The sequence below is a fragment of the Uloborus diversus genome, chromosome 1 (genome assembly GCF_026930045.1).
Source record: "Uloborus diversus isolate 005 chromosome 1, Udiv.v.3.1, whole genome shotgun sequence".
Lineage (NCBI taxonomy): Eukaryota > Metazoa > Arthropoda > Arachnida > Araneae > Uloboridae > Uloborus > Uloborus diversus.
Genome location: NC_072731.1, coordinates 179,157,791 through 179,268,871, shown reverse-complemented (window position 1 = coordinate 179,268,871; position 111,081 = coordinate 179,157,791). Strand labels below are relative to the sequence as shown.

The window sequence follows — 111,081 nt, the reverse complement described above, 5'->3', positions numbered from 1 at the left end:
CATTTTGATTTTTTTTACACTGCATGTAAAATAGCGTGGAACATTGGTAAATAATTTTATTTTTGAGAATCGGGCCATACACATTATATTTTTGAAAATGTAAAAAAAAAAAAATCAGGATCGTTTTTGGTGGTTGAAGGACTTTTCGTAGAAAATATTTTCGGTCAAATATACTTGTTGACCGTTTTCAAGATGTATTGCAAGATGCTGTACATAAGGATCTATTTCGTTCATGGGGAATCTAAATTATGCGAGATAGCTTCGTTTCTGCTTCTATTCCCACTCATCGCTCACTGTGTTATTTCGTCAATTCTGTCTACGTATATCTCGTACCTCACATGCGACCTAGTAAGGACCTTTAATAACATATTTGACAAAGTATTTAATGTATTTCACGGAACTGTAGAACTCGACATTTATATGAGCCTCATACGTTTTTAAAAGCATTGGTGAGTATGCAACTACCCGCTGTTTATCAATTTCAACTTGATTTGTAGAATTTGACATTTAGATTGAAAAGTGTGGCCTCTATACTCCTCCCTTCTACGGCGATATTGTTCATGAACAGCAATATCCGTAACATAGTATCATTTGTAAATTTTAATCAACATAATAATGAAATATTTGGGGATGAATTAACTTACAGCGCCATCTAGTAAGAATTTACAAAACCAAACAATCAATGCACATTATTAATGTATTATAAACATTTTATTTGCAATAAAAAATTATAAAACCATCTTATCTTTTAAGTTGGACCAAATTACAGATACGTATGAAATTTGATAAAAATCGGTTTAATAGTTTCGGAGTTTACCCCGAACAAACATCGTGACACGAGATTTTTATATATATAGATATATATATTGAATTTGATAGAAAGAAGAATTAGAATATACATGTGAGAATACTTTTGAACTTTTGTTTAAATAATAATAATGTTTTAGCAATTTCACTAGTAGGGATTGTTGGACGATATCTGATTAAGGGACCATGGCTGAGGTGACCTTGCGTCGCGTTTTGAATGGGACAGTCCCGTTTTCAGGCAGGCTGTCCCGCACATTGTGTCGGGACGCAGAAGTGTCCCAAATTCTGAAAATTATGAACTTATTCTAGCTAATTAAAAAGAAAAAGTGATGACAGATGATAAAATATAGACCTGCGATCAAGTTAATAAGTGAAAAAATATAGCAGCAACCAATTGAGCAAAGTAAGCACAACTACGCAATCAGTAGTTCCAGTTATTATGTTAACTTAAAAATTTGTGGTTAAAAACACGGAGAAAGTGCTGTAACTTTTCAGGTGTGGTTATACAATTGAAGCTGTTAAAGTTATTGAAAGGTGCTGCAGTTGTCACATATGACAGCTATTTTTGGCTAACTTTAAGTAGTGTTTTGGCTATTTTCAAAATTTTTTATTCGACAAACCTGGTCTGAAAGGCGGAAATAGAAAGGTGTCGATGTTCTCAGATTAGGTATAATTATTAATAGTGATGAACGAAGTGTACTACTATTATGTGTTTGTCTATTGAAATCTGTGGAACCACTCTTCTTTTTAATCCGTTAATTTCTGTTCTTCGTGTTAAGGACAAACCGTTAAGAAAATAATAATAATAATAATAATAAATTTTATTGAGCAATCACGATTGCTTATTGCTTTCATTTGACTGTCTTTGGCGTTGTGGTTCCTTTTTCAGCTTGGACCAGGCCTGCAGCACCACCGTCCACCGGCGGCGGCGCGGCTGGTCCCGAGCACTGTCCCCCGAAATCCACTTTTGCTGGGCGGTGGCGTCCATGTCCCACACACACGAACGCCTACACACACACACACACACGAACGCCTACACACACACACACACACACGAACGCCTACACACACACGAACGCCTACACACACACACACGAACACCTACACGCACACGCACGTACACAACACTCACTCACACACATGCATGCATACATACACTTACGCACCCACACACATGCGCCTACACAAACACACACGCTCGTGATTGCGAAAAACATAATTTGAATTCAAGGTGCCAAAAATTCAAATTAATTTTTTTTTTTTTTATTTATTTTCTTTTATATATATATATATATATATATATATATATATATATATATATATATATATATATATATATATATAAAATGTGTGTGTGTGTGTGTGTTTTTTTTTTTTTTTTGAGCAATCACGATTGCTTATTGTTCTCACTTGACAGTTTTGAATTACTATGATTTTATTTTCCCCCGCCTCCCTCTGCAGCACCACCGTCGACCGGCCTCATGATGCTGCTTCTCTAGCGAAAACCGTCTCCAGGTTGCATCACTTACTTGCCTACACTTACTACACTTACTTACTTTACTTATTACACCTACACACACACACATACATCACCTACACATACACACAACTACCCACACATACACATAGTCGCCCCCACACAAACACACAACTACCCACACAAACACACACACACACACACACACACACACCTACATACACAAACACTCGTGATTGCGAAAAACATCATTTGAATTTCAGAAGGCAAAGTTCAAATTAATTTTTTATTTTATTTATTTTTATTTTTATTTATTTATTTATTTATTTATTTTTGAGCAATCACGATTGCTTATTGTTCTCACTTGACAGTTTTGAATTCCTATGATTTTATTTTTCCCTCGCCTCCCTCTGCAGCACTACTGTCGGCCGGCCACCTCACGATGCTGCTGCTCTAACGAAAACAGTATCCTGGTTGCGTCACTTACTTGCCTACACTTACACATACACCTAAATACACAAACGCATACACACACGCATACATACATACAGACACCTACACATACACACAACTACCCACACTTGCATACGTTGCCTAAAATCAAAAAATGTCCCGTTTAGTGAGAAAAAAATTCTGGTCACCTTAACCATGACCCAAGCTCTTGCGATAGTCGAACCCTGCTCGTATAAGCAGCAAAAACTCTCCTCGAGATTATCCTAGAACAGTACCACAGCTCAACCTACAATTTTTCTGCTCCCGCCCAATGTGCATGCATAGCTCTCAAGGTCACTTTCTCTAACCTCTTTCATCTTTTGATGCCTCAAAGTCAGATAATAATGAGAAAAAATATTTCAAAAAGAAAACAGCCGAGAGGTAAGTCAGGCCCAGCCGTGTTTTGGCTAGCTAGTTTTCTTAATGGCTTATGCCAAACAAGCTGTACGTATATCATTTTGAAGCGATATTAAGGCTCTTACGGAGAATTGCAGGTTTAACGAATCGTCTTGGCATTGGCAATTACCTTGGAGAGAAAGAAATCTGGAAAATTGCTTCGGTTTTTATTCGTTATTACAGCACTTGAGGAGAGAATTATTTTCACATTTTGAAATTCCTCATGGTTGATAAATATCAACTGCATTTAATACTATGCTTTATATAAAAGCTTATGTCGGCTTGTGAATAATGAGTGAAAGCAGATGGTTCACTTTTTCAAAAATAAGCGGAAGACGTTCGTATATATTTAAAAAAATACATTGGTAATTTTCAGTAAACCATCTAATATCGCTCTCTTTCTTCCCCTCCCCCCCCCCCCCCCACACGTAAACTTCGTAAAACTAGATAAACTATCTCTCTCTCTCTTTTAAAGCATCAAGAGATTGCTTATTGCTTGCGCTATGCCGTGGCTAATGTTAGCTCCTTTTATTTGCTTCGTGATTGGTAGAGAGCGATTAACACGATCTCCTGCCATTGCATGACGAATATAACTCATCGAAGCTTCATTATGGAGCATAAAAAATAGTGTTTCTGGTACAGTAAAACCTGTCTACAACGATACTGTTGGGACCTAAAAAAATATTGTAATAGACAGTTTCATTATTCATGCTGACATTTTGCTGGGGCAAAAAAAAAATATATTGTTGTAGACAGGTTATCGTTATAGACAGTATCGTTATGCACAGGTTTCCCAGTAATGAATATTGCCATCTGCCTTTTTTTTCGTGTTAAAATTTAATGCTTAGTTATGCTTTTTTCCCCGTTGTCTTTTCTTTTTTTTGTTTGGTAATATCTTTCGAATTGGATATTATTTCTACTTGTTATTACCTCTATAATTTTGGAATATTATTTAATTTTAAACTCCTCGATACGGTAACTATGAATCATTGTTCTTTAAATATTTTTTAACTCAAGAATATCTTATGAAAAATAGTTAAATGCATTCATTTAGAACACATTTATCATTTTTATTTTGTTTGCGTTAAAATAGATATTTTTTAACATTGCAATTCTTTTAACAGTATATTTTACTTAAAAAACTTAACAAAACAACTGCATACACTTCTTACTTGTGCAGATAATTTCCTTTTTGATAATTATTAAATTCCTTTAAATTCTCACCAAAGGCCTCGCCGTGCGGGTACTGCTAGTCTAATAAATAAAGATACAATAAGAATGAAATTTAATGGAAAATATTTTCTCGTTGTTCAATCGAGATGTGACGTTCATTGTAAAGCCAACACTGAGAAATTTCGTATGAAAAATGATGTTGCAGGGAGAAATCAAAGGCCAAGTCCCCCCCCCCCCCCATCCAAATGCACAAATTTTACACAGCTTCCATTGGCTAATCCATTCTGAAAGGGGCAGTCCCGTTTTTAGGAAGCGATTGTCCCTGAAGACACAGCTTCAGGACAGAAAATGTCGCATTTTCTGTAAGAGAGTAACATACAGAATAAATTTAACCTGCAGTATTAACAAAGTTTTAAAAATATTCAAGGACCTGACTGATGAAAATAGTTTGAATCGTGTGAAGTTGCGTATTATTATTGAACATATTTTACATTTTTCTGAAATTAATGTGCCAATCAGAAAGGATTTTTCTTTTGAATAAATCACAACTCTTAAAGCGAAGTAACCGCACCACAGAGCTGCGGCAGCATTGCAAGCAAACACCAAACAGCTCCCTACAGCAGCCAAAGGCAACAGTTTAGCCCTTGGTATTACCAACAAAGTAATTGTGAGAAATCCTGCCAACATTTCATTTTTATCGAAAAGATAGCTTCAAGTATAATGAATCAAATGTGCTCTTCACATAAAAAAATCTAATAATAATAATAAGACAACACAAATTGTTTATTTACTCTTGCTCAGTTATGTTTATGGGAATACAAATTATACACAGTTTTTTTGTTTCAGCCCAAATAATTGGTTGTCCAGTTTTGAAAAAAAAAAAATGATCCTCTTACCACGAGTTGTAAATTTGTCACTTAATTAAAAAACACAGTGTTGCTATCTGTGCATTAAAAAAGCGAGAGATAGAAAAAAAGAAAGCAATACAGCTGGTTTAAGCAATTTGTCTGACACAGATCTTTTAAAGTAATTATTTTGTTTTTCAATAGCAAACTGCAATCTGTTTCAAAGCGTGGGAAAAGATGGCTTCTGAGGCCAATGTTTGCAAACATATATAGTTTCCCGTCTGAAGTGCTATCTGCAGAGGATGAGTTTAAACAGATAATCTTTTCAATGCTGATGAAAATTCGAGGACTTGTGAATAAAAGCGGCTCTTTTTACTGAAGATAGGAGGGTTAACAACCTTGCCTGTCATGACTAAGTGATGAATTGATGAATGTTTCAAAAGCTTTAAAGTTTTTTTTTTTTTTCGCTCACTTATTGATCTTTAAAAATGCTTTTGCTCTAAAATTTTACTCACAAATTGCACATTAATTTATGTATTATGTTCTTATTTAATACAAATTTTATACGTTGTTCTTCCAAATAACCTTTTATTAAGTCAGCGAAGGTAAGATTTCGTCGTATTAGACACCTTAAGTAAAATATTTTAAGTCATGTCTTTTTTGCTACTCTCCCTCGTTTTACACAGCAGCGTGATTTCGATTGCGTTTTGTGTGAAGCAAATGACTGCGTCAAACAATCATTGCTTCACACAAAACATCAAAATGTACCAAAATTTTGTTTAATATTTAAAAGACAATTAGAATTTCCGTTTTGGAGACACAGACGGAAATATTTTACGATATTTTACAAGTTTTTATCGTTTATAATTTTTGAATTTTTTAGATCAAAGTAGTGATAATTAACAAAAAAGGAAACAATTGCTTTTAGACAGTCTACATAAGGTTTTCACAGGGGTTCTCACCTAGGAGGGGGTCATGGAGCAGACTACACCATTGAAATCCTTGGGGGGAGGGAGGTTAAAGTATATTTTTCTTTGTTTTTGGGAGGATAAACTCTCTATCAGACATCAGGGGGGTGGGTGTTCGTGATATTTGAGAGGGGATGCTTTTGTTCTTGGGGGCAATGAGCACACCTTCACATTCAGCACCCCATATCAGGTGAAAAGCACTCACAGAGCTCTTTTTTTTGGGGAGGGGGGAATACGCATTTAGAAAACTACTTTTTGTAAATACGAATTTGAGCATCTTTTCCATTCAAAATATAACTGTGTTACCAGTGATAACCATGTCACTTCATGTGTGAATTTCGTGTAGAGTATATAGCAGCTGTTCGAAACTCTAAGAGAAATTCTTAATCTATGCTCCCAGAATCCTTGCTTTTAAGCTGTATTGCCCAAAACTGCCTTTTAAAGACTTCAATTTCAAAATTTTTCTTTGTCAGATCCTCCACTATCTCTATCTCTATTCTCATTTCTGCCTCTTACGTAACCAGACACCCTAAAATTGAGTTTTTAGGACTTAACTTTTGGTATCTATTTTCTCTATAAACTAAAACAAATCCATAAACTGCACATGTATAAGAGTTGTAAAACTTATCATGCGTTTTATAAGTTCGCCCTATTTCTGTTTTCATTTTATTTATTTATTATCAACATAAATTGAAACTTGATACAGAAACTTGACGAAAAATGGCTATGGAAGCAGGGGCGGATACAGATGACCATTTTAGGGGTTCATGCTGAAGTTTTTAAAGTTTTGGATGCGAAAAATTTCTGAAACTGCTTGGATGTCAATTTTCAATAAAAAGCACCAAATTGGAAAAGAAAAAGGCACCTGATAGGGCATAGGCGTTACTGATTCATTTTATAAGCAACGAAAGAAAATAGTATTTCAAACTAGCTGCGTGCCCGGCGTTGCACGGGCTACTTAAAAAATGAAACAGATGTCCAATTGATGTTTTTGTATTACTCTGACATCAGTTTCTAAAGCGCTAAGGAGTAAACAAATACGCGTAATTGCAAGGTTTGCCAAACACCAGTAGAGCATATTTTTGGGAAAAATCTCTTTAACGTTAATCATAGTTATCAATGATAGAAGTTATGAGTATTTTCAATTAGCACAAAAGTTGAAAATATATGCAGTATCAACTATAATCTGTGCTCACGTTAAAATGCATTGCATCTGATAGACTATATCTGAAATATTTGTGTACAATTACAATCAGCTTTTTACATAAAATGACACACACTTTTTGGTTGATTACGTGAAACCAAAGCACCAAGACTAAATAAATACCAATAAGTATTAATTTAATACCAAGTCATCAGATTCCAAATTAGCTTTAGTTAAAATCCTTAAAAACAATCTTTTTTGTTCAACTATGTTTCACTTAAAGAAATCCAAATAATCATAATATAACATGTTCTTTTAACGATACAAACTGTATTTCAAAAATAGAAACAGGAAGGAAAAAGAGAGTTATTACAATTCGAAAACTCACCCATGTGACGGGAAAAAGTCCAACAAAATAAACATAAATGTACCAAAATATGAGGCCGGTGAATGATAAACTTACGCTACAATCAATAAATATAGCTAAAGAAACAACTTTCGTATGCTGAAAAGAGTTAAGAACGTTGAATGTAAAAAAATATAAAAAAAGGCAGACGATAAAATAAAGGCTATGTCCGAATAGAGCAACCAATTTTAAACTAATTTAAAATGAAATTCGCAACTCCAATGAACTACAGGGGGCGCTGCAGCCGCTGTCAAATGGCGGATGAAAAAGGTAAAACAAACACATGCCGTAACTTATAACTTGCTTTGACGCTTAGTGAATGACAGTAATTTTTCATCGTGTTTGTGGGAAGCTTTCTTTTCTACTCTTCTGAAATCACATTACACCACAAACTGTCTGAAGCCTGTTATTTACTCCTAAGAAAACACGTGGAATGGAATGTTTTACCTTTTTCTTTAGTATTGTTAATCACCGCAAGGTAGCGTATTCGAGCTATGGAGTTGCGAATTCTAGATGGAAATGTTGTTTTAAGATTTGGACAGCAGCCAAAAAAATCCCATTTAAAACAATTATTAGAATTTTACTTGTTCACCCATATGCGAAATGGCAATAGGAATAGAAATAAAAATGCCTGAATAACGTTATGTTAATTATCGTTTTAATTAATATCTCCGCTAATTCAAGTCGCACAATTACGAGATTGGTCCTATTGTTTTCTTTGGAAAATTTCGAATTGATCGGTATCTCGTTCGACTCTCGATTCGCGGCGGTTCTCGAGAAGATCGATCTTCGGACAGACAGACGGACGGACGGACGCGAATAGATTTTAATATTATAGTAGTGGATACTTACTTTTCAAAATAATTGACGAATAGAAAAGATTATTTTAATCGTTCACATTTTATTCATGAACCATTTGAACACAATGTGGATAGATAAAATTGCATACAGATTAGAAGGGGGGGTTATGATCCCCATCACCATCCCCTTGTATGGGAGGTAGTTTCGAACTTTTGCCTTACCTCCGAAAAATTAAAAGATCGAGCACCGACTGTACGTGCTTGCAGTCGCAACCTAAAACCGTTTATTATTCTGATACATTCATACTCATATTTTTGAGCGGTATGTTTTAGTCATCAGAGTTAAAAATGTAGTCACTGAGCATCTTAAGGCGTTTTGAAATCCGTGCTTATTTGTCTCAAGGCTACTGCTACAAGATCTAAAACCTTTAAAAGCCGAAACGGCTTTGAATCATCAGTCAACGCAGGCATTTTTTTTTCTCTTTCGTCCGCATACAACATTAATGCGCTGGTGATGACAAGAAGGAATGAAAAGAGGGAACGATATCATCTTGAACAATTCCGCCGATGGTGACTTTCTCCGTGACCTTTCCCATACCATTCACTCCTTCTTATCTCGCCCCCCCCCCTCCGTCCATCCTTTATAACCGAGCATTTATTTGTGTTATTGTTGTTATTAAAGTTTTCTTCTCCATTGATATTGCTGACTGACAAAGGATAAAAGTCTGGAACCTTCTGACTAATACCTGAAAAAACTGCATTTTTGCTTTAGGTGTCCACTGGTTTTCGCATTTTCATGAAATGTTGCATTATCAAATTAATATTTCTTAATTGTAGTGAATTGTAATGAATTGAAGGGTTCGGGGCAAGAATGTAATATGCCACATGATGTGAATTTTTCAGTAGGCCAATTTACAACTTTTGAAAAATTCTACAAATATTTTTATAGGGATTATACATTCTATATTATGTATTATCAAAACCATATATGTTTTTCTCCAAAGGACATTATCCATTGGCATGTTTATTTCAATGGGGTTGTTTCCTTCAGTCAAAAGTACTACTTTTAGTCATTGAAATTGATAGAATAAGCAAAAATAATAACATGGGCCCAGAAAATTCTTTCATTTTCCCCAGCAGTTATTTTTTAATTAATTTTTTTAATGTCCAATTTTTCAAACAAGACGTGGTCTTGCTGACGTCACAAATGATGCATTTTGGCGCATCTTTCTACAGCGTTTCCACGTTATGATAATCAAGAAGCGAGTTAAACATTGCGCTCTATGCTTGCTATCAACCATATCGTTGCCAATACAAGTGAGTAAAGATACGAATTAAATATTTTGCTCTGTGAAAATGGCCACACTGAATAGCATTTCATCATTTGTGGTCATCGGCAGAAATATAAACAATGAATGCGCACCGGTTTAAGTATTTTTTTAAAAAATCTTAAAACTTAAGCAATTATTAAAATATGGTCCGATCCTACGTTTGTAAACATGCTCTTTCGGAAAAAAATATTTTTAAATTTTTGGAAACCACCTCATTATCAAAGCAGCATTTAGACCAAAAAAAACACGTTTTTCAAAAGTGTGGCCTGTCACGTTCTTGCCCCAGCCCTACAATTGCTTTCAGTATCTCTCGTTTAAACGTTTTGATATCGGCCTGAATTTCGAAAGTAGTTATTTTTTTATTCATGGCTATTTAAAAAAATTTTTAGGCAGATCTTTTTCCTTTTTTTTTTCTCCTTTTTCTTTCTTTTTTGAAGCAATCATGATTTGCTTATTGCTCTCACTCAATGGTTGGAAGTAGCGCGCTACAAGTAACGACGCTACTGTAGTAGCTACATTTTTTAGTAGTTTGTAGTGTAGCGCACTACTTTTTAAAAAAGTAGAGCAGCGAGTAGTTCGCTACAAAATAAAGTAGTTTGTAGCAATTTCTAGAAACTACTTTTAAATAAAATTTCAAAAAAAAAAAAAAAAAAAACGTGGTTGTAAAACAATTTGACTAGTTGAAGTCTTACGCGAGTAAAACTTGCATCAATCAGATTCGTAAGACTCTGAAAAATACGAGTTGACATCAGACATATTTTGAGGTTATACGTTCTATTTGTTTGACACCATTAGTTAGTTTAACATCGAAATGTTCACATTTCCCCCAATATTTGCCTTGAGCAGAGCATGGCTTAGAAAAAAAAGAATAAGCGATAACTGCCAAGTGGTACTCCGTTTGTGTTTTCTGTCAGCAGAAATTGTCCCGTGGATGGATTTCAGATGTCAATGAGATTATTGTGCCAATATCCTCCTAATATGGAAGCTACTGTAAATATTATGTAAGAGAATGATATTGAACTGCCTTGGCCGGCTTACAATCTCAGCTTACGTGAGGGATGAGTTCCAAAACTTCTCGAGCAGGTTAAAATTTCGCTTTGTGGAAAAGTGGTATCTATACGATTTTTTGAAATTATTTTAGACATTTGAAAACATCCTTCAAACTGTTTTAACCTATTTCTTAACTTCCTATTACCGAATTTTAACATAGAGAACTGAAATTTTACTGTATTTAAATAAAAGCTTTGTTATTGAATAAAAGTATGGTTGGAATGCACAAAATCAATGGGAGAGCATGGCATAAAACTAAACAGTCCGTAACCATAGAATGTAGCAATAATAACATGCAGTACTACAATAATACTGTACAGTAGATACAGTAATTATATTCGACGCACTTTTTAGTTGTTGAAGCATATCGGAAATCTTTAAATTTCTTTAGTTGTCTGAAACTTTCCATTTTTACTTCCATTTAAAAAATTTAGATTAACAGCCCGCTTATGTGAAATTATGCTTCATCAACTTTATATTTAAAATGAAAAAGATGCGGAGTGGCGATTTGCAAATTAACAAAGTGATGTTTCGACTAGTACAGTGCGGGTTACTTTTACTTTCAGTGATGGTAAAGGGGAAAGTCCATTTACGAAACTAATATTTAGTACCCAATAAGGAAGGTGAACCTAAGTCTTTCGATTCCCCTCCGAAAACTTTCGTGTTGCGCGATGAGGAATTCGCGTAAGCTCCAAAATTCGTTTTTCGAGAAAAACTCTCTATTTACCCATTTCGCGTAAGTCGGAACACGAGACCACTGTAGTTTAAAATTGCACATTGAAGTAAAGTAAGCGTTCTTAGTTACGGTTTTATATTTCGGATATTTCTTAATATTTGATTAAAAATACTAGTATCGTTTGGGATATTTTCATTACTTCTTTACTTCTTCAATTTTTACTAATTGAGTGTTGATATATCAACAAACTAAAAGTCAATTATTAAACACTGTTAGTTTTTGAGGTCATTCGGTAAAATTGAAAACTGCTCTTATTTCATTTTATCAGTAGCGTAAGAAAGAAGATGGTGTCTAGGTCCCGACCACTAGCTTGAAATTCAAAATCAATTAACTAGTACCTACAAAATATAAGCATCAATAATATATACACAAAATATATTCATCGTCTAAATCCATTTTATATACATATATGTATGTTTTGTTTTGTTTTTTTTTTTTTTTTTTTTTTTTTTTTTGCACTTCTTGAACGAAATATTCACTGTCGGAAAGGATTAAAACTTGAAAGTGAAAGTCCTTCAAATTTTTTTACTCCAATTTTATCAATCGCAGCGAATATTCGTAAAAATCGTAAAAAATGTTTGGAATGACAAATTGGCTCAGTTAAGGAATGAAAGAATAAATAATTCTTAGTAATATTCCATGTTCAAGTGAGCCAATTCATTAATCTAAACTACTTTTTGAATTTTTTGTTCAATCCTCAAACGGTGTGTATGTGTATATTTTTCATTTATTTATTTTTTAAAAAGTAGCGAAGTAGCGACTACTTTTCAAAAGTAGTTTGTAGTTGCTACATTTTGAAAAAAGTAGCTGTAGTTGTAGTTAACTACATTTGTAATAAAGTAGTTGTAGTTCGCTACAAAAAAAAAAGCAGTTTTTCCAACCACTGCTCTCACTTGACCGTAGTTGATGATCTGTTGATTTTATTTTTCTATGCTTACAATGCAAACTCCTATCGTCCACGGGCTTCCGCAAGCATGTTCCTACTCCTGCACTGCAAAAAAAAAAGCTGTTGTTTTTACAGTATAATACTGGCAGCTCACATTCCAAAAAAAACTGTAAAAATTACAATTCTAAACTGTAAAATTTGCAGTAATATACTGTTTTATAACAGACATTTACTGTGAAATTTACAGCGATAAATTGTAAAATTAGCAGTAATATACTGTCTTTTAATGGAATTGCCCTGTGAAATTAACAATGATTAATTGTAAAATTAGCAGTAATATACTGTTTTTCAATGGAACTGCTCTGTAAAACTTACAGTATCAAACTGTAAAATTAGCAGTAATATACTGTTTTAGGAATGACTTGACCTGTAAATTTAACAGAGATATGTAAAATTAACAGTAATATACTGTTTTTTAACGGAATTGCCCTGCAAAATTGACAGTATCAAACTGTAAAGTTAGCAGTATTATGCTGCGGAATCAGCTGAATTGTGCCATAAAAGCAGCAGTAGTATACGGTTTTATAAATGATTTGTACAGTAAAATTAACAGCAGTAAACCATAAAATAAAGATATCAATTTTTATGCAAAAGGGTTTTTTCACGCTATCGTCTCTTTTCATAGCCGAAATAACTGCTTTTACAGCTGAAGAACAATATAGAAAAGTAAAGCAATTGATTCCGTATGTACGTTGTAAAAATCAGCCTAAATACGAAATCGGTTCCTTTTCTAAAGTTTTTCAACAATGAAAATAATGTTTTAGGCTATGAAAAGCGACAAGTAAAGAAATATAAAAGCCTTTTACATAAAAATAATTAACTTCTGCTAAATATATATTTTATTGATATTAATTTCCTTGTGCACAAAATAAATCAATGCCCCCCCCCCCTCTCTATATTTTATAAAGACCTGTTAAAGGAAAAAAAGTGGCGCATTTTCATTTCTACAAAAAACATTTAGCTCTATTGCAGACTTAAAAATTTACAAATAGAAGGAAATTGCAAAATATGGTCTGAAGCTTTATTTTAAGAACAGTTCTAGCCTTTTCATAAAACAAAACTTTTTGATCCATGAAGGTAGTAAAAATGAGAAAGTTTTTTATATATAACTGAAAATACTACATCGTATCTTCACTAAAAGTACTTTTTTCACTTCCAGCGTTAGTGAGTTGCTAAAATGTGCAGTATAACGTGAGAAATGTTTTGCAGTATGCAATCCATTAAACCTTTAAGTTTATTTTAACTTTATACATGCAATTCTGTGCATTTATTTTTCTTTTCTGGTAAAACAAAATATTTTCATGGTTTTCTTCTTTTTTAATGTTATAAGTTGCATTTGGGCCTACTTTATTTGAGAAATACTAGTAACAAACTTACTTTATTTCACACCATATATGCAGTAAACAGCATTTAGACTCCACAGAATGGTTTTTATTGTAAACTGATTATTATAGATTAGATAATACTTTATCCTATTATCCTTTTAAAGTTTACATACATGAAAACAATAAATATGTGACGGTTCAAAATTCCAGAGCTACTACACAAACAATTTTTCACTCGGTATAGTAAAATATGTCAGGTTTATGAGTACAAGTATTAATTGGTTTTACTACTCCAAAAATTATATAACTTTCTATTGTTATACTGTTTTCATTAGAAAAAATAAAATATTCACACCATTAAAAATTGCCAAATTATTTTATTTCGTATACATCACCTATAAATATCGATTAGTAGTTTTTACAGTGAAATTGCAGAAATTCATTTAAAACCGAATGCTAATTTTGTCAAAGTCAAAATTTTTACATTACAAACTTGATTCTTCTTTGTGACATCTTTGCCGACTTAGGTGCCATCATTAGGATTTATATCATGAAAGCATCTGTCAAAATAAAAATTGTTAGAATCTCATAAAACTTGTGAGCACCAAAAAACATTCATGGAAAAATCAATTACGTAGGTATAAAAATACGCCCTAAAATGATTAAAATTATGACTCTGAATGATCTGAAATTAAGGTTGCCATGTGAGTTGCTTTTACTTTGAAACCGCTTAACATATACCTAAATTGTAGTTGAAGCGTTTATTTCAGGAACCAGTTAAACGCTAAATATGTTGTTTTAAAGAGAAAAAAAACTGCTGTGCAGCAATTTACAAACTACGCAATTGAAACGGTCGTTATTATATCTAATTAAAGTAGACCTAATCTGAATACTTTACATAAGAACTCAAAAAAGAAAAAAGAAAGAAAATATCTTAAATTTTATCTTCCATGTCAAGAAATGCACTTATACTGGTTTCTGAAATAAAATTTAAAAAAAATCCTTGTAACTTTCGGTATTTTTAAAGGATTTTGGAATACGTATGAGACGGTTGATTAAGAATAATATTTATTTTTTTCGATCGGATAACTGAAGTGATCGGTGATCGAGAGAATAACTCCTTCTATAAGTTAAGAATTCCAAAAAAAGAAAAAAGAAAAAAAAAAAAAACAGCGGAAAGTTGTCCAAAATGGGAAAAATAACGTCTTGGCCTAAAGAAATAAATAAAAATGTTTTAAGGATGATAAAACTTGAAACTAGTTTCTTCTTATAATAGGCTCCACAATATCGGATGGCAATATGTTTACTTCAAAACAATAATTAGGATGAGGTAGAGGATTATTTTTTTTTTAGAAAATGGACCAAGGTCGACGTTTAGGACAACCAATTGGGAAATATTGGGGTATTCATTTAAAACAATAAATACTGTACCTAGCCTCTTTTAGTCCCCCCCCCCCTTCCTCGAGTTGCTATAGTAGCACTGAAAACCATGTTTTTTTCTTTCTTTCTTTTCTTTCTTTCTTTTTTTTTTGTAACCCATATTCCTTTTTAACACTTGTTAACAGCTCGAGCTATATTCAACTGATACCAGCTTCATCTTCTTTTTCTTTGACAGCTGCCCATTATTAGAAATCTGAATATGAAACAAAGTGTGATGTAAAATAGTTATTTAGAACTCTGTACTTAATATGAAATATTTTACTTATAATTTTTTAAAATATATATTTTTCATATATTTTATTCCACAATTGTGTTATTATATTGTTTAAATTTAATTTTTTGGAGCTTTTTTCTAAGTACTAAGGAATCGCATAAAAGAGTCATTTGAATTGAAATAAAATAATACCGTAAGAGCATCCTATCTTACATATGTCTTAATATTTAAGCATAATTTAAGATGTTTCATTTACATTCTATGTCTTTCAAAATGGGGCCGCCCCCCTCCCCCGTTTTGAACAGCTATCGATGTCCCCATTTAATCCACCAGCGACGTTTTTTTAAGTGCTACTTCTTTTGATAGGATTTAGACAATTTATCTTTAAGTTTTTCAGAGTTTGCCTGAAACCTGGAAGAAACAATTCTATATTCCCAAAATCAAGATGGCTTAGTTAAAGTCAATTCAGTAAAAAGTGAAAATCGGTCAGAAAAGTTGAAAGTTTTTAACAAAAGCATAAATCGACAAACATGTCAAGAAATAGATTTAATCTGGTAGTGCCACTTCTAATCATTAAGAAATTGTAAGTCCACATTTGGCCAGCCGTCCTTGTTGTAAACAATGTAACCCTTCTTGCAAATGCTTGCCAGAAGACCGCACTTCTTTTAACTGTCAATTTAAATATGCTCACATTTGCAAAATAACTGATTTTTATTTACATTACAAATAAATAATCTATAATTTTGTTTGATAAGTGTCACACAAGTCTGAATATGCGAAGAAAGTTTCATACGCTGTAATACATCGTACTTTAAACTCTAATCTTTATTGTTGCTCTCATTATGAAGTTGGTTTTAAATTTTGTTCCTTTAATTTTTACAAAAATACGTACAATAAATAATAAAGTACTTAACATTCTGTTTTGGTTCCTTCGATTTCAATAACATGTAAAAACAAAGAATCAGTGCGCCAAAATTTACTGGAAAATTAAAAAAATAATAAATAAATAATGAAAGAAATGTACGTTTAATTTAGCTCTAGCAACAGAAATTTTTATATTCCGGTGATTCTTGAAATGATAATATTCAACTACCCGTAAAAACCAATATTGAATTACAAGTTTAAAAAACCCAGACGTAAATGAATTGTATTATCCATCACATTTCAATCAAAACAAAATTTAGTTTATCTTGTTCCAATACATAGTTCTTGATTGTAACATAAAACCTGACAACGGGCACACAAAAATCAGCTTCAGGGGCCCAATATGGCACACAGACCGTAGAATAGGCTTTAGTGGCTAAGAACGCTCTAAAACTCAAAAGCATTTGTGATTACAAATTACATCCGAAAACATAAAAATATAAATGAAAAAGGTACTTATAAACTTCCATTGCCGACATTCATGTCACTAAGTGAAGCATCGCAACATCATTCAGACTAGAGGCTTCTTTGAAATTCCAAGCGGAACACAACCACGAACTGCCATCTTGATAAAATGAGACCACTCATTCAATTCTGGTCACAAGTTACGTAGTTCTTTACATTTGCATACCACTAAACTCATAGAAATAATATTGCATTAGTGAATAAATTTAAATGAAGGAAATTCCAGCGGTTAGAATGAAATAATTTAAGACATGAATAAAAAAAATTGAAATATATTACGGGTCATCGGTTTGTGTGCACAAATTATAACTTAAACATAATGGAATAATTGAAACATTTCAAAAAAAAAAAAAAACTCTAGAAAAATATGTCGTTGCAGTTCAAGCTTTATGTAAATTTTCCCTAGAGAAAGGTTTTGTAAAACAATCAGCTACATTATTTTTAGTTTCAACAAATTTTATTCCAAATTCATTTTTATCAATCAAATTCCTTAGGAATTGGTACCCCACATCAATCTGCTTAGTTCTGCAATTTTCTATTGCAGAACTAGAAAAATCGACTGCAACTAGATTGTCACAGTACAGAGTACTATTAATCAATCTAAAATTCTGAACTCTTTTCGTGGCCAATTCATTTAAAATTCCTTTGATCCACATCCTTAGATTATTCACTAATTGAAATATACTTACTCCGCTTCCATCGTTGACAGTTTTGCGCATTTTTTGTTAGAATGTACCACCATATTATTCATACTCTATCCCAAAACACTACAAGCCCCCCCCCCCCAATTGAAATCCGGTCGTCGTGATTCGAGGCGTATTCTATATCAGAATAATAATGATTTATTCAATTTACAGACAAAATTTAGATTTCAGGGATGGACAAACCTTTCAGGTTGTCTCACAAATCTCCTTTTTTACATCCGCATATAGATACGCACTGCAAACATCTACATGGAAATGGACTCAATGTAGCTTATACACAAAAATTTAAAAGAAAGCCTCAATCAAAGGAAATGAAATTACTGGAGAGAACACTTACGAAAAGTAACCTCCCCCCCCCCCACACCTGGGGGGCATTTAAAATTACCAGTCTGGACTTGAATCGCATTATTTCATTCTGCTCATTTGTTTTTTTTAAAAACCACCTGTATCCTTTTTTCTTTCACTTTCATTCAGTGGAACCAATTCGTAAATGTTTCTTTCTCATATCACCTGAATTTCTTGAATTTCTTGCGCCCAAAAAAAAAATTTTTGATGGCGCAACTTGCGTCATAATCCCCCCCCCTTTGGGCACCCCTGGCAGTGAGAAGCAAAGGGATGTAAGTGGCAAAATTAAAAACTTAGAAATGACCAGTACAAATGGTAGGTGAACCTCTCCCCTGTCTTAGGACACGAGATAGCAATAGTAGCCCTGGTAGGTGCTGCTCTACAGCATGATTTAGAAAAAAAAAATCTATGAAAGTCTACCTTGGAAGTTATCTTTAAACGCGTTTCACTCAAAACTTGAAAATGTCCACTTACATCCTTTTGCTTCTCACTACCTCATATATAATAATGAATCATGTTAAAGTGAAAGTTAATGCTGCTGCCTGATCCTAGTCACAATCTAATTTTTGCTATTCTGTATGGGAAAAAGGAGGGGGGGGGGGGTCTTTTCCGTCTTCATTGCCTTATTATTTGGCACACCCACCTTAGTTCTCATCATTTTATCTGTTTTCCTTTTTCTTGTTAAAACTGTATACAATCGTCAGAGGCAACCCGACTTTTTGGGATGGGAGGAGAGTGGTTGAGTTCTCAATTCTCAAAATGAAACTCCGAACTTTACCGAATGATATAAATAAAGCATACACACATACTAAAATAGAATCAGAAGATACATTAGGCCTGAAAAGCTATATGAACTCCAAATTTGCAAAATAAAGAAACTTTTGGGAGGCCACAATGACCTATATCAGGGCGCCCCTGATAACAGCGAGCCCACCCGCCAAATTAAGCCACGAGCCGCCACTGATGGGAAGAGAAAGAGAAAGTTTTTGACGGTTAAAGAAAAGGTCAAAATTCTGGACATGCTTGAACGCTTAAAAAGTGCATCAAAAGTAGCGCGAAAATTAGGCATGAGGTGAATCTCCAATTTCGGATAATTAAAAATCAAGAAAAGGAAATCCGTACAAGTTATAAATTAAGTTTTAATACTGAAGCTCGCATAGTGTCGAAGCAAAATAAATGAGCATGAAAATGGCAAGCTGCTCTTGCATTGTGAATTAAAGGGGCTAGAAAGAGGGGTGTTCCGTTCTTTGTAAAAGATACTGCAATTTATAGTTAATAAATGGTTTGAAACAATATGAGGGGTGTTTACAAACGTCTGAAAAAATTAGGTATGCTTAAAAAAAATTACTAAACATACTTTGTTCCACAACGCGAAATTCCGACTTACGCGAGGTGTCTTGGAACGCATCCCTCGCGTAAGTCGGGACTCGACTGTAACTTACTATTATTTGTAGTGTTTGTTTATCTCTTGTAATAACTATTTACATTTTACGGTTTGATTTTCTTATTTGAGAGTGTGGTCCATCGATGGAAACTCAATGATCCATCCATAGCAACTGGTTCCCATGAATGGATCACATGCTAAAATATTTCTTTTAAATTTTTATTCTTTATTGAATGCAGTTAACATAAAAGCGAATATTTTTATTAAACGAGAAATATACTGAGTAATTATTCCTATCGTCAATATAAAGTTTGAGTCTGAATTACTTCCTAAAAAAGGTCAAAAGTGTTATGTAGTTCATTGACGGCAACCATCCCCTAAACTATTGAAAATATAGGTATTTTACTTTATTTTTTTTTAATTAAGTAAAGCAAAGGAACAAGTTACTCATGCATATTTTTTAAAGCTATAGCGTCAGTTGGGGTAAATGAAAACAAAACTTCGAAGTTTCAACTTAGATCCCTCCCTTTCTTTTGGATGAATTGAGAGAGAAAGTTTTGTCAAGTATCAGTTGGTGTAGATGGAAACAGAATTTCGATGTTGCCTAATTGTGCACAGAGAGTAATTAGAACTCGGTATGAATAATTTGACTTCATGGCTGTTGGGGAACGAAAAATCATGTTTATATTTATGCCAAGAACTAGATGTAAATGGCAGTATCCCGATGGAGTGGATGCAGCTAGATAATTGCTATATACACCATCTGTGTAGACGCTTAAGTTTTACGCCAACAACACTAGGCAATCTGCAGCCCATGGGTAGCATGTGACCCATTTAATCATTAAGAGCCATTATTTTGAAGTTCAGACAAGGTGTGGCAGTGACCATTTTTGATTTTTATAATTTTTTTATATGTCAAAGTAGGTCATGAGAAGTGAACATTCTGAAATTTTTAGCCTTCCAAAAATTTTTTTTCGCTCGTTAAAAATTCCCAAAGTTTGACGTTTTGCAGCGCTTTTTAGAAAAATTCTAAAAGTCGCGTTTCAGTGCGCTTTAGCTCTTTACAGAAACACCACCCCACGGTTATGTTTATATTTATTGGTTGTACTGTATCTAGTGATGATGACTTCATAGTGTTTTTGGTTGGGGGTTGTTGCTTTCTTCAAATAAGGGGTCGCAAAGTATGAATTTTATCCGTTTTCGCGAAAGTTGAACCTGCGTTATTTCCCCCAAAAAGCCACCCCCCGAAAAAAATGTAACATATACTGAAAGTTTATACTATGAAGAGAGTAAATGGCACAAAATTTGTTTGAGGTTTAATTTTTTTTAGGAGAAAAATACCCTGATATTTTTCAAATTATCAAAAATTGTGCTTTTTTGATCGCAATTAACTCAAAACAGCATCACTAGGAAAAAAAACCTTTTATATATTATGGTACCTGGCTATGTGTAAAACATCATGAAAAAGAAAGCAGCATGGGATCTCTTCTTGTTTTCCAGAAAATAATTTTTTTTGTAGCTCATTTTATGCGTTTTCTCGTACTTAAAACATGTTTCCAGTATGCAGATTAGATCTTCTAAAACTTTAAGGATGTAGTAAGAATGTATATATGTGTGTATAGAGAAAGAAAAAGACTAGTAATACTTTATTTTTCTGATTTTTACAAATTGATGGTATTTTAATTGCAGGTAATTCAGAAAACGATAAATCGATATCATATATATATATATCTTCTTTCTCTACTTCTTTCTCTATAACGCAGTTTAATTAACGGTTTTTAAATAGTTCGTTCAATAAATTCACGTCCACTTACTTCTATTTTTATTGTTTTAAATATTTAAAATAATAATTGTAATGTAGTCAATGGACCCATTCCCACCTCTCACGACCACTGTCTCGCAATTAATTAAAATTTTGGTGTTCTCTAAGGAATACTCTGTCTAAAGCAACAAAACTTAAACACGTGCTCTCTGTACCTGCATCAGTGTGGGATATCATGTATAACATTTACGGCAAGTATTAGGTTTTAAAAATTTGAACAACACTTAAATCTTGACAAATTTCAAATCGTTGCAAGACATTAATATTACTGTCTAACTATCGTTTTTACCTACGAAAATAGAAATTTGACGTCAATATAAGAAAATAAAATGTAGCTGACGTGCGTCTTTTTAGGCATGTTACACTTATCCAATTTTACTCTAATGCACGGCACTAAATCACCATGGGAAGAGCGAGCATACACATTTTGTAAAGTTTTTTATAGTAAGCAAACTTTTTCTGCGAAATGTGCTTGCCTGAAAACATACAAAATAACCTATCACTTGGTCGCTTCATTCGAAAAACATCGCAAAAAAATCCGTAAAACGGAGTGTTATCATCTTCTAACAACACAGACTGAATTCTTAATTTTCTGTACGGTGGGTTATCTGTTTAGCGTTTGGACATTGAGGATGATTTTAAATTAATCCGAAAATATTGTAACTGTGTCCAAGAAGACTATCTTGTATATATTTGTGCCTGATAAGAGGGATTGACTTTTTTTTTTTTTTTTGGCAAGCTCACGACTCTTTCTAAGGAAACATTTAATGATTTATTTCCGAATAAAATGTATGTGAAAAGAACTGTTGTATTTTTTGATATATTGGGGAAAACAAAACCTACAAAGGCAGCACAACGCTTTTCTTTCGAAGCATCACGTAAAAGATTTTCCCACAAGATGTGCGAAAGATAATCATTTGTCTTTGCGTTAAGACAATTTATGTACCGCCCGTCTGATTTAACCTCAGACAACGTACCAGTGGACACTACAGAGCCCAAACAATATTCCTCATACTTTTTTGCTTTAAGTTGATGTTACTTTTTCGGCAAATGCTTAATTTTCTGTGTTATTTAAAGTATTTTGAAGATTTGAACCTAGAAAGCGGTGTGAATGTAATTTTTTACGTTCATTCAGATAGAATTCATTCATTTGATTATCCAAAAGATATGTTGCATTGAAAAGCACCCGGGCAACGACGGGTAATAAGCTAGTCAAAAATAAGAGAGGAGGTGAAATTAATAATTAAACGCTTTTAGTAACCTTACACATGACAAATAAAACTAGATGAAGAAAGAAACTTCGCGTTTGTGAACCTGCTGGGTGCTGAGGAGAAAAAAGTTAAAATCACAATGCAAAGTATGTATGTATGTATGTGTGTGTGTGCTTTGTGCAATGTATTGCACAAAGAGCTGGAGACTCATTTGTTTCACTTTGGAGTGACTTCATAAATTGGAGATGTGGGAATGAACCATTTATTTAATAAATTTAACAAAAACCGTAAACCGCCAAATTTCCGATCTTTTGCTAATATGCTTACCAAACATTTCGCTTTCTTTCCCAATGAAAATGCAATCAAACTACTTCTTACTTATCTTTCTGATCTTATCCTAATTTTGTTCGCTCTCATTACTTCCAGTACGAAGTTATGCCTTCCCTTTTAGCAGATCAAACTAAATGGGGCTAACATTTGAGCACAGAAACACCGCGGCTTGGATTTGAATCTCGGCTGTCAGCACTCCTTGCGATCAGTGGTTGGAAAAACTACTTTTTTTTGTAGCGAACTACAATTACTTCATTACAAATGCAATTAACTACAACTACTTTTTTCAAAATGTAGCAATTACAAACTATTTTTGAAAAGTAGTTACTACTTCGCTTTAAAAATAAATAAATGAAAAGCATACGTACCGTTAGAGGATTGAACGAAAAAATTAAAAAACTGGTTTAGATTAATAAATTGGCTCATTTGAATATGGAATATTACTAAGAATTATTTATTGTTTTATTCCTTCACTGAGCCAATTCGTCATTCTCAACATTTTTTACGATTTTTACTAATATTCGCTGCAAGAAAGGATAAAAAAAGTTGAAGGAATTTAACCTTCAAGTTTTTAATCCTTTCCTAACAGTGAATATTTCATTCAAGAAGTGCAACTCGGCTACTAGAAAATGTAAATAGATGCAGTCATAATTTAATTAAAATTTTACATAGACATTATTATATGTGCATAAAATTGATTTAGATGGTGAAAAACATCTTTTAAACAAAAGAGAAAAACTTTAATTTTCATAAAAGGAATTAATTTTACAGGAACTTACATTTTTTAAGAACGAGTTAATTGATTTTCAGTTTCAAGCTACGGGTCCGAACCTGGACACCATCTCTTTTCTTACGCTACTGATAAAGTGAAATAAAAGCCTTTTTCAATTTTACCGAATGACCTCGAAAAGTTACACTATTTAACAACTGACATTTATTTCGTTGATATATCAACACTCAATCAGTAAAAAAGAAAAAAATAAAGAAACAGGGAAAATATCTCAAACGGTACTAGTATTTATAATCAAATATTAAGAAATATATGAAATATGAAACACAAGAATGCTTACTTTACTCCAATGTGCAATTTTAAATTACAGTATACTCACGCTACAACATGATTCGACTTAGGCGAAATGGCTAAATAGCGAGCTTTTCTCGAGTAACAAATTTTGTGAACTAATGCAAATTCCTCACTCCGCAACACGAAAATGTTCAGAAGGGAATCGCAAGGCTTAGATATCACTTCCTTTATTGGGTACTAAATATTAGTTTCTTGAATGAACTTTCCCTTTAGCATCACTGAAAGCAAAAGTACCCCGCACTGTACTAGTCGAAACATCGCTTTGTTATTTTACAAATCGCCACTCCGCATCTTTTTCATTCTAAATATGAAGTTGGTGAAACATTATTTCACATAAGCGAGTTGTTTATCTAAAGTTTTAAAAGGAAAAATAGGAAGTTTCTGACAACTAAAGAAATTTAAAGATTTTCGATATGCTTGAACAACTAAAAAGTGCGTCGAATATAATTACTGTATCTACTGTACAGTACTATTGTAGTGCTGCATTTTCTTATTGCTACATACTGTTTCATTTTGTGCCATTCTCTCCCAATGATTTTATGCATCCTAACCGTAATTTATTCAATAACATAACTTTTTTTTAAATGCAGTAAAATTTTAGTTCTCTATGTTTAAATTCGGTTATAGGAAGTTAAGAAATGGGTTAAAACAGTTTGAAGGCTGTTTTCAAATGTCTAAAGTAATTGGTATGTTCATAAAAAATCGTATAGTTTCCCTTTTCCACAACGCGAAATTTAGACCTACGCAAGAAGTCTTGGAACGCACTCCTCGCGTGAGTTGAGATTCAACTGCATTATGTGGATGACATTTATATTGAAAGCTTTTTGCTTAGCTGGAAGAGCTTGCATGAAACGGAAATAAATCCGTTGTCATACAGTTCTATAATAGTGTAATAATTGTTGTTAGCCAGCCAAGGCGTTCAATATCATCATCTTCCATAACATTTACAATAACTTCCATATTAGGTGGATATTGGCACAATAATCTCATTGACATTTAAAATGTTCATCCACGAAACATTCTTTGCTGACAGAAAACACAAACGCGGTACTATTTGACAGTTATCGCTTATTCTTTTCTTTCTAAGCTATGCTCGACTCAAGGCGAATTGGGGGAAATGTGAAAATTTCGATGCTATACAAACTAATGGCTTCAAACAGGTAGAACGTATGGCGTCAAAATATGTCTGATGTCAGCTCGTATTTTTCAGAGACTTACGAATCTGATTGATGCAAGTTTTACTCACGTAAGACTTGCACCAGTCAGATTGTTTGAAACCCCGTTCTTTTTTTTTTAATGTAGCCTACTACAGTAGCGTCGCTACTTGTAGCGCGCTAATTCCAACCACTGTTTCTAATTGTTATACTACGAACTTTACTTACAGCTAAAATGCGCATTGTCGTATTTTTCTTTTTCAATGTTTATTAATTAATTACAAACTTGTTACGCAACTACCGTTTCATGTTGAAATAACGCTCTCTAGCGAATTAGCCATCCGAATTAAAGCTTCATTTAAAAAAAATTTATGAATTTTAAAACTATTCTCTACTTGTCTGACATAAATGTACCTCTTTTTACAACACAGCTTACATTCTTGTCTGAGATGAATAAGTCACTTCTAAGACGTAACTTGTACCGACTTGAATTCGTAACTACCGTAGAGAAAAATATTGCATTAAAAATGCTTTTAACCAAAAAAATAAAACCTGAATTCAACACATCTCTTCTTTTTTTAGTTATTGACTGCGAAATGTCTGGTTGGGGCCCTTGGTCCACATGCAACAGTGATTGTGGGGCTGGAACGATGGTCAGAGAACGAAAAATTCTTCGTCTGCCCAGGAATGGCGGAACACCGTGTCCAGACCAAATGCAAACTAGGGGATGCTTCGGTAGTAGTTGTGATACAAAATCTATTGCCAAGGCCAAGAGAGGTGAGTTGTAAAATGTGGAGACTAGTACTGAGACTCCATTTTGAAAGAAAAAGTTTTCTAAGAAATGTTAAAACTCCTAATCATTTAGCCATCATTCGCGATACCATAAAAGGTAATGTATCTACCTTCATTGATCGAAGACTTATCTGAAACAATATGGGGTCCTAGAACTTAACTTTTTGGGACGAAGAAAATTTTCTCAATTTACCGAATGAAACTCCGAGCTCTTCCGGACGAAGCTACAGTGGTGGTAAAAAAAATTGCACCACCCTCGCATTTTCACAACAATGGGATTATGTGAGAAGTTTTGGTCGACCGATTAACAATGAATGTATGTGAAATTCTGCAAAACTTATGAAATAAACATTTAACGGCAGGAATCCGATACATGTTTACGTAGATCGGGGTTGTTTCCGGGCCAAGGCAAACTGCCGACCCCATGCTCATTTTTCCATTTCTAAACCTCCGTGTGAGTTTAGGGAAAAAAAAATTACTTAACCCCCATGTCAATTTAAGTCTAATGGCAGGATAAAGGTTTTTAAATTGTTACTTACTGGTTTTGCTATATGTTACGGAGCAGAATCATCTTGGAAATTGACGTTTGGAACTGAAGTAAAGTGATCCCGGATACTAGGAAGCAATTTCTCCTCCAAAATGCCAATATACACCTGAGCGTTTACTGTTCCTTGCACAAAGTGATGTCCACCAACTGCTTGATCAGAAATACATCCCCAAATCATCTGGGATACGGGATGCTTGACTGTGTGTTGAATGCAGTCGGAATGATATTCCTCTCCTTTGCTCCGCGGGTGATGCAATTTTTTTTACCACCACTGTAGCTACATCTTATGAAAAATGACACTAGGCTTCCTTCATTTTTCTTGAACTATAGCTATTACAACATTACAAGACATGCTCTTCCAAAGGACCGATAACTGATGTCTCTACACAGTCTATCGACCTTGTGCGAAGTTTTCCACTTTTCCTGGTACTTTCCTACACTTGCAAAGGTTACCTCTTTGACTGGGTTTAAGTGATTGATGTCTAATTACCTTGTTAACTTGATATCATTGGGGGTGGGGGGAAGCGATATTGCAATGTACTGTATCCAAATTTGCTAAATAAGTTACACTTTGGGAGGTCCTGGTGACTTCTCGTGACCTCTCATAAGGGAGCCCCTAAAAAGATTGAAACATAAGTTTGATAGGGCTTTGTATTAGTAGTAAAATGAGCACCAACTCCAAAGTTTTGACTGCCCAATTTTAAATAATCTAAATCAATCCACGGAACTCGAACAGTCAAAATTCCTAATTTTTGCATAATAACTATTGAAACAAAAGGTATTCTCGAAAACTATTTTAAGGAACGTCATTGAATGTTTTGGACATTTGAACAGCATACCCTTTTTTCCGAAACTTGCGAAAATCTAAAACTTATTTTTATTCGTGCGTATGCCTATTAAGAACGCATCAAGAAAAAAAATGCTATTAAATTCACCTTATTGCTCCAGTCATTGCTCTTCAAACCTTGTGATTGAAGGTCACAATGTTCCCTATAGTGCTGTGGAGGTAAAATTTAATGAGCAAAAAATTTGACTGAATACTCTTCGAACTTGCTGTGCTCTACGGGAGGCTCGATTTTCTTTGCTTTCTGATTCCGTGCTGAAACTGCAATTTCCGGGCATGCCGCAAAGCAACCCGTTAATAATTCGGAAATGGCACAGCGGTTGCAAATAGTCGTAGATCAATTTAATTTTGTTTTGAATATGCCAGAGATATTGATTCGTTCACCTTCGTTTTGACGTTTATTTTGTGAAAAACATGCTTTATGTATCGGCATCGAGCCTTTAATTTCGAATATGTTAAGGCTTCAAAGCGTGCGATAATGATTTTGAAATTATACACGATTTCTGTTCGCTTGGCATTTTGATGATTACGAGGAAATTATGCATAATCTTTCAAAATAATGACTAGGAAAAAAATTTTAGGCCGTGTTCTTTTCGGAAACATTCAAAAGAATGATAAAAAAGAAACAGAAAACTCAATTTTCAAGGAATTGTGAGCCAATCTTTTACAACATGCAAATTAATTTTTTGGATGGAAGAAATTCTCTGAATTTACCGAATTAAACTCCGAATTAAACTCCAAATGATGAAATACGTGCAATCACATCTTCACCTAATGAAAAGAGAGTAGGCATCAATAGGGAGGGGGAATGCGATATTGTCTCCAAATATTGTCTGCACCGTCTCCAAATTTTCCAAATCGTCAGAGGAAAATTTGCCGAATTCGAAACATTTTTGGCAAGTTGCAGTGGGAAATAAATAAATAAATAAATAAATAAATAAAAATAAATAAATAAAAATAAATAAAATAAAAAAAAAATAACGAGGCAGAAGTAGTTGTAGAGCGTATAGTAGTACGAGTTGCTAACAGAGCCACAGGGCTTGGGTTTTCAATAGAGACCTTGAATTATTGGGACTTTGTCCGAAATTCTTCGGTTTTTGGTTTATTGATGAAAAAGATGCATTTACTATACATTTTACCGACAAAACATAATATTTTCACGAAAATATAGGTTTTTGACTAAGCAACTTCTTATGCATTTTTAACTTTTTGTAAAAATGTAAATTGTAAATGATAATGTTGCGCAAAAAAAAAAAAAAAAAAAAATACTCGATCTATCTCAGCCTCAGCTTTAATAAGAGAACATATGACTGCAGCTCGGTTATTGGCTATTCCAAAATTGAAGAGTCCATTTTGCATGCACTACCTACAGAGTTCTTATTTTTTGACGCTTCATTCTTAAAGCCACAGAATTGTTGCCACTGTGTTCGTGAAACTGAGAAGGTCCTACTATATCAAAACTCAGTAAAGAGAAACCCGTTAGATTTTATTTTAGACATGTTTGAAAAAGCGACAATCGTACACGCTGTAATAAATGGGATTACTAAAACATAACTTTGGTAGGTTTGCAGAGATGTGTTTTAGAACTTATTCTGTAGCAGCCAGGGCTGCCCACCTAGGGGGGGGGGGGGGCATGGCGCAGACTGCGGCATTGGAATTTTTAGGAAGGGTTGTTTTGGGGGTTATTTTTCTTCTTTTTCGGGGGATCTTGCTTTTAGATGGGTCTCCGCGATATTGAGGGGGGGGGGTGCGCCCTTGAACTTAAGGGGCTGTCACCCCTGGTAGCAGCAATGCACTTTCAAACAGATTATTTCTTCGTTTTGAAAATTTTCGAAAAAATATACTAACTCAAACAGAATTACAAATGATAAAGTCACATAAAAACAACTCAAGAATTTTGTGTGCAGCTTAAAGATCACAAAATCCAAATCCCTCGAGCATAGACGAAGTGGATTAACAAAAAACTCTTTTTTTTTTCTTTTAATGTGATGGGGGGAGGTGGAGAGTCAATTCAGTAGGAAATCATTCGCACATTTTTTTTAAATTGTTCACTCATGTTATGGATATTTTATCCTCTTCCTGTTTCTTTTTCTGAGGCACTTGCAGTTCGTAACGCGACTTTTTATAGCTCGAAACTGATATTTGATACTCATGGAGAAAAGGTCATTGAGTTAACTGACTTTTTTTTACAGTGAAGTTATTCGAACCCAGTGACATCTATGTTCAAAGCGAAGAATGGTAAAGGGGATTATGCCCCATAAATTTTAAGACTTTTTTTAACAAGGATATTGTAAATGAATAGGATATTGTAGGTTCATAATAAACTTCAATGGGGACTTAGTGTGAAGAAGAAACTGTAAATGGTTTAAGAGTACTTTATTGGGGAATCATTCTCTTTATAGGTGCCACATAGGTCGTTATTGAGATTTATATTCCAGATGGGTGAGAAATGAAAAGTGCTTCTAAATTGGATGTATTCAAGAAAGTGTTTACAGAACTAAAAGGAGAAAATCCACTTTTGTGCCTAGGGCTGCGGAGTCGGGCTGATTTTAGGATAAAAGAGTCGGAGTCTGTAATCGAAGGTTTAAAATTCCAAGAGTCGGAATCGGGCTGATTTGAGGGTAAAAGCAGTGGCGCCGACTCCATGGGGCCTGAGGGGGCCCGAGCCCCCTCAAAAATATTTTTGAGGGGGCAGAGCCCCCCCAATAAATAAAAAAAAAGTATTAGTTATATTATGTTTTCTAAACTCATAAATTTATCTTTTATTTTCCTTGTTTGAAGATAGTTTACCTTGTAAAATACATTCAGTAATGAGTTAAAACAAATAATTATTACGGTAGTAAGCAGGTTAACTGAAAAGGAGTAGTGTGAATAATGATGGTGTTATAGTGCTGCAAGCACACTTAAAATTTGTCCCAGTGCGCGAACTTTACGGGTCAAATCTGTTGCCGGTGGGCAAGCGCTGCGGCGAGCTCATCTAAGTGTTGCTTGATCTGGAAAAAATATATGAGGGTTTGATTTGTATATTAAATGGGAGGCGTGATAGTTTTTGAGTACTTTTGGGAATTGTGTTTAAAAGAAAAATCCTCACAAAATGATGATTCCCTCGCTTCCTTGTTATCGACGTATACCAAAGTATAAAAAACAACGAAGCCAGCTCACCGCATGCTTTCAAAATCCCAAAGGCACTTTACATTGAGGTTTGTGAAATGGGTGCAATCTTGCATTATTGGGCGTTTACATCAACTGGACTCGCACAGATCATTGCAGTTGAACAAGAGTGCTTGCTTTTATTAAACAGAGGTGAAACAAATTTTGAAAAATCAATTGAGTTTTCAAAACTAACCTAGACATTGAGAGACTGCGTTTACACTTGAATACGTTAGCCGGTATAACTAATGAAAAAACTGGTCTTAAAGAAAAACATGCGTAATTAAATACTGTCGCGTGTTTGTATTTATTTTTTCCTTTTTTTCAAAGCCAAAAAAATATGTGTCAGGCTTGTCGAGTTTTTGGGGTTCTAATGTTGATTATATGACTTTAAAATACTTTGAAAAAACTTTAAAACTCACTATTTTTCATCTCAAATTTAGAAAATCTACCACGGTTCCCCCTCCCCCATTTTTTTGAAAGTCCGCGTCTCTGGGAGTGCCTTTTCCATTCAAGTCAAGTGTCCTTCCTACCTTATAATATCAATGCTTAGCTACCGGCACTGCACGTCTCCCCCATAAAATAGAACAAAAAAATCTCTTACTAAGGACAAGTGATATGATTTAACAGTAGAACCAGAAAATTTGTAAACCAATTTTTAGATTCTTTTACTTCGAAAATGCCGTGTCACATACTGTTTATTTGTTAAAATTACACACACTAGAAAATTTGGCATTTTCAAAGTACAAAAATCTGACCTTTATTTGGGTGTGAGGGACCTCCGAGGGATTACATAACACCCTAAACCCCCGGTGATGTCCGCCCCCCCCCCCCCCAATAATTTTTGCAAGTCGGCGCCCCTGAAAACGAGTGGTGTGAAAAATGATAGTGGTTCGTGCTACAAGCACACTTAGAATTTGTTCCAGTGCGCGAAGATACAAGTCAAGTCTGTCGCCTCTGAGCCGCACTGCGCCGTTCATCTAAGTGTTGCTGATCTTGAAAAAATATATGAGGGTTTGATTTGTATATTAAATGGGAGGCGTGATAGTTTTGAATGCTTTTGGGAATTGTGTTTAAAAGAAAAACCTTCACAAAATGATGATCCTTCGCTTCTTCGGAATCGACGTATACCAAAGAAGTATGAAAACAACGAAGTCAGCTCGCCGCACACTTTCAAAATCCCAAAGGAGTACTACAAGGCACCCAAAAGGCAATACATTGAGGTTTATGAAATGGTGCAATTTTGCATCATTGGGTGATTTGCATCAACTGGACTCACACAGGTCATTGTAGTTGAACAAGAGTGCTTGCTTTTATTAAGCAGAGGTGAAACAAATTTTGAAAAATTAACTAAGTTTTTCAAAAATGACTTAGACATTGAGAGACTGCGTTTATGCTTGAATATGTCAGTTGATATCACTAATGAAAAAACAACGGGTCTTAAAAAAACATGCATAAATTAAATTACCTTTTTACCAAAATACTGTGCGCGTTAATATTTATTTTTTCCTTTTTTCATCTCATATTTAGAAAATTTCCTGCGGCAAGACCCCGCTGTTCTCCTCCCCCCCCCCCCAATTTTTTTTAAAAGTCGGCGTCTCTGATAGTGCTCGTCCATGCAAGTCAAGTGTCCTATCTTATATCTATCAATGCCTAGCTACGGCACTGAAAGGATCCCCATAAAATAGAACAAAAAAAAATATTTCTCTTACTAAGACAAGTGACATGATATAGTTGAACCAGAAAATTTGTAAACCAGTTTTTAGATTGTTTTACTTCGAAAACGCCATCACACATACTGTTTGTTTGTTAAAATTATACACACCAGAAAATATGGCATTTTCAATGTACAAAAATATAACATTTTTTGGGGGGAGGGGGGACCTCCGAGAGATTACATAACCCCTTAAAGCCCCGGTGATGTCCGCCCCCCCCCCCCCCAATAATTTTTGCAAGTAGGCGCCCCTGGGTAAAAGAGTCGGAGTCTGGAGTCGAAGGTTTAAAATTCCAAGAGCCAGAGTCGGTCGTTCTCCCTCCAAGTCCGCAACTCAGCCATTGCTTGCGGAGTCGGAGTGATTTTGAGGTAAAGGAGGCGGAGTCGGTCATGTACTTTCCAACTCTTCAGCCCTTTTGTGCCAACTGCATACTGCATGAAATGAAACAGTGGAACACAGAAACATGTTTCGAAGTTACAAAAACCACTTCTTTAGTTCGCAAAAAGAGCAAAATGTGACTCCCCCCCCCCACAAAAAAAATTTCTTAGACTTTTTTTGTATAGTTTTGTTTTAATCTTTACTACTAATAATAAAGCTGAAAGTTTGGATGTCTGGATCTCTGTGACGCGCATTGCGCGTAGACCGTTCGGCTGATTTTCATGAACTTTGGCACAAAATTAGTTTGTAGCATAGGGGTGTGCACCTCGAAACGATTTTCGAAAATTCGATTTTGTTCTTTTTTTTATTCCAATTTTAAGAACATTTTACCGAGCAAATTATCATACGATGGACGAGTAAATTACCAAGTTATCATAACGTATAGAACCGTAACATGGGCAAGACAATTGACTAGAAATTCACCGTATATTATTTGTAAATATACAGGCGAACCAAAAGACCTTTTAATTTTCTACTACGGGCAAAGCCGTGAGGGTACCACTAGTTCACTATATAAATGCTCAGTTTGTTTCGTTAAAAATAGCTGCGTAAAGAATACTTATGGGTGAGATTTTTTCACCGGGGGGGAAATTTTCCTCAGGATCGTATTCATTAAATCTATAATTTTAAAGAAAACTCTCATTCTTTTGATTTTATAAATCTGATTAAAATAGATGCTATTTTATGATTTTTTTTATTCTGTTCAATGTTACATTTCTTTCAATGTTTCTGTTTTTTGTGGAAGAGGGAGCATCTCGATGCAATGGTAACGAGCAAAATCTGTTTACAAGCTTTTTTTTTTTTGCTTCACCGATGCTAATTTATGGCAGAGCGATTATGAGGAACTCATTGTGTGGAGGAAAGGAAATAAAATATGTTCATGAAGGAGCCGTTTAGAAATAATATACTTTTTTTCACCATTTTTGACTTCCTCCCCCTTCGTCACAATGTACCGCGCTTTATATCCCCCTCCTTCTACCCGCCTTGTCACATGTCACGCTATTTAGCATAAACATATTCTTATTAGAAAATATGAAATCACACTTTTTGTTACCCCCTCCCTCCCCATTCTCATAGGTCATTCGCTGATCGTGATTTTCCTCCCCCCCCCTCAAAGCGTAACATCGTTTGTGGATACCAGGACACCCCAAAAGAAGTGAAATGTATTCAGAAAATGTTCCGTCAGAACTAGAGATGTAAAATTTCCGGAAATTTTGAAGTGGCGAAAAAACGGATTTTTTCCACCGGGGTTTTTCTGGAAAAATTGGAAACAATGGAAAATTTGATTTTTTTATGAATAAAAATAGGGTTTCTTAATTTTTCTTGAAACATATGAAGGATTAAGCATTAAAAAACATTTGCAAACCAGGCATCTTTTTTTTCTGCTTGACAGAAATACACATAAAGGTAAGTTTCATTAGAAAAAAAATAGCCTTTTTGTTTTATAACCGAGAGCTTTCTTAGTCAAAACGAGAAATAAGTCAAATCGTGGTTCAACCAATAATATTGGGTATGGTGTGTCTACTCATAAACTCATAACAATTAGGTTTTCTGTTTTAGAATGCCTTTGAAACTTGAAATAATAATAGCAATCATTGGCATTCAAACATGTTTGATATTGTTTGAAAGAAAAATAAGTATAATTTCCCTCCCTTGCAATGTTACTTTACTGTCTGAAAATGAAAGCTTTTGAGTTTTGATTTTTTCCAAACCAGTCTAAGTCCAAATCAAAACTAAATTGGTTTTTCTTTATCTTTCCAGCAGAAACCTCAAACCAAAACTGCGTAATGGTTTCTAAAGCTGAACGTAAACTCACACTGGAGTTTCAGTTCACTGTATGGTCGTGGTAAGCACAGTAGTAAACGTAGTCATACCTCTGCACTTTTGAAAAAATGAGTTATTGTAACCGCGCGAGTTGCTCTCTGTTTCGCATTTTGCTTAATAAAAGAAATGTTTTAGGGTCATTTTATCGGGAACTATTTTTTAGAAAAATTCTGGAAAAAAAATGACATCTAAATCAAACAAATGGAAGAGCCAAACTTTAAAACGCACTATCTCAGTTTGAGCTCAACTGCAGATTCCACTTCTGTTCTTAGCATGGCTGACTGAGTATACAAAAAAATTTTTAAAGTGGTGTTTAATTTACTGCTATGTGAATTTATAATAATTGAATTCTGTATTTTTTCTAAACTTTATATTTATGTTTAAGTTTTGTTCTGTGTTATGTAAAAGTTAGTTGGGTTTTGTTCAATGGAATGTAAAAGTTAATAATAAAATGGATATTAGGGTACCCCCCCCACCCCCCAAAAAAATATAAAAAACGAAAGTCGATTTTTCTAGTCGCATACCCTGTAATATTTTTCCTTTTAGGTCAAAAGAAAAGTAAAAAAAGTTTCATACAATTTGAACAATGGTAACCCGTGCCGACATGCGCCTGAAAGTGAGAACCAACACTGTACTAGACCGAATCGAAAAAATATTTTTTGGAAGTTCGAAATTTAATGTTTATAAAACGTTGCCCCCTAGCTGCACATGTACCACAAAAATATTTATCCAAATCAAAAAATATTTAGGTGTCAAGCAGGCCTAAAATTTTCTTCAAAAAATTGATTTAATTTCTTGATATATTTTTTTTAAACATGTAAGGTAATTTTTAAGAAGTTATCAAGACAAAATATATAAACAATAAAGTCGATAATAGCGTAAAATAGCAATTTTTGCTCTCTTGCGATATTTAAGTCTCCCACGTGTACTCAAAATATGGATCTTTTCAATTTTAAGTTAAATTTTTCTTTTAAATGTATTCTTACTCATTTGCAAAAGTTGATTTGAAAATGTGTTCGCTAATAATTTTTGAACTTGATATTTTATTTTTTAAATGTATGTGTAATTTTTGAAAAGGTAAATCGAAAAACATTTTTTTTTTTGAAGAAAATTATAAATTTTAGGCCTCTTGATGGACACCTAAATATTTTTTAATTTGGATAAATATTTTTGTGGTACATGTGGGGCTATGGACGCAACGTTTTTATCAACATAAAATTTCGGACTTCCAAAAAAAGAAAGAAAGAAAATCTTATTCGGCCTAGTATACAGGGCTGATTTACACTTTCTGGCGCAAGTCGGCACGGGTAGCCGTAGTTTAAATTATATGAAGCTTTTTTTACAGTTGTTTTGATCTAAAAGGAAATATATAAAAGGATGTGCGACTTGAAAAACCGATTTTCATTTTTCAGGACACTCTAATAAATAAGTAAATAAATATATATTGATATTATTGAGATAATTTTGTGGAAAATTATGGTTCATTTTTTGGGCAAAAAGTATTATAAATGTTTTTTGATCTATACATGCAAATTTTATTATCATACAACAACTTGCATTATCAAAGTTAGACAGTATTTTAACGTACAAGGAGGGGTGGCAGAGACGTAACTAGGTCATTTTCGAACAGGGGCAAGATCTCGTTTCGGCGCCCCCCCCCCCTCCCCCATAAAAAAATATTTTAAAATTTTTATTTCAAAAATATAAATTTCAATTAGGCAGTGATAAAGGAGACTGCATACGTTGATAAGCCTATAAATACAATTTTTTCGTAATTATAAGTTTTTATGCAGTTTTATCACTGTATTGCATTTTTTTAAAATTTCGATAGGGAGTAAAACTCATTAAATATTTTATTTATTATTTTACGTACGAAGTTTTTCAAGGAAAAATATTTTGTATTTCCACACAAGAGAAGAATTAACAACTTGTTGCATAAATTTTTATTTTTACCAGGTAGCTCTGCCCCCTGATCGTTGACGCTCACCAACCCCCAAAGATTGCTTCGCAACCTTATTTGATTCGTGAAGATTTAAATCGCATGTCAGAAAGAATCAGATTAAAAAACATGTTACGAGTTCCGTTTCGAACAAAGTGAAAATTCCCTCTCCCTCCCATAGACAATAGAATTTACGTTAAGAGCTCATTTTTAGAACACAATGCCACTCCTACCTGAAAATATAAAAATAATTTGATAGAAATAAATATGCATAACTGAGATAAAATATTTTTTTAAAAAAATCGCTTTGGAGAGCATTTTTCCGAGTTCAACACTAACTTGCACCAACTTGCACAGCTGTAGGTGCTCCGAGCATTGCAAAACGGCAATTTTGTACGTTTGAAAAACTGCGTTTGAATTCTTGGACTCTAGTAATGTATTTTGCTCTTTAGCTCCGGACTGAGCCTAGGATTTTTCTCTAAAAATTAAACTCTACAACTACTTTCCAATTTATTGATAAAACTAGTGGTACCCGCACGGCTTTGCCCGTAATAGAAAAATTAAAAGATCTTTTGGTTCGCCTGTATATTTACAAATAATGTATGGTGAATTTTCTCGCCAATTGGCTTGTACCCACGTTACGGTTCCACGTTATGATAATTTCGTAATTTACTCGTCCCTCTTATGATAGTTTTGTTCTTAAAATTGGAATAGAAAAAAAAAACCACATCGAATTTTCGAAAAATCGCTTCGAGGTGCACATGCTACAAACTAACTTTGTAACAAATTTCATGAAAATCGGCCGAACGTTCTAGGCGCTATGCGCGTCACAGAGATCCAGACATCCAGACATCCTCCGGACAGAGAGACTTTCAGCTTTATTATTAGTAAAGAAGATAAAGATTGTTGGAAGCTTCATTTGATGACGAAAAATTTTTTTAAAACATGAAATATTAAGGAATGTGAGGAATCTTTCATCAGTTTAATAGGCAATTTATGTGAAATTTTGGCTTAAAAAATTAATTGCAAAAAAATAATAAATAAATAATTAATTTGAATTTTGACATCTGGAATTCAAATTATGTTTTTCGCAATCAGGAGTGCGTGTGTGTGTATGTAGGCGTATAAATTTCAGCTGACGACGCCAATGAAGCAAAATAAGAGGTATAAAAAATAGTTAATTTCTAACACATTAATTGAAGTAGATGATACAAGCATATCTAAAATATTGTATGGGTGGCAAAAAATATATCGAAACTTAAGTCTAAAATTTCTCATTTTAGCGCAATTTATCTTTAAAAACCTTAGTATTTTCTAAAGCAAAATGGACAGCTTCTTGCACTTTAAATTGAATCTCCATCATTATAGTGCGAGATTTTTCTCCAAGAATGAGAAAAAATGTAAACTAAACTAGACTAAGGAAACAATATAACGGTTTTCCCTTTGGCTAGTGGGGTAGACAAGCTCTCGTCATTGTAAATGAGATGAAGGCATCATGTTGGCAGCTTCATGACGCAGGGCCGCGCTAAGCCTGATCGGCGCCGTCGTGCAAATGTTTTTTGAGCGCCTTTATGCTCTGGCGTTCGAGGGAAATATTGAGGGAGTTTTGTGGACAGATATAAAATGAAAAAAAAAAAAAAAGTTTGGCATTTAATTTATGCAAAAAATAAAGTGTAAATATTAAATTTCGCAACATTGCTGTAAGATTTTATTTCATATCTCGAAATTATTCCTAGTTCAGCAGCTCCTCTGATATGCTAATAATGCATTTTGGAAGAAGAAAATATTTTAATATCTAAATTAAAGTCACTTTGAATATCTATCTAATCTCTAAGTGATAGATAATTAATAAAACTTTTATGCCTGTCAAAATATGACAACAGGAGCAGTGGCACAACTAGAAAATAGTTTTAGTGTGGTACAAATTGAAAAAAAATCTCTTTTAATAAGAGGGGTCCGAGGGTTCTCCCCGGAAAATTTTTGAAACATATAGTTCGAAAAACGCAATTTTAGACGGTCTTTGTGGTGTTATGGAGAAAAAAAGGTTCAAGTGGCTCCGTGAAAATTTATAGAAGTTGAAGCCTTAAAACGTGATTTTATGCCATATTTATTGACGTTAGAAAAAGGGATGGAACTCTGGGACTCTGCCCGATCGTTATTATTTTTTGAAAAATAGATGGAAATCAATTCCTTTTCTCCCCTATAATTATTCGAATTTGAACTTCCAAAAACGCAATTGCAGACAATTTTGAAGATTTTTACAGGAAGGGAATTCTGTAGCTCCCCCCCCCCCCCGGAAATTTTTTAGAATTAAAGTTCTAAAAACCTAAGAAGAATTTCATGATGTTAGAAGAAGTGATTCAGAGGCTATTCTAACTCAAATTTTTGGTAAGTCATGTTTCAAAAACCTCTTGATGATATTTAAGGAAGAAGGTTCCGAGGCCCTTGTCCGAATATTTTCTGAAATTGAAGTCTTAAAAACGTGATTGTAAAGCCATATTTGGTAACATTAGGGCCGGCAATCTTTCGAAATTAAAGCTCTAAAAACGCAATTTTAAGTGATTTTCAAACAGAGTTTCATGCGCTGTTGTCGGGAGCTTTCGCAAAATTTTGTGAAATTGAAGATCAGGAAACGAAATTTGAGATGCTCCGTAATGCTATTGGCGGGGGGGGGGGAGATTCAGCCGAGTAGCATTTTGAAAACTTTCTCATTTTCAGGCGAACTAGAAAAAAGAAAAATATTAAGGAAAAAAGAAAAGAAATTGGAGTGAGGGGGGGGAGTAGATGACCAATCAGCTGAAATTATTGAGAATTTTTAACTCCAAGATTTTTTTCTAAAATAAATTAAAGTTTTACCCCAACATCATTATTTTTTCCTTATTCTTCTTCTTCTTCATCAGCACAACAGCCTGGTGCAGCCCAAGGCTTTCTCCGTCTGCTTCCTCCAGGTGGTACGACACGTTGCCAGATTTCTCCACATGTTCACTCCCAAAATTTTTAGGTCCTTCTCAACACTATACAGCCACCTTGTTGTTGGTCTTCCCCTTCTCCTTGTACCCTCAATCTTCGAAAAAGTTAGCTTTTTAACTGGGTCCAGATCTGCATGCCTAAATACGTGCCCCAGCCATCTGATTCCATTGCCTTTAATTACTCTTAAGATGTTGGGTACATTTCAAAGTTATATAAACTTCTCCAAGCATCATTTTCTTTTACTGCTCCAAAAATTGACCGAAGGATCTTTCTTTCAAAAATGAGAAGTCTGTTTTCCTTTGTTTTATTAATTGCCCATGTCTCACTACCATATAAAATGATCGGTCTTATGAGGGATTTGTATAGGTTTATTTTTGTATTAATGGGAAGGAGCTTAGATTTTAATTGGCTCTTAGCAGCATCTATCTGCCATCAAAATTCGATTTCCAATTTCAACTTTAAACTCATTCTTACTGGTAATAAGCGTACCCAAGTATTTAAACTGGGTGACTCCTTCAAAAGTATAGTTTCCAATATTAAGCGACTGCACATCATGTATTCTACTGCTCGCAACCAAAAACTTAGTTTTTTCCTCGTTTACAGCCAAGCCCAACTCCCTGGTAGCGCTCTCAAGGGCAACAAATGCCTCAACCACATCCTGTTTTCTTCGCCCAACGATGTCTATATCGTCCGCGTATGCCAATATCTGTATAGTTCTCTGCAGGATTGTGCCTCTAGTGTTGATACCTGAATCTCGCATAACCTTTTCAAGGGCTAAATTGAACAAAATGCAAGACAGAGAGTCTCCTTGTCTAAGGCCTCTCTCTGTATAGAAAACCTCCGATACTTCAGACATGGTCTTAATTCTGCATTTTACGCTTCGCAAAGTCATTTTGACAAGATTGATAAGCTTAGGAGGGATTCCGAATTCGTACATCGCTTCGAACAATTTATTCCTGTTGATACAATCATATGCTGCCTTGAAGTCAATGAACAGATGGTTGGTATCAATTCCGTACTCTTTGGTCTTTTCCAGGATTTGTCTTATAGAGTGAATTTGGTCTATGGTAGACTTCCCCTCCAGGAAGCCACATTGATAGTTTCCTACAATTTTTGAAACATACGGAAGAAGTCTACGAAATAGGATGTTGGAAAAAATCTTAAAAGCCACATTCAGAAGTGTGATACCACGGTAGTTGCGACAGTTCAGCATGTCTCCTTTTTTGTGGATGGTGAAAATTGAACTCTCTTCCCATTCAATGGGCATCTGTTCCTGGTTCCACACATCACTAATGAACTTTAAAAGCTCATTGTTCAACTCCGGTGCAATGACAATAAATAGTTTGGCTTTAATACCATCTGGGCCAGGGGCCCTGTTTCTATTAAGATTTTTTAAGGTATACTCCAATTCAAGGTAGGTACAGGCATATCTTGTGTTTGTCTAAGAGTACTAGGTACTTCAATGGTAACAATTTCATCAACCGGGCTGTCATTACCGAACAGCACCTCTTTAAAATGCTCTCTCCATCTAATCATTGTTTCTGTATTGTTACATGTCAATTCACCATTTCTCTTTCTGATAGTTGTAGTTCTAGAGTTAAAATCTTTCCTAATATCATTAACCAATTGATAAAATTTTCGTGCTTCTCTCTGGGTTTTCATATTCTCTATATCTTTGTATTTGTTTTCCATTAAGATTCTTTTCTTTTACTTAAGCATCCTTTTTTCTTCCCATCTCAACTCCCTATATAATTCAGCTGAATTTCTAGTAGAGTGTCTTCCAATCATAACCCTGTAAGCTTGGTTTTTCCTATTAGTCAGTTCTTCACACTCCTCATCATACCAGCCATTTTCCCTTTTATTTTTTCCTTATTAAAATCACTTTGTTTTCTGAAGATGCGTCCCCCCCCCTTCCCCCCAATAGTAAATATTTTTAAGAAACATTCAACTCAGCATTCTGGAGGAGAAGGAGAACGGGGCTGTGTGCAACCTGAGGGGTGCCCTTTGAACCCCCCCCCCCCTGGTTGCTTCACGGAACAGGAAGGTACTGATTATATTTCTAAATTGAAGGATAATATTGTAGAGGATATTCCACCATAAAATCTGAAACTGAAACTTGCTGGTAAAACGAATAATTGTAAAGTACAAATGGTTGAAAAGGCATTTAATTTAATATCTAAAATAAGCACATTGTCCAAAGCCTTTTTTTTTTTTAAATTTAATACACAAATAGGTAAAGAAAAATGGGGTGGGGTAATTGAGTAATTATGGTCAAGTCGTTACTTTTCGGATCTAAAAAATCTAAATTATTGTCTACAATATATGCTTATTACGCACAAGTAAATAATATGCAAATCTGCTTACCGTATTTTTTAATGTATGATAACATGATGCAGTGAAATTACCACGAACAATAGTTAAAAATCACAAAAATACCATATTGCACGAATTATAATAGAACATATTCATAGCAAGAACCAAAGTGGAGAATAGCAAATTTATTGCGCTGCTTCGTATGCTCAACCTTGTGAAATTATAGACATGTTGAAATAACATTCATGGCACCACATATGAAGAAAAATGCAAATTAATTAGCATCACGTTTTTTCAGTTGAAAAGATAACGCTTTTGAATAGCACATTCAGACACAACAAGGCAATCATTTTTCTTTATAAAGGGTGTCCCAAAATTAACGCAAGATTTGAATTTGACACCATTTTTTCCATAAATTGTTGGCAGCCATGAAAAAAGAACAATTTGACAGTTGAGAGTTTAGGGTTAGTAAAAATGGGGTGTTATTGTACCATACAGCTAGAGAGAGTGAAACATTTCAATTACTGCATAAGGCATTTCCTAGTCGCGTACTCTCTCATTTCGGTCATCAGAATTGGCACACTAGATCGTGTGATTTAACATTTTTAAATTTCTTCTTATGGGGTTATTTGAATTCAAAGATCTATGTCAACAAGCCCACAACCACCCGTGCATTACCGTGTTGCGATACCGAGCGCCAATAACAGTAACTGCTTGACCAGCCTCAACATTCATTATTTTTGAAACAATTCGCAACTCCAACGAACTATAGGGGGCACTGAAGTCACTGTCTAATGGCGGACTTAAAAACCAAAACAAACGCACATGGTAACGAAGAAAATGCTAAAAGTGTTGTGATTTTTGTTCGTACGTATGATTTTTTCGCTTTATTCTTTTTAAATTAATTTTCAAAGTCTTGTGGATATTCTGGCCCACGTAGAAAGAAATGAGAATTCAAGAAGCATTACTAAACGTCAAAGATTAATGCAAACTACGTAGTTCGTAGTTCTACGCAGCTATTTCCACGATGTTGAATTCGATATTTATCAATTCTTGATAAAACTAAATAATAATTGTGGCCTGACAAGAATAACAATTAATGCTAGAAAATTTAATATCTTAATATATAAAAATGGAGTTTGGTAAATTTGTTCCCTAAGATCTCAGAAACTACCCGACAGATTTGGCTGAAACTTTCACCGTTTGTTCAGTTTGGTACTCGGAAGGTTTATAGACCAGTTCGAAAAAAATCCGACTGATAGTTCCCTTTTTATTCTAATTTTAGTCCCAATTTTCGCATAAATGCCCCAATATGGGGGTGGAAAAAAACGTGCACATATTAACATTATATGTCCATCGAAAGCGCCAATTTTTCTGCTGAAGATAGCATCTGTTCGAAGTTTCTAAGTTGTATAAAAAACGAGTTATGAGCTTTTTTGTTCCCTGTTCGAAGGCTTTCATCAACCCAAGTCATTATTTAATGTGTCATCTCAACTCCCAAGCATTGTTGTATTGTTGAATATTTTTGCGTTTCGTCTGACTTTTTGAGGCTTTTCTCAAGTCAAATCTTAAAGTAACGTTTTTCCACATGATTGGCTAAAAGTAAATGGATTTGGCTGATCATTTTACTTTTAAACGGAACTTATGTAGTTAATGGTTTATTATTATTATTTATGCTGATTCGACACTTGCTCACTACATCCAACCAACCAGCAGAAATATCGCCAGAATTTGTTCAGAAAGATTTCAGTAGCTGATGCATTTGGCAGTTTTTTCCACTGTCGCAGTTTTTGAGCCCAAAGACTACGTAATAATGTTTCTCAGCTTCAGAACTTCATATTTCGGAAATTCTTCAAATTTGTATTTGCTTAAATGTCGTGCTTTCGTTTCTAATTGGATATTATTTTGTTCTTTATACTTATTGCTATTTTAGTGTAATGAGTAAGGAAGAAGCTCGATTTTTAATCACCTCAAAAAGGTTTGTTTTAAATTCTTTCGCTTAAAACAGAAAACAAGGGCAAGTAACGATTGTTTCTCATAATTATTACTGACCCAGGCAACGCCGGGTATTTTTGCTAGTGACATTACAAATTGTTATCGAAAGAAGATGATACTTTTTTGCCTTGCTTGGCTAGCGCTTATTGTTTTCCATTTGTAGCCGAGTTATTTCTCTCGAATTCCCGAATCGGTTAATTTAAAAATTTTCTGTTTCGATTCTTCTAATTTCTGAGTTACGATTTAATTGTGTCATGTTATGCAAATCATCAACAAAATTCTCACGGATATATGGTGGTAGTTTTCTTTTCAGTTGATTGACCATTATTTCTTTTCACTTATCGAATTCTGTAATCTTACTACCATTTTATTCCACTCATGATAAAAATTAAAAATGGTTTAATTAAAAACGCGAAATCTCGCCAAGACTACTTTCCTCGCACTATACTAAGACTATAACCCTAAACAAATTTGGCGAAACCTTTCAGCTGAGAATAAAAGGAATAAAGTAAATTCTTTCTCGGTGAAACATTTTTCATTTCGTTCTACGATAATATATTCAAGTAAATATTTTGCATACTGTCCATTCCAACTAAATGCTGCTGTAAAATATGGTAAGTTTCATTAATTTAAGATTAAAAAAAAACCCATATTCTTACAAATTCATACAAAACAATAAAAATTTTTACCTTGTATAACGTTATCCAAGTTTGTTAATCCAGAATTTTCGCTTTCACCAATTATTAAGGAAATAATGAAAACTAACATTATTTTGAGAAGCTCGAGAATACTACTAAGGGACGAATTAATTTCTGTAGCTGAAAGCAAACTAAGACACATCGATTGCGTTAATAAATACTCAGAACAAACTGCCTGTGTTTACGTCAACAGACACACGTGGAACGCAACGTGGCAATGTTTTAGTTTCATTTGCAGTTTTGTAAATCACCGCAAGGTAGCGTATTCGAGCGCTGGAGTTCCGAATTGTTCAATAATGAAAGCGCGTTATTGTATCGTATAACGCTCCGTTTTTGATTACCCTAAACTCTCAGCTGTCAAATTGTTCTTTTTTTCAGGGTTGCCAACCATTTATTGCAAAAATGGCGGCTAATTCAAATCTTGCGTTAATTTTGGGACATCCTTTAGATAGGCAGTTTAGAGGATTGCTTGTTTTGATGAGCAGTATAATTTCAGCGGTACTTTTATAGAAAAATGAAAAGTTCAATTTTATTTTTTCCCTCTCATTTGGAGCATTTTTGATTTGTAGAGCCCGGCGCCTTTTTAACTCTGGCGCCGTCGTGCGCCGCACGACCTTGCACATAGGGACGGCGCGGCCCTGTCATGACGTTTAATTGTAAAAAAATGACGTTTGACCATTTTCGCTGTTTTGTATTGGTGTGTACTTCCCATATCTTTGCTCCTATATTCTTCTTCCGAGAGGGAGGTTCTTTAAATAAGATATAACAAGTACTAGTCACTCTAAGAAAATACTTTCATACTATTTACTGCGCCCTCACACTCTCTTTCCGTTTATATTTACCACTATTGATCCACATTAAACCACGCAAGCTTTCTGCCAGCGTCCGCACTGAGTTTTTTTTTTTTTTTTTTTTTTTTGGACTTTTTTAATAATTTTTCCTTTTTTTCACAAAAATTAATTTTAGCCTTTACTTAGTCAGTTTAGCGCCCCTAAAATCTGTCGCCCGGGGCACGAGCCCCGTCTGCCCCCTCTAGTTACGTCCCTGGGGGTGGAGGGAGAAGGAAATAGCATCAAAATATAAGTATGAGATCTACTAATTTTATCACTTTTTGCTGAAATTTCAGTTAAAACTTAATGAAAAGTTGAAAAAATTCAATTCTTAAATTTTTCCGAATCAGAAATAAACTTCTTCGGAAAAAAACGTTTCCCCCCCCCCCCCCCCCCCGCTTTTTCCCAAATTTTCCAGTTTTTTTTTTTTTTTTTTTTTTTTTTTCGGTCTGTTTTCATTTCTAGTCACAACAGAAACGTTCACTTTTCTTAGCAATCTTAAAAAAAAATAAATTCTTAACAGCTGCCACTTCAAGCGATAAATGATTGAAAACATAAAAACGTTTTTAAGTAATCAGGCCATGAACTAATCATTTTCAGATTTTGTCAGTCGTTTTTGCGAAAATGATTCCTTTAAAAACGCCTTGGATGTCTAAAACATGGTATATCATATCCCAACTGACAAGTTCCGATAAATGGGAAGATATCGATGACCTCTCTGTCTTATTCTTTCCCCCTCGGACTCCTGTCTGCTTTTTTATCGAAGACCTTGCGACTAAAATTCAAGTAGTTCTGAAAGAAGGATATGTGACCCGTGAGACATGGTCATTAGCAGCGTAATCTGTTTTTATTATTTTTTTTAAATATTCAGCTGTCTGTGAAACGAGATGCCATTTCTTTCAACATGGACCGACATGTTTGAAGAAAACCGACAAAATCCAGGCTGTCGCGGTTAATCATTTACATTTTGTTCGCTTCTGTGCAGAAAATATATTTCAAGTGCATCAACTTCTACTTTAACTTGATAATTTTTAGGTTTAATTTCAATAAATTAAATAAAAGAACATATTAAAACTGAAATATCTACACTTATGTTATTTTTTATTTGATAAACAAAGTGGGGAACAAGAGCATTACGGCACAATATTTGATACGTCAAATTCGCTTGAACTTTATTGAAATTTAAAGTGTATTAAAAAGTAGCCAAGGCACAAATTAATATCAATAAAAACAGCTTTATAAAGGGATAATGTTTTCGAAAATCGAATTAAACAAAATTGTCATTAAAAATTGCAGTGTTTACTTTGAAAAGTAGTTATTTGTATCACAAATACAAATGTGACGCCCAGCAACTTGCTCTGAGCGAAGCTAGGCTGGTCCTAGTCAGTTTAATAGTTCCCTAATGCAGATCAATGACCCTCTTAAAGATATATGCCCCTCTACTTATCCCGATTGCTGTTAGACGATTGTTCTAAGAGGACAAAAAAAAAAAAAAAAAAAAAAATATGCCAGGGCTTTAAACTTCCAGCAATGCAGCATAGAACATAGCAAGTAACAAAGTCAATAGAGCATTGAGACTATTGATTGGTTTAATCAGTAAGTCTATTTCACATAATACTAAGGAGGTTCTTTTATACAGAAGTCTGTAAGACCTAATTTGGAGTATGTTCAGTCATGGTCTCCTTATCTTAAAAATGACATTTATTGTCCGGTCAATTTAGACATAAAAATAGTGACCAAATAACAAAAATTCCGGGAAAGCTAAATTTTTGTAGGGACCTTGGGCTTACTATTACAAATAAAGTGCCAAAAGTCCCCATCGATCCCATGTGAGCTAAACAAGTTATTCGGGGTCAAAGGTCAAAATTTTAGTTTTTTTTTTTTTTCCACTCGAAAACGGTTAGTTTTATCGAAAAGTACCTCAGACCAAAGTTGTAGATCTCAAAATCTTAATATCTAAAAATGGAGTTTGGTAAATTTGTTCCCTAAGATCTCAGAAACTACCCGGCAGATTTGGCTGAAACTTTCACTGTTTGTTCTTTTTGGTACTGGGGAGGTTTGTAGACCAGTTCGAAAAAGATCCGATTGTTAGTTCCTTTTTTATTCTAATATGTCCAAATTTTCGCATAAATGCCCCAATATGACGGTGAAAAAATACGTGCACATATTAAAATTATGTGTCCATCGAAAGCGCTTATTTTTCTGCTGAAGATGGCATCTGTTAGAAAGTTCTAAGCTGTATGAAAAACGAGATATGAGCTTTTTTTGTTCCATGTTCGAAGGCTCTCCTCAACCTAATTCATTATTTAGTGTATCATCTCAACTCTCAGTTGATAGCTAGAATTTTTGCGTTTCGTGTGACTGTTCGAGGCTTTTCTCAAGTCAAATCTTAAAGTAACGTTTTTTCACAAGATTGGCTGATAATAAATGGATTTGGCTGATTATTTTCCATTTAAATGGAACTTTAATGAAATTATTGTTATATTTTTATTATTTGTGCGATCAGACTCATGATCCAATCTACCAGTAGAAATCTCGCCAAACTCTTTGCAAAGATTTCAGTAGCTTATGCGAATACATTTGTGCAATTTTTTCAACTGCCGCTGTTAACAAAATATCGCCATTAAAGGCATCTTTAAAAACTTTTTTCAAGATGTAAAAATAATCCACCATAAACTAAATAAGGCAAATCCATTAAAGAGCACAAAAACATCCATAAATTTTTCTTTTTTGCACATTTTCAAACAATCGCCAAATTTTTACTACTCATTTTGGAAACATTTTGGATGAAAATGTTTAGCTCCATGTTATGGTGACTAGAAGTATCTTAGGATTTGGCGACAATACCTTTTTGACGAAAATTAGTAACAGACCGTTTTTACAATTTTTTGTTAGCCGGCCGAAGACATGGATTTTAGCTGTATTAATGAAGATTTTTTACTATTAATTTTAATGTAATGGAGATTTTTAGATGAGCCGTTATCGTTATTTCAGAATGGTTGATGCTGATGTTGATTTTGAGGGACTGACGTCGATATTCTAAGATGACGTTTCGAGAATTCATTGAAAAGGGAATTTTTTGAAGCTATTATGCTAATTCTGTTGGGGTTAAAAAAAGGGTGTCTTCCCAGTTTAACCGACATTTCGTCCCCCCCCCCCCGTTTTCTTATTTAATCATACCCTTTTCATACATTAAAATATTAAAGGCGGGAGGAAGTTTGAAATGTCGGCAAAACTGGGGATAAACCAAAAACAGAATGTTGATGTTATTTTGAAAATTTTTCTTATTCCGAAGGGAGGGGGGGGGGGTGACTACTTTCCTTATTCAGATACATATTTTTAGAGGGACTGTTAACGATATTTTAAAACTGAAACCCTCATTCTAACTCAAATCTGAACGTTTTTTTCCACTTCATAAGTATTCAGGGTTTTGAACGTTTTATGTGTTTAAAAGTATAGTAGCTTAGTCTTATTTAAAAATACTTGACACCCGTATTGTTTTTTCATAATATGCAGCAATATTGAAAATTATTTTAATGCCGCCTGGATTGGTATAAATTCAACGCTGAATGGGACACTCAAATTGATATCAACCTTGCCAAAAAATGTAATTATTTTCTTGCACGTTCTGTTGATATTTTCAAAATTTATGGAACTCGCTTCTTCGTAATAGCTTATGCGAATACATTTGTGCTTTTTTTTTCAACTGTCGCTGTTTTTGAAGCCAATGTTTCTCAGCTTTCACCATGTAAACAAAATATCGCCATAAAAAGAATCTTTAAAACTTTTTTCAAGATGTAAAATAATCCACCATAAACTAAATTAGGCAAATCCATTAAAGAGCACAAAAAACTTCCATAAATTTTTCTTTTTTGCACATTTTCAAACAATCGCCAAATTTTACTACTCATTTTGGAAACATTTTTGGATGAAAATGTTTAGCTCCATGTTATGGTGACTAGAAGTGTCTCAGGATTTGGCGAAAATATCTTTTTGACGAAAATTAGTAACAGACCGTTTTACAATTTTTGTTAGCCGGCCGAAGGACATGGATTTTCAGCTGTATTAATGAAGATTTTTACTATTAATTTTAATGTAATGGAATGATAATAATATTATAATAATATAATGATAATCTATATATATATATATATATATATATATATATATATATATAAATGAATGTTGGTAAATTTGTTCCCTAAGATCTCAGAAACTACCCGGTAGATTTGGCTGAAACTTTCACCGTTTGTTCTTTTTTGGTACTGAGGAGGTTTGTAGATCAGTTCGAAAAAAAATCCGATTGATAGTTCCTTTTTTTATTCTAATTTGTCCAAATTTTCGCATAAATGCCCCAATATGACGGTGAAAAAATACGTGCACATATTAAAATTATGTGTCCATCGAAAAGCGCTTATTTTTCTGCTGAAGATGGCATCTGTTACAAAGTTCTAAGTTGTATGAAAAAACGAGTTATGGGCTTTTTTTTGTTTCCATGTTCGAAGGCTTTCCTCAACCCAATTCATTATTTAGTGTATCATCTCAACTCCCAGTTCATAGTTGGAATTGTTGAATGTTTTTTGTGTTTCGTCTAACTGAGACTTTTCTCAAGTCAAATCTTAAAGTAACGTTTTTTTCTTTTTTTCCCCAAGATTGGCTGAAAATAACTAGATTTGGTTGATTATTTTTCCATTTAAAACGGAACTTTAGTGGAACTAATGTTTTTTTTTTAATTATTTGTGCTGATCGGATTTTTTAATCATTATCCAATCTAAACAGCAGAAACCTCGCCAAAATTTTATGCAGAAAGATTTCAGTAGCGAATGCATTTGGCAGTTTTTTTCAACTGTCGCGGTTTTTGAAGTCAAAAGACTACGTAATAATGTTTGTCAGCTTTCACCATGTAAACAAAATATCGTCAATCAAAGAATATTTAAAAAACATTTTTTACTGTAAAATAATCCAGCAACTAAATTATGTAAATCCATAAACAGCATAAAAAACTTCCATTAATGTGACTTTGTGCACAAATTCAAACCATCGCCAAATTTTACTAGGTATTTTGGAAACATTTCGGTTGAAATTGTTTAGCGCCATTTTATGGTGGACCAAAAAGTATCTTAGCATATGGCGACAATATCTCTTTAACAAAAAATTAGGGGGATATTTCGATAATTGGGAATTTGGCGCGGTCGTCTCATTTTTGGCGTAAATAATTTTATTTTGGTAACCCTGCTGATTAAAGTAACCCTATGTGAATAGATATTTCCGATCTCTTTGTTTTGATTTGCAAAGAAAAATACCTCTCGCGCAGGCGCTGGAGCCAAAAATTAACGCCAATGAAGAAAGATAGCCAGATTCCCAATTATCGAAATATCCCCAAAATTAGTAAACATACCGTTTTACAAAAGTAAGGAGGGGGAAACATTATCCAAGGTATCCCAAAAACGATTCCCGCAAATTCGGCAACATTTTAAATCTCACCAAAAATCCACAATAATTGAAATTTTCCAAAATAACTAAAGCAAGTTTAAGGGGATCAGGGAGCGCGTGGCTACATTTTTTTTAAACAGTTCGTTCTTCAATAGACATACAGAGAAGGTAAGACTCTATGTAAAAAAAAAATAAGTATTAACTGATAAATCTTTTTAAACATGTGAAGTTTAATTTCATATTTCGGAAATTCTTCAAATTTGTATATGCTTAAATTTTGTGTTTTTCGTTTCTGAATGAATACTATTTTGCTCTTTTTACTTATTGCTACTTTAGTTTTATGAGTAAAGAAGAATCTAGATTTTAAAGCACGTCAAAAAGGTGTGTTTTAAGTTCTTTCACTTAAAACAGAAAACCAAATGCAAGTAACGATTGTTTCTCATAATTATTGCTAACCCAGGCAACGCCGGGTATTTTTGCTAGTTCTCTATAAAAATGGTCCTTATGATTTTTTTTTTCTCTAAGACCAATCATTTCCCAGATATCACGTACTCTCAAAAGACAGCCAGTCACTTACAGAATCAAATCTACTCGCATGGCCTTGAATAACATCTGACTATTCTAGTCCATGTGGCGCCGTACGCGTACCCAGGGGTGGCCTATCCCCCTAAGGGCAAGGACGCACCCCCCCTCAATATCGCGGAGATCCCCCAAAAGCAAGTGCCTCCCCCAAATGAAAAAAATACCCCTCAAAACAGCCCCCTTAAAACATTTCATTGGCGCAGTCTGCGCCATGACCTCCCCCCCCCCCCAATGGGCACCCCTGATGTACCTGCTTCTTTTTTGCGTTAAACGTGCAGTTCGAGTGAATTTTTGGGAAAATGAGGCAGATTCAGATTTAAAAAATGCGTCTATTTCAAATATCCAACACTTAAACAGTTTGGGTACCAATTGTTGTAATCAAAGTCACTAGGCGGTGATTTCGATGACTTCATGTTTTTCTCACTAATCATTCAATCTAGAGCAGCAATGTACAGGATAAGTTAACTTTCATTTGGATTCTACATGGAGTAAATTCTGTGCTTTTATATCGTTTCAGAAATGGCTCTAATCTTACCTGGAAAATTCTCTCATGCTCGTGTCACGAATTCCAGTACAGATATACGCAAGAACTTGAGGCTGAAGTATCCGAAAAATCCCGCCAAAGATGGGAGTAAAGAGTAAGTGCATTTGTTATTTCCTTTAAACGGATTTTCAAATGTTAATGATAAGGGGAAAAATGTTCTGAACTAAACGACAAATGAGCCGGAATTCGCATTTGTCAACATCGATTTTCCGACATCAGTTAAAAAATCTTTTTCAACTAATTGATGGCTTTTTTGGGAATTAAATCTCAATAAAATTTTAAGAAAATAATGAATAGTGAAGAAGATTCCTTATGCTTATGTGATGCATAATTTATACGCATTCAAAAAGGAATATTTTCCTTCTGCTCTATTTTCAAAATATATTCCTAATTTGGATACATGGGTGTAGCCATGATTAATGTTCGACAAGGCCGTATCCAGAAATTTTTTTCGGGAGGGACCCGGATTCGCACATTGCAATAAACACACACACATATACATATAGACACACATACACTCATAAAAATATTCAACATAGAAAAATGTGTATGTTTTTTTTTTTTTTTTTTTTTTTTTTTTTTTTTTTTTTTGTCTCGTTTAAGAATGATTCCACTGTTAGACTGTTGTTATTTTAATTTTAATTTTCTCATTTTTTTATTTACCTTTGTAGTGGTAAGGATAACATGAGAGTGTCCTTTAGAGTCGTGTGTAGTACATCTATAATTTCAAGGGGTCCGGGGGTTTCTCCCCCGAAAAAAATGTTTGAAAAATAGATATAAAAAATCTATATTTTTAAGGCCTTATATGGGGTAATTGAGACTACAAAAAATCTGAAGAAAAATAGGCACACAAAGTCTTTTAAAAGTTATGCACTCTTTTGCATATCAAGATGAATCGAAATAAAATTTGCTTCCTCGACAAATCGTTGACATTAATCGACAGAGAGGAAAAACGAGAGAGGAGAAAAGAGCACATGGTCATTTGCTCATATCGACTTTTAGTGTAGTTTGTTTTTGATCACTTCTCCAGCACTACCCCCCCCCCCCCCTTTCATCAAAATGCCCTACAGTATAAAAATTGTATAAAAATGGTTTGAAAGCAATTGTGTAGAGATATTAAGAACGAAAGAGTAATATTTTGGCCATTTGGACAATTCATACTTTATTTTCTTGATAAAAGACAAAATTGAAGATCTTTTCAAGGAATTTTAAAATCTTAAATAATTTTCAAAGACTCTAGAACAGTTGAAACTATTTAAAGCACTTCATTTGCACTTTTTCAGAAGTTGATTACACAGTCTTACAAAAGGATTATTTGTAAGACACACCCGTTTTAAGTTAAAAATAAAATGTTTACGAAATATTTCTCAAAGCTAATATTTTTTTTTTTTTCAAACACAAAGTGCAATAAATGAAATGGAATAGAGTAAGAGTTTTTTTTTTTTTTTCCTCACGCTTAAATATTAACAGTATGAAGTAGAAGTAAGATAAAAACAAGCTATAAAGAAAGAAACTTCCAAAATACTGAATTCGGTATCAAATAAATGGCAAGACATGGAACATATCAGTCACAAAAATTTATCTTGAAAAAATGTGCTACAAAAAACGCGACAATCATGATTTCTGCATTTTTTACTCAGGATGTATCAAGGAGCTGAATTTCGCACATCTTTGTAACCAGATACTAGCCTAATCGGAAACTAGGGGGTCCAGCCCTTGGGGAGTCTCCTGCTCGAAATCGGTGCAGTGTATGTTTTATAAGAGTTTTAGGAGGAGGAGGAGGGCAGGGGCGTGCACAGGGGGGAGAAGAGACACCTATTGGCCCAGACCCGAGCCTGAAGGGGGCCCAATATTTTTTTAAACTATGCATGGTAATAGGAGTAAAACAATATGGAGGGGGGGGGGGGCGAAAAAGTCGTTTGTGACGGGACCCAAAATTTCCATTGCACGTCCCTGGAGAAGGACAAGTCTACCAAACTGACAAGGGGCCTGCCTTGACCCTGTACGACCCTAAATTGAATTGGGAAATAGAGCAGGAAGGGTTAATTAAAGGTCTAAATTTCAAGTATGCTTTGCAGCTAATGAGAACTAGAATTGCTTCTTCTGTATTTCTTCAAATTTTCACTCATTTTAATAGTTACAAAAATTAAGAATAAAAAAACATGGTTATTTTCCTTCTCTGATAAAAGAAATAAAAACAAAACAAAAAAAAAACTTTCTTCTGTTCTACGGTACAAAAACATTTCGGGTTTCGGGGAGGCATTGGAAACATTTCGGACCCCCCCCCCCCCCCCCTGGATACGGCCCTGATGTTCGGGACGAGCAAGCAGAGGCGCAACGACAGGTCACCCATAACTTCCTTTTAAATATTTGCGTCATAATTTATCATGACATAATAATAAAATTAGAACAGCTTCAATTTAAACTTTAAATATTTGAGTGTGAATACCTAATTTTTAAAAGCGCCCAAAAAAAAAAATAATAATAATAATAAAGTGAAATATATGAAGTTCGAAAGTTTCTTTGATTCAATGACGATATGCATCTTCCAAAATTAACGTCCAGGTTCAAAGAGTATGGTCAAAAACGTAGGGCGAGATACTTTTTTTTTTTTTTGAATTTTGTCTTATTTTTTTCGCTAAAAAATAATTTTAAAAGACATTTAGTCGTTTTCATTTTCGCTGCTGACGTCACAAGTGAACAAGTCGATAGGGTTACCAGAACAAAGTTTCAGAAGATTGCCCAACTTCTCCTATTTTATTTAACTAACAATTCTTGTTCCGCTAACAACTGCTCCCAGTGAAAAATCGCAAAAAGGCGACATCTTGCCAGGAAAGACAACCACGAGCTCAGATTCAAGATGGCGGCTGTCTTCACGTGTGACGTCACATGCTGAAATATTTTGTTTTTGAAATCAAACATTTAAAAACTTTATTAAAAATTAAATGTTAGAAAAATAAAATGCTTTCCAGTTCCATGTGACTTTTTTTTACTTCCTTTTACAAAAAAGGAAGTATTGTATTCGCGAAAAAATTTTCACTCAAAAATCGCCCTTAATTTCCATTTTGCTCACCCCCAAATGAATGTTGAGTTTTTTTTTTCGATTCGACCACATGCGGAAAAGTGCCTAAGAATGTATAGACACGCGAAATATCCATTTTGACCATCACCGAGGTAATTACAACGACTTTTCTCGTGACGTCTGTATGTATGTGCGTATGTGTGTATGTGCGTATGTGCGTATGTATCTCGCATAACTCAAAAATGGTATGTCCTAGAAAGTTGAAATTTGGTACATAGACTCGTAGTGGGGTCTAGTTGTGCACCTCCCCTTTTGGTTGCTTTCGGATGTTCCTAAGGGGGTCTTTTGCACCTTTTTGGGGGGAAATCATTGTTAATTTCGATGTAAACTCAAGTGGCGTTATAATTTGTCGGACACTTAGCGATATATCGCCAGTCTTTTGGTCGCCAAGTTTTGTCGCCAACTTGGCGACAAATTTGGCGGAGTTTTTTTTTTTTTTTTTTGGTTTCAATTTGGCCATTGTTGGTGATATTTAGAGAATAAATATTGAATCACATTAAAATAGCGAATAATGGGGAAATGACATTAAATTGGAGTAAAAGGAAGTCATGTGATGCACACATCAGCTCGTTTTTTTTTGCTTATTCTATTAATTTCAGTAACTAAAAGTTGTATTTTTGACGGAAAGAAACACATTTGTAACAACTTGTACTATACTTTAATTAAATACTAATATAAAATGTGAATCTGAAAATATTGTATTTCCTCATATATTATTCAATGCATTCACTTTTGAAGGTACTGCGTGACGTTCGAGGTGAACAAAATCCGCAAGGCTTGCGAAAGTATCGTTAGAGATGACGTTTCGATCCTTCTCGTCAAAGGCGCTCGACTACGCATAGGTTGCGAAGATGCAGCTATGAGGGGTCACTTGGGCTACAGATGCAATGGTCACGGTGTCGACGGCAAGCCGACGAGATTCACTTTTGTCTCTGATCCTCGATGTCACGGCCGCTGGACAAGGGTGGACACTGCCGAACAATGCACTGGTGGAAAGCCAGATTTTATTTTTGTTTGAAAGCATGACGTGGAAGAAAGTTATCATGTAAAATCCCCCCTCTCCCCATCATGTAAGTGACGTTAGATGCGCATGATTACTCCATACGACTCATCATCAAAAGCTTTAGATGATACAAGCTTGGAACGCTGGTTTAAAACAAAACCATTCTTTGCAAAAAAAAAAATGATATATGACTATGATTAATGACTGAGCAAGGTACCAGACTTTTTTTCTACTTGGAGTTTATATTCCAGGATATAGCGTATTTTCTTGGCGTTTATAACTCTGATAATCTTGACGAAAGCACCTAACTCTTCAGTTTATTCCGTTCCAACTAAAATCGGCAGAAGAATGCAGACAACTGTTTTTAGCATTTAATATGCCAGATTTCAATATTTAAACACGGCAATGAATCTTGAACGAAGTTGGAGATACTTCTAACAATTATCCAATATCATTATCAAAGTTTAAGGTTTTTAAAGTATAAAAATATGCCTAAGTAGCTAAATAAAAGCATTGTGCCTTTTAAATCAGAAAAAAATAGATTAATTGTATTTTCTATAGAATTTTAAAAGAAGTTTATATATTTTTTTTTACAAGCAACACTGTAGAACATAAAAAGCACATTATTAATAAATTAAAACTAAAGTCATTTTACACTATTGAAGGTTTTAAGTTTAAATCTCACTTTTATAACAGGCATAGCTGCCAACCTCAAGATAAAAAAAAATAGGAGCACTTAAGGGAAAAAATAGGAGCAATGAGGGTTAAAATAGGAGCACCAAATCGTGGCCTGTGCTAAACCTTCCTTCTGTACCGTAAGTTTCTATAAGTTCTAAGCACCATTACAATGCGTTTCTGAATTTTTATGTTAGATTTTCAACAAAACTACAACCAAGTATAAGATAAAAATATTTTACATTAAAAAAGCATCATTACGTAGGTACATATTGAAAATTAAAAAAAAAAAAAAAACATGATTACTGTTTGATTTAATAAAACTGCAACCCTTTTTAAAAATATTCCTTTATACATATCCTACATGTATTGAAAATGCATTGCATAAGAACATATTGAAGATTTAAAAAAAAAACACACAATTACTTCTTATACTTGGAAGTAAAGCAACTTCATAGTAAAGGTCAAGACTTGGAAATCGTCTAAGTAGCCAGTGGCCACTATACTCCAAAAACTTAGTGGCCACAACTGTCACCAAGTTTTGAAACACAAACTGGAGGGGAGATGGGGCAGTTTTTACAACTTTCATGAAAAAATTAGATGAATAGGACTTCACACATTTTAAAATAGAGTCATTCAATACTTTTTTTGTACATGGAAAATTCAAGTTGAAATAGATTTCTGATTTATTAAAAAAAATAAATAAACAAATGAGAAGTCAGCAGGAACCTGCATTTTAGATGAAATGGTTTCAGCTTATAACAAAGCCTCCGAGGCAATAAAGATCAAATTCAGATAAAATTTCTCTTTCAAAAAAAAATAATTAAAAAAAAAACATAACTTTTTGCCTTTTGTTATTTTTAATAGTTTGCATTGAGACAAACAACTAATTCTGTTTTCGGAAACTTAGGCTATTAATAGTCTTGTCTACTTCCATGTTGCAAATGACCAAACATGGCAACAATGCAAAAAAATTAAGATGATAGATTTTTGAATTTGTTGCATTAAAAGTAATTATAAATAATTAATAATCCTTAAAAAAACTAAAATTTAGATGAAATAGACAGTTTTTAGCACATTAGCATCCAAACCAATCAGGATAACATAATATTCTGAAGAAAAAATTTTTTCATTTTTCAAGAAAAAAAATTAAGAATTTTCCGAAAAAAAAAAAGAAAAGAAAAGAAGCTCATTTCGCATTACTTTCAATAGTTTGCATTGCAATAAACATCTAATTCCGATTTCGAAAACTTGGCTACTTTAAGAGTTTTGTGTACTTAAATCTCGCAAATGACCAAATATGGCGACTAAGTCAAAAATTCAGATATAAAATTTTGAATTTGTTGCATGAAAATAATTTGAAAATAAAAAATCCCCATGAAACTACAATTTAATTGAGAATCTTTAGCACATTCGTGTCCAAAGCAATAGGGATGAGATGAAATTTTAAATAGTATACTTGTTTTCATTTCTCAATAAAATTATTAAAAATAACCAAAAAAAAAAAAAACATTTGCAGCACATTTTGCTGATTTTCATTAGTTTGCAGTTAAAAGAAACCCCCAATTCTGCTTTGTCTTTGAAAACGAAAGCACTTAAGCATCGTCTACTTCCATCTTCTGAATGACCAAACATGGCGGCTACGTTTTGCACGTAGCTGAAATGCTCAATGAAAAAACGATGTTCTCCGATCGATTAGCGCTCCCACTCAGTGTTTATCTTGACACTAATGCTTCCAGGGCATAAAATTGCCTCTTCTTCTGTTGAGTTTGTGCACAATTCCTACCTTCCAGGATAGAGAAATTTCTTCTTTTTCCTCAGAAATCGAAAAGTGTACAAGCAAAGTCAAAAAACGGAGTTTTTTGGAATAAATCGGATTTTCGGAGTACGCAATAAAAATCGGAGAAACTCCGGGAAAAACGGAGCACTTGGCAGCTATGAACAGGGAATGAGGGCAAAGTGAAATAGTTGAGCTGACTTACTTTTTTCAAAATGAACAAATTGGAAATTTGTTTTAAAAATTACGGTACAGAAAGAAAGAACAATGTATTTTATAAAACTTGCAATTGACAAACATTGTTTTTTATTTTTGGTAATAAATTTGTACCTTCATAAAAAAGGGAAAAATGATCACTCGTTTTTTCATGGGGCAAAGCGAAAAATAAATACTTTTCCAATAAAATAGTTTGTTTTTTTTTTTGTTATTAAAAATATTTTTGATCAAATGAATGAATGAGAAAGGAAAAGAATGAATAGTAATGATCCGATAAAGAAATAAATGACTAAAATATTTAATATGCATATGAGAAAAATAAATAAGTGAATAAAATAGTGAAAGAATGAATACATAAGTGAATTATTAAACAATGGAATGTAATAAATTAACAAATGCATAGGTAAGTTCTTCAATAAATGATTGAATTAGTAAAGAAAAATGAAGTCAAAGGTTGTAAACTCAATGCAAATCACACCGAAAAATAGCCAAATTCACTCCATTAATTTCTCAAAGCTACAGAAGGGGGGTCAATTGCCCCTCCTGACCCCTCTAAATGATGGGCTTGACTAATTTTACAAAATATTTAAAATAAGAACAAGCTTAATATTAAATAAATATTGCACTGAATTTTAATAGGTATCGATTCATATTAAAACTTTATCATTTTTTAATAACAAAAAAAGGGAAAAAAGTTTATTTACCATAAAATTTAACAATGTAAGTTTCAATTTTTGAAAATTGCTTGGATTATTACATGTTTTGACCTTTTGGGATAACTTTTTCGTAACGGGAATAGACAAGTGCTACGACATGGTTAAAATATTACCAGATAGGTGGCACAAAAAATAGAAAGAGTAAATATTCCACCATTTCACTGCGCCCTACATTCCCCTAAGTGTGATATATATTCTCTAAACATTGCAATACTGCATGACTAAATGCTTTTTCCTTTGCACTATCTAGTCAGATATTTCTGATTAAAGTAAAACAAAATTCATGAATATTGGATTTTCATACATTGTTTTATGCAAATAAAAATTGTGTTATTTTCAACAGAATGTTATGATAAAAATTTACAACTGCACTTAAGATTGTGATACTTAGTCAACTTCTAAATATATTTTTTTAAATTGCATTTTATACTGTATGCTATATATATTTTTATAAATATGCTTTTCTAAAAAAAAAGATTGATTTATCAAATGTTAGCAAACTGCACTAATAAAATTCTGCATTTCAGTTAGATCATTTGAAATAAATCTTACATTTATGACCAGAATTATAATTAAATACATTCAAGAAACAAACCCCAATTTTCAATGAAAAAAACTTCCTTATTTCCAACTCATGATGGAAAATCTTATTAAAGTTTTAAAACTAAATGTTTCAAATTTTAAAATATATCCCAATGATTTTTTTTTTTGAAGTTAAAACACAATTAAATTCAAATAAAAATGAAGCTCTTCACAGAAAATAAATCTATGAATTTCTATGTTTCCATAATAAAAATACATTTTTTTTTTTTTTTTTTGTACTTATATGTTATTCAGCATCAACATGTAGCATTTTTATTTTACAAGTTCTCATTTTATCCAATGGTATGTAAGGTGTCTAAATAAAATGTTTATAAAATGTTTTGTATGAGGCAATTGTGATATACTAAGTAAAAAACTACTGACACACAAGTAAAACATGTATTTTTAAGAACAGAATACACATATATGCAAAACATTTAAAGGCACTGTACATGAAATTAAAACAAAAATTTAAATACATTATAAAAGAAATAAGTATGAACATGTGTATAAATATACTTTTCACACAAATTATGAGCAACCTACTAAGCAATTTAAAAATAGTAAGGTTTGCATCTGTGTAACGAAAATATTTATGCAAATATATGAAGCTAAAATTTTTGCATGAAATGTTTAAATATGGACATTTTACAAACTGTGCAAAACACTTCATTTTGTAGCTGGCAAAACTAAACAATACAAACCGAATTAAAACTTTAAAATATTTTTAAAATAATATAGATACATACATGTACATTTTTATACATTAATTGCAAAAATAAGTAATTTACAAAAATGAAATTCAAATACTTTTACGCAAACTTTTTCCATTTCTTAGATAAATCAGTTTAGATAGCGGAAAAATCATGTTGCTTAAAGTGAACTACTCATTTATTATTATGCAAATGAGGTACTCATTATTTTGTCATGAAAATACAATATTTATTGAAATGTACAAAAAAACTAAACTGTGTAAGGCTTCACTAATTAGAACCCTATTTTTTAAAAATCTTTGGTAACGTACCAGTTTTTAGATACTTTTACAATTGTATTGGCACTTAGTTTTTGGATAAATTCATTATCTTTTAACTTTTACAGCGAAAAAAAAAACTAATACCTTGACCATTTTTATTTCTCACCTTTTAACTGAATTTTAAAATCTCTTTTTAACAAAGTACCATCACTGATAAGAAGCTAGTTATTGACCTAGTACCATCCATGTTAAGAAGAAAAAAGTTTAAAAAAAACATTAGTAGGAACTTATTAACATTTTCCCCAAAGTTCAGTTTTTCATTCATTCACTTCTTCAAAGAGCTGATGGTGAGTAGCTTTGTTTGTAATAATTTTGCACAAAAACTGTCATAATAAACATTGGGCTCAAGAAATATTCATCAACAAATAATATATATGGCACTTTTAATCTTTGGCAATTAAAAAAAATACTTTAGGGATTATTCACTTTGAGTTAATTTAGTTTTTACAAAAGGATTTAAAAATTAAATTTAACTCACTGAGGGTAAGAATACATTAAATTCTAACGTATTTAGAATCGATACATTAATCCTAATATAATTAAGATTTCAGAACATATCCAAGTAATATGTTTAATTGGAGACTTTATTTGAAGAATATCAAATCTCTTGTCACCATTGATGTCATATCATTAAAAAAAACTGTAAATCAATAACAAAATAAACTAAAAAAGCACACAACAAAATTAAACATTTGTATTTATAAATCAAGGTGCTGCAACATCAATAAAGCATAAATAAACAATTAGGGTATAATATATCTCTTTCTAAAAAGTTTATTCAGTGCAAAGTTCAAACAAGCACAAAGAATTTTTTAAACAAAACTGTGCAACAAATTTTCTGTTTTGAATAATAAAGCATAGAATCAAAACAAAATTGATTTGTTATAATATCACAACATCCAAGTTGCTAGAAAATGAGGAAATTCAAGGGAGAATAAAGAAAAAGTTTAGAGAAACGATGAAATAAAAATACAGTGGTCTCTAAAATACAATAGCAAATAATAAACCTGTTGTTTTGTTAGTATGGTTCCCAACAGAAGTTATTTTTTGTGCTTTCATTGAGCACAACACTTAAAACGTTGGCAACAAATGTCTTCTAAATAGAAGTATAGTTTGAGTCAGCGTGTGCTTTAATGATAAACATTATATTCTTGGGTTATCAATAATAATAATAACAACAATAACTCTTGCAGCAAAACTTGTAAAATAACAAGAACTCAGAATTACTGTTCCGGTAAAAGGTATATTTAGAATTGGGCTTCATGCATTCCTGCCCCATTTTGACAACACAAAGCTGAAAGCTTCAAAAAGCCCACAAAATGTTTCCAAAGACAATGCTTTGCTCTATCAGATAAGATACAAAATGTGTATTAAGTGGAACACTTATGTGATAAACAGTAAGCAGCTTTTTTATGATGCAAATATGTGGGAAAGTTGATGAGGTAACTATTTTATAGAAAATGATTTATTTATTTTTTTTTTTTGTTTTGGTAACCGTTTAAAAAATTATAAAGCAAAAATAAACTAGTCTTTTATTTGAATTGTTTATGAAAGTTAAGTATGAACAATGTTCCTTCTGAACCAAAAAAAAAAAAAATATATATATATATAATATATATATAGTGGAATGACGAAAATATACCTCATGTTTACACAAATTACAATTGACTGATATACTCTTGAAAGTTTTTTTTTAGATCAGGAGAGGAAAATAAATTTTTGCTGCTGAAGAGAAAAAATGTATCAAATAGGGAAACATTTATGGTGACATAATTTACTCATAAAGAAACTATTAATGACACAAAATTGATTCTTTTATTAACCAGATTTTTTTGTAGAGGTAGAATTATGCAAAATTATTTCGTTGAAAATTAATATGATGGTAAATATTTAGTAAATAACAATTCAAAACTTTATTTTTTATATGATTTTTTAAACACCATCACAATTTTCGATAACGGATATGCTGTATAATTTACAATAGGAGGCGTCAGTCTCTTTTTGCTACATACTCTTTTAATTTCATAAAATTTGAACATAAATCAGATAAGTAAAGTAATCAATCAATATTTAGGGAGGAAAAAAAATATCCGAAAACATTTATTTCAGTGAAAGTTATTAATTCATACTTTGAGAATAGAAAATAAGTAAAACCTAAAAGTCAAAAGAAAAACCCTTTCATGAGCAGACCAAGTTTATAGATAGGCAGGCTACCATTTTAAGTTGTAACATTTCTTAAAGTAAAAGAAAGAATTTAACTAAAACCATTTGATAAAAATTTTTTGGCTTAGCCTGCTAAATAACAGAATTTTATTTCTGGACAAAAAAAATAAGAATAAAATAAAATAAAACAGCTTTCATCAAAATGTTTTTTTTTCTCTTTATTAAAAAATATTTTGAAAGTTATTACTAGAACTAAAAGAGATTTTTGGATGAATTTGTGATCATTTGACATGAGATATTTAAGCACACACATAGAGCAAAATATTTAAAACCATAGAAACAACATTTTGACATTTCATAAAGATTAAAACTGCTTATCAAACACAATTATGTACAAAAAATAGAGCGCAAGTTTCGTAAAAAAGTATCAGTTATAGTGCACTTAAGATGCAAGCAAATGTGTACATCCATTGTCTTTGTAATATTTTTCATTTTGAAGCAACAAATTTGTTGACAACCTGTAAAAAAAAAAGAAAAAGGTCAGGGTCAGGAGCCATTACTTTTTTTGGGGGGGGGGGCATCAGTAATGGAATTAAAAAGAAACAAAAGGTATATATATATAATGTTCACAATTCTAAAAAAAGAATGTAAAAAGCTCATGTTTTTTCTTTTTAATAAACTGCAACCATTATTAATATGAAACACATAAAGTGACATAAAATAAACACCACAATTCGCAAGAGAAAAGAAAGTATAACCAAGTCTATACTGGGGGTAAACGTAACCTGGTAACATTGTTAAGGCTATGCAGAACCTAATCGCAGCATTACCATGCTGCCAAGTTAGCTTAGCCCCAACTATAGTATGACAACTAGACTAGCTGCTGCAGAAATGATTCTCTCTTCTTATGCTTCGCTAAAAATCAGATAACACTTACATATACAATATGTACATGGGAATAATCTCCAAAAGATTATTATTTGCATCTGTAACATTGTGTAACGGAAAATATGATTTATTTTAACTAAACAGATATTTTTGGAAGCTTGCTGCACACTGTTTATTAAATGTGTTTAAATTAATCCAATAAAATTAAAAGCAGTCACACATTTAAAGAATTCCAAAAACTTACTTTGGTTAAATCAACTCCTGTTAAGGCTTGAACGGTTGGTGGCAGTTGACTCACTAACTTTGAAACTTCATCAGTAACACGGTCGCTTCCTCCAAGGAGAACTATTTCATCAGTTTTAGCTAAAGGTGCTGCTACCTCAGCAGCAATCTAGAAAATAAAAAAAGTCAAAATTTGATGACTGTTCAGCAATATGAATTTGACAAAAGGCATGCTAGATGAAAATGGTTCATTTATTTCAAGAAGCTATCAGAAGTTTTATGGATTTCCCCCCCCCCCATAGTGAATTGATTGGATGTAATGTACGATGGTAAAGTAAAATTTTTTTGCGCAGAAAATCGAGATACTTACATCAACTTTCTTTCCATTTTAATTCATGTAGTAAAATTTTAATGAAAAATAAAAAAAAGATTACGGATGTGTTTCCTTGTTATTTAAAAATGTTTTTAAGTGCACTGAGTTCTTGAATAAATGACTCAAATACACCACAATAGTATCCAGCTGTGAAACAACAGGGCTTTCAATCAAAACTTGCCGAAATATTTAAGCACCTTTTAATGTCAATTCAATATTCTTAAAGCTGTATGAAGGATATTACATTTAAAGTTCCAGATGTTGTGCATGCAACAAATTTTCTAAAATAAAAACACATTTAAACATTAGGAAGATTTTTACATTTTCAACACGTTTTAAGGCACTACAAGAAAATGGCAGACTTAAACAAAAACCTTAAGTATTTTTATGAACAATTAATACAATGCAATATTTAAGGGCTGTTTTTGCTTATAAGGTTCGTGAGAACGCGATGGGTAGCTCCAGATAGGAAAACTTCTTTTATACAGTGAAAATACTTTAATTTAATTATAATAATACAAACCTTTGGTAATGACTCCAACACTAAACTCATGACAGCAGCATCTCCATACTGCTTGTATGCAGCAGCTTTCATCCTCATTTGCTCAGCTTCAGCTTTTCCCACTGCTTCAATAGCATAGGCCTCAGCTGCACCAAGCATTTTTATCTTCTCCGCATCAGCTCTAGCAACATCCATAGTTTGTGTCCTGAAATTCAAATAACATGATGAACACATGGAAAATTCTATAATTTTGTATGTATTATGTGCATACATATACATATGTATGAATATATATATATATATATACATCAGGCTGTTTAAAAAAAATGATGTTTCAAGTCACATACTTGCTTACATTTTTCCTTTTTATATCAAAATAATTGCAAAAAAAGTTTCATATACAGTGGTGAAATTATAGACTCACTTTTTTTTTCTTGTTTCAATTATAACATGATTCAGTTTAAATTATTTTCATTGAAGTTAAGATGAATAGTTGAAGAAATAGTTCTAAAATTAGTACATCTTATCAATTAAATTAAAAAATTCATGAAATTAAAAAATTTTTAAATTTAATATTTTATTATTACGTGAAACATGGACAAAAGTATAAACTCAAAGGTAAAAAATCCAAGATTACGAGAAAGTTTCATTCAAAAATGTTAATTTAGCGATGTAGAATGAATAAATGTTGCCATCAGTGATTGCTAAAAGTTTTGTTTTTGGAAATTAATGAGAAACATATAAATGCATCGCTGGACAAAATTATAAACTCTTTTTTTATCCAATTTTTCAATTATAATTTAACTCAGTTAAAAAAATTTTTGTTCCAGTAAAGATAAATAACTGACTAAATCAGTGGTTCCCAACCTTTTTTGGCCCATCGTCCCTTTCAGAAGTTAAATTACACTTATCGCCCCCCCCCTCCCACGTTCTTCCCTTAAAAACACAAATTAGATGGCGCTGATTTTAGTGAAGATTAATGTTACTGAACACCTAATTTCAGTTTAAAGCTTCAAAAAGTGCATGATAAAGCAATAATTAGCTTTAAACCTGAATTTTTTTATTCTTAATCCCTTCCCCTCCCCCTCCCCCCAAAAAAGAAAAAACGTAATGAAGTGCTTTAATTAACCGTCATTTACATACTTAGCAAAAATAAGAATGCTACATTTTTCAGTAACATGCTTTTTCTTTAAATTGAAATCCGGAAAAAATTTAAAATTTTAACTGTTAAGATTTGTTCTTTTTTACCTTTTTAATGGCTGCCTTGTGCTTGATGGAACTCCATTAAAGCTTTGATGTCTGGCTTTATATTAGTGAGATTTAATCTGAGGTCCCCTTTGAGACAGATATCCAATCTATTTCTTTGCTTCGTGAGAAGCTGCACTACAGAGCTAAAATCCCCTTTCAACTAAATATGTTGAAGGGAATGAAATGAGGAGCTGTTCAACTTTTTTCCAAAGTTGTGGGTAAATACTCATAAGCTTCACCCAGGCAAGTTCGTAACCGCGTTGCTTGAAAGTAATTTTTGATTCACAATCAAATTTCAAGTCCGTAAACTCTGTCTGCAAAGAGTTTTCCAGTTCATCCACATCTTCAAAACTTAATGGGTTTAAAATCCAGTCAGGAATTTGTAAGTTGATCAAATTTGCAAACCTTTATTCCATGTTCTTTTTTAACTGATCAAGGTGATCAATAAAAATTAAAAATTTTTCTTCAGGAAGTTCCTCATCCACGATTAAACTTCTTTTTAGAGTCGGAAACAGGATAAATTCTTTACGGCCAATATTTGCCTTGTGGATTTCGAATTTGGCAATGAATGCTGAAATTATGCTTTTGGATGAGGTTCATCTTGTTTCATTGAAGCTAAATGTTGACTTCGTTCATTTTTTTCAAAAATATCTGTAAGATACGCAAGCTCCAATTTGCGCTGTTTCAAATTCTTACTTAAAGCAGGATCATGCAAGTCGAGAAACTCAGCTACAGAGTCGAATAATTCAAAGAAACGGCGCAGTTTCCTTTGGAAAGCCATCTCACAGACACATGTAAAAGCAAGCGTTCGAATTTTTCATCATTTTCATGGCAAAGCTCTCGAAACAGGCAATCATTGAGAGAATTAGCTTTGATCTTATTAATACCAGTAATGACTGATTGTAAGGTTTCATGTAAAACTCCACTCAATTTTTTTGCAGCCAAGTGTTGACGATGAATGACACAATGGATGGTAATCACTTCTGGCACTTCTTTTTTAAGGTGTGCAAGAAACCCAATATGATGACCCGCCATGGCAGGGGTACCATCTGCTGCGCAAGCACTTACATTCGTCAATGAAATTTCTTTTTCTTCAAAATAATCCTTCACCACTTTAAAAATCGACGATCCCTTTGTATCAGTAATCAAAGTTCTGGCGAACATTTCCTCAGTTATCTCTTTCAGCTCATTAATAAACCTCACGTAAGCTAATAAAATAGCTCTGTTATCTGTCACAGTTGATTCATCAATCTGTAGTGCAAATTTATTTTGTTCCAAAACATTTATGAGTTTGGACTCAACGTCAGCAGTCATTTCATCCATTCTCCTGGAAACTGTGTTGTTACTCAGGGGGACTTCATTCGGATGGCGCGCTTGCCGCAGGCTGTCGTCATTGATGGTAGAGCATAATGGCCCTTTTGATCAGTCTCAATTGGGAAAAACTTAAAAGTTATATAATATAGTAGGCTGAACCTAAAAAATTAGAGGATTGCCTACCACACCTTACTTGTTCAACTATTTTTTTGGCAGCCGGTAGAATAAGAGATTCGCCAATCATATGAGGCTTACCATATTTTGCTATCAAAAGAGACACTTCGCAAGAAGCCTTTTGTCAAGATCTGTTGCTTGTCTTCTAAGTAATTCGCCCACCTTTGGCCGTTTATCCGCTTTTATTTTGATATCTTGAAAATAACTAAGAGGTTTATTTACTTTGTCACAATGTACTCTTGACAAATGCTCTTTCATTCGCGAAGACTTCATTGCTAGAAAATGTTTTATCGCACAAAAGACAATACGGAAACTGCAGTGACGTAACAAAACCAAATTTTAAATACTCTGCCGAATACTTCTGCTGGTACTACTTTTTTGAAGACTTCAATATCGAACTTCCACACTAAGAAACACGCACAATTAAACAGAAATTCACTAAATTAAATCAAACAATAGAAGTACGTAAGGAGGTCTATGCGCTGATTGCAAGATCCTGAATGACAACTGATAAGCAAATGCAAAAATCCATTCCTACACATATCCATCCACTTTTTAGGCGTTAAATATATGCTGGCCCCAACGGTCAGACAGTGCTTACAAGATTTTTTTTTTCTTCCTCGTGAAAACGGCAACAAAATAAAAGATATTATTTTTCGCTTTTGGGATTTTTTTTTATTCGAACAGATTTGATTGGGCTATAAATCATACATGCCTTATTTTCTGGGAACGACTTACTTTGATTTGACGTGCCATATGCTTGGTTCGGTATTACACAATATAGGTATTCTGAAAGATATTTCTGAATTGTGTACCGATTTGTTTTAATAAATAATTTTTTTGAAGGGTCAAGAATTTCCCATTACCAGGTATCCGAATACCGGTGCCCCCCCCTATCGCCCCCCAGAAATGTATCGCCCCCTAGAGGAGTTTGATCGCCCCTTTGGGGGCGATCGCCCCCAGTTTGGGAATCACTGGACTAAATAGTCCTAAATTCAGTGTAACTCATAAACTTTATAAAATAAATAACTTAATTAAAAAAAATTCTCAACATTAATGTCTTAATAAAACATTAAACTTGAACAAAAGTATCAACTCAAAAGTAAGAAACTCTGAAGTTTGCTAGAATTTTATTCCAAATACTTGATCATTTAATGTCCAAAAATTAACCGATGCTGAATTACGAAATTACAAACTTACGATACTGCATAAACACAATTATAAGCTGACAAAATTTAAAAAATTTTTTGAGTTTAATTAAGTTACATTTGCAATTACTTTAGTAAAACAAAAGCATAGATTTAGGAAAATTTAATTTTGCTATTAACATGGATAAATTGAAAAAAAAAATCAATATTTGAAATGAAATATTGAAAAAAATAAACAGTGCATTAAATCTAGCCATCAGTGTAAACTACTAACTTTTAAAAACGAGTTGAGCCACCATTTTTCTGAACTACCTCGAATATGGGGCTGGGCATAAATTTCACAAGAGTTTCCAACAGCTGCAGTGGCATACGGTTCCATTATGAAAGTATTGCCCTTTTTAATTCCTCAGTGGTTTGGTACTGGTCTTCCAGCATTAATTGGTAATCTTCAGCATTCTGTCTTCCATTAAGAAATGCCAATCCTGCTTTACCATGCTGGGAGAAACCAGCCCAAACCATTACAGAACCTCCACTAAAGTTTCGGCTAAATATGTGTTGTTCTTTTTTTTCTAATGTCATGTCAGTAGTATCTCAAGCCATCTGGACCATCCAAGTTGAATTTTTTTTCATTGGAACCAACAACTGAATTCCACATTCCCCCCCCCCCCCCCCCCCAAGGCATATGTCTCAGTGCAAACTGAAGTCTTTCAGTAATATGTCAAACCTCCAGTTTTGGCTGTGTTTTCATTTTTCTCCACTTCATATTCTGAGCTTGTTGTAGAACTCTTTTAACTGTCCTAGAGCTTACCTTGAGTTTTAAAGTCTTCAGAATTTTGCTGGAAGAAGCTCCAGTGTTTAATGCTGCGCGTAAAATATATCTTCGATCTCTTAGTTAGTTTTGAATGCCTCCCCATCCTTTTTCGTTTTCCATAACTTTGGGGATCCTTCAGTACATTTTTTACTGCCCCTTGGGAGCATTTAATTAAATAGGGAATTTGGTGCTGGGTTTTTACCAGCATCTCTGTAGGCCACAATTTTTCCTACTTGTTGCTCTGTAAGTTTTAAACCTTGAGGCATTTCAAAACTCAATGAATACCAAAGCACGAAGAACTTAACGTCTCAACAGAACAAAAAACTTGCAGTAAAAAAAGCTCAAATCACTCTGAACATGAAAACAGATGATAAAAAGTTTTACTTGAATAATAAAGAAAAATTAAACTGTGAGGAGAAAACATCGTCTAAAATGAAAATAACTGCTTATTATTTTTTTTATTCAGTGGCATTTTTTCGTCTGACATAATTATAAAGAAAATAAGCAGTAGCTAATGACAAGAATGTTTTTATTTTATTCTTCAGAAAAGAAGTTAATGATGAGAAAATCCAAAACTTAGGATATAATACACAAGAGCCCTTAAAGTTTATTTATATACATATTAAAGTTGAGCATTTAAATTGTGTTATTTGTTTTATTAAATAAAAAATAAAATTAAACTAGGTTAAATTATGATTGAAAAAATGAGAAAGGTCTTGAGTTTATAATTTTGTCTAGTAGTGCATTTCAATCTTTCTCATTAATTTTCAAAAACAAAATATTTAGCAATCACTGATGGCAACATTTATTCATTCTATGGCTTTAAATCATTTTCAAAGAAAATTTTATTGTAATCCTGGATTTTTTACGTTTGAGTTTCTGCTTTTGTCCAGGTTTCATGTAATGATAAATTTACGTAATGATATTAAATTTTCAAATTCTCGAATTTCATTAACTTTTTAATTTAACTGATGGGTTGTACTACTTTTAGAACTATTCTTTTAACCTTTCATCTTTACTTTAGTGAAAAAAAGTTAAATTGAGTTAAGCTATAATTAAATCAAAATAAAAATTTTCTGAGTTTATAATTATGTCCACCATTGTAATTTGAACAACGGCAACCTGTGAGAACTTGACCCGGAAAGTGTGACCAGCACCGTGAACTAGGTCAAATTGAAAAAACTTTTTTTGGAAGTGCAAAATTTCATGGTGCCCCTTTAGCCCCACAAGTACCACAAAAATATTTAACCAAGTTAAAAAATACTTAAATGTCCAGCAGGAGGCCTAAAATTTTTAATTTTCTTCAAAAGAATGATTTTTTTCTACTTATCTTTTAAAATATATTATTTTTAAAAGATAAATAATTAATAAACACATTAATTTTAAATAAACTATCATGTTCAAAAACCATCAGGAAACACTTTCAAATCAACATTTGCGAATGAATTAGTCAAAAATAATGTATATAAAATGAAAAAAATAACTTAAATTTGAAAAAATCCATATCTTTGAGTACTGAGAGACTTAAAAATTTTCATGAGAGAAAAAATTTCTATTTAATGATAATTACCTGCTTTGCTGTTTATATTTTTCAGTTTGATAATTTCTTACATTTACCTCACATTTTTAAAAAATATATAGAAAAAATTAATGCTTTGAAGAAAAGGTTACAGCCTCCTGCTGGACACCTTAACATTCTTTAATTTGAGTAAATATTTCTGCGGTACCTGTGAGGCTATAGGGGTATTGTTTTAACAATACAAATTTTTGAAACTCCGAAAAAAGTTTTTTTTTCTTGATTCCATCTTTTTGTCTTCCATTCTTAAATAATTAATTTAGTTGAATTCTACAAATACAATAATCAAGTATTTATATTCAGTGATACACTAGAAGGGAGACAAAGGTGGATGACATTCCTCCCCTTTTTTTAGTTCTACACAGCATTTCTCCACTTTTTTTTTTTTTTTATATTTTAATGCTTCTATCTCGATTTCGTGAACTTATTTGCTTGTGCCTACAAGCTGCTTACTCTGAGGCCAAAAATATAGATATGAATGTAATTGGAGCGAATATTAGGTTTAAGGAGCAAGACCTATGTAACAGAAGGGCCATCCACTGCAATAGCTGGGGTACCAAGAGTGATCATACTAAATTCAATGAAATACGATTACCTTTACATCAGTCTTACCAAAGTGAGACAATAATGAGGTACAATTTGCAATAGAAAATGCATGTACATGTTTTGGACTGATTTAAAAAAACAATACAGTGTGAAATCAAAGAATAATGTGCATTCTCAAGTTAAAGACTTTAAATTTAACCTTTTGCCTTGTGCAATCATTTCAAGACGGAAAGCTTCCGCTTCTGCTGGCAACCTCACAGTTGCAGCCAGTTCTTTCTCTTTGCGGAGAATTTCCTTTTCTTGAATAGCAATTTGCTTTCTTCTCTCAACAATTTCAATCTCTATCTCTTCACTTCGAATTTTCTGCTTCATTTTAGCAGCCTGAAGCTCATATGCCAATTGTGCCTCTGCTTTCTGAAAATAAACAAGTAAAAAATTTACATGTATAATATATGAACAATGAACATGATAAATATAAATGCAGTTGTTGTCTGAAACATTACAATCTATGTATACACCATACTCATTGATTGCCTACAGTACTTACAAAGCAAGTCACTTATAAAAATTTCAAAACCATATTGCTTTTGAAATTCTATTGATATTATGGTTGATAATAAAACTTACTGTTTGTATTGACTGTTTTGGTATCTAAAGTAAGGTTGTTTTCAAACATGCCTTTTTAAAACTATTTATAAGCATAAGGGAGGGACAAAACTGACATAAAGTTCACCTTAATTCTTAAGGGCCTATGGGTATCTATTTGTTACAAAAAGAAATAATGCAAGAAAAATTAATAACTTTATTCAGTTTTCTTTTTTTTACCTTAGTGTTTACTTCTGCATCAAAATTGGATTTCTGTAGTTGATACATTCGATGAGAATCTTCAACTTTTGTATTTGCTGCATATTTTACATCCATAGCAGACTTTTCACATTCAGCTTCCTATGACCAAATAATATATTAGCAATCAAACATGCATTTTCAACATATTTGGAGTGTAAAATTAATTGGTTAGACATTAGGTAGTTAACACATAAATTAATCATTATGATATTGTACAAAAGAAATCAGTTTAAAAAATCATAAACATAGTCATGCTATATTTACTTTTACCTAGTCTAAATATGCATGTTGAGGAAAACCAGCATAGGGAGACAAAAATGTGTATCATATTAGGTTTATTTTTTTCCCCCTTCAACCAACCATGGAATTTGAACCATGGAACAAGAAGCTTTAGATTGCTTTGCATCTACAATAGCTTAGGCTAGAGCATTGATTACTTTCTGCAATAATGAGTATAAAAATCAAGATTAGCTTCAAAATTTAAAATGTTTTTTTTACAAAACATATAAACATGAATAATGTAAAACACATAACTCGGGAAAAAGAGTGGTTCTCAGGCAAAACTTACAACACTTACATTAAAATAGTAAACAAAATATAGAAAAAATTGGAAGCAAAAAAAAAAGGGTTTTCATGCTAACAATTTTAAGAACTTGTGTTTGTAAATGAGGCTTTTGTGAAGGGCAAATTTTTGAGAATGAAATTTCAGTAAAGAGCTTCTTTTAGGACCCACAAATGCCCTTGAATCTCTAAATAATTTTGAACATGGCTATGTGGTAGGGGGAAATTCATAAACTTTCCAGTACCGGCGTGCCAACTGAATCTTGAATTCGGACAAATTTTTTGTAACGGAAAAAAAAAATCTTCAGGAAAGCAGTATCCAAAATGTGCTCCAGTGCATTTTAGCACTAAATTACCCCTGGTGTATTGTTACAGTGAAATATGCAAAAGAACTGAAAACTTCATATGACTTTCACCAAGTTGTCTTTCACATCACCAGTAAAAGATTTTTAAGTTAAATTCAAAGCTGTACTTTAAAATTGTTGGGCTAAATGCCTTTATTTTTGTTTCTTGAAGGATTTTATCAATATTGTTAAAGAAAAAAAAAAGATTTGTAACTTACCTTTTGCCATTCCGGAAAAACCTTGCATGGGGAATCCCATCCACCTGCCACCGATACTCAAATGTTTAAGTTTGAATCGGAAGTGATCGGGAAAATTAGTGGCACGCTATGATTGGTTGCCGCCATTCGGCAGAAGTTGGCAAACTTCCGACAGAGCACGTGTCAATTACGTAAGATAACCTGTTGAGGTGTTAGGTGCCGAATATCGAATAAGATAAGGATTGAGCAACCTGCAAGCTGTGTGTTTCCGTAGTTGAGCTATTTTTGCAAGATGCAAATGAGGTAACGTCACATTACTACGAGCACGGTCGGATCTGGCAATAAATATGCGGACCGATGATCGTAGCTCACTCTCTCACTCATCCTCTCGCTTGTGCTGTTTGGTGTTTGTGTTTGTCCATATGTTTTGATAACGTTTTTGGCTGCCAGCCTCTCTGGTGAGGTCGGGTATTTGGATTGCTTCCTCGTTGATGCCCCCACTTTGCAAGCGCGTGCTGTGGTGATGTTCATCACAATGAAAAGTTATTATTGTTCAAGTTAAGCCAGTTGTTTAGTCTTCAGTGCTAAGGGAAGGAGCGAGTCCATCTACATGGCTTACCTGGATGTGGTGAATTGGTGTCCAAGGCATGAACTGACTACCGAGCGATTGTGACGAATTGTGGTGTTGTCCTTCTGCTTATGCGGAATTCACGGTAATAAGCCGATAGGACATTTACATCCTGCGTGTTTATCTTGATTCAACTTGGACTTACTGTAAGACTTTTTTGACTTAGCATACCTAACATTTTTGAGGACTAAACTATTGTGTTATAACTATTTTTACTAATGCATGTTTAAATAAATGTTTTCCAATGTTAAAATGATTCATGTTTTATTTTCTTCGGGCAGACCACTTCCTCAAAATTCAGTTGGTAATGAGTTGCCTAATTCTCAGCTTAGCTGTAGGCTACTAACTCAATAAGATCTAAATATATCCAACAAAAATACACACACTTTTTAACAATGATTCAATCTATATCTATTAATGCAATACTTCTTTGTAAAAAATAGCAAACAAAATTTTCAAAATTGTGTCAACTGGTTCTAACTTACTCTTATTCCAGCATCTCTCTCAGCTTGAGCAACACCAACATCAGCATCTCGTTTTACTGCTGCTGTTCTGGCCTTTCCAAGAGATGCCAAATATTCAACTTTGTCAAAAACATCTTTGATGGTGAAACTCAGAATTTCTATTCCCATTCGCCCTATATCTGGTGCTGCAACCTCACGAACAAGTGATGCAAATTGATCACGATCTCTGTAAACTTCTTCCACAGTCAGTGTACCTAATAAATATTGAAACTTTTAATTTAATTTTAACATTAAAATGTATGCAAAAATTTAAAAGTGAATGAAAACATGTGTGTAATTCATTAAAAACTGCTTTCTACAAGTATTCAATTTTTATATTGATTTTAGAATAGCGAGACCTAAATAGCAATTTGGAGGAAGGGGGATTACAAAAATGTGGAGTCTTTGAAAACAAATCCGAATTCCTTCTATCTACTGCACATGCTGTCGATTTCATGATGCATACTGAAGGGAAATCTTGCGAGATACGAATTTTGAGCAATGTAGTAGTTGGTGAGAGTGAAGAGTCTCAAATCTCATCACCCAACATGGTATGATGCCACAACAATTGATTACAAAGTTATAAGAATGATCGCATAAAATTTCCCAAGAGTACCAAAAACCTTAACCAAAGGCTTATTTTTTAAAGGTGGGGTAAGATAGAAAAAGGTTTCAAAACCTTGAGCCTAATTAGGGTCTCTGCTCTTTATTCTCTTCTTATTTAAATTTCATTTACAATTTTGAGACTAGTTTTTTTTTTTTTTTTTTTTTTTTTTTTCAGTTATGTTTCATATGTTTTACATGTGCATCTATGTCTTTAACACAGGCATGAACAACACCATATTTTAGCCTTTTTAAACCATTTTCATCTATGAAAAGATGTGGCAAAATTTATTCTAGTTTAAAAATTGTGTGTATTAGTAAGTATGGGGTACTGTAGCATTTTAAAACTAAAATAGCTTTTGTACATGTATATCAGTTTACGACTTGTTGAAGAATTACCCCAAAAACTAACAATTTTTGAATTAGAAAAAGGACCTGTAACCATATAACAATTGTACATATGTATAATTTTAGATAAAAGGCAGAAATTATTTTTTATGTTTTAAGGCTAAGATTTAAAGGGGGAAAAAATCTTTTTTTACAGATTCTCTTCTGTTTATAAAGTATGAGAAAAAAGAGAAGTGGAATACTTTTTAATGAAATAGACAAACTGAATGGATAAAGGGACCCATATTTTTGTTTTCTTTTGAAGACAGGTGGAAATTTGTTCCTATGATATTTTGCAGTAATCTCCTGAAAGCAAATTCAGGGCAAGATAAAAAATTTTAAGGAAAGAAATTTTTAATAACAGTCGTTTGTTAATGGCTTATGGTGAAATATATTGATATTCAAAATCAAAATTCATTAAAAAAAAAAATTGGCAGTACTAATATTTAGGGTAGATCAGAGCCACCGCTCTCACCTCCTCTCTCTCCTTATGGGTGCCCAAGCAACTGTATCACCACCAGGGTGGGCTCTAGTAGTTCTGCCACTGTAGGCAGTATTGACAAGTGCCATCCTCCTCCCATTGAATAATGATAATAATAATATAAAATAATAATACATTAACAAAAAAAATAATTTTAAAATGTTTAAAATTAAAGTGAGTTGCTAGTTGAATTCCAAACTAGGTTTTGCATATCCAAGCACTGGTATGCCTTTTAAATATATTTATTATATATTTTTATCTTTTTTAACATTAAAGTAGTGCAACTAATGGGGCATGCTTGGGAGAAACTTTGTCACCAGGTGGCGCAACACGTACAGTTGGTATTCTTTACTTCCGGTCATTCCGTTAATGTGCTTGAGAGCATACGCGATGAAGAAATATAATTATTTCTGGAGCTAAATCAATTTTAAAGTGAATGTATAACAAATAAAAAGATTGATGTTTCAAGTTTGAAAGAAAAACTAAAAGTTATGGAGATTAAAACAGGGATCCAAAGCTGAATTAAATACCACGAAGTATAGATAGTACTTAAATGATGGTTAGAACGCAAACAACTTGGTTAAAACTATCAAATTAAAAAAAAAAAGGTGAGATTTCCATAATTCTACAGTTAACGTAAAATATTCTTACATTTTAGTTGCATATTTTCTCATTATAAAGAACAACTATTTAGTAACTATTTATTTATAAAACTATCTATATCTTTATTTCGACGTTCAAAACTGCAATATTTTACACTAGAATACATTCATATGCTGCAGCTTAATTTTTTGCTGAATGTACGTTTCTTTTGTTGATGGTCAAACTGTAACGTGTAAGAAAACCTAACAACGTTACCGCTCTCATATTTGTCAAAGATTTCATTTTCTTCTTTTTTTTTCTTTACGTACACATACACACAGCAAACTATACATAATTTCAATAACTTTTAATCGTTTTTATTCAAATTATTATTCTATTTCCCCATTAAATGTGAAAAATTTGACAATAGAAGATAGAATGACAACTTTATTGTATATCAAACTGAAAAAGAACTAGATATGAACGATATGATTTAGATGAATAAGATATGATTTTTATGCCTCATTAAAGACCGTTATTAACTTTATACTTATACTTTTAAATTTTTACTAAAAATTAAATTATTCAATCTCCAAAAAGGCTAATTCATAACTAAGACTATGAACTAAAGACAGACAAAAAATAATTTAAAGAGATAAAAATGTTTCTGATTGGGATTTCAGTTAATTAAGAAAACGAACTTAATATGTATGTAAACTCAAATAAGAAATTTCCAAATACTAATATAAATGATAAATACTTCTTTTAAATTTTAACCTTGAAGTTAAGAGTAGCGTTCCCGTTATGCGTTTTTCAAAGGGCGCGGCGCCCTGCCCCTTTTCTTTAAAGAGCTGATGCGCCCTGCCCTCTTTAGACCCGAAGAAACGCGCCCTGCCCCTGCAGTAGAATTTTAATGATGCGCCCTGCCCTTTTACTGGTGTACAAACAATTTATATTTACGATATCCGAAGGGGAGAAAGGAGGAAACGATGTCCGAAAGGAAGATTCAAAATCATGACGTCAGCGCTTTCGCTCCCCATCGAACGTCGATGGAAGGAGGGAGGGGGAGGGGCGGGAACTGACCGACCCAGCGCGAATTTGCGGTCCGATCTCTGCCTACGCTTTTCTGAGACTGCTATTCTGATTTTTTCCGTCATGCCTTCTATGAATCGCAAACGGGAAGATGCAAGAACAAAGGAAGGAGCATTCTGTAAGAAAATAGTAGATATGGTCAAAGTAAGTGCAAGAATTTTTTTTTACTTTAATTTTTAATACTATCTTAGGATCGACATCGCTTCAATTAGTGTCGAAAATCGGAGCAGCCACGTGCTGTTATAAAGTAGAAATTGAATTACAATATTTCCTCTTTAACATACCTGAAATTATCATTCTACAAAATAAAATAAAGAAAGGGGAAAAAAATGTTTCATAAATGAACTTAAGATTTAAAAAGTAAAATAGAAAAAGGAACTAGTTTGCGCAAGAAGTGCGAACCTTGGTGATGCGAAAGTATTTTATTGCAATTTGTTGTGATCATCATTTTTTAAAATTTTAATTGTGTCCCAAACGAAACAAATAGTATGAGTAATTTCTTTTTTTTTTCTTTTCATTATAATCGTGAATGAAAGTTGATTTTTGCTTTCTTCGTTTGTTGAGCACATTTGCTGCAACAATCTTTCAACATCTGCTTTTGGACAATTTTCCATATTCCAAATTAGTGAACAAAATTAAAGGTATTTATCGAGAATTCAGAGTTAAATTTAATTTTTAAAGTATGAGTTTCATTTGCAGCAATCTTTGAACACGTGCTTTTGATTGCATGTGGCAAAAACGCGTGCAGTATTTTAGCACTCTGTATTCAGTTGCTTTTCCTTAGGCGTTGACCAATGGCGTAGCCGGGGTTTAATTTAGGAGGAGCTACAAGCGGTTCGCACATCGGGACAACTCAATCTCACTTCTCAAAACTCCTTGCCCCTCCACTTTTTTAATTTCAAAACTACAGATCGATCGAAAAATAATACTGTTGAGGAATTCATATGTTTAACAAAAGTAAAATTGACTTAATAAGTGTGTATTTTATATTTCTCATTGAAAGGGTACATCGCGGCGATTTTTTTTAAATTTATTGCTTTATAATATTGCACTGTTTCTTTCCCCACAATCGTTTTCAGGAAAATATTTATTAAATGAAATATTTGCAACCAATCGCATTTATATCGTAATATCATTCATGTCGTGAATAAAGGGCGTGAATCAGTGATGGGAGATCGCCAAGATCTCCCCAAAAGGTCCTTATTCATCAAATCTAAATCATAACATTTGATTTTTCTTTTCCTTTTTTGGATGATTTTCTTCTAATTAAGTATAATGTAAGTATGGTATAAGTGCATCGTTCAAGAAATTTCATTCGGTTAAATTAGAATCCCCACCCTCTCCTGAAAATGTAAGTTTCAGCCCCCCTTCTATAACCATTTGATTTATTTATTTACGCTGCTTTATTTCACTTTCATTTTTAATTACACATGCATAATTCTAGCACAGCGCTGTAAGCCACGGGGAAGCTCTTTATACTATCGCTATTTTTCAAAATTAGTCTCTTTATGTCTCTATTTGAAAATTTCGTGTATTTTCGATCTTTTCCCTATTTCTTAATCACATGTGACTCTTGTTTTTCTCTCTCTCCTTTTTATTTTTCTGCAATCTTTACGCGCACGCCGAAGTTCATCGGCAACGGAGTGTACGCATGACGTCATCTTCGTGGAATCTGGTGATGGGGTTTTCCCCTATTCAAGTGAAGTCCTAATAAAACGCTCTTTTTGGGCTACGGAGACAGTCTCCCGAACAATAATCGAAATTCTAATTGCGACGATCTTTGATGAGCGTAGGAGAAGGTGTTAAGTCCAACCGTTCCTTTTTTTTTTTTTTTTTTTAAATAAAGCTGAATACAGCCTTTTTTTTTTCTGATACAATTGTGCGACTTAGTTGTCCTGAAAGGTTATTAGCCCAAAGTGGAAGAATTTGGGGGATTGTTAGTATCGAAAATGGGGCGGAGGGGGGGGATTTTTGGGATACAAATATGCAAGGAGGAGTGGATGCAATTTTGTGATACAATTATGAGAATTAGTTTTTCTAGATGGTATTGGCCCAAAGAGAAAGAATTCGGAAGTTGCCAGTCTCAAAAGTGATCCAGGGGGGAGTGGGGGAAATTTTTGTAATACAATAATGGGAGAGGGGGGATATTTGTTGTACAATTATGGGAGTTATTTTTTTCTGAAAGATATTGGCCCAAGGACAAAGAATTTGGATGTTACCAGTCTTAAAAATGGTGCAGGAGGGCATGGGGGGGGGGTTATGATGCAATTATGCAGGGAGGAGTGGGGGCGATTTTTGTGATGCAATTATGGGAGTTAAGTTTTTCTGAAAGTCATTGGCCCAAAGAGAAAGAATTGGATGTCGCCAGTCTCAAAAATGGTGGTGGGGAAGAGGAGGAGGTTGCGATACAACAATACAGAGGCGGGAGGCAATTTTCGTGATACATTTATGGAAGCTAGTTTTTCTGAAAGGTATTGACCCAAAGAGTTGTTGAACTATGCACGATTTTTGCAGACAGATTATGTAGTTGTCGATGAAAGCTTTTCGCAGACAGCTACAAAACTTTTTGCCACTGGGGCTGTTGGAGATACTCCCAAAATGTTTTTGAAACAGCTGTCTTAAAAAATCTCTTAGCAAAAGCATTCACTGTGAACAAAATTTATATTTCAGTTTGCAATGATATCATGATGTAAACCAAAGCATGAAGACCTCAATTATTTTCATTCATTTGTTCAAAACCGTTAACATTCAGCAATAACTTTCTGAAAACACGGTAATAGTGCATAATTCCTTAATGCTGCATGCGTCGCATGTCATGCTTAACATTACCATGTTAGTGTAATCGTATAGCCATCTTTTAATCTCTGCTTTGGGTTTACGAACCTTTTTATTTTCGCACTTTAGTGTACAATACTATGCATATTGAACTAAAATACAAAAATATTTTTCGCATATTTATTTTTGTTTCTTTTATTGATTGGCTATTTGTATAAAGCACAGTAATAAAAGGTGAACTTCAGCAGGGTGCCCCCTGGGGGGGGGGGGTTCATAGCGCAGATTGAGCCACGCCATTGAAATTTTTTAAGTGGGGTTGTTTGAGGGCATTTTTCTTTTTTTTTGGGGGGGGGACTGTTTATTTTGAGTGGAAGGTCTTTGCGATAATTAGGGAGGGGTGAGCCCTTGCGGGGGGGGGGGGGGAACGATTTGGAAAACGGGGGATGTAGTAAGTATCTTGTAAATAAATTTGGTTATTTTGGAACAGTTTATATTTGGTAAATAGAATTAAAACTGAGAAATTTTTCTTCATTTTTTACGTCCGACACCATAGAATTGCCCAGAACGTCCTTTTAAAGAAAATGTAACAATCTCTGCTTACATCTTGAGAGTTACTTAGTGTCATAAAAATGAATTATTGATGGATGTACCACATCTATAAAACAACTTTCATAAAACTTAAGTGATGTTCCTATTGATGTTATGCATAAGGGAATCAGCTATCAATATTTTCCAAGACAATTTGATTAGACCAGATCACTAGATATATAATTTTAATCTGAATTTGAAAATTATGAGTATATTTCTGTGAGTTTCTTCCTTTTAATTTCATGACTGTAATACACATAGTTAGTACATGGTTTAATATGTCACAAAAGTGTCTTCAGGATCACTCCAAACCCGATTGTTTAGGAAGAAGAAATTCGCAATTTACTCAACTTAAATTTGACCCAATTATTAAATACGACCATGCACTCATACCTAGATCTAATAGGGGGTCATTAAGTGTTGTTTAAAAAGAAAAAAAAAGTATGTTGCATTATTGTCAACAAATTTGCTGAATCGGAAATTTTTAGAAGCTCACGTTCTTCTTTTTTGGCCGAGCGGGGGGGGGGGGTCTTCCTGATTTTGGAGGGGTATGTATCCTTGCTCTTGGGGGGGCACCCCTTGTGTTGACTTCCTACTGGGTCATCCCCGAGTGCCTTTTTACTTCCTAAAAAGTGCCCCTTTTTAAATCGAAAATGCCCTCTCTGAGAAATTTACCCTGCCCCTTTTTGAAAAAAATGTGAACACTAGTTAAGAGTAATAGAAATATTCAGATATTAATTAAAATTATTAATGAAAACAACTGAATCAGATACTCTGTTATATTCATACTAAATAATGCGAATGAATAAACAAATTAAAATGAAAAAAAAAAACTACTATGGTTTGAACCATATATGTACACTTCTGAGGTGGAGTAGAAGTAGTATTTACTGCTTATTTTATCTGTGTATTGTAAATTTAAAAAATCATATCCATTCTTAACCATTTCAATTTACACTCAATAGAAAACTTCAAAACGAAACGGACCTTGTAAGCAGTATGCTCTTTCTATCATCATAACAATTAATACTCAGTTTTGATGTCATCATGCCTTTTTCCCCCTTAAAATATTAAACATCGACATCAAAAAATCATGAAATGCAAAACATCGAAGTTAATCTTTTCTGACCTGAATTTTTAATTTTCTTCACCACTAGTAGTAAAAAACAATATGTATAAAATTTAAATTAAAGGGGGAAAAAAACAAGTTTTCTAATATGCATGCATATGTATCTGTACTTAGACAAATGCACATTTCAGATTGGAAATCCCTTTATTTATTTGGTATTAGTAGAAAATAGCGATTCACGCTCAAAGCTTATTGTACTGATGGGAAACACATTCAGTTATTTCAATTGGACTCGCGACAGAAAGGGTATTAAAAATATTACTGACCCTAGTACGTCTATGGTAAAAATATATTGATGTTTTAAAAAAAATATTCAAATAAAACTTTTACCGAAAAAAATATCGCGGAAGATCTAAAAGAGCATTGAAACTTTTCAGTGTTCTTATGACAAGACGAATGCGGAGGAATAGCCGGAAGTAACTTACACCAACATCTGCCTTGGCGCGCTAGGAACTATGGGAGTTTTAGCATGCCCCATGGCACTGAAACAGATATTAATATTTTTAAAAGATTTTTAAGTCATGCAAATTGCCACCTCTAGAGCTAAATTGAATTTCATGTTAAATTCCGAACTGTGGTTTTGCATATCCAGCATTGGTACACGCTCTAAGTTGTTATTATTTCTTTTTAGCATTGAAGCAGTGAATTTTATGACGTTGAAACAGATAGTCATACTTTTAAAAATATGTTTCAATTTCAAAATTTGCCGCCCTAGGTGGCCGCCTAGGTCACCTACCCCAAAAGCCGAGCCTGATCACCACATATAATTTTGGAAGCCATACACCTCAGCTAAGAGCTCATTTTTATTATGTTTAATTATCATTTTATAGGAACACTAAAATAATGTTCACAAAAAAATCTGCAAGCTAAATATGAATTTAGCACCGACTAATGTTCAAAGAAATAGAAAAGCATATTTCATAAAATGACTATACATACAATGCTTCAAAAAAATAAATAAATAAACAAAAATACACTTTACCAAGAATGGCTCGCAAGTGACCCTCTAGTGTTTGCAAAATTACAGATTCAACATGATGAACCTTTTTCCCGAGAAACTGTTCAGCAGCTGTAGACAAAAACTCTTTTTCTGTCATCACTTTACACTGAGCTACTCCAGTGACTGTAAGAGGGACGCCTTGAGCAGTTTCAACATGTTCACAACGAGGAGTTAGTGTCATGACTTCTAAAGATAATCTGTGACAAAACATTAATTAAGTTAGGTTACTTTAATAAATGCGAATTGAGTTCATGTATTTACAGAAATATAAATTAAAAGTAATTACTTGAGTAATTTGTCCATCATTCCAAAATAAGTGTTTAAAAGATAATGAGATTTAATGTGAACATTTAAAACATAAATTACGCATAGTGTATAACTTAGGTATTTTTAAGAATGCACTGCCCCCTGCCCATTTAAAGATAAGGTTTGAAGGGCTCTGCCCTCTTTCCTATATTTCTCAATGTGTTCTCGGTTCCCCTTTGAAGTTTTCACAAAACTTCATCATAAAAGAAAATTGAAGATTCACACGACATAAAGCAAAGCAAAATTAAAGATTCATAGCTTTGAAACTTAACTTCCTCATTTATCTCATCCACTAGAATTCAATTTGAATTATATAGTGGAACCCCACCATTTATAAGACACTCTATTTGTACTATTCATTATTCGTCCAACTTGTTCAAGTAAAAAATTCAACTTGTCATTTGTACACTTCTCCATGATTCAGACAATGAAACTTATAGGAGTTGATTGAAGACCACAGAAATGAGCTGACACCTGAAGAACTCCAAGAACTGCAAAGTGCAAGAAATGGTTGAACTTTCTTCAGCTAAGAAGGAAAGTAGTAAGAGAAACATTTCAAGCACAGAAATTAAAGACCTGCATCATCACAGGGAGAAAATGGCATCATAACAATGATGTGGTTAACAGGTTCATCAACTTGTTCAACAACGTTATTGATCATTTTAGAAAATTTCTGAAAAATCCTCCGAAACATTGGATAGTTTCTTTTCAAAAAGAACTCCAAGATTCCTCGAGGGCAAAAAAAGAGACAGAAGAAATAAACACTTGAAAGAAAGGAAATACTTGAAGTGTTGTTACCTGATGTTTCTATGGAAGGTAACTTTTTTTTCAAACATTCCTTTTCTCCTTTCCACATTTTACTCATGCCATCAGCTCACCTCAGTACAAACAAAGTATAGTTGAACTTCAATTCATGCATTTCATGTACAGTACTGTGTAAAGCAGTGGTTCCCAACCTTTTTATTTGTGTGGCCCACCACTTTTGTAGAAAATACAATTGAGCCCACTAACTACTATATATTACTTGCACAGCCAAAATTTACTTTGAGGTGGGAGGGGGGGCATCTGCTCATAACTGTCCTTCAGTGCAAATATTATACCGTATTAGGATTGACAGTGCGCTATAAACAAGAGTTCCGGAGATGTTAATCCCCTTCTCCCCCATGCTGCACCACTAATATAGATATACTGTATAAGAACAATTTTGAAAATAATTTTTAAGGAAGAAAATTGCATTGCATTCACTTAGCTGGCCACTCAAAAACAAGTCATCAAAGTTACCGCTCCATGGGATTTTTGACGCTGTTTTTCCCCTACAAGGGAGTTGATATATTTTTTACATTTCTTAGGGGAAATTTCCTAAGAAATATAAAAAATCTGAATCTTAAAGTTCCTTTTTGGTTACGAGCCAGGGAGAACTTTTAAGTGACAGTACATTTAATGAAAGAATTTTCACAAAAAAACGGAAATTGAGATCTCAAGATCTATCTTGGTTCAGATTATTGACCAGTGTTCATGGCCCATGGGTTAAGATAAGAACCGCTGGTCTACAGTGTTTATTGTTTTTCATAGGTTTAAAAAAGTAATCATCTGTAGTCTCGAATGGATTAATCCAATTTACTTTATGTCATATGTAAGAAAAGATTTGCCATTCATACAAATTGCTGTTCAAACTGTCTTCTGGAACAAATTGCATATGAATAGTGAGGCTTTACTGTAAATCTGAATTTTTTCAGTTTAGTTTGGGTTTTGTGCATGTAGTATACAAAACAATAAAAAAGAAGCAACAATGAAAACAATGAAAAAGCGATTTTTCTACTGTGAAATCTCTATTAAACACTGCTTTTTTATCTGAAAAACCCTACCTTCTTTTTAGTCTGGGAGAAACACTAACACATGTGTACAAAAATGCATTAGAGAAGCTTTTAAGAGTGTTAAATAAATTATACCAAATAACATATAAAACACAATTATTTTGTTGATTTTTATTTTTTAGATTCATTAAAAAGTATTTATTGTGGATAAAACAAAAAATATTCATTCTACCTCTGAACATCTGTGACAAGCCACCATGCCCATGCCCAGCCTCCAACAACAGTTCGCTTATCCAAAGATCCGCAACATCCACCTAAAGGAGAAAACCTTTATATAATTTTAATTTAAAATTGTGTATTAGTTTCAGCTTGTAGATATTTTCAAAAAGTAGGAAATTTTAAGATAATTAAAATAGGAATAAAATATCAAGATTATCAGATGGATTCCTTTTCAAGCAATACTTATCAATAAAATTGTGAGATCAGTTTTTGTAGTTTTTACAACAATCATAAATTTCCGCTTCAAAGTCATTAAGAGCGAACATAAAAGGTTTAATACATAATACATAGCAGAAAATTACAGGAGACTATAGAATCAGAATAAGAGAAGGTTGACAAAAGGAGTTCCAAGCATAACAGAGGGGATCAAACACACATATTGCTTTAAAAGAATACATAAATCTTTCTGAGACAAAAAAAACAGAAAAAATTCTTTTTTAAAGAACAATGTTTAGTAAACTGACCTAAAACTGAAACATTCTCATTTATGCTATATAATTTAATAAAATGTGTATATAACAAATGGACAAAAAATGTCAATGTAATTTGACAAGTACTATAACTTATGCAAAAGTCTATGCATGGGAGCTCTTTAAAAAAACTTGGCATTTTTTTCTAAATCAAAATATTTCAAAGTATTAATAATCCATAGAAATGTTTAAATCAAAACCTTATTTAATATGAATATAAAAAGTGTAACAAAGAGGACATGAGATGTAACAGAGGGGGTTAATACAGAATTAGCACTGACCAGACGAGTGATCGAAGCAATGGTTCCGCTCAACTCGAAGGCAAGGCAGGTATATTCAGTAAGTTACCGCCCAATAGCCAGGGCTAAGGCAGAAATACATGAAATACACTGCCAGCTCAGTCAATTCCTATTTTCGGTTCAAGAAGGAATACTATTAACGTTTCATAATTAATTACTAATGCATTTCTTTTTTTAATTCCACTTTTATGAGATGGTGCATGGGAGGAGGGAGAGGGGACCCCATCCCTAAAGTTTACCAGGGACATTAGAGTCCATAGGTACGCCACTGGCAAATAGCTCTGATAGTGAGTGGTCTGATTTGACGAGAGTCAGAGGATCTGAAACCAAACTGTACAGTAAATCTCTTTCTAATTGTGCACTAAGTTTGAGTTTTAAAAAAAAAAAATCATGCGTAATAAGTAGGCAGTGCTGGTCAAGATTTTGCGCAGTTTAAATTACTGTTACACTAGCTTTGTTCAAAAGGCCTCTTTCCATGAAAATTCTGATAAATGATAAGAAAGTAAAAAAGTTAGATTTCAAACATGCTATTATAAGATATTATTTGAAGCCTTTTGCTTTACAAAGGGTTACATATCATTAGAATGGTTTGCAATGGCCCACAAAAAACTGAAACTAAAATCTTTACAAAATATAACCAATTAGACACTCAGGCCCTTCATTTCGACTTTTTCCAGCTTAAAGGTAAGCAGACCTTCAAATTTTTTTAAAAATCTGCAAAAAAACACTATTTTTCTCGAGTCTTATATTGAGGCCACCAGCAAAAATGTCAAGTTGAAAGCTAGTTGAGTACCACATTGAAGCCAGCATATGTTTTCAATTTTATTTGCTGTTTTTTCAATATTATCGATTAGGAGATTCTTAAAATTGACGATCAACATGTGTCACTCATCAAAAAAAGTGTAATAATACAAAACTTGTTTTAAAAATATCAAAATTGGCTGCACACTTTGAAATTTTCTGTGAAAGGGGTTTGTGCATTCCGTGGGCAAGAAATGCAAATTTTAATTGAAAACAGCAAAAAGCCATGCCCACTTGCATGAAAAAACCATTGATTTTTCAAAGACAAAGGGAGGGCAGGCAAGTTTTACGACTCAAAATTTAAATTTATACATCATTGGATTTTTTCGTAATCATTTTGGATTTTCTGAACCCCCAAGGAGGTCCCCATACACCACATTTTGATGAAAAATAACTTATGTGAATTCCTGAGCATCAAAGGACCTGTCTGCAAAATTTTTGCAGAAATCTGACGTAAACTGGATTTGCATAAGGAAAACTTCCGTGGTGTGTTCTCGCCCTCCCCCCCCCCCTCCTTTTTCCTATTGGGTAGGCGAAAAACTCCCTATGAAAACCCCTAAGCATCAAAGAATCGCTGATCCAATTTTGGCAAAGATCCAGAGAAAAATGTGGATTTGTAAAAGGAAACCCCCGGAAGGAGCGGGGGAGGGTCCGATTGCGAACAAAAACTGCTCTATATGTAAATTTTTGAGTAACAAGGGACCTCTATGCAAAATTTTATAAAAATCTGACGTAGACTGGATTTGCATAAGAAAAACCTCTGTGGTGTGTTTTTGTCCCCCCCCCCCTCTCTCATAGGTAGGCGAAAAACTACTTATGAAAATTCCTACGCAGGGTTGGTAAAAAAAAAAAACGTTTTTTTTTTGGTTTAAACCGTTTTTTTTTTTTTTTTTGGTTTAAATACTATTTGCGAGAAAAACAATTTTCGGAAGGTAATTAAGGTTCCATGTAATTAACAGTTATTCAATAGTCACATTATACCTAATTTCTTGATTAATTAAAGAGATAAGAACAAAATCTTGTAACTAAATTAAATAATTAAAATAGCTTTCTGCGGGAAAATATTGATTGAAATGTTTGACTTGATTAACATATTAGTATGCTTGTATATATAGACCCTTTATGATACGAAATACTTCAAGAAGTGGTTGTGATGCGGGTTAAGATAAAATATAATGAAGATCCAAGAAAAAAACTTTATAAAACCAACATAATATGAATAATTATCGAATAAAGGTAAAAGTTATACTTTTAACTTGCCCTTCCATGTCACGACCAGTTTTTACACTTAGCTCTTAATCCTTTTCTGGCTTCATTTTTGATTTCATTAAATGAAAGCCAGATTAGGTCTTTTTTTCTACCAGAATTAGATTCTTTTTAAAACAATATGAGTAAGTAACTTTTGTAAACTGCACAGGTTAGCTAAGGCAAAGCAAATACCAAAATCCCAATTCTAATGAACAAAAGGGGGGGGGGGACTAAGAATTATCTGCACCCAATAGTCATAAAGCAGCATAGGTGTATAGCCAATCAAAATCTTTTGAGCACACAGAATCCAAAAAAAAAAAACACCAATGGAGAGTGTAGTTTATATGTGGAGATTTATATATTTCTCATTCAATTTTTACACATACATTTGCATTTTGTTCTGGGATTTTAAAAATTTGTCTTCTAATCTTCCTACATTATAATATAAAGAACTATTATGTATCATAATATGAAGTATAAACTTTTTTTTTAAAATTTGATTCAAAAAATATTTGTGTTCACCTGCAGAACAAATTTTAATTTTTAGGTGCAAACAATTAAGTTAAACTGTTGATTACCTTACAAGTCAAAGTTAAAATTCCAGGAAAGTGCAAATAAATGAGCAAAAATGTCACACCCCTGCAACAGGAGTGAGCAATATAATGGATTGCATCTACAATAAAAGATTCAATCCTTAGTAAATCTTAACTAATCACGCAAATTAAGCATAATGATGGAAGTTGACTGAAATCTGCTTTATGGCACATATATGAAATAAAAAATATATTAATATTTTTTTTTTCGATTAAAGCTTGTAATACATTTTGAAGAAGCAATTTCGCAATTTTAGTATTTATCTCTGCAACTTAGCTAGGAACTTAGCATAAATGGAATTTTACATTTTTCAATATTTGTGGGGAAATCAATGTAATGTATCAATGTGGGATAAAATGGATTTTTTTTTTTTTTTTTTGGCTTTTTTTTAAAAAAAAACATTTTTTAAAAAAAACGCATGGTTTAAAAAAAAAAACAATTGGTTTAAACCATGGTTTAAACCAACGTCGTTTAAACCAAACAACCCTGTTCCTAAGCATCAAAGAACTGCTGTGCCAAATTCGGCAAAGATCCGACGAAAACTGTGGATTCGGAAAAGGAAACCCTCAGTGGGAGGGGGTTCCAATTGTGAATGAAAACTGCCCAATGTGAATTCTTGAGCATCAAAGGACCTCTCTGCCAAATTTGGCAAAAATCTGACATAAACTGAATTTGCATTAAGAAAATCATTATTTTTTAAATTAAAATATAGAATGCATTTACAACTATGTTTTTTTTAACAATGCACACATATTTTAATATTGATTTTAAAAATGCAATTAATTTTTCTTCAACCGAACCAATGCAAAATCAATTATCTCATCAATGTCATTATTTCACAAGCAATTTAACCGAAAAAACGAATACGAAAAATTATTCACTTTTTCAATTCTTGTATATGATGATGACTCTTAAACTAAAGTCAAAAAATATCATACAAAAGAGCCGAAATAAACTACCGACGTAACGTAAAACAATAAGTATGCTCGGATTCACTTTGCTATAATAATTACGGCTTGAAATCCATGAATGTGTAGAACTTACATAAAACCTTATTTTCGCGCATTCATCGCAGAAGTTCTGTCGGTCGGAAATTCGCAGATGTACGTAATTATTCATCTGACCCAACGAGATTCTATTTTGTATTCTATCTGAGTATCTGAATGCAAGGAGTGAATTCTCTTATGGCAACCCTGTTGGCTTTGAACACGGTGTGGCGCTGCTTTCCAGGTCCACAAAATGCTTGTATAGCAGCAAATTTGCGAGATACAATTTTTTTTGTTCTGCAAAGCATGAAAATATACGAAAACTTTGCTCGTGATCAGGTCAACGAAAAATGGCAAAAAAATCCGTAAAACTTCTAGGAAATCTGTAGAAATTGGCAGGCATGATCCACTCATCAAGCCCAAATATCAATGAATATGTATTTTTAAGTCGTTATTTCAATTAGTTCTTAATTAAGTACGGTTCTTCGATATATATGACAGATTGAAATCTGAATATTGTTACTGCGGTAATAAATATATATCCATACATTACGATGCATCAGTACTGTACTGTCTGTCTTTCACGAGAAAAGCTCTCGCCGTCATGTCTGACCCCGTCGACTGCCATAGAAATGGACTTCGTTAGCAGGAAGGCTTTTTGGCGCCATTTCGCTACTCGTGTGCTTGCCTTTGTGCAGTCGTACAGGTTTTTCCAACACTAAGCTTCCCTTGTAAAATCGAGACGTGCCTCGTTGCTATAGCAGTAGACAGGCGCAGACATTTCGGCAGTAGCTTTTTTGGTGATGGACGGACAGCATATCACCCACACAATGCTGCTCAGTTTTAATCCAAATAGGTTAAAATTTCTTTGAAAATAAATTTTGTTGAAAAAAAACTTCTTTTGTAGTTTTCATTTAAAAAAAACATTTAAACTTAAATTTAATTTTGACAAGTGAGAATGTGCACAAAAGGGGGCGTGTCCTTTCATAAAAAAGTATTTTTCGTGCACGTTCCAGAAAGTTTCAAGAAGAATCAAACAAAACACTTAAAACAAAACACTCACCAGAAACTATCAAAGCTTCATTTGGTCCTACGGTATAAATATTGCCCATGTTTTACGCTTTTACACAAAGGCACTTCTCTAAGGCTATTTCAAATGCGTAAGCGAAAGTAACTGCAAATTGTTAGAACATAAGACACTTAAATTACAAATTTTAAAAGCATACGCTATTCAAAGCTCGTAGATACGAGAAAAAATTGCAAATTACTAAACGTCACATTAAAAAAATAAAGTTTTAGCTCCTTGACGACGCCCGCCCGAAAAATAATTAAGAAATAAGAGTTGCAATAACAAGCACCTTAACATTTTCACACAAAAACAACTGATGTGCTTCAATGTTAACTGTTTATTTGCAATTCTTTTTTTTATTTTATTTTTTTTTAATGCGGAAAAAAAAAATTAGATATTATTTTGCTTAGAAAGAGGCTCTGGGTCCCAAACAAATATATCTTCACTTCACTTCACTTCGTTTATTGAAGTTCCTTTGCTCCTTCCCTCCACATCAGTGAGAGAATTTTATGAGGATAGAGAAATCGGATCTACCATTGTCAGCAGAAGCGCAATTTCTTATACATGTTAACGAATAAGGTAGCTTAAAATACTGTAATACATCTTTGATTGTTGTAATACATCTTCCAATAATGCTTTTATTTACAAAGCTTACATTCGGCGAACTAGAGTCCCTATAGGGACTCTAGGCGAACTTGACTGGTAGCTACCGGTTGGTTGATTATGTGACAGCTAGAGTCCCTATATGAAGTGACAGCTAATGATCACTTGCTTCAATCAACCAATCAAAAGCTTAAAACGGTAACCCGTTGATCATAGAACGCTGTTGCTAGTAATCGGTTAGTCACCGGTCGACCTTGAGGTCGTCAAACGCAACCAAAGGGTTAATTCGAAAACAAGGACTGTGGTGCCACCGCTAGAGTTCGGAAACGCTTGCGGTGGAACCGGTGACGTCACCTAACCGAGTTCGGAAACGCTGCGGTCGCTCTGTGGCAGTCGACCTGGTAGCAACCTGTCGCACCGCCGTCTCGACGCGGTTAGCAAGATCACAATGTGTGTGTTGGCCCAAAGTGCTCGTCGTCCAATGTTCCCGACGCCCAATCTTCCCATTTCGGTTTGAGTGGGTAGAAATATGTTTTTGCCCCTTTTTGGATGTTTGAAACAGTGATGGATGCCATTTAGTGGTGATTCAGTTTTGCTAGTCTCCAGTAATTGGCACATGTGCCTTATAAACACTAATGCGTTGTGCAATATGTCACTAGCTTGATTTCTGATACTTTTGCAGCAAATTACATGGGTACTACTATTGATTTGAATCCTTTAGAATATACTGTTAAATTTTTAAGAGAAACAATAAAAAACAAATATGTTTGGCCATCAGTCAGATATTGCGACTGTAGAGAATTGGTTCATTTTTTTTATGGTCCCTTAGAATGTTCCATTTTCTGAGGAAACAGCTATAATTCATAAAAGCGAAATTGCATTCCGACTAATGAAACAGCAATAATCTCAATATTTTTTTCCATGCACCACTCCAAGTTTTTTTTATTTCTTTAAAATAACGTCAAGATGTGTGATTTAACATTAATTTATGAAAAATTATCTACTTTAAATTAACATTAATTATGTTTATGTGATAAAATTTGTATGTAACCTAAAAGTGAAAAAGAAAGTGATTTTCCACTTTTATTAACACGTGCTAATTACTGGATCATAAGGTGTCACACACTGGGGTATCAGGTGTCGCAATTAGTGGTGATTTTGGTAACTTTTTATGCATATTTTTTTTAATAAAAATATCAATTCAAATATTTTTGATTTTATTAGTGAACTAAATAAATGCACAGACGTGTATTCTTTAATACAAAAATATTTGCAAGTGAATATTTTTTTAAGTAATGAAAACAGAAATAAGTTTAAAGATAAACTCTTATTAAAGTGCCAATTATTGGAATCGTTAGGTAGTTAAATATAGCAAGGGATGTACAGATTGACAGTTATAGATATAGATTTTGATTTAGTATACTGCTTAGAGCTGCAAAGGGTGGAAAAAAAAAACCATTTTTTTCCTCGCTTATGTCAGAAATGGAAAATAACAAAGTCTTTTTATTCTTAATTTTGAAACTATTAAACGGGTGAAAATTTAAAGAAACACAGAAAAAGCTATTCTAGTTCTCTTTAGCTGCAAAGCATACTTGAAATTTAGACCCTTAATAAATTAGGACTTCCTGCTCTCTTTCTCAATTCAATTCAGGGCCCTCCAGAGCCAAGGCAGGCCACATTGTCAGTTTGGTGGATTTGCCCTCCTCCTGTTCTAGAGTCTTTGAAAATTATTTAAGTTTTTGAAATTCCTTGAAAAGTTCTTCAATTTTGTCTCTTATCAAGAAAATAAAGTATGAATTGCACAAATGGCCGGAATACTATTTCGTTCTAGTTTTCTGAATTTCAACACCATTTCTTTTAAAATATTTTGTACAATTTTATACTGTAGGGTATTTGATGAAGGGGGGGGGGTGACCAAAAATAGACCATATACTAATGTCGATATGAGCAAATGACGATGTTCTTCTCTTTTCTCTTCTCTCGTTTTTCCTCTCTGTCAATAAAAAAAAATGTCAAAGATTTCTCAAACAAGCAATTTTCATTTTGATTGATCTTGATTTGCAAAAGAATGCATAACTTTTAAAAGACTTTGTTTGCTATTTTTCTCATATTTTTGTAGTCTCAAAATCCTCCATATAAGACCTCAAAATATAGATTTTTATATCTATTTTTCGAAGAAAATCCCGGGGGAGGTATGGATGTTCTACATCCAACTTAAAGGGACACTCTCCTGTTATCTTTACCACCTCTACAAGGTGAATAAAAAAATAATAATAAATTAAAATAACAATCAAAAAGATTTCTGGATACAGCTTTTGGTTCCAATAACTAAATCGGTAGGTTGACAAATAATTGATAATTTGGTTGTCGTTGTCAGAATATAAGTTTTAAGAATCAATTTTCTCTTTTCATGGAAATTTCAATTTTCCTGCATTAAAAGTTTTTTTTTTTTTTTTTTTTTTTTGCAGTATACTTCGCCGCTTAATCGCATAAGCACTCGATATTTGTTGAGCGAAATTTCTTGATTTTATAGCAACATTTATTTTTTACTTTCTTTTAATATTTGCTGCAATAGCCTGGGTTGTCTCTAAGTGACTTTAATTGAATTTAAAAAATATATATATTTCAGCATCATTTTTTTTATTTTTTAAGAGCTCCACAAATACAAATACAAAAGTGACGACCAGCAACAGGCTCTGGGCCCAGCTAGACTGGTCCTAGTCAATTTACAATCCCCAGTGAAGATCAATGGCCCTCTTAAAACTGTCTACTCCTTTGCTCATTACCACCTCTTCCGGTAAGCTGTTCCAAGGTTCCTCTACCCTGCTAAAATAATAATTTTTCCTAATATCCATGTTAGCCTGAGATTTAAATAGCTTAAAACAATGACCCCTTGTCCTGTTTTCAGTGCTAAACTTTAGCCCCGTAACATCTTTCGTTTTAATAAATTTAAACAGCTGAATCATGTCCCCTCGGTCTCTTCTTTGCTCAAGACTGTACATTTTTAGCCTTCTAAGCCTGGAATCATAATCTAAGTGGGAAAGTCCACTTATTAGCCTTGAAGCCCGTCTTTAAACCCTTTCCAATACATTAATGTCTTTCTTAAGATAAGGAGACTAAAACTGAACAGCATACACCAAATGGGGTCTTACCAAACTTCTATATAAGGGCAGAAGAACTTCTTTAGATTTATTTGAAATAGATCTATTGATAAACCCAAGCATCTTATTGGCTTTGTTGCTAGCAATGCTGCACTGTTGGCTAAACTTTAAATCCTGACTTATTAGGACCCCCAGATCAGTAACTTTGTCTGCCTGACTAATGACTGAACCTTGCAAATAATAACTTGTACACTTATTTCCATGCCCTAAATGTAGCACTTGACATTTCCCAACATTAACAGCCATACCCCATTTATCAGCCTACTCCGTAATATGATCTAGATCCTCTTGCAGCTGATTTGCTTGTTCTTCATTTTCTACAGTCCCCATAACTTTGACATCATCAGCAAAACAGTTCATGTTCCCAGAAATATTTTTGTGAATATCGTTCATAAAGACAATGAACAAAACAGGCCCTAACACTGATCCTTGAGGAACCCCGCTTAAGACCTCACTCCAATTAGAATAATTTCCCCTTACAACTACTCTTTGTTTCCTTCCGCTCAGCCAATTTTTTACCCAAATGAAAGTTTTCCCTCCTATTCCTATATCAGCTAATTTGCTAAGTAGAGCAACATGCGGTACCTTATCGAAAGCTTTTTGAAAATCAATGTAAACAACATCTACAGGCTTCTTATTGTCCAAAGCCATGGTAACTTTGTCATAGAAATGTAATAAATTAGTTGCACAAGATATACCTTTCCTAAAACCATACTGAAAACTAGTCAATAGATTATTAGTCTCTAGAAAATTTACTATCTTAATTTTCATCAATGTTTCAAAAATTTTGCAAACTACCGAAGTTAGACTCACAGGTCTATAATTTCCCGCACTCCCTTTAGACCCTTTCTTGAAGAGCGGTGTAATGTTAGCCAGCTTCCAGTCCTCTGGCACTGTCCCCGAATTATAAGAAGCATTGAAAATGTTTGCGATTACATCTGCTAATTCCTCTGCACATTCAACTAAAATTTTCGGATAAATATTATCTGGCCCTGGAGCCTTAGTCTCTTTAATTTTTTTCAAATGAAGTAAAACGTCATCCCTGGAAAATACAAAGTTCTCAAGCCCTAATGTATAGTATAGCCCTAATGTATAGTATAGTATAGTATAGTAAAGCCTAATGACACTTTACTATTTTGAAAGATGTATTTTTAGCTCGAATAATAACTAGTCATTTTTTACTCTGTCGCCACAACAACAGATCCGTCATTTCAAAGTTTTCCTGGTATGGGGGGAGGGGGTATGAATTCAAGGGAAAAAGCTACAAAATACAAGGAAAAATGCATATAACTACATTGTTTCGAAAATACAGGAGAGATCAAAAGACTTTTCTCCCCCCGAATCAATCGCGCCACACAGAAATTTTTTTGTATTATAGTGTAGGAAATTTAATTTTAAATACGACGACCGAAAACATTTCGAAGAGAGATCATTTTTTGCATTTTTTAGGAATGTTTGGAAAAAAAAAACTTTGTTTTGAATTTTCTCCTGGGTTTAATTTGTTTCTAAACTCATCCTTCAAAAAGTATAAAAGATTTCTTTATAAAAATTAAGTACTTAACAGTGAATACATTTCACCCCCTACAGAAAAAAAAAGTTTTCAAAAATATGCAACAATTCTTTTTTTTTTTTTTTTTCAATTTTTTAAATGTAGAATATCATCATATTTTCACGCATCGGTCAAAAAAAAAAAAAAACCTTTCCATTTTACTTATTATAAAATAAGGTGTTTGTTTGTGTGTGTGTATGTGTGGCATGCATCCCAGGAAAACGGTAAAGCCTAGAAAGATGAAATTTGGCATAGGTGCTGTTTTTTACCGACGGTGTGCACCTCGGGCTGCCATTTTTGATATTTTAATTAGAACAAAGTTATTTAATGTTTTATGTAATTTTTAGCACTTTTTACCTCACAGAACCCGAAAGAATCGCGCCACACAGAAATTTTTTGTACTATAGTGTAGGAAATTTAATTTTAAATATGACGACCGAAAACATTATGAAGAGAGATCATTTTTTTGCATTTTTTAGGAATTTTTGAAAAAAAAACTTTGTTTTGAATTTTTTTCCTGGGTTTAATTTGTTTCTAAACTCATCCTTCAAAAAGTATAAAAAGATTTCTTTATAAAAATTAAGTATGTAATAGTGAAAACATTTCAACTTCTACAGAAAAAAAAGTTTTCAAAAATATGCAGTATTTTTTTCTTTTTTTTTTCAATTTTTTAAATGCAGAACATCATTATATTTTCACGCATCGGTCAAAAAAAAAAAAAACTTTATTTTACTTATTATAAAACAAGGTGTTTGTGTGTGTGTGTGTGTGTGTGTGGCACGCATTCCCGGAAAACGGTAAAGCCTAGAAAGATGAAATTTGGCATAGGTGCAGTTTTTTACCGACGGTGTGCGCCTCGGGCTGCCATTTTTGATATTTTAATTAGAAAAAAAGTTATTTAATGTTTTATGTAGTTTTTAGCACTTTTTATCTCACAATACCCGAAAGAATCACGCCACACAGAAATTTTTTGTACTATAGTGTAGGAAATTTAATTTTAAATATGACGACCGAAAACCTCATACTTTTTACCTCACAGAACCCGAAAGAATCGCGCCACACAGAAATTTTTTGTACTATAGTGTAGGAAATTTAATTTTAAATATGACGACCGAAAACATTATGAAGAGAGATCATTTTTTGCATTTTTTAGGAATTTTTGAAAAAAAAACTTTGTTTTGAATTTTTTTCCTGGGTTTAATTTGTTTCTAAACTCATCCTTCAAAAAGTATAAAAAGATTTCTTTATAAAAAACATTATGAACAGAGATCATTTTTTGCATTTTTTAGGAATTTTTGAAAAAAAAAACCCCTTTGTTTTGAATTTTCTCCGGGGTTTAATTTGTTTCTAAACTCATCCTTCAAAAAGTATAAAAGATTTCTTTATAAAAATTAAGTATGTAATAGTGAAAACATTTCACCCTCTACAAAAAAAAAGTTTTCAAAAAATGCAATATTTTTTTTTTTTTTTTCAATTTTTTAAATGCAGAACATCATCATATTTTCACGGTCTAGGAAGTTTGGACGCCGGGAACATTGAGTGCCGAGCACATTGGCCAAATGTTCCCGGCACCTAATATGCTTGGCACCCAAAGTGCTCGGCGCACAATGTTCCCTGCTTCCAAAATGTTCGGCACCCAATCTTCCTATTTCGATATTTTCACGCCCTCTGTCGAATAGAACCTTCTTCTTTTATCTGCCTTTTCCGGCAGCGCTTGCTTTTTCTCTTTCCTTTTTTTTTTGTTTTGTTTTATTTAGGGATTGCATTTATTTCTTTTTCTAATCCCCTCCCCTCCACGCTGGACGTTTAGCTGCATCTATATTACGTTACTAGTCCGGTCAATTTAGACAATGGAAAGAACAAAAATTCCGGGAAAGCTAAATTTTTGTAGAGACCTTGGGTTTAGCATTACAAATGAAGTGCCAAAAGTCCCCGTCGATCCCATGTGCGCTAAAAAAAGTTATTTGGGGTCAAAGGTCAAAAATTTAGGTTTTTTGGATTTTTCTCAAAAATGGTAAGTTTTATCGAAAAGTACCTCAGACCAAAGTTGTAGATCTCAAAATTCTCTATAAAAATGGTCCTCATGATTTTTTCTCCAAGACCAAACCATTTCCCAGATATTGCCTACTCTCAAAAGACAGCCAGTCATTTACAGAATCCCCTCTACTCGCATGTCCTTGAATAACATCTGGCTATTCTAATCCGTGTGACGTCGTTCGCATACCCAGGGGTGCCCAACCCACTAAGGGCAAAGGTGCACCCCCATCATCATCGCAGAGATCCCCCCAAAAGCAAGCCTCCCCCCCCAAATGAAAAAAACCCCTCAAAACAATCTCCCTAAAAATTTCGATGTCGCAGTCTGGGCCATGACCCCTCCTAGGTGGGCACCCCTGACGTACCTGCTTCTTTTTGATTTAAACGTGCAGTTCGAATGAATAAACGTATTTATTACAAGCGTCTACTGTTGTTTGTGCTGATTAATATTTAAGAAAAATAACAATTTTGCTTTATTTGCAATAAACTTTGAACTGAAGGTGAAACTGTTGTGCTGGACAGTCGTGGAATGCCAACTTTAATCGATGCAAGTGTCGGGAGAATTTATAAAAATGCTGATTATTTAAGAAGTCAAAAGTCCGTTACAAGTCGCGTCGATTGCAGAAAATCATACACTCGGAAAAGTTCAATCTCTGCAGCAACGTGAGGATGAACAGGCCAGTACTTCAAAAGTAAGTCCTCGTACTGTAGCGCGATTAAGTGAATTTGAATCCAGCTTTTGTTTTTAAAAACACTGCTTATTTTGTGGCTGTGAGGTGGATGAGGAGGCTGAGAAGAAGAAAGCGTAGAATTATTGCAGAAAAATTCATAAAGCATTGACTAAATGATACTCAAAATTAAAACGTGCAAGGGCAGCTTTTGACACACCTCAGAGCGATCTTTAGCAAATTGTAAAAGGGATTCTTTGAATGCAAGTGTAGAAAATTTATGTATTTTTCTGCGATAATTCTGCGTTTTGTTCTTCTCAGCCTCTACATCCGCTTTCTCGCCACAAAATAAGCAGTGTATTTTACAACAAAAGCTGGATTCAGATTCACTTAATCCCGCTCTAGTACGAGGTGAACTTACTTTTGAAGTACTGGCCATGTTCATTTGGGTGGATTGAAGAAAATCAAAATCTGATAAACGCTCAGTAATAGAACGGAAAAGTTGCCTTTTGTAGAGATATTTGGTAATGCAAAAGGATTTTGACTGCAAAAATATCTTGAGGTGTCGCTCGCGCCTTGAAGTTGACCATAAATACTTAAAAACTGGAAAAAGTTACAATAATTTCATCAAATATCAAAATTTGATAAATTTGATGTTATCGCTCTTAAGAGCAGACTTTTTGTGTAGATTACACTTTGCATAAGATCATTTTAATAATAAACTGTATTTTAAAGTTCTACACATGTGTTGAATCTTGAATTTGACCAATATAGTGTCAGAATTGAATAACATCATGTTGCTCTGTACTTAGAGAAAAAATATTAGAAGTTATGATTTGCAAAAGTTTGCTTTCATATTAATTAATTCTTACATAGATACGGAAAAAATAAGTAATAAAAGCATTTCTTATCTAGTAAAAAAAAAATGTTAATTCTCCACATAGCCCATTACTTTGGCTCAAAATGTCAAATTTACCTATGATAGAGAACAAAGGTTAAGTATAAAAAAAAAAAAAAAAAAAAAAAATATGGCTTGCAACAGCTCACATAAGTCACCCTTTGAAACAAAAGACGTTAAGAAATTTTAATGGGTTTTGAGCCCTCAAACTGTAATCACATTGATTACAATAAAACATAAGTTTGGCGTGCGAGTTGAACTAAACACTTCTCATAATTTTCATTCTTGATTGAAATTGTGGCTTGATGGTATTGTGGCTTAATATTTCTAGATTCTAATCGGACTCGAATAAATCCATCCCTTTTGGTTAGACAACAAACTGTGCCTGACACTTCTTTCTCTTATTTTACCTATCGTCTCACTGCTTTAGGGCGCGTTTATAAACTCTTGATCTTCGGTTGCTCCGATCTCGACCGGTCGCGGCTCTGACGTCACGGTCATCAACTGAATCGAAGGAGTTTATAAACAAACGCGCGGTCGTTCCGGTCGATTTCGCTTTTTTGCGCAATGGAGTGTAGATTTTGAAAGTCAGTGTTAACTACTGTAAAACTGAAAGTTCGCTTTTAAAATTCAGGAATAAATATCCTATTGTTGTTTTCGTGCTAGTCTAAAGAAGAGGCATGTAAAAATTCAATCGGATGAATTTTAAGTATTCTGTGGCTTTCTCTGAATGTTTCTGAGAAGATGACTTAGTTTAATCGTCAATTTATAATCAGGGAAGCTTTGGAAAAAAAAAACAAGGCTGCAAGAGCAGCTTATTCATTAGCTCTTATTTGAAATTGATTGATATTTAGCTCTCATTACTAATTTTGTTGAGTATGCATTATAGCCGTAAGAATCAAAGAAGGTTTTTTTCAAAAAGCGCTTTGTTTCAGTCTTTATTTTGTTTTCAACGGAGCATCGTTTTTTTTTTTTTTTAATATAAAGTTCGTCAATACTACGCTACTGCATCAAACGAGCTTTATTATGGAAATATCGATAACAAAATGGGCAGCAAAAGAGAGTGCTAGTATACTTTAAAATCTAACATACTCTGTTGCTGACCTTTTTTGTTCTATATGCTTCCCTTTTTTGGATTGTGACAGGTAAGTAAGAATAGTTATTGTCCAATGTTATTTCAATTATGGTGTTTTGAAGTTCGTTCTATCTCATTTGCTTTCACAATGTAATAATCATGATACATTGATAATATTGCTTCGGTAAAAAGCTCAATTAACAAACAAAATTACTTGATTTTTCTCGCATGTTTTGCTGTTTCAAGTTGGAAGGATTTCATTGAAATCAAAAATAACAAATTTAAGTACACAATAACTTCAACCAGAATCTTGATAAGATTTAAAACTGTCTGTGATTCAAATTATCTCTTAAAAAATTTCTGCAAAAAAAAAAAACGCTGTGCTTCTCCCGAGTCTCGAGTGCCATATTATGACGACAGCAAAAATGTCCATAGTCGAGTTCCACAATGATACCAGCATATTTTTTCAGCTATTCTTGTTGCTTTTTCAACAATGGGAGTACCTCAAAATTTGTGAACAACCTTTGTTGCTCACCCAGAGCCGACCATAGGCCATTTCAGGAAATGTTATAAGTTTTATAGGAAGCGGGACACCCATCGACCAAACGGACAAGGGGCCCTCCTTGGCTCTCTGTGGCCCAGAGCTTGCCAAAATATGTATCTAATCATACATAATTGTTTGAAAAAATATAAGAACAGGGATTGACCCAGACCTGAATTGGGTCCACTTTGTGGATACTTCACAAAATTTCACATTGTAAATGCAGCTCATTCACAAAAATTTGCATCATGAAATAAAAGTCAAGATTCAGAATCCCCTCACCATGGGACACTACAAATTGAAAAAGTGGTGACTCGCAATAAAGACTTTTTGTGATTCTATAGCTTGGACATTAACAATTTCCTTTGTACACCTAATTAAAAGGTTGCACAAGCATCATTTTGCCACGTTCATAGCTATCAAATTGAAATATAACCTGGTAATTCAAAATGATTCACTTTTCAAAAATAAAGAAAATTCACAAAAATATTTAGCTTTTTCACGAAATGGGGTCCCAAAAAATAAAAACTGGATGGATCCCTGAAAAACTTTCTACAAATTTAGTTAGGTATCAAAATTATTGTCCAAGTAATCTCATTAAGCGGAAACTACCATATGGGTACAGAGTAGAAACTCGAAAATAAATTCAAGGTAATTGGGGGCTCGTATCGATGAAAACTCGGATTATCCGGAAAATTCTTCCAGATTAAATTTGCACCCCTTTTAGAGAATGTATGGAAGAGCCTCTTTTCTTTGTGCAAAGAAAAGGAAGTATTGTCTTCATGGAAAATTATCACAGATATTTCAGCATAAATTTTGCTTTAATTACCTCTAAGCAACTTTTTTTTTCCCACAAGGTCTGTACGTATTTATTTTTAGATTTTAATAAAGATCAATTTTTCGGAACTAAACTGTATAACTGATAATATAAATTAAACACCTCAAATTAAGTGGAACTTCTAACTTTCGAGACTCCATTGTGTATATATATATATATATATATATATATATATATATATATATGCAAACATGTGTCTGGTTTTATGATTAGTAAATGACAAAAGTACTATTGAAAAATTTAATAAAATGGTTTTTGAAAATTCAAAGCGTTTCTTATTGTTATGCCATACATTAACATATACAGTATGACTCTACAACAACTATCTGAATCGCTTTCAGAATTTGAGCAAAAAATAAAGGAGATTGCACTTGCTGCAATTTGGAAAATTATTATTCTGTCGGCGCACGTTATTATCCTTCTCTCCGCTGCAGCACTTGTTAGTACACTTATCATGAAAAGCGTTAGCTTTTCTACTTGACCAATGAATAGCTCTTTCTCTTTAAAAATAGTTTTTCTGAATTTCAACATTCGTACAGTAAATACCGTCGCCTCTGCTTAATCGCATAACGGATAAACGAATACCCCGCTTATAAATAAAATATCCCGGAACCGAATATTTACCATGCCGTAGATGCAATGTTAAAAATCCCCACTTATTCAAATATATGGTGGAACTAACAATATTTGTGTAAATGGGGTCGACAGTAGATTAAAATGTACTATCGGAAAAATCTAATAATACGAATGCGGTCTGGTTGATTTGGGTAACTGTAATTTTACCGTAATTTAGAAGTTTTTTGTTGTTCTAAATAAAGCATATTCTTGTATTAAACATTTTATGTAATGCATATTTCTAATTACCAGTAAAGTTTCAAAGAATCAAAATAGAGAAGATCTTTCAAAATGACTTGTTTTCAATTTAATATTGAAAAATGCAAACGTGGTATAGTTTTACAGTAAAATTTGGTTTATTGTATCTTTCATTTTATGCACATTACACTAAAAAATATTTAAGGGTGCTTAGTGTTCAGTCTCCATCTAAGTGATTTAAATATGGCCAGGTGCCCTCAAGCCTAAAAACATTTTTTTTAAGAAAGGTTTCTTTTAATCAATTTAAAAAAAAAACATTTAAGTGCAATTTCCTTTTTTTTTTTTTTTTTTTGCGTTCACGAACCTGTGTGACTTCCCTTTTCTGTTTCTTTTCTTTTAACTCGTAAACCTGTGTACCATTGTTTTTTTTTTCCTTTCTTTTTCTCAGCTTTTTGTTGCATTTTTTTTTACACCTTTTTTTTTGCGCCCTTTGGAGGCCAAGGTTGACTCCCTCTTACGGGATCCAGTCCGCCCCTGAATATGGTTTTTGAAAATGTCCGAAGATGTAGGCAGGACTACAAAACTTTTGCTAGGGTAATTAAATTATGTGGTAGGTGGACCTTCCACACCCTGAACATTCCCATTACCTGAACCTTCGTGGTTCAGGTATTGGCAAAATGAAAAAAAAAAATCTGACCATGAGAATAACTGGGCCAACTGTCAATATCTGATTTTTTTGCTAAATAAGTTCTGTAGGATACTGGAACATATTCAAGATACTTTCAATCCAGGGCTCGTCTCCTAACTTGCTTCTATGGATATACAGTGAAAAAAGTTTAACATGATATATGGTTAACACGCAATGATATATTAGTCCGGACAAAGTATTGTGTAATTTAATTCAATTTTTTAAACAAAAAAAAAATTTAGTCCCTTCAGTTTCGTGTTAATTTTTTTTTACCGTATTTAAAAATAAATTTTTCAAGTTAAAATTTTTTATAGTGAAGCACAGCGATCCTCAACCAGTGGTCCGGCAGACCGGTACTGGTCAGCAGGAAAAAATCATGACCAGTCCACAAACACTTTTTCTTCATTCACGTTTTTAAAAAAAAATCCTGTTAAGTTTCCTTTCTTTATTTATTTATTCATTTATTTTTATTACACTGCAACAATTTTTTAAAAAAACTTTGCTGTCAACACAATCTTTTACGAAGTTTTATCGTTCCCTGAGTCGGAAGTTTTTTTTTTCTAAAATAAATCCATAAATGGAGGAAAAACCACAGCCTAAAAAAAGTGTCGCATATTTTTAATATAGTCTGCAAATGTAAGTTTTTTTATATATTTTTTAAAGAAATTTAAATGGTCTGCAAAATTTTTTCCAACAGCTTTTGCCAGTCTGCGTGTCACAAAAGATTGAGAAGCGCTAGTCTAAAACACTCAAATGCTTTTTATGTCACGGAAACGTGTAATACAGTAAACTTTCATTTATCCAGACAACTGATGTCTTCACTCATTTTTCTTTGAGTTTGTACATCGACTTAAAAAAAAAAAGACAAATACAGTTTAACCCCGATTTAACAATTGTCAAGGGACTGGAAAAAGATATTAAGTCAAGGATATCGTTAAATCGAGGAGCATAGACATTCAATGCAGTCAAACCCAGACCAGTGAAATGTATCCTTAAATTCAGAAAATCATTAAATCAGGTATCGTTAAATCGAAGTTATACTGTAGATTTTTACCCTCTGACAAAAGCTCCGGCTTGCTCCCCCTAGATCTGGCAGTTCAAGTATTTCAGGTGTGTAGTTAAGAGGGCATGATGTTCTCCAACTCTCTAATTTCCCAAACCAGTGTTCATTGAACATACCACTGATTCATCTGTACGCATTATCCCCCACCTTTTTTTTCAGGACTACACTAATTAAATGCTGTAACAAAAATCAGAATATGATTTTTTGGAAATTTCATCAAAAGTTTTGTTTTGCACAAATATTAATTTCTTCTTTGATGCGTTAAATGTGAATAGTAAGGTATATTGCTCAAAAAAATCAACTTTTTCTAAAAATGCTAGTCTGGTCTATTTTAATTAAAGCTAGAGCAGGTAATGATACCCCCTTCCCCAATATGGTTGAACACACAGTGCCCGATCAACCGAAAATGATGCTCAAGCTCTGGTAAAAAGTGCTGTTCCCATCCATGAGAAAATCCGTATATTTTCAAAGAAGCTGTTGTGTACTAGAAAAGCATTGGAGCATTCACACTAAATGGTAATCAAATTCAAAAAATGCCACTTTCATCCTACTTGTGCAATCAGCATTATATGTTTTACACGTATCCTGGTACAAATTGAGAACTCATTGTTTTTTGCTATCTTGTATACATAAGTTAACAAAAGCTTAACATGTAAATTAGTACTAAGTAATATTCAGCTGGCAGTCTACTTTTCTATCAGTACCTTTGTAGAGATGTTTAAAGATATATCCTTTTTTGTGTTTTTTGGCAAATTTAGAGCATATTCAGTAGAGATAACCATTTAAAATTAAAAAATGGAAATTAAAAGTACTATTCTGTAATACAGCTAGAACTATCATATTTTGTCAACATGGAATAAATGCAGCTGCTTTACTTTAAAGAAAGAACTTTTTCAGTTGAAGTTTTGAAACTGGAAGCATATTGTGATATTTGATGAAACTCTTGTTCAGAAAAAAAGAAACAGAATATCCTGTTAATATGTACAAGGAATAGAATTTAAAAAGAATTAGTGTTGACATATAAAATTTGCATTTAGCTTGAAGCAAATAAAACTGAATTTTGTTCATTAAAACCAACACACTGAAAATCAAAAGAATCTTAAATGCAGATCTAAAGTTGCAAAAATATCAACTGTAACAGCATATTAGGGCCAACAATCATGCGTTAAATATGATAACGAAGCTTTCAATCATTGTTTCAAGCTAAATACAAAAATTTACCATTATTTCAACTTTAAATTCTACCCTACATATGCATCATTCGAGCGTAAAAATTTAAATTTATTTTCTATCCCCACGTTTAAGGACCGCTGTACGAATGAATTTCTAACTTCAACATGCAATGTAAATGTGTTCCTCTAAAAGAACAGACAAAATAAAAGAGTTGATTCCGCCAAACATTCAGTGGATCAGGTTGTCAGTAGTTAAAAAAATTAAAATGATTTAGAATTTTCGACTAAAATGCACTTTTTCTATTTTGTTCTAATGCTCTCAATCAGCGCGGCAGCCAAGGCCAACAAAATATAAATAAGAGTAGTTTCGCGGCCTATTTGTGCAAAAACAGTATTCGACCGGTCACGTGACTAATTCGCCCGGCGAAAAAGCGCGGTCGCTCTGGTCGCGACCGAAATGACCACGATCGGAGTTTGTAAACACGAGTGGGTTTCGTTCGGAGCCCCCGAAGAGAGTTTATAAACACTCCTGGTCTCGATCGGTCGCTCGGTCGCGACCGGTCTCGAGTTTAGAAACGCGCCCTTAGTATGACATGTGAGGTTTTGAAAACCATACTACTCAGTAGGTACACCATCAAGCGATTTCTTTCAAAGTTTTATCGGAAATCCCCTTTTTGAAAGAGGGAGCTGCCGAGTTTTAACAGTTCTGCTTATCGATGAGCTCCATAGTAGTCTCTCAGCTTCAAAATTGAAATCTGGAATTATAAATGTTCATTGTCCATCTTCGAACTGGTCGTCGTAATCCGTCTCAAAACAAGTTCTCTGGTGATGGTCATCCGCAATGCCTAGTGTTATATTTTTTAGATTCTCAAAGTAACCAATTTGCAGAACAAGAGCTGACGATCGAAACATAGTACGATGGCAAGTTTGAAGAATTCGATTGTACAGCGAAAATTTACAATTCCAGATTTCAACTTGAGTTCTTTGATAAGCAGAAGTGGGAAAACTCGGATCATCCTCTTAAAATCAGATAAAATTTAAAAGAAATGGTGCTTGAGGGCATAACTACTGAATTATATGATTTCCAATACCTCACGTTATACTAAAGCAGTGAGATGATGCGCAAAATTAGATGAAGAAGCGTCAACCACGGTTTATTGTCTAACCAAGAGAGATAGATTACTTAAGAGTCATATTAGAATCCAGAAATCTTACCCACAATGTATCACTAAGGCCAAACATTGTCAGGAGTCAAGACAATAATGCGACTCACCAGCCAAACTATGTTTTATTGTATGAAATGTGGTTACAGTTTGAGAGCTCAAAAAACATTTAAAGGGGGCTGTTTTGAGGGGTATTTTTCTCAGTTTTTGGAGGGGGGCTGTTGCTTTTGAAGGGGGGGGGGGGGGGCTCCGCGATATTGAGGGGTGCTCCCATGCCCTTAGTGGGTTGGGCATCCCTGGGTATGTGAACGACGCCACACGGACTAGAATAGCCAGATTTTATTCAAGGCCATGCGAGTAGAGGGGATTCTGTAAATGACTGGCTGTCTTTTGAGAGTACGCAATATCTGGGAAATGGTTTGGTCCTGGAGAAAAATCATGAGGACAATTTTTAAAGAGTATTTTGAGATCTACAACTTTGGTCTGAGGTACTTTTCGATAAAACTTACCGTTTTTGAGAAAAATCCAAAAAACCTAAAATTTTGATCTTTGACCCCAAATAACTAAATAACTTTTTTACCGCACATGGGATCGACGAGGACTTTTGGCATTTTATTTGTAATGCTAAACCCAAGGTCTCTACAAAAATTTAGCTTTGCCGGAATTTTTGTTATTAGATCACTATTTTTATGTCTAAATTGACCAGGCTATACGTTTCGTGCGCATTTAATTCAATAAAAACAGCGGAATTTTTTTTTTCTTTTGCAAACGCTATTTTTTGCACACTAGAGGGAATTTTGGAGATAATTTTTTTTTTTTGCTCTACTTAAATGAAAAAAAGTGGTTTTTTGAGTAATCTCTGTTTTTATTAGGGATTGAGCGAGAGGTTGAAATAAATAGAAATGGAAAAGAAAATTTAGACATAGATCGTAAAGGTAGAGCTGCCGAAGGTGGCAATCTCTTGGCGTAAAAATGGCACAAAAACAGATGGAGATGGATTGATTAATACCGCTGCCAAATTTATTTAAATAGAAAAGGTAAATGACAAGTTAGCCAAACAGTCGCTGTAGGTGGCTGCTTGCATAGAAAGGTGAATGGCGTAAAAAGGCGAACCAGCTGGTCGCCGCAGGCAGCTAGTCTATATAAATAAAACAAAGAATATGTGTGTATATATGTATGTTCCCCACACAAATCCAGAGTTTTAATTTTATGGCCCGAACTCTTCTTACTACCCTGGCTCTTATTACTCAAAATAATTATCCGAACAGTTCGCTTTTGGCGCCATTTGAAAGCCTGCGAAAAACACCCATACAGTTCTTTCATTTCCTTGGAATTAAAAAAAAAAAAAAAGGCTGTAAAATCAACGGGAAAAAAATTAAAAAGCACAGCTAAGCCTAACTGAACAGAAATTTTAAATCAGAAAATTATTGTTTGTACAATCTCATTTTAAATTAACGTTCAGAAGGTTGTCACTTTTTTTTTTTTCTCGGCTGCATGACTAAATAAAATTTTGCTTTGTTTTCAGGCAAAATTTTCCCCTTTTGATTACTATTTGGCGATTTTTCTTTCTTATTTTTAAGGATTTTAGTTGTATTTATGTACGGCTGCATTTAATTTTTTCGGAAACTTTTGATTTGCCGTTTTCTTTCTTTGATAATGATTATTTTGATGGGCAATTTTGTAGTATTTTTTTTCTCTGGCTTGAATTGAAGCCTGATTGTTGAACATGTGTCACTGGACGCAACTTTTATTTTCGAGGTAGACCGTGCAAAGCCAGGCAATGCAGCTAGTATCAAGAAAAAGGAAAATACAGAAAACACATCTATAACAACATTGAAAACTTGAATGATGACCTTCAAAACCCCCATTTTGCGAAATCGACTCTACTTTTTACATGTTTTTTCTGACTGATTCTCTTCCTCACTCTGGCTTAGCCTAAAGTTACGTCCTCGATCTATTAACAATCATCTAAAGCGATTAATTAGTACAGTAAAAACTAGAGGGTGTGAAAAATAAGAGAAACAATGAATCCTGAAAAAGTGTGAGCTTTAAAGTTTCAGCTCATTTAAATACAGTGACTTAAAATAAAAGGAGAAAAAATCGCGATTGCAAAAACGGACCATTTTTCATACAGGAGAACAAAAACTACATTTTCCCTGTTTTTGAATAAAACCCCCATTGTTCTATGTTCAAAACATTTAACGAGCTTCGAATAAATCAATACGAACAAACAGTGTGGTCATCAATAAAGTTTGTTTAGGTACCTGTTAACTAGAAAAATTAATAGAAGCTTAATATTTAAAATTAACCCTTTAACCCTTACCCTCTGGAAAAATTCGAAATGACAGGTCTGTTATATGGGTTTTGTGAGCTTTAGCACTTTTAACAAAACAAAGACGTACAAGAAAAAATAACAAAGGGTTTTGATTATGATAAACCCAAACCTTTTTAAAAATGTATAAGTATGTATACTGTCAAACTATTTCAGACTTACAACTTCATTTTTCAATAAAAGTGATTTAAAAACTCTGAGGAATTTTAGATTTTAAAAAACAGACAGAGCATAATTAAAAACATGGGCGATGAAAGACATGAATTTGAGAACGAGTTGTTTACTAGTCTCAGGGGAATTTCAGAAGGCTCATTAGTTTTCTGAAGTGATCATAGACCAGAGTTTAATTTCTAACCTTCGTCCCGCCTCAAAGACAGAAGCCCTATATATTCTTTAGTAACTATATTCAAATGCAAATATTCTAAATTCTGCCTAATATGATAAAATTCATTGCGGGGAGGGGGAGATAAATAATTTCAGAATCTAAGCTTCCCTGCTATTTATTGATTGTTTCATTTATCGTCTACTCTACAACCACTTGCGTCCTGTATCAAACTTGATTTAAACAAAAAGTTTGCTCCAAAACAGGGGATGAGAGAGAAGAGAAAAAAATATTCTATTAGAATTTTAGAAAAAGAGAAAACAATGTACAGCTAAATCTTTTGCTATGTAAAAGCAAAAGCCCACTGCAATGGTTACAAATAAATTATGACTGAGATGATACAACATGGTGGAAAATTATAAATGATGCAAAGTATAGTAATATCTCATATGTTAATGGGTAAGAGTTTTTGAAGCTTTTGTCTTAAAAATAATTTTGAGTTTTTAATAGCAATAATTCTGAACTCAATGAAAATCCCAAGTTCATATGAGGCAGTGAAAAGTAAAAGGATAAATGACAAAATTAAGAATATGGTTTAGGGCAAGAAATGGTACTAGTAGCACTAGTAGGTGTTGCTGTAGAGCATGATTTAGAAATTTTTTAAATGAAAGCCTACCTAGGTTCTGAACTTTAAACACGATTTACTCGAAAACTTTAAATAGAGGCAGTGAGAAGCAAAGGGATGTAAGTGGCAAAATTAAAAATTTGGAGATAACCAGTACAAATGGTAGGTGAACCTCTCCTCTGTCTTAGGGCAAGATATAGTTCTAGTAGTCCTGGTAGGAACTGTTATATAGCATGATTTCGAAAAACTTTTCAATGAAGGTATACATAGGACTTTATCTTTAAATGCATTTTACTCAAAACTAGAAAACGTCCCCTT

At 33.4% G+C, this 111,081-nt stretch overlaps 2 protein-coding genes across 2 annotated transcripts; one reads left to right on the top strand and one right to left on the bottom strand.

Annotated features, from left to right (window-relative positions):
* The first annotated feature begins 25,565 nt into the window (after positions 1-25,565).
* On the top strand, positions 25,566-59,933 carry LOC129233671 (somatomedin-B and thrombospondin type-1 domain-containing protein-like). The gene is made up of 4 exons (XM_054867647.1): positions 25,566-25,750; positions 51,561-51,681; positions 55,408-56,368; positions 58,293-59,933. Exons 1-3 carry the CDS (start codon positions 25,570-25,572, stop codon positions 55,685-55,687), a joined length of 582 nt encoding a protein of 193 aa, XP_054723622.1. The 5' UTR covers positions 25,566-25,569; the 3' UTR covers positions 55,688-56,368; positions 58,293-59,933.
* Positions 59,934-62,308: 2,375 nt separating this feature from the next.
* Positions 62,309-91,642, bottom strand: LOC129223358 (flotillin-2-like). Its single transcript, XM_054857937.1, has 9 exons — positions 91,213-91,642; positions 85,705-85,786; positions 83,335-83,549; positions 74,698-74,930; positions 72,462-72,581; positions 71,836-72,050; positions 64,841-65,024; positions 63,967-64,113; positions 62,309-63,352 (listed from the first exon to the last, which is right to left on the bottom strand). The coding sequence occupies exons 1-9, from the start codon at positions 91,259-91,261 to the stop codon at positions 63,323-63,325; spliced, it is 1,275 nt and encodes a 424-aa protein (XP_054713912.1). The 5' UTR covers positions 91,262-91,642; the 3' UTR covers positions 62,309-63,322.
* Positions 91,643-111,081: the final 19,439 nt, after the last annotated feature.

What these genes read in the sequence shown, in the direction of transcription:
- LOC129233671 (XM_054867647.1), top strand. Translation starts at nt 25,570, where the DNA reads ATGTCTGGTTGGGGCCCTTGGTCCACATGCAACAGTGATTGTGGGGCT. An exon ending in TATTGCCAAGGCCAAGAGAG is followed by an intron (nt 25,751 to 51,560) that starts GTGAGTTGTAAA and finishes ATATCGTTTCAG; the next exon opens with AAATGGCTCTAATCTTACCT. An exon ending in GCCAAAGATGGGAGTAAAGA is followed by an intron (nt 51,682 to 55,407) that starts GTAAGTGCATTT and finishes TCACTTTTGAAG; the next exon opens with GTACTGCGTGACGTTCGAGG.
- LOC129223358 (XM_054857937.1), bottom strand. Translation starts at nt 91,261, where the DNA reads ATGGGCAATATTTATACCGTAGGACCAAATGAAGCTTTGATAGTTTCT. An exon ending in TGAAGCTTTGATAGTTTCTG is followed by an intron (nt 85,787 to 91,212) that starts GTGAGTGTTTTG and finishes TTTCTCCTTTAG; the next exon opens with GTGGATGTTGCGGATCTTTG. An exon ending in ATGCAGAAGTAAACACTAAG is followed by an intron (nt 72,051 to 72,461) that starts GTAAAAAAAAGA and finishes GTTTATTTTCAG; the next exon opens with AAAGCAGAGGCACAATTGGC.